Consider the following 144179-nt stretch of genomic DNA (forward strand, 5'->3'; position numbering starts at 1 on the left):
CTTTTTTGTTTGTTGTGATAAAGTCACCTCCAGGATAGTTGGGTTAAGGCAGTTTCAGTCTGAAATACAAGTCCCAGAAGGCATTGCAGGCAAGGAGCCAGAGGATGAGATGAAGAACCCGGACTGGACTCCTAGCTGCAATCAGGGAAGACATGGGTGTAAGCTGGCAGGTTGTGTAGAGTGGCTGCCACTAGGTGGAAAGAGAGTTAGGAAACCCTGTGTGCAGGAGCTCATCATTGGTCTCATTAGTCTAATGCTCAACTCAGCTGGTATGGGTGTGAGGAAGCTAATGGAAGGAGAATGATTGGTTGTGGTAGCTGAAGCCAGGGATTGATTAGGCAGGTGGGAAAGAGTCCCAGCAGGTCAGTTCAGTTCAGGAGAGAGGAGCTGAAGGAGAGAAGCATTTGCAGGCTGAGAATCCTTGGGCAGGGAGGTCCCTAAAGTACTGAAGCAGGCTGAAATTCCTTGGGTGAGAGGAAGTCCCAAAAGTATTGAATTCACTGTGAAGCTGATGCAGGGGAAAACCCTTGGGTAGAAGGAGTCCTTAAAATATTGAACTCTCCTGAAGGTAAAGAGGATAGAAGGTAGAAACTGCTGCTTGGTGACTGAACTGTGATGATGAACTGAAAGAACTGTTTGTCTTGGGGAATTGAATTACTGTTTATTGTGCACTGGATAAAGAGCCCAGACTGGAGCCTGTAAGCCTGTATTGAATCCTGGTATGTGCTATGCTGCTGTTGGAACTGTGTACTAGAAACCTGCATGGAATAAAAGTCCTTAAGATTGAAGTTACTGGTGGACATCTATTTCTTCATTGTGCCGGGAGCCTGTGGCTGGAGGAGATTGTTCTATCCTTGGCTGCACAAGAGAGGTGCCTGGTTACACTGTACACTAAAATATGTGCCAAATGTAAAGATAGCAGATGTAAATTTTAAAATATGACATATTCCAATCACATTACAAATTAACAAATAAAAATAAAGCAAAAAAATGGAAATAAGGCAATATCTTTTTATTGGACTAATGTAATACATTTTTCAACTAGCTTTCAGAGGCCAAAACCTCATTCCTCAGATCAGGACAATATACTGCTGTTATGGCATACTGTTCTGACCTGACGAAGGAGGCTTCGATCTCCAAAAACTAGTAAAAAATAAAAAAAAGTATTAGGTTAGTCCAATAAAATGGTATCATCTTAATTTCCATTTTTTTTGTTTTATGTTTATAAGAGTAGAATAACACACTACTTTATCCTAAATTAAAAATACATTTTTTTCTACCTTTGTTGTCTGGCCATTTAATTTTTCTAATTGCGTTGGTCACAATTTCTGCATTCTACTTTCCTCTGTCAAGGGTTTCTTGTCCATTTGTCATTTTTCTCTCTTGTCTTCTTCACATCCTCCACTACATCCATCTCCAACATTGATATTTTCCTCTCAGCTTCCTTCCATTTATTTTTATCCATTTTTCATTCATTCATACTAGAGTCTTCAATTTTCCTCTTTTTACTGAATCTACCTAGAGCTTTCCATCTTTTCCTTTCCTTTTATTTCCCAGTCTCATTAACTCTTTTCTCTCCCCCTTCCATCCAGCATTTCCTCTTCCCCCTTCCACCTAGCTTATCCCCCTCTCTCCCTATTCATCCAGTGCCCCCACTTTCCCAACCAGTGTGTCTCCTCTCTCCCCCTTCCGAGTGTCTCCCTTTCTCGTCTACCCCTTCCATCTGGCATGTCCCCTCTCCTCCCCTTCCATCCAGCATGTCCCCTCTCTCTCCTCCATTCAGCTTCTCCCCTTTATCTCTACTTACATCCAGCATCACCCATCTCTCCCATCTTCCATCCAGCATGTCCTCTTTGTCTCCCCCTTTCAACCACCATGTCCCCTCTCTCCCCTCCTTTCAGCTTCTCCCCTTGGTCACATCTTTCATCCAGTGTTTCCCTCTTTCTTCCCTCCATCCAACATCTCCCACTCCCTCCCCCTTCCATTTAGCATTTTCTCTCTCTCTTTTCATCCTTCCATCCAGTCTCTCTCTCTGCTTTTATTTCCTCTTCCCCTTCACTCTACCGGAACCTAAGTGGCTGCTGCATTTCAGGACCAGCCGCAGAACAGGCATTCTGCATAGGTGCGCCTTCTGACTGTGCTGCTCTTAGTTGCCGGGAGAGGAAATGACGTCGGGGAGAGGGAGAGGCTGGCAAAGTAGGCAGATACGTGTATATAGGATGTGACCCCATGGCTCTCTTGTGTTATGCTGTTGCTTGTACTTCTAAACCAGCAGCAGTGGCAGAGTTAGCAATGGGAGGAAGGTAGAAGTCATGGTTGGGGCTGGGGAGGCTTAGCCTCCCCAAGCCTCTTTTACCGGGCGCCTATGAAGATGCACCGAAAATGGGCTGTGCTAGTGTAGGCATGTGCTTTGGGCACATGCAGATCCATTTTTCAGCATGCCTGAAAAAAAGGTCTTTTTAAAAAATTTTGCCGAAAATGAATGTGCAGCAAAATAAAAATTGGCACACACCCATTTTTGAGTCTGAGACCTTACCGCCAGCCATTGACTTAGCGGTAAGGTCTCACACAGTAACGTGCGGTATTCAACTACACACGTAGAATGACAATTTCCACCCGGATTTTGCCGCATGCCAGAAAATAAAAATTATTTTCTGGCGCGTGTAGCGGACATACGTCAAAAATGAAATTACCACAAGGGCCACACGGTAGCCAGGCAGTAACTCAACATAGGCGCCTACGCAGCTTAGTAAAAGGGCCCCTAAGTTTTCTACCTGTCATCTCAGGGGAAGGACTAAGCGGTGGCAGAGGGCCTGGATGTGTTTGTGAGGGGAAGATGACAGCTGTGAATTGGGGAGGATGAGGGGCCAAGATGGAGAAAGGGATCATAAAACTTATAAGGCTTGTTAATATGGTCCCATGTATGATGGTCTGGAAAATCTTTTTTTTTTTTGTGGATTTTACAGTGAACATTTTCAGGGATGAGTGATGTAATTGTTCTGTGCTTTTATCTGTCTAAATCAAGCAAATAAATGTAACCAAATAAGAACATTTTCACACAAAAATGAATTCTACAAATCATTTTGTTCATCTGACGTGAAAAACACCCTTCCTATGTGGTAAACCTGCTAAAGTTATCTAATCTTGAGATGAAATCTATGCAACATGTATACTAGTGTACTGATGTAAAACAATGTTTTGTTTTTAAGTAGACTAGAGAAGCACACTTTTAAATTATTTCATTAAAATAGTTCTTCCAGCTATCTGAAGTCAGCTTACTTTACTCAGATGTTCCTGAAATGTATTTCAGAGTCTAGTGGGTTTTAATTAAGTACAGTAATGAGAATGTGACTGGGTACTGAAGTGGTTCCTTTCTGTAAAATGGAGTCTTTTGAGTACATTTGTTATTGAAATGACTAGAGGTCAAAAAACTCAATCAAGGCTTGTTCCATTAACCTAACTGTATCTAGAGTTTTCCAAATATTCAGTACTGAAGCAAATTGTACCTCAAAAAATATTGGCACAGTTATCACAATATCCTGTGTTGTTATCTGTACATATGTTCAGTGAGCGTGGATATATAATACATATGCATTAATCACTCTTAATCCATAAGCAGAAATTCAGATTTATTTCCTATTTTATTTTTTACTCATTTATTTCAGCTGGCCCATCATGCAGTGCCATTCTGTACAAAATAAAATCACCTATGAGATTTTTTCAAATTTGGATTTGCTCACACCTTTGTTTCGCAGTAGCTTAAGATGAGTTACATTCAGGTACACTAGGTATTTCCCTGTGCCTCAAGGATTCACAATCTACTCCCGAGAGGATGAAGGATTAAGGGGCCCTTTTACTAAGCCATGGCAAAAAGTGGCCTGCGGCATTACAACCCGTCTTTTGGGCATGTGCCGGACCAGTTTTTACCACGCCCTGGAAAAAGGGGCTTTTTTTTAAGGGGCTGGAAAATGGACATGCAGCAAAATAAAAACCAGCGCGCATCCATTTCGGCCTGAGACCTTACTGCCACCCATTGACTTAGCAGTAAGGTCTCACGAACTACTCAGGTGGTGGGCATGCAGCCTTCGCCCACTGCTGTTTACCGCCGGGTAAGCGCCACATGGTAGAAAATAAAAAATATTTTCTCCCAAGTGTTTTTGACATGTCCCAAATTCAGAATTAGTGCGCCGGGGCACACGGTAGCCAGGTAGTAATGCCAATTTGGTGTGCATTGGATGCACGTAGGCCCTTACTTGCCTTTGTAAATGGGCCCCTGTGTGACTTACACAAGATCATAAGGAGCAGCCATGGGACTTGAACCAGTCAGCCCTGGACGTCAAAGTCTGGTGATCTAACCACTAGTAACTCACAAAAACTCTTTCAATTAAACAAGCGAACAGTACTTTCAACATCAAACTTGTCCTTATAGAGTACAAAATATTCTAACCACTAGGTCGCATAAGCAAGACAGTGATCAGCAAGACAATGTCAATGTATTAGTGTTGCTTTTGAGTGGTCGCTCAGCATTGGTCAGTGGCATGACCATAGACTGAGTATTCACTACTGTTTTGTTTTGGGTTTTTTCAAAAATCACAGCCAGGTCTAGCTTCTTGGATGACCAAAATGTACAAATTAATCTGATTCCTTTACCAATTATATGCTAGTTTGTGGAGCTGTGGAGTCATTGAAGGGACCAAGATGATGGATTTAGTGTTGGTCTTGTTAGAATTGTAGAGGATGATGAGAAAGCCTGAAGAGGCATATCAGTAGCAGTGGTGGAGAGCAGTACTTTAACAGGTTCTGGGCAAGTATAGAATTAACATGGAAACCAGTGATACAAAAGGGGTCAAAAAGCAGGTAAAACATGCTTGTAGAGTAGGGGAACTGGTGTTGCAGCTGCAGATTCAGTCTTGACAAGAACCAAAACCACCTGTTTCGGTCAACCTCTAGGGTCATCTACTTTATGGGCTAGATTCTGTAAATGGCACCCAAGTTAGGCATTGGAATGATGTGCATGCTGTGTGGAGTGTCCTTTAAAGAATACTAGTTTAGTGCGCATTTTGCACCTAACTGTGGTGTGATATATAGAATCTAGTCCTATATACATTAATCCCCGGATACTATGTATGGTGCCCAAAATTGCGTGCCCAAATTTGAGCACACTGCTGAGATGTATACACAAATTAATTGGTTAACAAGCTATTAACCATCAATAATTGGATATTATCTGTGATTCAGAAATGGATGCTCAATAATCACTTAAAATTGAGTGTCGTCAAAACGCAAATTTTATTTTTGGCCAACCAGTTGGATTCTAGTTTTCTAAAGGAGTTTGTTTTTTAGGGAGAATCTATCCCATCCTCGTAGCTTTTGGAAGCGGTGCAAAGAAAAGCTACGAGGATGGTATGGGATTTACGTTCCAAGACGTATAAAGAAAGGCTTGCTGACCTGAACATGTACACCCTGGAGGAAAGGAGGAACAGGGGTGATATGATACAGACGTTCAAATATTTGAAAGGTATTAATCCCCAAACGCACCTTTTCCGGAGATGGGAAGGCGGTAGAACGAGAGGACATGAAATGAGATTGAAGGGGGGCAGACTCAGGAAAGATGTCAGGAAGTATTTTTTCACGGAGAGGGTGGTGGACGCTTGGAATGCCCTCCCGCGGGAGGTGGTGGAGATGAAAACGGTAACGGAGTTCAAACATGCGTGGGATATGCATAGAGGAATCCTGTGCAGAAGGAATGGATCCTCAGAAGCTTAGCTGAAATTGGGTGGCGGAGCAGTTGGGGGGAAGAGGGGTGGTGGTTGGGAGGCGAGGATAGGGGAGGGCAGACTTATACGGTCTGTACCAGAGCCGGTGATGGGAGGCGGGACTGGTGGTTGGGAGGCGGGAAATATTGCTGGGCAGACTTATATGGTCTGTGCCCTGAAAAGGACAGGTACAAATTCAAGGTAAGGTATACACATATGAGTTTGTCATGGGCAGACTGGATGGACCATGCAGGTCTTTATCTGCCGTCATCTACTATATTACTATGTTACTATGTTATCCCGATTGTTAACGAAATGCGCAACTTGGGGGTGATAGTGGATACCACTGTCAATAAAACATCATGTACTAAATGCGATTAGAAATGCATTTTGTAGTGTAACCAGTGGTGTGCTGGAGCCGGCTCTCACCGGTTCTGCAGAGCCGGTTGTTCATTTTTGAACAACTTAGAGAGCCGATTGTTCTGCGACACAAATGGATTATTCTGTTTTGAACAGGTTTCAGGGGCAAGTGGTTTTATTAGTCAAAATAAAAATATTTTGTTTCTTGCAGATTTCTTTTGTTTATACATAAATGGGCCATAAGCCCCTAATGCAGCCCATTGGTTTTCTTATATTTTGTTCTTGTGATAAATTATACTGTGTCAAAACTAAAAACTCTTGTCTCTATCTGGTCGATAATAAAAGGAGCTCATTGTGAACACTATCCACCCTAAAAGATTGTTTTGTGGCTGTATGAAGAATTGTGATATTGAATAAATAAGCATATGTGTGTGTACCTAATCATGATGCATCCTAAGTTTATATAATCCTTTCAAGAAATCCAGTTAATCTTTTAACTTATTAGTGGAGCATAACCGCAGAGTCATCGTATGGTCGCATCTTCAATATCGTAACACTAGTGCCCATCTAAGGAACAGCCAGGTTATTTTGAGTTAGTCTTCACTTGCTTTCCTTATGCCATCACTATCCAGCAGGTAGGCAGTGTCTTAAAAGATGGAGGATAAAGGATTTTTTTTTACATTAAAAGAAGGTAAATTTCAATGTAAGGATTGTTTGAAAGCACGCGCCCTCCCCGTGTATAGCCAGCTCTGAAAATGTTTTTTTTTTGGCGGGGGCGCAGAGGTGGACGGGGGGGGGGGGGGGGCATAGAGGTGGGGGGGGGGGGGCGCAGAGGTGGACCAGGGAGAGAGCCTGTTGTTAAAAATTTACCAGCACACCACTGAGTGTAACACATGAGAGGTCTACTGAGTCTGGACAATTTTCATATAGTAGTATAGAGTGTGGTTGTTCCTAGCTTAGATTATTGCAATGGTTTGTTCCTGGGTATCAGGGATTGTCATCTCAGGGCACGTATCACCCAAAATGCTGTGGAAGGGAGTGTAATCACTTCGAGCACATTACACCTATGCTCAAGCAACTAAATTAGCTATATATGGAATATAGAATTTGATTCAAGATCCTGCACCTGATTTTCAAAGGGTTACATGATAGGATTTCTACTATTCATACTGTCAAACTGTGTGTTTATCAGCCAAAGAGATTATTATGTTCCATGAATTCTGCTGTTCTAGATGTACCCAATTTTCGGAATGTTAGGTTGGAAGAATTGTGACACTCAATTTTTTATATCGCAGGGTCGCAACCTTGGAATCAGCTTCCTTCATGTATTAGAGAATTGCAGGAGATGAGTGGATTCGGGAAATCATTAAAAAACATTTCTATTTCGTCAGGCATACAGTGCAGGCTGATGTTTACTGAGGGAGGTCTTTGTGGTGGGGACTTAGTTGTATTTACTTTATATTTGAATTATGAACCATATTTCTGTCTTGTTTAGGTTGAGTTTATGTTAATGGCTTAGTTGTTATGTATTAGATATCTTATTATGCCTGTGTTTATTGTACTCTGCCTAGAAGACTATGGATAGAACGGAATATATATTTATAAATAAATAAATTATTGATGTTAATTGGCACCCATTAGAATTTGCGCATGCATCTGGCTGAGTGCTCTTCTATAATGCAGGGCACCAAATTCCCACAGTGCATATCCCCAAAGGGGGTGTGGCTTCAAGAGGAGCATGAGCATATTGAGGGCTTTCCAAAAAGTTACGCATGTAGTTATAGTATATTGGCTCAGCCCGCCTAACTTAGGCACCAGAATTTATACTAGGTTTCAGTAGATGTAAGTCTGGCACCCAAAGTTAGGCACAGGAATCAGCTCTACGCACGATTCTATAAAGGATGGGCACCCTTGATATAACAGCACTTAGCGCCAATGTTTTTTGGCACTGATTTTTGAGCGTCATTTTTAAAATTTCCCCTTGAGTGCATAGTTACAGAATGGCATTTAGGTTGAATTTTGCCATTATTCTAAACATCTACAGGCATAATAGGCACGTATCTATTACTGCCTATGTTACAGAATTGCCCCCTTGCCCCCAGGTTCTATATATCATGCTGAGATTTCTGTATGGAAATTGAAGCGTATTCTATAAAAATGTGCATAACCTAATTGGTTAACAAGCCAATCAGCTGTGATAATTGCTAATTAAAAAGCAATTATTGACACTAATTGGCATTAATTAGAATTTACGCACAGAACTGTCTAAGCGTATACTATAACGTGCTGAGTGTAAATTCCAAGTCGCATAGTTAACAAGGGGGCATGGCCATGAGCGTGGAATTGGCGGGTCATGGGCATTTCTAAAATCTATGCATGTGGTTATAGAATACTCCTAGTCTGTGTGTAATTTAGGCGTTGGCATTTATACCAGGTTTTACTTGGTGTAACTGGCCATGACTAAATTTAGTTGTGCTGACCAGCTCTTGGCATATTCTATAAACGACGTGGAAATTTAGGCTTATTCTACAAAGTATGCCTAAATTAAGGTGTACTTTATAGAATGATGTTAGGTGAAATTCATTTCAGTGCCAAATGTTTAGGCGTCATATATAGAATCTAGTCCTAGGTGTGTTAGTATCCATAATTTATCTTTCATTACAGGATACCTGTTGGCAGATACCACTTTGCTCATGACTGAGAGTTATCCCCACTGAGGAGTTTATTCTTTCATTATGTTTGGTAAATTATCTTTATTACTAGTATATTCCAACTACATCATAAGTACACTCAATTCTCTGTGCAAATCCATTAAGTGGAACTGTGTTTATCCCATCTGAACCTTTGCTCAAGCCATAAACATGATATCTTTATGTGACAGCCGAAAAGGTTAGGAACACATTATAGCCTACAATTAAAGAGAGGGCCAGAAGATCAATTCCTGAAAACAATTTTATTAAATTGTCTTAACTGCACAATAGAACTTTCAATATTTTCCATCAAAGAAGCACTCCATCAGAGACCTATGTAGGGGAGTGAGTTCATTGTGATTAGGAATGTTTTCATTTCATATTTTTTTCCTTGGGAGTTTTTGATTTGTCATTTTAGCATACACCATGGTGGTCCTTTTAGAAGCTCTTTTTGCAGTTTGGACATGCATAAACCAGCATTTAGATGTATTGCATACACATCTACTATTACTACTAATCATTTCTATAGCGCTACTAGACGTACGCAGCACTGTACACATTATATGCAGGTACTTTCTCTGTCCCTAGAGGGCTCACAATCTAAGTTTTATACCTGGGGCAATGGAGGGTTAAGTGACTTACCCAAGGTCACAAGGAGCTGCAGTGAGAATTGAACCCAGGTTGCCAGAATCAAAGCCATTAGGCACTAACCATTAGGCCACTCCTCCCATATTTTATAACAACGCACGTAGATTTTGGAACGCCCACAAAATGCCCATTTCCATGCCCCTTTTTGCCTACGCACGTTAGAATTTAGGTGCAGTACGTGGAGGAGTAGCCTAGTGGTTAGTGCAGTGGACTTTGGTCCTGGGGAACTGACTTCCATTCCCACTGCAGCTCCTTGTGACTCTGGGCAAGTCTCTTAACCCTCCATTGCCCCTGGTACAAAATAAGTACCTGAATATATGTAAACCGCTTTGAATGTAGTTGCAAAAAACCTCAGAAAGGCAGTATATCAAGTTCCATTTCCCTTTCCCTATTTGAGATTCTACATGGAATGTTGCTACTATTGGAGATTCTAGATGGAATGTTGCTAGTGGAGGAGTAGCCTAATGGTTAATGCAGTGGACTTTGATCCTGGGGAACTGAGTTTGATTCCCGCTGCAGCTCCTTGTGACCCTGGGCAAGTCACTTAACCCTCCATTGCCCCTGTTACAAAATAAGTACCTGAATATATGTAAACCACTTTGAATGTAGTTGCAAAAACCTCAGAAAGGCGGTATATCAAGTCCCATTTCCCTTCCCTACATTACAGAATATTCATAGCAATGTATGCACGTAAATTCTAATTTTTGCCAATTAGTGCTCATTATTGCTTCTTAAAGACTGTTAACAACACTTAATAGCTTGTTAAAACAATTAATCTAGGCACGTAATTATAGAATACGCCTAGATTTTACACCTAGATTTACGTGCAGAACTGCGCATAACTCTAGGTAGGCTATATATAGAATCGGGGAGTAAGGGGCCCTTTTACTAAGCTGCAGGAAGAGGGCCCTGCGCTAGCAGCGACAGCGGTTTTTGCTGCACGTCAGGGATATTTTTTACCAGAGCAGGTAAAAATGGCCAAAAATTAAATGGCTATGCGGTAAGTTCACACTTGCTGGGCAGCCACTTCGGGGGAGTACTTACCGCCACCTATTGAGGTGGCATAGGGGCTCCCGCACTAACCCGGCGGTAACCCCCTGCGGAAATATTTTGCAAATATTTTAGCTAGTGCTGAAAATGCCGTGCACTGGAGGTGGAACTACGGTGAGCTGACTGCTGCTTAGCAGTGGCATAGCTACGTGGGGCCAGGGAGGCCTGGGCCCCCATAGATTTGGCTCTGGATCCCGTTGCCGACGACCCTCTCGACCCCCCTCCCGCCGCCAACCCTCCCCCGCCATCGCTATGGGCTACCTTTGCTGGCGGGGGACCCCAATCCCCGCCAGCTGAGGAGGTCCTCTTCTTCCTGCAAAGGCTTCGTTCTGTTTTTACTTATCTGATGCTTGTGCTGGTTCTGTAGTGCTTCGGATAATTCTGTTAAGAGAGAAAAAGTTAGTATAAAAAGTTCTTTTGGGAAAATTTGTGTTCATATGTTAAAAGCAAACGAATTATATTGAATTTCTAATATATAATAAAAAAAAAACTTACCAAAGTTGGTTGAGAATATAAAATAAGGATATAAAATAAAAAAACTAAATTTGTTTTTGTTTTTTTCTTGTATCTTGAATGTGGGGGATTAAGTAAGTTTAATGTACTCTCGCCCTTTACTCTCAGCAGTGTGATCCTTGGCCCTCGGCACGATTACAGATGTTAATATCCTTTACACTGGAACTTATTGTTTGCAGAGAGCCTGAGGGGCAGGAAAATAAGATGATACCTTTTTTTATTGGACTTGGGGGCCCTGGGCTAGTGGTGGCGGCCATGTTTGCCACGCGCCAGAAACCCTTTTACTTTAGTGGGTAAAAAGTCCAAAAAAAGAAATGGCCATGAGGTAAGTTCACGCTTGCTGCGTGGCCATTTCGAAGGGAGTACTTACTGCCACCCACCACTGCATGATTACCACTGTGTGACCCCCTCTGGAAATATTTTTCAGATATTTCCACTAGCACCGGAAATGCCACACGCTGAGGGTGGAACTACCACCAGCGCCTGCATTGGGCCGGCGCTATTTCCAGATTGCCATGTGGTAACCCTTTAGTAAAAGAGCTCCTTAATACGTTTTTTTGATCTAAAGAAGAAGGGTTACCTTCGAAAGCTAATCAAAAAATGCATTGTTAGTCCAATAAAAAAAGGTGTATTTTCTTTATTCTGTTTTGTTTTATTTCTATTTATTACCTTTAAAAGTGGACTAACACGGCTACCACACCAATTTACTCAACATTCGTACTAAAATGCTGTTCTATACTTTTGTATTTTTGAAAAGTATATGCGCAGACGTCAAATTCCCCGGTTCCATCCCTGGGAATGCCTGCTTTATAGATATATAAAAATTGGATTTAAAATGCTTTTATATGTTTATGGCAGTGAAGTTTACATATTCAGCTTTTGATGTGTAAAACCAGTTTTATAAGTGGGAAGCTTTTCTCAAATTTTCCTCCAAGATCAAAAGAAGTAACAGCCATAAAATCCAGGATTTAAACCCACATCTCTCTCTCTTTTTTCTTTTCAGGTCTTCAGAGTACACAACACCGTTCTGTTAAATTGCTAGTCTTAAGGACTAGTGAAAAAAACAACTTGACTTTATATGCTGTCTTGAGTTGAATTTGGTGGGGGGGGGGGGGGGTTACAGATTTTACAAGCTAGTCAATAACTTTCTCTTTCCTATGGACTTCAAGCTGGTGAAGCATTTAAGAATTTCCATATTTGGTTTCCTCTTTTATGTCCTGTCAAAAGCAAAGAGAGATCAGTTTCCAGCTAAAGGCCTCCTCTGCATCAGGAAGGAGGGAAATTGATGTGAAGCCTCATGTTGCATAGCATGTCCAGAGAGAAGGCTCTGTGAGGCTACCCTGATGGTTTTATTTTATTTTATTTGCATTATTTATTTATTTGGATTATGCTCACACCGTTTTCAGTAGTAGCTCAATGTGAGTTACATTCAGGTACACTAGATATTTCTCTGTCCCAGGAGGGCTCACAATCTAAGTTTGTACCTGAGGCAATGGAGGGTTAAGTGACTTGCCCAAGATCACAAGGAGCGGCAATGGGATTTGAATTGGGCACCTCTGGTTGTCACGACCGGTGGTCTAAACACTAGGCTTCTCGTCCCCCCTCCCCAGAAAATAGATGGCGAGAAGTGGTTACTTACATGGTTGCCGAAGGAACACTTGGCAGCCATTTTGATAGAGGAACCAGTGGGGCAGGAGCGATTGGGATAGCTCCTTCCCCAAAGAGGCCAATAGGCCACCAGGGAAGTTAAAGATAGGTCCAGGGAGGGCCTTTGGGTGGGCAGGAGGTTGGCTTGGCGGCACCCACTGTCCTCCAGGGGGTGAGGTGGGTGGCTGGCCTAATTCTCTGCAGGGGAGGGGGCGGAGGATAGCGGGGGCCAGGTATTAGAAGACTCGCTCTGGTGGGGGTGGGGGAGGGGAAGCTTTCGGGCCGGTTTCGGTACTGAAACTGAACCCAAAATTCGGTTGGCCTCTACTTGCACTCTGACTCCCCTGTTTACTAAGCGGCGCTAGCGGCTGCCATGCTCTAATGCCTACACAGCCCATTCACTTTTAATGGGCTGTGTCGGCATTGCCGCTTGACAGCTGCTAGCGCGGCTTATTAAACAGGGAGGGGGGGGATTTGTACCTAAGGCAATGGAGGGTTAAGGGGGGATTCTATAAATGGTTTCAAAGTTAAGCACCAAAAAAATGGGTGCTAAGCTAGTATTCTCTAATGGTAGAGTTGCACAGCAAATAAGCCTGCAGATATATGCCATGCAGTGATGCCCACCATTGGGAGCTCTGAGCTTGCTTGACCCCAGAGCATTGCATGACACTCAAATGACCCAACTCATCTCTTTTGTCTGGGGGAGATGGCAACCATGCAAGTAACCACCTCTCGCCCTCTGCGATCCATGGTGACAACCACCTCAGAGCTGGTCCTGATCACAGCTAGAATTGCAAATAGACAAACCGTGAAAGATTTAATTAAACTTGTAAATGCCATTATTATTAATTTGGATTTTGCTCGCACCTTTTTCAGTAGTAGGTCAAGATGAGTTACATTCAGGTACACTAGATAGTTCTCTGTCCCAGGAGGGCTCACAATCTAAGCTTGTACCTGAGGAAATGGAGGGTTAAGTGACTTGCCCAAGATCAAGGAGCAGCAGTGGGATTTGAACCAGCCACCTATGGATGTCAAAACTGGTGCTCTAAGGCCACTCCTCCACTAAGCATGCCAAAGTCATGACACATCTCATCAGCCACGTGAAAAGACTGAGGACCCTGTTTACTAAGGTGTGCTAGTTTTTAGCACGCGCTAAACGATAGAGTCGCCCATATGTTTCTATGTGTGACTTAGCATTTAGCGCATGCTAAAAACTCTAGCGCACCTGTAGCCCAACTTAGTAAACACGGCCCTGAGTCACTTGAAATCGCTGTGCTTTGAGAAAGAAAAAAAAAATACTTGGGTCAATTTGGATACAGCACTTGGCACTTAAAATTGCTGGAGTGTTTTTTTTTTTTCTTTAAAGAAATACTTGAATTCAGAAATAATCAAGGTTTAAGGCAGTCAGAGCAAATTCAGACTATTAGAGTGCTTCATATATTTTAAGTGTTCAGCCTTCCATTATGAGTCGACTCTTCAAACTTTGCTGCGCACTAGTAATAGAATGTGTATTAACATGAAATTGGATGCAGGTTTCTGAACTGTGTGGAACCAGATAACAGTTTCTCATTAAAAAAAGAAAAAGGGGGGAGGGGGTTCTCTCCAAATATTTCAAGGCAATTTTTCAAGGAATATGACCTGGTAAGCTGTCTTTGCATTTTTGGATTGTGTCTCAGATTACCGTTGCTTCATCACACACAAAATGAACAGGGCAAGGTTAATTTTAATGCTGCTGATATTAACAAGCAAATGATTTGACTTTTAGTGGAAGTTTGCTTTTTAAAAGCTGACTTGATTGGGTTGGTTAAAAGGGCCTTGGCATAAGCAGAACTCTGATAGCTCCTGCCTTGCCCACATTGCCAAGTAGACGTCTTTTAGACTAGCCAAAGGAGTGGAACAAGAATTGTAAAAGCAGGTCACAGGGTCACAAAAAAGGGCTTGTACATTTTAATTAAATACAATATGGGAGTACTAACATTTATGCCAGCATTAAACTATAGTCAGCAACGTTGAATCTACATTAAATATGGTGGAATTGTGGTTTGAATAAGGAAGTGGAGTGGATGAAACTAGCCTGGGAAAAATTAAATGTTATTGATTAAAACTATCAGGTGACCGTGGCGTTATAAATTGATGAAAACGCCAGAGCCATTTTGAATGCTATAGAAAAGGAAAGAATGTGAAATGCCAGAAGGCACAGTGACTAAAGGGATTTTATCATTTTTTAAGTATGTTGCAATTGTGAATGAATTAAATTTGAATTATATTTTATAGGAGACTAAGGGCCTCTTTTATCAAGCTGTGCAGCAATGCCAACAGAGCCCATTCAAAGTAAATGGTCTTTTTCGGCATTACCGCACCAGGAGCCGCTAGCGTTGCTTGATAAAAGAGGCCCTAAGTCTTGAAACACCTGTAGGCGAAACATGAATTTGTGTCAGGTTTTTGTCTCCTCCTAAGTTGTCTCAGCTGGACAATGCACACTGCTAACAGCTCGCATCTGGTAAGTGTGATTTGTTAAAGCATTGAATCATAACGCAGAAAAGGAGAAAATAAAATATGAAAAATTAAAACATTAAAAGATTAAAAAAAAATTTTTTTTAAGAGGACTGATGAAGACACATGGAGTGAATTCTATAAATCATGCCAAAAAAAAATTCAACACTGAAAATACCACTTAAGCGGTATTCTATAAGCTGTGCCTAAAGTTAGACGCAGTTTATAAAATAGTACTTAAGCACAGAGGTCGCACTTAAATTTAGGCACAACCATTTGCACCAAAAAAAAAAAGTGGTGCAATGAGATTCAGAACTGAACTATAAGTTGACTGAAAAAAATATTTTCTACTATTTGTTTTAAATGTGCTACTATGTAACTTCGTGGAGTGTCCCCTAATGTTTGTTCTTTTTGAAAGAGTAAACATAGTAACATAGTAGATGACGGCAGAAAAAGACCTGCATGGTCCATCAAGTCTGTCCAACAAGATAAACTCACATGTGCCATTTTTTGTGTATACCTTACCTTGATTTGTACCTGTCTTTTTCAGGGCACAGACTGTATAAGTCTGCCCAGCACTATCCCCGCCTCCCAACCACCAGCCCCGCCTCCCACCACCGGCTCTGGCACAGACCGTATAAGTCTGCCCAGCACTATCCCCGCCTCCCAACCACCAGCCCCGCCTCCCACCACCGGCTCTGGCACAGACCGTATAAGTCTGCCCAGCACTATCCCCGCCTCCCAACCACCAGCCCTGTCCTATTGTGGATTAAAAACTGGTTGAAGGATAGGAAACAGAGAGTGGGGTTAAATGGGCAGTATTCACAATGGAGAAGGGTAGTTAGTGGGTTTCCTCAGGGGTCTGTGCTAGGACCGCTGCTTTTTAATATATTTATAAATGATTTAGAGATGGGAGTAACTAGCGAAGTAATTAAATTTGCTGATGTCACAAAGTTATTCAAAGTCGTTAACTCGCGACAGGATTGTGAAAAATTACAGAAGGACCTTACGAGACTGGGAAATAAACACAAAAAGTGATCGTTTTAAAAGGACCATGCAAAAGCGAGGAGTGGACAGGAAAGAGAAAGCTGATTTCCAAATGAGCCAGTGACCCCCCCCCCCACCCCCACCGGAAAACAATGGAGCCCTTTTACTAACGTGCACCTAAAAGTGGCCTGTGCTGGTGTAGGAGCATGTTTTGAATGCACGCTGGTCCATTTCCTCAGCGTGCGTGGAAAAAAGGTGTGGGGGAGGGGGTTGTGCCAGAAAATGGACGTGCGGCAAAATTAAAACCAGCGTGTGTCCATTTTCGGCTCCAGACCTTTCTGCCACCCATTGACTCAGTGGGTGAGGTCTCACACGCTAACCACACGGTAAGTGTTCAACGCGTGTCAACTGCTGATTACCGCCGGCTAAGCACCACGTGTGTTTTGGGCGCATGCCAAAAATGGAATTACTTCCCAGGGCATGCGGTAGCCGGGCGGTAATGCCAACCTGACGCATGTAGGCACCTACGTGCCTTAGTAAAAGGACCCTAATGTGCTTACCTGTTCTACTCCATTCAGGATTTTATCGACCTCTATCGTTATCTCCTCCTCAGCCATCTCTTCTACAAGCTGAAGAGTCCTAACCTGTTTATCCTTTACATATACGAGAGTTCTTGAGATTATTGTGGTCTAAGGAAGGGGCAAAAGAATATGTCTTTATTACCGACTATTCTCTATGAATTTAATATATTTGATTTCTTTTGTATCCTGAGTTGCATGGAACAAGATTTATGCTTGTGTAAAGTTATAAATGAATAAATAAATAAATTAAAATTATGAGAGTTCTTGAGGAGATCTAATAGGTAGAGTAACTCCCTGGTTCCACATTTTGGGATCCTTTTACAAAGGCACGCTAAAAAATGGCTTGCGGTAGTGTAGGCACAGGTTTTGGGCGCACACCAATCCATTTTTTAGCGCACCTGTAAAAAGGCTTTTTTTAAAAATTTTGTGCCGAAAATGGACGTGCGGCAAAATGAAAATTGCCACGCGTCCTTTTTGGGTCTGAGACCTTACCGCCAGCTATTGACCTAGCGGTAAAGACTCACTCGGTAACTGGGCGGTAATGACTTACACGTGCCAAATGCCACTTGGCGCGCGTCCGTTACGCGCGCCCGAAAATAAAAAATATTTTTTAGACACGCGTATCGGACGCGTGAGAAAAATGAAATTACCGTAAGAGCCACAAGGTAGTCGAGCAGTAACTCCATTTTGGCGCGCGTAGATGCTTACGCGGCTTAGTAAAAGGGCCCCTTTGTGCTTGCTCCCTCTGCTGGCCATAGTAAAGGTTAAAATATTAACCTTAACTTGCCTGGCACTAAGGGGAGTAGTTATCAAAGTGAGCTACCATTAAGATGTGTTATTTGACCACTAATTCATGCTACTTTAGTACAAGTCCCGTTTTAATGTAGTTAGATCTAGTTATTAATAACTGGAGTTAACAGTAAAATAACACATCTGGATGGTAGCCCACACTGATATCTTCCCCACTAAGAGGCAAGAGCCTGGATTATTTAGCCTAGATCCTCAGCAGGTATCTACCAAGAAAGCTATTGTGATCGTCCCAAGTCTTTCCTAGGGATGTCTATTTGTTTTGAAACAAGATGAAAATGAAGTAAAAAGCTTCTTTTTTTTTCAAAAAATCTACTTTCATTTTTCACTTTAGCAGGCACCGCTTGAATATAATACACATTGTTTCAAACAGCATGCACTAAAACAGAATGAAAACAAAACAAAACAGGAAATAATTAATACAACAAAGCAAACAGCAAAACACTGTACAACAAACAAACAAATGAAATAAAATAAAACGTAGGCACATCCCAAGTCTATACAAAAACAATTTATCTGGGGGGGGAGTGGCAGAAGTTCAAAGAAAGGGCCCCCTCCCTGAACAGGTGATGTTGAAGCAGCTATATGTGGGCCAACATTTCAAAATTGCTTGCACAGTTGTGAGATGGTCAGCACCCACAGAGCTAGTTCCAATGGTCTGAGTATTCTGGTTTGCATTATGTTTTCTTTGCATTCATGTTTATGTTTTTGCTTTATATATATATTTGCATGGTAGTATTATTTCATGGTTGAACACCACCTTGATGTTTGCTATGGGTCTGGAAGGCAATTCATAAATGATTGAATTCAATTAAATTGGGGGAGGACAATTTTCAGATTGTCACATTGAATGGGTAAATCGCTATTCACCCCTGGAAGTGGCTTGGAAAATTTTCCTTTTACTTACTAAGCTGTGGTAAAAAGAACACATGTATAAACTGTAATGGACGGCTTATAATGCACAAAAGAAAATGGTTGTAATGTATATTATTAAGCTGCTAAATAGAAACATAGAAACATGACTGCAGATAAAGGCCATATGACTCATCCAGTCTGCCCATCCTCTGTAACCCCTAATTCTTCCTGTTCCTAAGCGATCCCACATGCTTATCCCATGCCTTTTTAAATTCTGGAACAGTCCTCGACTCCACCACCTCCACCGGGAGGCCATTCCACTCCTCCACCACCCTTTCTGTGAAATAGTACTTCCTTAGATTACTCCTAAGCCTATTCCCTCTTAACTTTGTCATATGCCCCCTCATTCCAGAGCTCTCCTTCATTTGAAAAAGGCTCTCTTCCTGTACATAAATGCCCTTGAGATATTTAAACGTTTCTATCATGTCTCCTCTCTCCCTCCTCTCTTTCAGCATATACATGTTGAGGTTCATAAGCCTGTCCCTATAATTTTTGCATTCAAGACCGCTTACTAATTTTGTAACCGCCCTCTGGACCGACTCCATCCTGTTTATATCTTTCCATAGGTGCGGTCTCCAGAACCCACAGCGCTTCTTCCATACCCCACATGTCCTGCACTTCTGTCACTTAGATATCATTCTTAGCCTATAATGCCACACCTCCACCCTTTTTTCCTACTCTGTCCTTCCTTAATAGATTATAGCCAGGTATAGCAACATCCCAGTCATGGTTTTCCGTGAACCACGTCTCCGTGACCACCACTAAATCCAAGTCTGCTTCCATCATTGTAGCCTCAAGATCTAGAAGTTTTGTTTTCCATACTACGGGCATTGGTTTACAAGGCTCGCCAGATTTTACACTTTTTATTCTCTTCTATAGAGGCATTAGATGTCCTACCTTCCTTGGGGTTAATTATGGCTTCTTGGCCTTTTATACCCATCCCTATAAATTTTAGTTTAAAGCCCTCTTTAGTACTTTAGCCAGCCTGTTGCTGAAGACACTCCTTCCCTTCCTTGACAGATGGACACCATCACCACTCAGTACCTCTTGGAAAATCATCCCATAGTCTACGAAACCAAAGCACTCTCGTCGGCACTAACCATGCAGCCACGCATTTATCTCCAAGATGCGAGCTTCTCTCATTCGACCTTTACCTTTGACAGGGAGGATCGATGAGAACACCGCCTGCGCACCTAGATGCTTCACCCTCTGACCCAAAGTCACGAAGTCTCGTATGATATGTTCAGTAGGATATTTAGCTGTATCATTTGTGCCAACACAGATGAGTAGCATAGGAGCATGGTCCGTAGGCTTGATGAGTCTAGGCAATCTTTCCACAATATCGTGAATCTTAGCACCAGGCAGACAGCACACCTCTCTGGACAACATATCTGGCAGGCAGATGGGTGCTTCGGGACCCCTGAGAAGTGATCTCCAATCACCACTACCTTTCACTTTTTCTGGGCCAATTGTCTGCCTATGATGCCATTTTTGGTCATTGTTTCCTCCTGTTTTTTAAAACCTGTGGAATGTGTTTGCTGTAAAACCTCTCTAAAGCTGTATTAAGCCAGTTATCTACACAGCTGGTTGGGATTAGGGGAAGACAAGGTTAAGAAATGCACCAGAAATGCCCAAAACCAGTGACGTAGCAAGGAGGGCTGCCACCCGGGGCGGTTCGCCATTGCACCCCCCCCCCCCCCCGGGTGCAGCACGATGACACCCCCCTCAGCGCATCAACACCCCCCCCCCAGACCCAGTGCCTACCCTCCTCAGCTCCCTCCAACCAGCTGAGCACTCTACCTTTAAAGAAATTTCGGAAGCTGTGGAGAGGCGAGGCGCAGCACCTCGCGCCTACAAGTAAAAGAAGCGAGGATCGTCATCGGGCCTTCCCTCACGCTGTCTGTCCCGCCCTCTGCTGACGCAACTTCCTGTTTCCACAAGGGCGGGACAGTGTGAGGGAAGGCCCGATGACGATCCTCGCTTCTTTTACTTGCAGGCACGAGGCGCTGCGCCTCACCTCTCCACGGCTTCCGAAATTTCTTTAAAGGTAGGGTGCTCAGCTGGTTGGAGGGAGCTGAGGAGGGTAGGCACTGGGTCGGGGGGGGGTGTCATCGTACTGCACCCGGGGAGGAGCTGGCAGGGAGCACCCCCCCCCCGAGCTGACACCCGGGGCGGACCGCCCCCCCCTTGCTACGCCACTGCCCAAAACCACCGCTCTAAGGTAGGAATAACCAGAAATAATGCCAGAATAAGTCTTATCTGTGAGCTTTCAGCACTTCAGGCAGGAGTCAAGAGACCTTGTGGTAGCCTTCAGCACTCTCAAAGCAGAGGTTTTAGCCACACCTAAACTATACAAGCTGTCTACAAAAAAACATGTGGGGGAGTGTCTGCAGGCAAATCTGCTTAAATGTCAATCTTGCTGCAGGAAATTAAGAGCCATTTAGCACATGTACTTTTTGTTGCATAAACAAACCCTTTTCTTTGCTGACTCTATTTTACCCTCTTTCAATAAATATTTAGCAGATTAATTGCACATGAAAAACCTCTGCCCGGCAGCTGTGAAGATGGTTGTGCCGTCTTTGGGGTTAGAAATACACCTTTCTCACTATAGGAGGAAACACTAGAAACTGTAAGCTGCTCACAAATGTGCATTTGGGCTAAAACATTAATAGTAATCTAGTCTTTAAATAATCTGAAAGGTAATCTATGCTATTTCTACTGAAAAGTGCTTTTGATACATCCAGAAATGAAATTTAAAAATACATTCCTTGTTTAGTGTAATTACAGTAGAACTGACCTGATTGTTTATATTTCATAGCTTCCTTCATACGGATTCTGGCTATTTCTCACTGTCCTGTGATTAACCTATCTCCTGAAAAGAAAGCGGATTCTGGGGGTTATGTTTAATCCTCATTTTTATTTTAATGGCAGTGACCTAAGACCAAATTGACAACTAAATCTGTATTAAATCTGTCGTTCTATTATATATGTGTTGTGGGGAGGGTTTGAGAGATGGATTTTTAGAGACTGTTGTTTCCAGCCTACACTAACATGAATTCCAGGATTGATTTTGTTGGTCATATACCAATGCCATGTAGTGCGTGACTTTTGTTGCAAGGCCCTTCTTTTATAGAAAGAGAAGTTACTATAGTGCTATTAGATGCATTGTGCAGTCAAAGATTTTTGCTTCAAGTGTTCAGTTCTGGCTCAGGTCTAGATTTCCGATGGTTGCTTGAGCTGTTACAGGAAGACTGGTTAAAAAACCTACATACTAAAGTGGAGGGTGTAATATTGACTGAGCAGCACAAAACCACTATAATAAGGGGGGAAAGGGGTTAATTTGTAAAGTCATGTTTTAGAGGAGCAGCTGCGAGGGTCAAAAATTTACATCAGGCATGGATACTGTTTAAAAATACCATCCCGGAAGCCCAGGCCAAATACATTCTGTGTATTAAAAGGGGAAAGGGAAATGGGACTTGATATACCGCCTTTCTGTGGTATTTTGCAACTACATTCAAAGCGGTAAACATATATACAGGTACTTATTTTGTACCTGGGGCAATGGAGGGTTAAGTAACTTGCCCACAGTCACAAGGAGCTGCAGTGGGAATCGAACCCAGTTCCCCAGGATCAAAGTCCGCTGCACTAACCACTAGGCTACTTCTCCAAAAAGGAGGGAGGAAGATCAAACGATAGCCGGCATGGTTAAAATGAGAGGTGAAGGAAGCTATTAGAGCTAAAAGAAAATCCTTCAGAAAATGGAAGAAGGAACTGACTGAAAATAGTAAGAAGCAGCATAAGGAATGTCAAGTCAAATGCAAAGCGCTGATAAGGAAGGCAAAGAGGGACTTTGAAAAAAAGATTGTGTTGGAGGCAAAAACACATAGTAAAACATTTTTAGGTATATTACAAGCAAGAAGCTGTCAAAAGAATCGGTAGGACCACTAGATGACCGAGAGGTAAAAAGGGCAATCAAGGAAGACAAAGCCATAGCGGAGAGATTAAATTAATTCTTTGCTTTGTTCTTCACAGAGGAAGATTTGGGAGAGATACCGGTGCCAGAAATGGTATTCAAAGCTGACGAGTCGGAGAAACTGAATGAAATCTCTAAAAACTAGAGGATCTAATGGGGTAATTTGACAAATTGAAGAGCATCAAATCTCCTGGACCGGATGGTATTCATCCCAGAGTACTGATAGAATTGAAAAATGAACTTGCGGAACTATTGTTAGAAATATGTAATTTATCTTTAAAATCAAGTGTGGAACTAGAAACTGGAGGGTAGCCCATGTAACACCGATATTTTAAAAAGGTTCCAGAGGGGATCTGGGAAATTATAGATCGGTGAGCCTGATGTCGGTGCCGGGCAATATGGTAGAGACTATTATAAAGAACAAAATTACAGAGCATATTCAAAAGCATGGATTAATGAGACAAAGCCAACATGGATTTAGTGAAGGGAAATCTTGCCTCACCAATCTATTACATTCCTTTGAAGGGGTGAACAAACGTGGATAAAAGCGAGCCGGTTGATATTGTGTATCTGGATTTTCAAAAGGCGTTTGACAAAGTACCTCATGAAAGACTCCAGAAGAAATTGGAGAGTCATGGGATAGGAGGTAGTGTCCTATTGTGGATTAAAAACTGGTTAATGGATAGAAAACAGACAGTAGGGTTAAATGGTCAGTATTCTCAACGGAGAAGGGTAGATAGCGGGGTTCCCCAGGGGTCTGTTTTGGGACTGCTGCTTTTAACATATTTCTAAATGATCTAGAGCTGGGAATAACTAGTGAGGTAATTAAGTTTGCTGACGACACAAAGTTATTCAAAATTGTTAAATCGCGAGAGGATTGTGAAAAATTACAAGAGGACCTCATGAGACTGGGAGACTGGGCGTCTAAATGGCAGATGGCGTTTAATGTGAACAAGTGCAAAGTGATGCATGTGGGAAAGAGGAACCCGAACTATAGTTACGTAATGCAAGGTTCCACGTTAGGAGTCACTGACCAAGAAAAGGATCTCGACGTCGTTGTTGATGATACGTTGAAACCTTCTGCTCAGTGTGCTGCAGCAGCTAAGAAAGTAAATAGAATGTTAGGTATTATTATGAAACGAATGAAAAACAAAAGTGAGGACATTATAATGCGTTTGTATCGGTCCATGGTGCGACCACACCTTGAATATTGTTTTCAATTCTGGTCACCGCATCTCAAAAAAGATATAGTGGAATTAGAAAAGGTACAGAGAATGGCGACAAAAATGATAAAGGGGATGGGACGACTTCCCTATGAGGAAAGGCTGAAGCATCTAGGGCTGTTCAGCTTGGAAGAAAGATGGCTGAGGAGAGATATGATAGAGGTCTATAAAATAATGAGTAGAGTGGAATGGGTAGACGTGAATTGTTTGTTTACTCTTTCCAAAAATACTAGGACTAGGGGGCATGTGATGAAGCTACAAAGCAGTAAATTTCATACGAATCGGAGAAAATATTTCTTCACAACATGTAACTAAACTCTGAAATTTGTTGCCAGAGAATGTGGTAAAGGCGGTTAGCTTAGCGGGGTTTCAAAAAGGTCTGGAAAAGTCCATAGACCATTATTAAATTGACTTGGGTTAAATCCACTGCTATTTCTGGGATAAGCAGCATAAAATGTATTGAACTTTTTCGGGATCTTGCCAGGTATTTGTGACCTGGATTGGCCACTGTTGGAAACAGGATGCTGGGCTTGATGGACCTTTGGTCTGTCTCAGTGTGGCAAAATGTATGTACTTAGGAAATTTGGGATTTTCTGGTAGTGATATTGAAATAATTAATGTAATGTAAATGCATTAAGGATTTGGAAGGTTAGGACATTTGAGAACAGGTAGGCAATTGCGGGAGGGAAAGAAAATGTTTTGGAAGCAGGAATTGGATAAATGTGCATCGAGGGTGGGGTTAGCATTAGTGGGAGAGAATAAGGGACATTCGGAGGGCAGGAAAAGTTGTGTAAGGAGAGGGAGGTATCTGTGTGGGTGAAATTCACCCACCCAGCCCACCCTGGTGAAAAAGATTTTGGGGGGTGTTTTGGAATCGGGGAGATTGTGGGGGTCGCAGTTTGGTTGCAGGGTATTGTTTATTTCTGTAAATTTGGGCAGAATTTCAAATCATAGGGCCTAAGATAGTCCTAGCAATGTCATCACTGCCACAGGATGGAGCATGACCCTGTGGTACCGCAGGTCATGGGGTGGGTAATGGGGATGGTATGATGAGAGGAGGTTAAATGGTGAAGCTAGTGTGTTACCATCTAGATACATGGGTGGTGAAAAAGTTTATGATAATATGTTTGAAATAGGTTAAGTCTGTAAAGTTGATGTTTAGTAAATAAAGCTGCAGCCAGTGTCTTGCCAATTTGAGAAATATAATTGCCTAGTGTGTCATTGGATTTGGGTTTGTCTATGAAGTGGCGAATGAAGCTTGCGAATGTCAGTGTTATGCTTTGATATCAGTGTTACGTGGTCACTCTTTGAAACTGATGGAAAGATGGTTCAACGGAATGTGAAATAACACTTTTGTGTTGAGAAAGTGGAGGCCACCTAGAACAGGCTTCCAGAAAAATGGCAGGACACAAAGTGGTGAAAGAATTCAAGCATACAAGGATAGACACAAAGGCAGGAGAAGCAAAAGAAAATATGAGAAATTGAGTTAGACTGAATGGAGGAGTAGCCTAGTGGTTAGTACAGTGGACTGTAATCCTGTGGAAAATTTCCCACTGCAGCGCCTTGTGACTCTGAGAAAGTCACTTAACCTTCCATTGCCCCAGGTACAAATAAGTACCTGTATATACTATCCAGCTTATTTTCGAAAGAGAAAGATGCCCATATTTTGACCTAAATCGGGAGATGGGCGCCTTTCTCCCGTGGGTGCCCAAATCGGTATAATCGAAAGCCGATTTTGGGCTCCTCCAACTACAGTCTGTTGCGGGAATGAACAAAGTTGACAGGGGCGTGTCAGAGGTGTGGTGAAGGCGGGACTGGGGCATGTTTATTGGCCGAGGAGAGATGGGCGCGCTCGGCCAATAATGGAAAAAAGAAGGGCGGCAGAAGCGAGAATTTGGGTCGCTTTTTTTGGACCCTTTATTTTCACGAACAAGTCCCAAAAAAGTGCCCCAACTGCCCAGATGACCACCGGAGGGAATCGGGGATGACCTCCCCTGACTACCCCAGTGGTCACTAACCCCTCCCACCAAAAAAAAAGAACTTTAAAAGTATTTTTTTCCCAGCCTGTATGCCAGCCTCAAATGTCATACCCAGCTCCATCACAGCAGTATTCAGGTCCCTGGAGTTGTTAGTGGGTGCAGTGGACTTCAGGCAGGTGGACCCAGGCCCATCCCCCCTATCTGTTACACTTGTGCTGGTAAATGGGAACCCTCCAAACTGCCCCCAAAGCCCACTGTACCCACATCTAGGTGCCCCCCTTCAGCCATAAGTGCTATGGTAATGGTGTAGAGTTGTGGGCAGTGGGTTTGGGGGGGCTCAGCACCCAAGGTAAGGGAGCTATGGACTTGGGAGGTATTTTAAATTTTTTTTTTAACTTTTTACAAGTGCCCCCTAGGGTGCCCGGTTGGTGTCCTGGCATGTGAGGGGGACCAGTGCACTACAAATCCTGGCCCCTCTCACAACCAAATGCCTTGGAGTTGTTCATTTTTGAGCTGGGCACCTTCGGTTTCCATTATCGCTGAAAACCGATTCCGCCCAGCTCAAATCCGCACAAATCCGATGCATTTGCCCGGCACCAACTGTATTATCGAAACAAAAGATAGACGCCCATCTTTTTAGAAAATACGGTCTGTCCCGCCCCTTTGCGTACCCGTCCTCGGAGATAGACGCCCATGGAGATGTGCATTCAAGTTTGATTATGCCCCTCTATGTAAACCAAGCAGTATATCAAGTCCCATTCCCTTCTCTGCCAACATACTTTGTATGTATAGATTTCTCTCGCCTTTTCCAAATCTGAAGATGAAATGACTTTGCTCAAGGTCACAAGGTACATGTGATGGGAGAAGCAGGATTTGAACCTGGTTTCCAGCCCACTCTTCCAACCACTAGGCTGTTATGCCTAGTCTAGTGAGAGCTACTGCCTTAAAAGGTACACACTAAACAATGCCTAAGTACACTTACTTCCGTCATCCACACAGGTGCTTCAGAAAACACCCTTCCAGTCTCTCTCTATTCCGCGCCCACCCACCCCCTTCTCCTCATGTTCCATCTTTCCATTTCTGACACACTCACCTTCAAATTCCCTCTTATTTTCTTGTAGAGAACATTCTGTTCTCTTCTTCCCTGCTTCTCCTACTGTCTTTCAGTACTGGATTACCTTTCATCCTATGACCAACTCTGTTTTCTATTGTAAACCACCTAGCAGCGTTTTGTGCAATGGGTGGTATTATCAAGAAAATGCAAATAAAAATAAGAGATAAGAAATAACAATAAAACCTTTTTCAAGATTCAATCACATACTGCCACCTAGTGTTCATCCAGAACATTTTGTTTGGAATTCAAAGCTTTCTCAAACCCAGCAGCAATTTACAGATAAAAACATCCTGAGAAATGCTAGCAGTCCCCCCCCCCCCCCCCCCCCCCCCACCTTGGTCTCTGCAAGATAGTCTATATTTATACTGTTTAGCTTCTGCTCTGTCTAGTTTCATGTGGTTCTCTTTTCCATTCCCACAAGCTAAATTTGGTTTTTCTTTCAACCTCCATTGTGATAGTGCGTCTGTACATGTTAAAAAAAATAGTGTTAATGATATATTATAATACATTTTGAGGACTCAGAATTGAATTGTTCTGCATTTCTACATCTACATAGGAAATGGGACATTTAACATGGGCATTCACAATTTGCAGTGCATTTTACCAAAGGTTCGCTAAACATATCACCTTGGACTTGATGAAAATATACAGCTCTGGATGAAAATTATATCGACAGTGTCATTTTGTGGTTTTAAGTTTCTCATTTTTATGATGTAATGCTTTATTGTACTCTGCCTAGAAATATATAATAGAGCAGAAAAGAAATGTTTTAAATAAATAAATGCCCACTTCTATGTGTTGATTGTGGATTCTGACGAGCACTTGGCCGACTTTACTTGGTACATTTTTTTTCACAACCAAGCCTCAAAAAGGTGCCCTAACTGACCAGATGACCACCGGAGGGAATCGGGGATGACCTCCCCTTACTCCCCCAGTGGTCACTAACCCCCTCCCACCATAAAAAAACAAGTTTAAAAATATTTTTTTGCCAGCCTCTATGCCAGCCTCAAAAGCCATACTCAGGTCCATCGCAGCAGTATACAGGTCCCTGGAGCAGTTGTAGTGGGTGCAGTGCACTTCAGGCAGGCGGACCTGGGGGAGGGGGTTGGGGGGGCTCAGCACCCAAGATAAGGGAGCTATGCACCTGGGAGCAATTTCTGAAGTCCACTGCAGTGCCCCCCTAGGGTGCCCGGTTGGTGTTCTGGCATGTGAGGGGGACCAGTGTACTACAAATGCTAGCTCCTTCCACGACCAAAGGGCTTGGATTTGGATGTTTTTGAGATAGATGTCTTTGGTTTCCATTATCGCCGAAAACCGAGGACGACCATCTCTAAGGTTGATCTAAATGTCAAGATTTGGACGTCCCCGACTGTATTATCGAAGCGAAAGATGGACGTCCATCTTGTTTCGACAATACGCGTTGCCCCGCCCCTTCGCGGCACCGTCCTTATAGATGGGCATCCTTAGAGATTTATTTTATTTATTTATTTTATTGCATTTGTATCCCACATTTTCCCACCTATTTGCGGGCTCAGTGTGGCTTACAATACATACATTGGTCATCCCCGTTCGAAAATGCCCCTCTATGTGTTCTTTGACCCAAAGAAATTGCAGGAATTTATAATTTCTAAAGAAGGTGAAAGAGATGTTTCTCTGAATGCTCCCACTTGTTAATTATATGCTGTTAAACTGGCTGCGTGTGTATCTTGCTCTTTCTACTACTACTACTACTTAACATTTCTAAAGCACTACTAGGGTTACGCAGCACTGTACAATTTAACATAGAGGGACGGTCCCTGCTCAAGGAGCTTACAATCTAAGAGACAAGTGGACGGACAGTCCGACTGATTTAGAAGTGCTTATTTCTTCTCTTTTTCCTTGTATCTTGGTCTAAAGTATTGTGGACTAAGTTTAAGTGGTATTTCCTACCTTAAAGGTTGCAACTTTTTTTGACTTTATTGCTGATATTTCTTATGCATTTATGGTTCTATGAATGTAATATTGAAACTTATAAATAAATAAAAAAAGATCCATGCTCCAACACTCACATTCTTTGATTGTAGAGGTGCCACAGTTACTGCATATCATTTCTCCAAACCCCAGCTCCCTAATGGATAGTTATCTAACCAAAGGTCCATCAAGCCCAGCATCCTGTTTCCAACAGTGGCCAATCCAGGTTACAGGTACCTGGAAAGATCCCAAAATAGTAAAATATATTTTATGCTGCTGATCCTAAAAATAAGCAGTGGAATTTCCCCATCTTAATAATGGCTTATGGACTTTTCTTTTAGAAAGTTATCCAAACTTTTTTAAACCCTGCTAAGCTAACTGATTTTACCACAGGTGTAAATGTTGGCAGGGAATTTTTTTTTGAGGTATATATTTTCTAGTTTACAATAGAAATACATGTATATATATTTCAGGCCCTCTAAAACCATGCACAGAACTTGCCCTCTTCAAAACTGTACGTGCTATAGGTATACATATATGCATCAGCTTTTTACACATGTAAATGGTACTTAAGACTTCTAAAATAACCTCGTTTGGCAGAGTACAATTTATTGGGGTGACTACTTCATTTTGGCTTCTATAAGAAAAGTAATACCTCAGGGATCATGAGCGCCACCTGCAGTGCAAACTTGTAACCACTGAAGTTTTGATTCTGATACATTCTTTTACTTAGGGAAATGCCTCTTAAAATTTCCCTCTTTATAATTTTTTAACTTTGCTTTTATACTATTTTGCACTATTTCTATGACATTTTGCTCAAATCTTACTATATTTCCTTAATATAGATTAATTTAAATTTGCCTTGATTGTCACTGTTGTGGCTCTGTTGTAGCAGCTCCATCTATATTGTATTTCTCTATCACTCCCTTCCTCCCTCTTAATAGTTGTTAATTTTAGTTCACTTGTTTAAACTTTCTATGATATTTTTTATTATAAATTTATTGTAAGTTAGCAATTCTTTATGTATGTTCCCTTTTACCTCCCATCTATTTAATCAAGAATTGTAAACCACATGGATATTATTTTTTATTATTTGCGGTATATCAGATAAAGGTGAAATGTGAATTCTATATTTAAACATTGTTTACATGGTACATTGCTTTGAGCAGATCATTTGAGCTTGTAAAAATATATCTGTAAATTAAGTGAAATATTTTCCAAAGAAAAAGTAGATACACAAACTGATTCACAACGAAAGCAAGCATGGACTTTGAATTTTGGTTCAAGGTCTGCAGGTAAAAAGTACCTGCAGACTCCCCCCCCCCCCCCCCCCCCACTTCTAAAAAACCATACGGCAATGCCGACACAACCCATTCGGCAGCTGTTAGCGCGGCTTTGTAAAAGAGGGGGTTTATCTTGGTGTGAGCATTTTGAAATTTGCCCCATTACTCTTTTTTGTTTAAATCTTAGGGGGCCTTTTACTAAGGTGTGCTGAAGAATGGCCTGCGATAGTGTAGACGTGTGTTTCGGGCACACGCAGAATTATTTTTTGGCGTACCTACAAAAAAATGCCTTTTAAAACTTTTTGCCAAAAATGGACGTGCTGCAAAATGAAAATTGCCGCGCGTCCTTTTTGGGTCTGAGACCTTACCACCAGCCATTGATTTCGCAGTAAGGTCTCGCGCGGTAACCGGGCAGTAATGACCTATGCACATCAGGTGCCACTTGACACGCATAGCTGACGCGCGCCAGAAATTGAAAACATTTTTTGGACGCGCGTAGTGGATGCACGCTACAATTGAAATTATCGCAAGGGCCACGTGGTAACCGGGCTGTAACTCCAATTTGGCACGCATTGGGCACGCGTAGGCGCCTACATGGCTTAGTAAAAGCGCCCCTTAGTTCTGACTTTAAAATTCTCTAACCCAGGGATTCTCACCCCAGTCCTTAGAACACACTTAGCTAGTTACGTTTTCAAGATATCCACAATAAGTATGCATGAGATAAATTTGCATGCACTACCTCCATTCTATGCAGATCTGTCTCATGCATATTCATTGTGGGTATCCTGAAAACCTGACTGGCTAGGTGTGTCCTGAGGACTGGGTTGAGAACCTCTGCTCTAACATGTTGGTTTGTTTCCTAAATACATTCTTCTGCACAAGGAGGCCTGTATTACTGGTGTACCTGTGTGAATTATGGCAGGGGTGGCCTGTGAGGAATGCAGAGGGATGGGGGAACATGTACAGAGCTTCATTGCAGGGCCTCATGTACAAGTCAGGTGGAACTGCACAGCAGGGCAGAAAAGCTGCAAAAACTCAGTTACTCAATGGTGTGCTGGCCCTGATTCATGGATGTTTACTATGACTTGATTGAGGGACATACAATAGAGAAACCAAGGTTCTGTACCAAACAATAGAGTGAGAAAATTACCAAGCTATCTTTTGACACTAATGGTTCCTTTTTGCTGTGACTTTGAATTGTAGTTGGAGCAGAGCGGAGCAGTTAAAAGCCGCATCCTTTAATAACCTCAAATGAACTCTGAGCTATGTCAAGGTGTAGTGAAAACCAAGATCATCGCCTGGATTAGTCCCTAATTGCAATGTGCCTATTGGAAAACCAATTATGATCCTTAAGTAGAGCTGTGGCACTTCTGCTCATGTAGGGCATCGGTACCATAGTGATTCTGTGGCTGCCGCAAATCAGGACTGAGGACCAGAGCTTATTGGAACAGCTGACCTACTTTCTGCTAGTATTAATCCCAGCTCTGTCAGTGAATGCCCATTTGTTGCAGCCTGAAATCAGAACCCAAAGTGGTTTGTGATTAAGGGTAAATGAAAGGCTGAAAACTTCAGCAGGGTCACAGATGAAGCTTAGAACCCAGGAGGGTGCAAATTCCTGATGAGGTCGCTTCCTTAATAGCAGTTCGCTTTTATTTTGACGGTGTAGGCAAGTGGGCATTTAAGGTTAAATGCTCAAGAGGTTTGTTCTTCATTTGATAGATGGTTTTTCACCAATTTGTTTATGGCGTCTACCTGTGCCTGTCACTTTACAGAACTACTGGAGACCAAACATCTGGGGAGGTTGTTTTCTCAACATAGAGAAACTCCATCTATTCTCCTACATGAGTTTTCCATGTAATTCCTTGCCTAGATTATATTTTCTGTGATCTTCAGTGTTCGCACTAGTTTAACTCAAAGGCCTCACTGTATAACACATGGCTATTTCATCATTTATATGCTTGATAGCTTTGTAGAGGCCGGTTAAAACTCACTGAAATTGTCTGAAAGCTTTCGGCCGAAACTGAATCTGCAGCCAAAACTCATCACCTTATTTTGGCCGAAGCCAAAATTGTAACCAAAAACTCAGGTTTGGTTGTTGAAGCAGTGAAGTTCGGCTGTACACTTTTGCAGTCTGCATCCCTCTGCTAAAACCAAGCCAGAATATAATTTAAATAATGAAAGACTGTATTTTACCTCTAGGCAAAATAGCCTCCCCACACATGCACCTCAGCTAATGAAAACTGAAACTAACAGCCATAGTGCTTTTACAGTGGCTGACTTTGTGCCACACTCGGAGTGACAGCTGACATCGTAACTCCACAGAGAGGCTATTTCTCAAGGAGCTTATCATCCCAAATTTACAGACTTAAATTTGTGCTAAAATGTTGTATCAAAAGCATTTATTTGGAGCACTCTACCATCTAAACTATTGATAAAGATCATAACAGAATTACTTGCAGTCGCAGTACAAAAAAAACAAACAGATACAGACATTGTTCCAAGGAATTAATTCATACTTGGGGATAGCTAGAGCACTCACTAATGTTTCTCCACCATTTACCTATAAGGTAAGAATGATTTACAATTGCAAGAATACACTTAGTTTGCAGGGAAGAATGAGTGCATGTCCTGTGTGCATTTTCTTCCTGGTTTGCACACGACCCTGAGTAGTTGCAAAGCATTGTGGTATCTTGGTCTCATGTCTTATGACATCACAAGACTTCCTGTCTGGATTTTGCTGACAAATGGTTTATTGAAGTGCAAGGCTTCCTGCTTGAATCTCTGTGATAGATAGTCCTCTGATAAGATTTGTCTGGGGCGGCCAGCAGGTGTCCTTTGTCTTTAGTAGCTGGATTTTACACCTTTCCCGCCTGCCTGTCTCCTTGCCTCTTTGATCTTTGTTGTGTTGATCAGCCAGGCTTTTTGATCAGAGGAAGAGAGTAAATTTAAAACTTTGAAACAGTCTCTTACTTGAGAATAGTCTTTTGTTAAAGGGGGAGGAAGAGAAAGCACTGAGTCCTCTGTGGCAAGTGGTTTATGACTTCTTGATGAGCCTTCAGGTATCCACCTTAGTCATGCTTTTGTTACCAGTCCTTCAAGTGGGAGGGGGAGAGGAAGTTTGAAGACTTCTGAAATAGTGCCTTTTGTCCTTTTAAATGTTCCCAAAGGGAGGGGGAAGAGGAGCTTGAACTGAAAGCCAGTTTCTGCTGTAGTTTCAAATATATTTTTAAAGCTGTATTTTTGTATTGCTATATATATTTGTATCTGATTCAGCACAATCAACTGACATACTGCTCAATAATTCTGACACCATGTTACAACATGAATTGAGGTTGAAGGGGGGCAGACTCAGGAGTAATGTCAGGAAGTATTTTTTCACAGAAAGGGTGGTGGATACATGGAATTCCCTCCCGTGGGAGGTGGTGCAGATGAAAACGGTAATGAAATTCAAACAAAGGAATCCTGTTTAGAAGGAATGAATCCACGGAATCTTAGTGGAGATTGGGTGGCAACACCAGTAATTGGGAAGCAAAACCAGTGCTGGGCAGACTTCTACGGTCTACGCCCTGATCGTGACTGAATAGGTATGAATGGGCTGCAGTGTAAATTTTAAGGGGCTTCGACGTTAGCTTCAGAATTTTTAGTACAAGAACAGTGCTGGGCAGACTTTTACGGTCTGTGCCCTAAGAAAGGCAGGGACACATCAAACTCAGGTACACATATGAAGTATCACATTCCATGTAAAATGAGTTTATCTTGTTGGGCAGACTGGATGGACCATTCAGGTCTTTATCTGCTGTCATTTACTATAAGTCACAGCAGCTATTTTGAGAGCAGAGCCAAAATGACCACCAAGGATCGTGAGATAGGCCCAAGAGGGCCTATGGGTAGGGAGGGAGACACTCAAGGGGATCTGAGAGGAGGAACATCTCTTGTTTGGGAGGGGGGGGAAGGAGGGAGACAAAAGGGACAAAGCACAAATTTTCAGCTTCCACCGAAAACACATAATCATTTTCAGATGAAACCGAAAACATGGTTGCAAATTAAAATAACCTTCCAGTCAAAACTGAAGCTGGGCCAAAAGGATTGTGGGTTGGTTTCGGTGCCGTCACTGAAATTCGGCCAGCCTCTATAACTTTGAAAAGTTAATCCAGCAGTCTCTGAGTTGTTCAATTAGATTAAAATTATTAGTGGAAAATAGGCAAAGGCAGGAGATGGCCAGAAACCAAAAAAAGAGGACGGTGGATGACAAAATAGCCAGGGCTAGCTGGGAGACAGGATGGGTGTTCCCTCTTTACTCATAATTCTCAAATCCATAGGTTGATGTCTCATTGTTCCAGATGCCTTTTTAAACCAGACCATTCATAAGTACATAAGTAATGCCACACTGGGAAAAGACCAAGGGTCCATCGAGCCCAGCATCCTGTCCACGACAGCGATCAATCCAGGCCAAGGCACCTAGAAAACAATTTATGTGTTTTGTTTAACTATCTGGTCTTGATTGGTGCTCGCTCGACAAGAAATGGAAAAAAGAAAACCAAGAAATTGAGCTGACTGTTGGTTTGGTGAATGGCTTTAACTCATGTTGGTAATTCTGCTATACTGCCATAATGATGTTAGACCCTGGTTTCTCTGTAACATTTTAGTTTGAGGAAAGCAAGAATAATGAGAATGTGCATGAGCTGTATTAGCACCAGAAGAGTTGAATGAATGGATAAATGCACCAATTCCTTCATTTTCAGAACGCTAAAATTCCTCTTGTATCAGATAGGTGCATTATGGGGCCTAAATTCCATCTGTAAAGCACAGCCCACCTAGTAAAACCTAGATTCTGAGCAGCATTTTCACATCACTGTAAATTGCCCTTTATTTGTTGGTTTGTAGCACAAAGATTAGTCGGGGATTAGGAGTTTAGGGCAAATGGGTTCTAATCCCTGTGGTATCCCCAGCTCTGTCTGCAGTCTTGGACAGTTTAATTTACCTCTCTAACCCCTGTACATCCAACTGTAATTGAATAAAACCTTGGCTATGGGTCATCTGCTGAATGTGCCCTGTGCAATTCTAAGCATGCAAGCCGGTTTCTTTAAAAGAAAGAAATGGTCAAAAGTAAATATGTGCCAAAGTATCTGGACAGTAGAGATATTTCTCTGTTTTAGTTTTTCATTGGAAGGATTTATGAAGCAGTGTTTTGAAAATCTCTAAAATACAATGCCTTCTGTTATTTCTTGCCTTTTCACTTAATGTCTTTCAGTTTAGCAATTTCAAATCTTTCATTTATTTATTGTAATTCATCAGTTTTCTCTTGCTGAACTGGGACCAATGCTGGGAACTGGTTCCATGAGCCTTTATTTTCATTTCCCCAGGAATTTCCCCTTATTTCATAAGCCCTCCCAAATTATTGGGCTGGAGGACATGCATTAGTGATTCTTCTAGAACCCTGGAATCACGGACCCTAAATCCAACCACTTGGGGGGGAGGGGGATAATTGTATAAGAAGCCACTTAGGTTAAGGGGCCTTTTACTACGCGTCCACTACGAACATCCAAAAATGTTTTTTTATTTTCGAACGCGTGGCACTAACCGGGTGGTAATCAGCAGTGTACGCGCATTGACGATTACTGCCCGGTTAACACGTGAGACCTTACCGCTAAGTGAATGGGTGGCGGTAAGGTCTCAGACCCAAAATGGACCCATGCCAATTTTTATTTTGCCACACGTTCATTTTTGGCCACTAAAAAAGGCCTTTTTACAGGTGCACTGAAAAATGGATCTGCGCGTGTCCAAAACACGTGCTTACACTAACGCAGGCCATTTTATTTATTTGTTACATTTGTACCCCATATTTTCCCACCTATTTGCAGGCTCAATGTGGCTTACATAGTACCGTGAGGCATTAGTCGCCTCCGGTGATGAAAGTAATACAAAGTGATGTTATTATCAAAGAGGTTCATGTGTTACAGACACATTAGGAGAATCGTAGAGAAGAAGAGTTATACAGTGTTCATTACGGGCTTTGGTTTCGTTGTGTTGCTGGGTTTAGGCACTTAAGTTGGGTCAGTAGGGTATGCCTTTTTGAACAGGATGGTCTTTAATGATTTCCGGAAGCTAAGGTGGTTGTACATTGTTTTTATGGCTTTCGGTAGTGCATTCCACAGTTGCGTGCTTATGTAGGAGAAGCTGGATCCGTAAGTTGATTTGTACTTGAGTCCCTTGCAGCTAGGGTAGTGAAGATTTAGGTATGTTCGTGATGGTCCAATTGTGTTTCTGGTTGGCAGGTCTATTAGGTCGGTCATATATCCCGGGGCTTCACTATAGATAATTCTGTGGACCAGGGTGCAGATTTTGAAAGTTAAACGTTCTTTGATTGGGAGCCAATGCAGTTTTTCTCAGAGAGGTTCGGCACTTTCGAATCGCGATTTTCCAAATATAAGCCTAGCTGCTGTGTTTTGAGCGGTCTGTAGTTTCTTTATGAGTTGCTCTTTGCATCCCGCATAAATTCCATTGCAGTAGTCTGCATGGCTTAGTACCATTGATTGTATTAGGTTACAGAATGTTGCCCTCGGGAAGAATGGTTTCATTCATTTGAGTTTCCACATTGAGTGGAACATTTTCTTGATTATAGAATTAACTTGGCTCTCGAGTGTAAGGTTCCAGTCGATTATGACACCAAGGATTTTCAAGCTATCTGAAATCGGGAGGATGTGGTCTGGGGTGATTAAGTTTGTGGGTATGTTCGTATTATATTGAGATGAGAGGATGAGAGAGTGTGTTTTTTCTGTATTGAGTATTAGTTGGAATGCATTTGCCCATGAGTTCATGGTGTCCACGCCGAGGTTGATTTCGTTGGTGATTTCTGACAGATCATGTTTGAAGGGGATGTATATTGTAACGTCATCTGCATAGATGAATGGGTTCAGGCCCTGGGTGGATAAAGACTTGGCTAATGGGGTCATCATCAGGTTGAACAGGATCGGTGATAGTGGTGACTCTTGAGGTACTCCGCAGCCTGCTTTCCACGGTGATGATATGAGTTCGATTTCACTTGGTATGTTCTGGTGGTTAGGAAACCCTTGATCCAACTGAGTACGTTTCCACTAATTCCGAAGTAGTCTAGGAGTCTTAGTAGTATGTTATGGTTTTTACCATATCGAATGCACTGGATATGTCGAATTGGAGGAGAAGTATGCTTTTGCCTGTTGCTATTTCCTGCTTGAATTTGGCCAGGAGGGTGGTTAGCACTGTTTCGGTGCTATGGCGGGAGCGAAATCCTGATTGTGATTCGTGTAGTATTGAGAATTTGTGTATGTAATCAGTGAGTTGCTTTGTTACCATACTTTCCATCAGCTTGACCGCTAGTGGGATAGATGCTACTGGGCGGTAGTTAGTGAGTTCATTTGTGGTTTTTTTGGTGTCATTTGGTATGGGGGTGAGTAGGATGTTGCCATTTTCCTTGGGAAGGAGACCTTGTTGGAGCATGAAGTTTAGGTGGGATGTGAGATCTGTTGTGAATTGATCGGGGGGCGGATTTTATAAGGTAGCTGGGGCAGGTATCCAGTTTGTAATGAGTGTTGGAAGCTTTGCTAAGCGCATGGGCAATAGTTTCGGTGGTGAGGAGAGCGAATTTTGACCAGGTTCTATCTGCTGGGTATTCTTCTGAGGTTGGGTCCAGGCCATTGATGAAGTTTTCAATATCGGTGGTGTTCTGAGGAAGATTATTTCATAGTTTTACAATTTTTTCATTGAAGTATTTGGCAAGTTTGTCTGCCGATGGGATGTCTGAGTTTGTTGTGATGAGCGGGGTATTTTTCAGTGCACCTTAGCAAAGGGACCCCTTAGGTAGTAAAGAGGCATGTAATAGGCTTCTTATAGATAAGCTGAAAAATTCATGCCATGTTTTTGATGGTACATACTTTGATGGTGTGCATATAGCAGAAGTTTGGGCAGAGTGCACACGTACATGCATAAATTATAGGATCCTCTAATTTACGTGTGCTCATGCCAGGGGTGTAGCTACTATGGGACCACGGGGGCCTGGGCCCCTGTAGATTTGGCCCTGGACCCCTCTGCTGACAACCCTCTCAACCCCCCCTCCGCCGCCAAAACAGCCATCAACCCACCATCGCCTACTCTTACTGGCGGGCGACCCCAACCCCCGCCAGCCGAAGTCTTCTTCCTTTGTTTGGTTTCTGAGTCTGACATCCTGCATGTTGTTGTACGTGCAGGATGTCAGACTCAGAAACCAAACAAAGGCAGAAGACTTCGGCTGGCGGAGGTTGGGGTCCCCTGCCAGCAAAGGTAGGCAACAGCGATGGCGGGCGGGGGGTCGAGAGGGTCGTCGGCAGGGGGGGATCAAAGTTGTTGGAGGTGGTGCTGGCGGCGGTGGGGGGTGTCGGCAATGGCGGCGGGAGGTCGGGGGGTCGGCGGCACCGGGGGGGGGGCTAAAATGTGCACCCTCACCTTGGCTCTGGACCCCCCTCCTGCCGAAGTCTGGCTACGCCCCTGGCTCATGCATATATCTAGGTGTGGAAATTTACACCAGCTGTAGAGCTAGTGCAAGTGTCATGCCTAGATGTGCATGTGTTGTCTGCCATTAGCACTAGGATTTTGTAAAGAAAATGAGAAACCAACATTTCTTTATAGAGTTGGCTTTAAAAAAAAAATGCCCTGTTGAGAAATTATTCCCTGGAGTCTCCATTACCCAATGACCTGCTTCTCCCAGGGCCTCTGATGTCTGCCTTCATTGCAAGTCCAGCCCCAGGGAGCAGATATGAGCTGGGAACTGAACCCACATCATGCTGCATTTCAGTGCACAACATCATTGCTTCGGAACCACTAGGCTAACTCTTTTAAACTAATTTAATGGGAAAAAAAAGTTCTAGGATCACAGTCTGCCTTATATAGTACTTGGTATTTATTGGTAATTAAGGGCAGCTGATTCTTCAGCTTCCGGATTTTTTTTCCCCAATAAATCAGTAGTCTACTAGTGAACAGAGGTATATTTACAAAACCAATTTAATGTGAAAGCTTATTGCACTAGAAAGTGACTTCCAGATAATGAAATAAGCCAGGAATTCACATTGTCACTAGAAACAAGTGTTGTTTCTAGTGACAATGTGAATTCCTGGCTTATGTACTACTACTACTTATCATTTCTATAGCGCTACTAGACGTACGCAGCGCTGTGCACTTGAACATGAAAAGACAGTCCCTGCTCGACAGAGCTTACAATCTAATCAGGACAGACAAACAGGACAAATAAGGGATGACAAAGAGTAGCAAGATTCTGGAATCCCAAAGACTAGCAAGATTCTTTGCAGAATCCCAGAGAGTAGCAAGATTCCGGAATCCCAAAGTGTAGCAAGATTCTGTGCAGAAAGAGTAGCAAGATTCCGGAATCCCAAAGACTACTACTACTACTTACATTTCTATAGCGCTACTAGACATACGCTTGAACATGAAGAGACAGTCCTTGCTCGACAGAGCTTACAATCTAATTAGGACAGACAGATGCGAAATGAGAAGTGAGGTGTAATGTTCTTATAGTAAGTCACCAGTAATATTTCCAGAATGTAACTTGATGCTTGTGGTACAGCTTTTCAGAAGTTACAAGGAGATCTTACAGCAGTGTACTGAAATACGTGCCTATCCCATTTCATAGAAAAATGGCATATAGGACACCTTTGATGAGGTGAAGGACATGTGATTCTGTTGCCCGATAAACCAGGTGGTTGGAGAAACTGTTCCTGAGAGCATCTTGGCTTCTCTGGCCTCACAATGCAGCCTTCCACTCACCCACTTTCCAACTATCTATCAACAGTAATAGTAATCAGTCCCTGATTAAAATGCAAGGTTCAGGCTCATTAATTTAGGGAGGAAATCAAGTCTGTGAATGGTTTACCTGACCTTCCCAATAAATGCCTTTTTGTTTAGACTCGATCTATATGTAATTATACAGCTTAGTCCATGGATTTCTTCCTATGGGTTGCCAGCTGCCTGTGTTAGAAGCAGACACTTCCTGGTAAGACACTGTATTTCTATCTCTTGCGCAGCTGGACATATACTCCTACCCTAGCTGAGATAATATTTAACCATCTCTCTGACCTCATGTGCAACTTTCTTTAAATTAGTCACCTTACTTTCTAACTCTTCTTACTCTCTTACCTATGTAACAAAAAAAATGTTCCATTTTTGCTTATACTCTTCACTGTCAATTAAAATGTTCTATTACGTATTGTGTTGACATTGTAAGTAGTATACTATGCCATACTTTGTATGGTTATTTGAATATTTTTACTGCTGTAATTGCCAATTGCTCATGTTTGATCTATTCTTATGGTACACCGCCTTGAGTGAATTCCTTCAAAAAGGCGGTAAATAAATCCTAATAAATAAATAAATATATGTTCTGCTGAAAATTTATTGTGCTCCTTAGGACATGGACTTTAAAAACTCAAAAATTATTTTTCTTCTGGGATTATTTTCATCAGTCACTAGAAATGTTTAGGGGGTAATTCTCAAAAGGTCATGCAAAGCTGGGTACCAGGATAATACTTGCTAAGGAGCGCTGAATTTTGCACATGTAATTTGAAGAATCCTAAGATCAATTATGTGCATACTTGCTAATGAGTGCCAATTAGAATTGATCAGTGGTGTAGCAATGGGTGGGCCCAGGTGGGCTGGGGCCCACCCAGTTTTACTTCAAGTCCACCAGGTGGTGATGCACATCATTGGTGGAGATCCCCGGGCCCTGCCAGCTGACGAGTCCTTTCGGCCTGGAGTTCCCTGAGCAGTCTCAGCCCCGCAGCAGTCAGTTGCTTGTTTCCAGCCGCTGACACCGGTACTCCCTCCCCCCCCCCCCCCCCCATACACACACCTCTTGCGTATGCTCAGTTCAATTGTCACCACCATGCATGCATGCATAGGGCTACTGGTTGAACTGAGCATGTGAGGGGGGGGCAATGCTGGTATCGATGGCTGGATACATGCTGGTGACTGGCATGGGGAAGAGACTTCTCGGGCCTCAGAAGAGACCAGAAGATTTTTCATCTGGCAGGGCCCTGAAATCCCTGCCAGCCAATGTATTTATCTTTATTGGGGGGGGGGGGGGTTGGACAGAGAAGAAATGCGTGGGTGATGCCCACCCAGTCCACACCCAGGCTCACCAGCCTAAATGATCACTAAGATCTGGTGAACAATGCCTGTTTGAAGTAACATCTTATCACATGATTAAATTGGAGGAATATAGAAATAGAATCCTCTATATTGTAGCTTTGCATGCACTACCCCCACTGCATGCAAATCTCTCTCATGAATATTCATTATAGATATACTGAAAACCTGACCGGCTGGAGTGCCTCCGGCCCTAAGCGTACAATTGTGCACATAAGTATATAGAATTAGCGCAGTGTTTCCCAAGTCCGGTCCTGGAGTACTCCTTGTCAGTCAGGTTTTCAGGATATCCACAGTGAGTATGCATGAACTTGATTTGCATACACTGCCTCCATTATATGCAAATCTCTTCATGCATATTCATTGTGGATATCCTGAAAACCTGACTGACAAGGAGTACTCCAGGATCGGACTTGGGGAAACACTGAATTAGAGGGTCAATGTAAAGCTGTCAATTGGATTCAGATTCGGGGTGATCCAGTCCTGGGTTTACCCCGTTGCATGTAGGGATTTGTAGTTCTGATTTCCCCATTGCATTCCCTAAGAAAAGCAAGTCCCTGCATGTACTGGGGTGAACCCAGGACTGGATCAACCCTGTCCTGCGAATCTAGATCCAGTCGGCAGCCTTAGGTTAGTGTTCAGTTCCACAAAAATGTGCAAAGCTTTGCTTCCCTTACTGCCTTCTTGTTATGCTATTTTGAGATCCTTTCTCCCTGAAGTCAGATTTAGGATTTTGCTACTTTTAAATAGCATAGGGTATGTACAGAACATCTGTACTCTGTGGTCAATTGTCAATCAGCAAAATGGGGACCTTAATTTTATGTACATTCAGAGTCATAAATAAGGTTAAGTAGAAGGAGCTGGAGAACAGATGGAAAATTCTGTTTTCAATTTCTGCTGTGCTTTTCCAGTATTTGCTGCCATGAGTCCAGACGTATTCACATGGCCTTAATGATGAGACAGTGCTTGCAGTCAGAATCACTTAAGTCATACAGCACCTGATGGCTATTTACACAGCCCTCTGACAATGCAAGGTTAAAAGTTTGATGAATCGCAGTGGCACGCTGCAATAAGTAAATGAAACCTTGACTGAAATTAGAAACCTTCATTCACTTAATGTCTAAGACGCAGCTGCCTGCAAACATGGGTTCACGCTCACAGCTTAGTGAAGGACAATAGACCATATGGGGTGTTATGTCGGCTTTAATAAATTGTGCTTAAAAGTGTTGAGCTCCTACACCTTGTAACATGAAAGCCTTGTGTTCCTCTTCCCGGCATCTGGCGGTTTATTAGCTCTGTCTGCTGGCAGGCAAGAATGAAGTAGGGACAGTGGGAGTCTGAATCCAGAAGTGCCTAGTCCTGCTTTTCATTAACGCACTTTAGAATTTCAGGGGTCCTTTTACTAAGCCGCATAGGCATCTACGCGTGCTCAATGTGTGTCAATTTGGGATTACCGCCTGGCTACCGTGTGGCCCGGTCTGTAATTTCATTTTTGATGTGCATCCCCTACGTGCGCAGGAAAATATTTTTTATTTTCTGGCTCACGGCGCTACCAGACGGTAAAAGGCATTCTACACGTGAAGACCATTACCGCCCGGTTAACGCGTGAAACCTTACTGCTAAGTCATAAGTCAGTGGGTGGTGGTAAGGTCTCAGACCCAAAATGGACATGCACCAATTTTCATTTTGCTGCACGACCATTTTCGGTCAAAATTTTAAAAAGGCATTTTTACAGGTGTGCTGAAAAATGATTCTGTGTGCACATCCAAAACACACGCCTGCCGCAGGCCATTTTTCAGCGCACCTTAGTAAAAGAACCCCTCAGATTTTATGTCACACAAATGCAAGGGCCATCTTTTCAGGAATGCTGCCCTATGCTATCATTTTATAAATTGACAAGGTTCCAGGTTGTGATTTGGCAATCCAAGGCTCATTTATTTGGATTTTGCTCACACCTTTTTCAGTAGTAGCTCAAGGTGAGTTACATTCAGGTACTCTAGATATTTCTCTGTCCCAGGAAGGCTCACAATCTAAGTTTGTACCTGAGGTAATGGAGGGTTAAGTGACTTGCCCAAGATCATAAGGAGCAGCAGTGGGATTTGAACTGGCCACCTCTGGATTGCAAGATTGGTGCTCTAACCACTAGGCCACTCCTCCACAGGTTTAGCTGCTGTCTAATGCATAGGGTTGTCCAAGTGTTTTAATGTCAGGCAGTGAACCATGATGCTAATGCATTAGCCACTGTGAGTCCTACTATTACCGGTAGCCTATGTCACTTTTATGAATTAGGTAATTACAAGAATTATGCTGGGACTGCTCTAAGAATAAAGTAGGTATGTTAAAAGTCAGCAAACAAGTTGTAAGTGATACTTTTCCACTGGACTAGTGCACAGAGCTCTGTTCCTTGAAACGAAGAAGGAAGAAAAGCAGAGCCATTAAAAACCGAGTCACAAACATGATATTGCCAAAAAAAAATAAAAAAGATGCTACCGAAAACATGATATTGCCTACCGTTTGTTTGCTGACCAATGTTTATTTCCATATTAAAAAGCCATTCTACGTTGTCCCTTTTTCATGCATTTGCTAAATTGGGTTAAACCTGCGATGCCTCCATTTAGTATAGTTAGTTCAGGCCTTTCCAGTGGTAGTTCAAGGTGAGTTATAGTAGGTATTTCCATGTTTCCTGAAGGCTCACACTCTCATTTTGTATCCGAGGCAATGGAGGGTTAAGTGACTTGCCCAAGGCCATAGGAGTGTGTATGGATAATATTGTACGTATAGGAATCTGTTAAACATTATTTAAAAGTGCTTATCAAGAATGCAGCACCTGATTCTGGTTAAGCACTACTGGCTGGTGCCATCCAGGGATTTTTAGCGTTATATCAAATGTAATAAATGATTAGGGATACATTGTACTTTCTGAATGACAGGGACATACCAATAACATTTGTTGTTGCATTTGGCATTGTTTCCCATCTAAAATGACATAAAACATGAAGAGCAGGTTTGTTAACACATGTTATTTACGTGCAGTCCCATTTCATGAAATCAGACCTATTTATGGCACTGGCACTGCACACTAAATGATGCATTAATGCGTTATTTGCTTCCAGTCCCCTTTGGAGGCAACAGGACCAGTTTACAAATAAAGCACATTAAAGGCTTTAGCATGTGCTATGATGCATCAATGCAAGTTATTTATGGTTAGGGTTACCATATTTTGTCCCCCAAAAAGGAGGACACATGCCCCGCCCCCTTTCACACCCTCGTTCCGCCCCCTTTCACACCCTCGCTCCACCCCCTGTCACATTGTTCCCTCCCCCTGGCACATACCCCGTCACTCCCCCTCCCCGTCACCCCCCTCCCCTTACCTTACTACTGCCCTGGTGGTCTACTGACCTCTTCAGGGCAGGAAAAAGCCCCCTCTTTCCTGGCCGGAGCACTGCCCTGCATGCATCCTTCCTGTTGTTGATCTCGGCGCTGATTCAAATGGCCACCGAGAGTTGAAGTCTCGCAAGGTCACTTCAACTCTCGGCGGCCATTTTGAATCACTGCGGAGATCAGGAACAGGAAGGATGCATGCAGGGCAGCGCTCTGGGCAGGAAAGAGGGGGTCTCTTTCCTGCCCCAAAGGTGGAAGAGGTCACTAGACCACCAGGGCAGTAGTAAGTAAGGGGAGGGGAGGCTAGCAATCTGCCCATTTGGCTGGATTTCTGGACTAACGGGCAGGCTGGTGGGCGGGCCATCCTAGCCATCCTATAGGATGGCCCGCCCACCAGCCTGCCCGTTTGTCCAGAAATCCGGACAAACGGGCAGATTGGCAAAACCCGCCCGGTTGCCCGGACATGTCCGGGTAGATCTGGACATATGGTAACCCTATTTATAGTGGGCCCGATATTCAAAATGATTTAAATGGCCAGGAGAGGCTTCTGGACGTTTAAATTGCCCTTCTGGAGCTGAGAATTTTCAGTGGCAAACAAATTAGTACCACTGAAAATGTCTAGTTAGTGCCCAAGCTGAAACTGGCTATTTTGTGGGCATTCTGGGGTGGAGTCAGCACTTAATTGACTACAATAACCGTATAAATCAGACCACATAAAACACAGTCCTATCTTTATGTGGTCTGATTTATGCGCACTTAACCTGCTATGTTTTCACTGCCTCCATAGAACCAGAAATGCAATGCTGGAGCCTTGACATAGCCTGGCATTGAGTTTCCAGGGATAACACCAGCCGCAGTGAGCAAAATGTTGATCGCTGCCAGTCGAATATTGGACCCAGTACCAGTGGCGTATTTATATAAGGTGCGTTGTTCCGTTCACATCCCCTGTCAGACTCGGCCCCCTGCCTCCCCCCATACCTTAAAATCATCTGTGCTACAGTCTTCACCTGGGCAGCTGTACTCATAGGTTGCCTACAGCCTGCACCGGGACTTCCTTTCTGCTGTCCAGTCCCATCTGATGCAACTTCCTGTTTTGTGAAGGGTGGGACAGTTCAGAGAGGAAGTCCTGGTGCAGGCCGCAGGCAGCCTATGAGTGCTACTGCCACTGCCCGAGTGTAGGGTTACTATATGTCCGGTTTTATCCAGACATGTCCTCTTTTTGAGAACACGACCGGACAACCAGGCAGATTTTGTCAGCCTGCCCATTTGTCCAGATTTGCAGACAAAAGGACAGGCTGGCAGATGGGCATCCAATCCTCCCCTCCCCTCTTTTACCTTAGTGTAGTGCCCTGGTGGTCTAGTGACCTCTTTGGGGCAGGAAACAGCCCCCTCTTTCCTGCCCGGCACGTCTGCAGACTGTCTTTCTCCTGGCGCTGATTCAAAATAGCTGCCGAGAGTTCAAGATGCGGTCTTGCAAGACTTCCACAGAAGTCTTGCAAGGTCACTGCTTGAACTCTTGACAGCCATTTTGAATTGGCGCCCAGAGAAAGACAGTCTGCAGAGGTCACTAGACCACCAGGGCACCACACTAAGGTAAGGGAGGAGGAAATGGGTCTTGATATACCACCTTTCTGTGGTATTTTGCAACTACACTCAAAGCAGTTTACATATATACAGGTACTTATTTTGTACCTGGGGCAATGGAGGGTTAAGTGACTTGCCCACAGTCACAAGGAGCTGCAGTGAGAATTGAACCCAGTTCCCCAGGATCAAAGTCTGCTGCACTAACCACTAGGCTACTCTTCCAGTGAATGGAGTCACATGAGTGGAAGGAGGCTAGAAAATTGGGGAGGGGATCTGTATGGGGAAGAGGGAATCTGGCTTTCTTTGGGGAGGTTTCAAGGTGACAGGGGCAGAGCAGGGTGGGGCAGGTGTGACAGGGGACAGGGCAGGGTGCAATAGGGCACATGTCCTCTTTTTTCTTAGGGCAAATATGGTAACCCTACCTGAGTGAAGACTGCAGCAGAGATGAATTGAAGGTACCTGGGGAGGGCACATGGGAAATGGGGCAGTGCAAGATACAGAGGGAGCAGCATGGGAGATGCTCCCCCTGTAAAAAAATTCCTGGCTACGCCATCAGTACCTCCAGCCCCATTTCATGCTGTAGGACCTATTTATTGATAGCATATTAAAGGCAATAGCGTGTGTAAAGAGGCATTAACATTATTTACCTCCAGTCTCTTTTCAAATAATGGGGCTTATTTCTAATAATGCGCATTAACAGTGTTAACGTGTGCTAATATGGGAGCGCATTTGAGTAAATCCAGCCCAAAATGCCATTTTAGCACACACCGTATAGTTTTAGCAATGGTTAAATTATTTTAGCACGCACTAAAACAGTTCAGCATGACTTTCCCATGACTTTCCAATTTCCTCTGGAGTCTTTCGTGAGGTACTTTGTCAAACACCTTCTGAAAATCCAGATACAGAATATCAACTGGCTCACCTTTATCCACATTAGTACAAGAAGAGTGCTGGGCAGACTTCTATGGTCTGTGCCCTGAGAATGACAAGGACAAATCAAACTCGGGTATACATATAAAGTCTCACATACCATGTAAAATGAGTTTATCTTGTTGGGCAGACTGGATGGACCGTACAGGTCTTTATCTGCCATCATTTACTATGTTAAAAAGATTTAGTTTGCGTGAAAATGACAGCAAGCAAAATGAATTGAAAGAATTACAAATAAGAGCAGAACAAATGTTTTTTTTCAGGCACGCCCTCTACTGGTGATGAATGGAGTTGTTCTAAATTAGAAGAAAAATGGACCGTGCACTACAGAATACCTTCTGTAAATGGCTCTAAAACTTGGGCGTCAAAAAAATTTAGCACTGAGCGCTATTCTATAAATGGTGCTCTGAGTTGGGCTCCATTTATGGAATAGTATGTAGCAACGGGATCCGCACCCAATTTTGGGTGTATTTATACCAACTGAAACCTGGTGTAATCCTCACACATAAATTAGGCGCGCACGCATCCCCCGAATTCTATAATACTGCATACATCCTGACCCACCCATGCTCCTCCCATGGCCACGCCCCCTTTTCAGTTGCACGCTAAAAGATTTATGAGCACATCTTATAGTGCTTAGCAAGATGCATGCATAAATCCAAATTGTTGCCAAAGAACACCAATAATTGTTTCTTAGTGCCCAATTATTGCCGCTAATTGACTCATTGCTCAATTAAATTGTGCACATAAATTGGGCTGGGCGAATGCCCACATTTGCATACACAATTATGAGCACCATATATAGAATCTGGTGGTATATGACATAATTTATAGAGTTATAAAATCCCTACCCAGAACATAAAAATTTGAGTCTAAGGGGGTGGGGTTGGCTGCTCAGGAAAGACAGGACCAATCCCTTCATTATTCATTTCCAATGCCTTTCAACTGTTATTGTTCTCTATAGCAGGGGTGGACTGACCATACGGGCAATCAGGCAGTGCCTGAGAGCCCAGGGCAGGGGGGGGGGGGGGGGGGGAAGGGTCTCAGTGCTTGCCTCCTACGTGCCTGACATCCCTCTCTCCCCTCTGTCACCAGGTCTGGGTCCAGGTCCAGGACTGGGATGCCCCCCTCCCTCTCCCATGCTCCTGTTTCCGAACAACCCCCCCCCCCCCCTCCTTTCCTACAGTGGCAATCTGTCACTGATGCCAGAACTTCCATCTGCCATGGCCCGCCCTTGTGGAAGAAGGAAGTTATGTCAGAAGGGGCGGACTGCAGCAGAGGGAAGTTGCAGTATCAGTAGCCGGACTAAAGGTAAAGGTCACTGGCATGGGAGAGGGAGGTAGCAGGACCTGGGGAGGCGGAGGCAGCAGGACTAGGGAGAGTCCAATGATCCTCATTGCCCGGGGGCCCAGATCACTGTCAGTTCACCCCTGCTCTGTAGTCAAAAGGTTTTGCTATGAACTTTTTGTTAAAAGCCTTAGAGTTAGACAGCTGTAGTTCCTGGACATCCAGTGGGGTAACTACTTTTAACTGATTATCTTTTCCTTGAGGTTCTTTCCTTTTCAGTAGCAGGATGAGTTATTCAATGCAACACATAAAGTGTGTATAACTATATTTTGATCAAGACATGAGCCAAGTACTGCATGGACTTTCTACCAAGTATTAAACATAAATATTAAACCTGTGCAGTAAATATAAGCACTGTCAGGCCTTTGCCAGGTGCAGATCGAATTAACCAGCTAACCTGATATTTTTCTGTTCTCTGCAGGTAATGGTGAGTAATTGAACATGGAACACTTCTGACCCGACAAAGCTCAGCTTCAGTTAGGTCCACTGTTGAGGCATTTCCTAGCTGGAGTTTGGATTTGGTAAGTAATGATCAATCACTTATTCACTTCCCAACAACTTTTATATGTCATTGCTCAACCTTCTGCCTGGACAAACAACCCTCATTAAATAAGAGATCAGAAAGATAAATGAAGGAGGAGCAGCTTGGGAAGATGAGATGGGCAGGATGCAGAGCACTTATCACAGCTCCAGAGAGGTTTAATCTTAGGCTGATCCAAATGTTGACCAACAAGAAATGCCAAGGCTGCTACTCTGCCTTTTGATTCTGTACTGGTTTGAGCTGATATTGGTGGGTGCTAAAATGACATATTGGGCCAGATTTACTCAATGCACTACCGTATTAGCACACGTTAACACTGTTAATGTGTGTTATTAGAAATAGGCCCCGTTGTTTGAAATGGGACTGGAGGTAAATAATTTATTTATTTGTTGCATTTATACCCCGCTCTTTCCCGCTCGGTAGCAGGTTCAGTGTGGCTTACATAGTATGGAATTACGAGGATGGTATGGGATTTGCGTTCCAAGACGTATGAAGAGAGGCTTGCTGACCTGAACATGTACACCCTGGAGGAAAGGAGGAACAGGGGTGATATGATACAGACGTTCAAATATTTGAAAGGTATTAATCCGCAAACGAATCTTTTCCGGAGATGGGAAGGCGGTAGAACGAGAGGACATGAAATGAGATTGAAGGGGGGCAGACTCAGGAAAGATGTCAGGAAGTATTTTTTCACGGAGAGGGTGGTGGATGCTTGGAATGCCCTCCCGCGGGAGGTGGTGGAGATGAAAACGGTAACGGAGTTCAAACATGTGTGGGATATGCATAGAGGAATCCTGTGCAGAAGGAATGGATCCTCAGAAGCTTAGCTGAAATTGGGTGGCAGAGCAGTTGGGGGGAAGAGGGGGTGGTGGTTGGGAGGCGAGGATAGGGGAGGGCGGACTTATACGGTCTGTACCAGAGCCGCTGATGGGAGGCGGGACTGGTGGTTGGGAGGTGGGAAATACTGCTGGGCAGACTTATATGGTCTGTGCCCTGAAAAGGACAGGTACAAATTCAAGGTAAGGTATACACATATGAGTTTGTCTTGGGCAGACTAGATGGACCATGCAGGTCTTTTTCTGCCGTCATCTACTATGTTACTATGTATGGAATTACATAGTATCACAGAAAGAACACAGCTGTAGCAATAGTAGAGGTATGATGTGGTTGTTAGGAAATAGGTTGAGATAGGTGAAATGGGCAGGGGATGTAGAGGTAGGAGAGGTAGGAGTGGTGTAGAGTGGATTCGTGGGTTAAGTCTGGTCATTTGGGTAGGCTTGCTTGAAGAGGTAAGTTTTTAGCAACTTCCGGAAGGGTAGATGGTCGCTAACTGTTCGAATGGGTCTTGGTAAGGCATTCCAGAGTTGGCTGCCTATAACGGAGAAGTTGGATGCGTAGTACGTTTTGTACTTGAGACCTTTGCAGTTGGGAAGGTGTAGATTGAGATATGTTTGAGAGGATTTTGATATGTTTCTAGCTGGTAGGTCAATCAGGTTGGTCATGTAGCTTGGAGATTCTCCGTAGATAATCTTGTGAATCATGTTAATGCATCTTTGCACATGCTATTGTCCTTAATATGTTATTAGTAAATAGGTCATGCAACATGGGCTTCAGGTACTGGATCCAATAGAATACAGCCAGGGCCAGCTCATCCTATGGACCAGGTAAGGCACTGGCTCAGGGCGCTGGTGATAAAGGGCACCAAAATCTAAGTTTGATCAACCTTCAGACTCCAAGAGGGATAGATGCCGGACTGGGATTTTGGTGCCATATATCACCAGGGCCCTGAGCCAGTGCCTCACCTGGTCCAGCACGAGGGGGGACTTGAGAGAGAGGGGGAGATATTGGATCACAACCGGGGGAGGGGAGAGTGGTGTGAGAGATACCAAATTGTGGGTGGGAGGGCCAATGAAGAAGTTGGCTTAGGGCGCCACAGTCCCTTGATCTAGCACTGAGCACAGCTGTCTGTTTTCCTCATTCTGTCTATCTGTATTAATGTGCACTACATGCATTGGTAAATTTAGCCCCAAGTTTCTAGCAGTGGTGGGTTAAATGATTTGCCCAAGGTCAAAAGGAGCATCAAGACTGTTGTTTTTAGAGGATTATTATTGTTAGACAAAGGTCAGTTTGCCATATTCTTGAATCTTGGATACAGTGATAAGAATGAAGGCATTTTATTGATATCATTAGGTTAGATATTTCTGTGGCCTTTGATGGAATAGATTCAACACTCTTGATCTCTTGGTGTGCCAAATTATGGATTTCAGATGAAGGCCCGCTGTATATAGAACATAGAGATCGGAACTGAGATATCCAGGCCCGAGACATCCTAAATTCTAGCGGTACTTTAGAAAAGGCTCTGCTGACACAGAACCATTTCTAAAACACCTGCAGGAGTATCTGTTGGCACATAGAGCAAGAGTGGCCATTTTAGAAATATACAAATCGATAAAGTAAACGACACAGTCCCAGCAACTTTCATATGTAAATGGTACTGCTTACATGTTTATTTACAAACCTACACATGCAAGTGCTGCCACATAAGGAGTGGGCCTTAATTTTTATTTGGTTTCAGTCTAGATGCAGAAGTAAACAGTGAGAGATTAATAAGAATGACTCCCTTAATCCCTGTGTAAAGCACTGACTGAAACAAACACATTTGTAAAATCTGTGGGTGACTCTGAGCTGGTATAAAACCTGATGAAAATAATTTTCCCTACACATGTGTATTCCCTTTGTGAAATAGGAAACACTCATGTAAAATTTCCTCCATCCAAACCAGGGGCGTAGCTACATGGGGCCAAGGGGGCCTGGGCCCCCGTAGATTTGGCCCTGGACCCCCTTGCCCATGACCCTCTCAACCCCCCTCCCGCCGTCAACCCTCCGTCGCCTACCTTTGCTGGCGGGGGACCCCAACCCCCGCCAGTTGAGGTCCTCTTCTTCCTTCGTTCTGTTTCTGAGTGTGACGTCCTGCACGTTGTATGTGCAGGACGTCAGACACAGAAACAGAACGAAGGAAGAAGAGGACCTGGGCTGGCGGGGGTTGGGTCCCCCGCCAGCAAAGGTAGGCGATGGCGGCGGGGGAGGGTTGGCGGGGGGGGTCAAGAGGGTCGTCGCCGGGGGGGTCAAAGTTGTGGCGGTGGCGGCAGGGGGAGGCCAGCAATGGTGGGGGGGGGGGGTCGGCGGCACCGGGGGGAGCTAAAATGTGCCCCCTCAGCTCAGGCTCTGGACCCCCCACCCGCCGAAGTCTGGCTATGCCGCTGATCCAAACTACACCCCCAAATCACTGTTTACACTTCTATGTAGTCTACATGTATAAATGCCTCCATTTCCCCCAGAAACAAACTTAGGGGGTCTTTTACAAAGGCGTGGTAGCGTTTATAGTACACGCTAATGATTAGCACATGCTAAATGCTAGAGACGCCCATAGGAATATATGGGCATCTCTAGAATTTAGCGCACACTTATTTTTAGTGTGTGCTAAAAACGCTAGCGTGCCTTTGCAAAAGGCCCACTTAGATTGTGAGCCCACTAGGAACAGGAAAAGTACCTGCAAATAATATATGTAAACCGCTTTAGTTGTACCACAGAAAGGCAGTATATCAAATCCATGACCCACACAAATCCCATATTTGCTCATGGATATGTTTCTAAAATAGAGGAAGGTGTTATAATGGATTGGTTTATTTTTAAGGAACCAGAAATTTAGGGAGAATTTTAATGGACAGCGATCTTAGGTTATCATCTTTGCTTTTTAATAGGTTCCTTCATCTTCTAGAGCAGTGGTCTCCAACCTTTTTCATATAAAGGGCCACAATGTGAATATGAGAAATCTCTGAGGGTCACCACCAAAGTCTATTCTAGTTAAATAGTACTGAATTTGTAAACTGCCTTTACCTGCTTTTTCAGACTGGGTTTTCAACATTAGCCATTAATACCAATATTGATTCTACAACACTTCAAGGATATATTTTAAAAACTCACTTTATTTTGGCTTGTCAACAGTACCAAATATCGTAAATGAGACACCTGAGTAACACACTTAAGAGAGACTGTTTGCAGTTACTATATCAAGTGATTATTAAATATGAAATATTGATTCTACAACACAGGGTATATTTAAACTCACTTAACTGTGGCTTTTCTGCTGTGGCAAATATCATTAATGAGATACTTATGTCTGCATATTGTTCTAATGCTTTAAAAAGAATTATTGAAGACACATTTTTTAATGCCAGCTTTTAATATTTTGCCTGAGGGAAAGGGAAAGATATACTGATGCAGGATGGATAATATATGCGTTTCTTTTAGTCTGTCTCGTGTAGTCATGCATGTGTTTAGGTCTGTACTATGAAATTTATAGAGTTCCTTTGTACACTGTTTACCAGCACAGTATATTGAGGTCCACAATGAAGGACTTTGGGGGCTGCATGCAGCCCATGGGCCGGTTGTTGGAGTATTCACTGTGTTTGGTTGGTATTATGTTATGTTCTTTGCTTAACCAACCAAACCAGGAAAAAAGAATCTTCCACCAGCAATCAAAGGTAGTCCACAAGAGTGGAAGAAGCCAACCACAATCTTCAAGGTGGGCGTCAATGAGGGGCATAATCGAAAGGTGCCGGCGAAATAGCTGGCCAGCCATCTCCGGCACCGCAAGCAGGCGGAGCCAACCGTATTTTTGAAAAAGATGGCCGGCCATCTTTTTCTTTGATAATACGGTTGAGCCCGGCCAAATGTCAGAGTTCGCCGGGGTTGAGATGGCCGGCCTCGGTTTTCGGCCATAATGGAAAAAAATGCCGGCGATCTCAAACCCGGTGAAATCCAAGGCATTTGGTCGTGGGAGGAGCCAGCATTTGTAGTGCACTGGTCCCCCTGTCATGCCAGGACAAAAACCGGGCACCCTAGGGGGCACTTCTAAAAATTAAAAAATTAAATAAAAATAGCTCCCAGGTGCATAGCTCCCTTCCCTTGTCTGTTTAGCCCCCCAACCCCCCCCCCCCAAAAAAAACCCCACTGCCCACAAGTCTACACCATTACCATAGCCCTAAGGGGTGAAGGGGGGCACCTACATGTGGGTACAGTGGGTTTTGGGTGGGTTTTGGAGAGCTCCCATTTACCACCACAAATGGAACAGGTAGTGGGGGGATGGGCCTGGGTCCACCTGTCTGAAGTGCACTGCACCCACTACAAACTGCTCCAAGGACTTGCATACTGCTGTCAGGGAGCTGGGTATAACATTTCAGGCTGGCTTAGAGGCTGGCAAAAAAGTTTTTTTTTCTTTTGTTTTTTGGGTGGGAAGGGGTTGGTGACCATTGGGGGAGTAAGGGGTGGTCATCCCCGCTTCCCTCCGGTGGTCATCTGGACAGTTCGGGCACCTTTTTGAAGCTTGGTCGTGAAAAAATAGGGACCTAGTAAAGCCGGCGAAATGTTGTCAAGCCTGGCTTTTTTTTTTCCATTATCAGGCAAAGCCGGCTATCTCATGAGCACGCCCCCATCCCACCTCCATCCCGCCTTCACTACCCTGTCGACATGCCCCCTTGATATTTCGCCGGCTCCGCGACGGAAGCAGTTGAACCCGGCCAAAATCGGCTTTCAATTATACCGATTTGGCTGGGTTCAGGAGATCGCCGGCCATCTCCCGATTTGTGTTGGAAGATGGCTGGCGATCACTTTCGAAAATAAGCCTGAATGTGACATTTTTTATGCTGACTCACAGAGTTAAGCTTTTTACCCCTCTGTTTACTAAACTACGCTAGTGGCTGCTGTGCGCTAAGGCCAACACAGCCCATTCACTTTAGCCTGTGTTAGGTTCAGTTTATCAACATTATAAATGTTTTATCGATCACCTTGAAAACTGTGGTTGGCTTCTTCCACTTTTAGGTTCTTTGCTTATACAGATGCCCCAACATTCTATAAATGGCACCCAAAAATAGGTTCGCAGTTGAGCACATGGTTATAGAATAGGGTCACTTATGTGCATAAATTAATTGGCTCAATTGGCACTTAATTGATTATATTTATTAATAATTGGTCTTAACCAGAGTTAATTGGCATTTCTTGCTGTACAGCACCTTTGGTGAATCTCTTCATAAAGGCAATTAATAAACCCCAATAAATAAATAAAATTAGTAGCAGTTGCACGTAACAGTTCTACATCTTTATTCTATAAGCAACGCACCCAATTTCTCTAGCACACCACTCCAAAGGGGGCATGGCCAAGGGAGGGGCATGGCGGTCAGAGGCGTGCTCAGTGGTTAGGCACGGTTTTATAGAATACTTGCATTTATGCGCCTAAATGCCAGTAGTTAGGTACGATACTAAATTTGAGGCAAACTAACAATATTCAATCTGGAACCATATGAATATCTAATATGAAGCTTCCTGGTATCCAGTATAGATTCCGTGTGTATTCAGTGAAGCTTGTTCACATCTATCTTACTCAAATACTTTAGCTTTTTAATCACTTTAGGTATACTTTAATACAATTCCCAGTGACCTCAGTGATGTTCACCGCCAACAATATAGAATTTTTTTTGGCAATGTAAATAAATAACATCAACTTCTTCATAGGTCCACTTTAAAATAACATTCTCTTTTATCTGAAATATAGCTTATATACTTTTTTTGACTTATCTTATTGAAAACTTGTTCAGTCGGACCCAGGGGTTCTATTGTAGTTAGGTACGAGCATTTACATCAGCGCTGGTCTGGTGTAAATAGTTGCGCCTACAGTTAGACGCAAAAATACAGACTTAAGCAGTTCTGCACAGAGTCATTATAGAAGTCACACTTAGGGCCCCTTTTACTAGGCTGTGGTAAAAGGGGCCCTGCGGAAGCATCGGTGTGTGGCGTCCTTACCGCCACCTATTGAGGAGGTAGTAAGAGCTCCCGTGCTCACCTGCCAGGAACCGGACAGCACACAGGGCTGTCGGACTACCACCAAGTAAGCCCCCAGCACTAGAAAATAAAAAATGCATTTTCTAGCCTGAGGTTGGTATGTGGCATAGGCCGGGACTGCCTCTAGGCTCTTGTGGTAGCCCGGTGGTAAGCCCGATTTGCCATGCGCCAACGCAGCGGTAGTCCTGCCACCCTTTAGTAAAAGGGCCTCTTAGTGTCCTGGTGCCTAGCATTTGGCACCTTTTACTGAACCTACCCCACGGTGTACAATTATTAGTCCCAGAAGGCAAGTTTAATTTCTGCCTCCAGAACGCTCACAAAATAGCTGGTTTCGACTTAGGCGCTAACCGAGCATTTTCAGTGGCACTATCTGCTTAATTGCTGCTGAATATGCCGGTTAGCTTTGGACAAGTGATTTAAAGGGCCAGGAGCCTTTCCTGGTTGTTTAAATCATTTTGAATATCAACCCCTTTGTGCATGAAGGGCTTTAAAAAGACTTCAATTAGTTCAATCCACGGCAGTTTGCCTTCTCTAGCCAGAAGTGTAGCCAGGTTGTGACGCCAGGGAGAGCGGAGAGGCGTGTCCGCACACTGCATAGGTGTGACGGAATGCCTGAAAAATAGGTACCTTCGCCATCTGAAGTCTGTTAGGGGAGCGGGCGCTCCACTGGCGTCCCATCTAGCTACTCCACTGTCTCTATCATACTAAGCCTTTGGACAACATTACTCCCCTGCTTCACCAAGAACACTGGTTAATTTTGTCAGCATGGATTCAATTTAAACTTCAAATCCTGGTTTTCAAATCCCGCCTTCCCACTGCCCCAGACTATCTCTCCCATCTTCTTATACCCTATACACCCTGTCGTTCATTCCGCTCCTCAAACGGTGGTTTACTTCAACTTCCTCCTCCCTCTGTTATCCGACTTGAATCTATATGTACTTCAGCTATCAACTATATTGGCCCCAGGCTCTGGAACACACTGCCTTCCCACCATCATTCAGAATTCTCTTACCACACATTTAAATCCACTTTGAAAACCCACCTGTTTGCCTTTGCTTATTTCACTCACCACTAAGTCTATCTTGTCTTCTTTAGTAACTTGTCATTGTATTGTACACCGCTCTGAAGCCATATTTTGGCATTTGGCGGTATATCAAGCCTTGTAAAATGAAATTAAATATATAAATAACAGGCCTTTTATTAAATTATCCCAAGGGTTACATGTTTAAAAGTATGCATAGTGACAAGACGGCATGTACTTTTAAGCAACCCACTTGTAGGCATATTTTGTGGCGTACTATGGGCAGAGTCACAATTTACGCATATATGCTATAAAGTTTGTGTCCACCAGGATTGTATCATGGAATGTTTCTGGTGTGTCCTCTCCTGTCAAGCAGACTAAGATTCCAACTAGTTTGAAATGGTTCAGGGCAGATATTGCTTGTCTCCAACAGACTTGCTTGACGGACCAGGAACACCAGAAATTCAGTAAGGGTTGGGTGGGGGAAACCTTATACTCTTCCAACAGCTGTAGGCATGGTGGGGCAGTGTTGATCCATAAAGGTTTACATTGTCAGGCCTCCTTGGTTACAAAAGACACATGTGGTAGATTCCTTTTGTTAAAAATTACAGCTCAGGAGTGTGCATTTCATCTCCTTGTGGTCTATGTTCCTAATATTTATGAACATGCCTTTTTTCAAAAATTGGTTAAAGTGGCCCTGACAGATATGACTATCCTTCTTTTCAAGGTTGGTGATTTCAGCCAGGTAGCTAATCTTCAGATGGATCGCTCTTCCTTCTCAGTGTGTGTAGGACTGGGGCCAACAAAGGGCATCACCTGCCGTTGCACTTCTTTAGACTCGGTGGACCCCTGAAGATTACTACACCCCACAGACAGGGACTACACCCATATGTCTAGGACCCATGGCACCATATCTAGGATAGACTATATCTTAATCTCCTGAATGCTGTTTTCCGAGGTGGAATCGGCAGATATTGGCCTTATTTCAATCTCTAACTGCTCCATGATATGGTTAGATGTTGATCTTAATCTCTCCAGTGGTACTCGCAATAGCTGGAGAAAGTGGCATTCCTAGGTTGGCTGCCAAACAGGGCAGATTGCCGGTCAGCGCATCACCTCCACCCCCACCATCTTCATCTTTATCTTCATTATCATCGTCATACTGTCCAATTACAAAGAAGGCTTTCACAAAGTTGGAATCTTTGTCAGTTGTTGTTTTAACAATTTTTTGTCTGATGGGAAACTCTGTTTGAATATCTTCGAGAATTGATCCAAGAACGTCAAATGTGCGGGAACCTTTCAGTCTTAAGGTCAGACAAGTACACTTCCTCCCTAAAGACTCTTATCAATCCAGTGGACAATTATCCCAATGTAACATTTCCCATGGAATGATGAGCAGTCTGTTGTGATAGAGAAATGAGTCTGTTCACCAAGAATTGCAACCATGTTCAGCTTCATCTCCATTTTAAAATGACCCAACTCATCACTGTTCTATTTGACCGAAGGTCTGTAACCAGTTCAACAAACACAGGCAACTCCACTGTTCTTATAGGTTATATTCACTGAACAGCAAAATTTAAGATGAGATGATCTACTGTTTGCATGATGAGGTTTGCAATAGCAAAATCCTGTTTCCAATTTGGCTGCTTCATTTGGTTTACTGAGGAATTCTCATTTACTTCTCTCTTCCGCTTTTACTTTTGACTGCAAACAGATGTACATGAGTAAAACTAGTAAAAATGGTGAAATTATTACTTCAGTAAAAGTAAAAGTAGCAAATGTTATCCTGTACTTCCTTACAAGTAAAAGTAACAAAACTTTTACTTAACTTTGCCCCCCCCCCCCCCCCCCCGGTCAAGTAAGCAGGGAAATAACTCTGAAGGTGCCCACCTTTATACATATACTAGCCGTTCAGCCCGTAAAAATGGGCTAGTATAGGAAGGGGGGGTTGAAAGGCCCCCCACCCCGCCGCCGAGTTCGCTGCTGCCACTCCCCCTCTGAGTTCGCCCCCCCCCCGGAGCCGTCGCCACCCACCTTCCACCCGGTCGGGCCCTCGCTCCGCTATTGAAACAGCGAGGGCACGCAGCACACAGCTCTACTGCTGAGCTGCCGTGGCCTTCCTTCTTCTTCTTCTCTGCCTGTGTCCCGCCCTCGTGTGACGTAACGTCGTCGAGGGCGGGACACAGGCAGAGAAGAAGAAGGAAGGCCGACGACAGCTCAGCAGAGCTGTGTGCTGCGTGCCCTCGCTGTTTCAATAGCGGAGCGAGGGCCCGACCGGGTGGAAGGTGGGTGGCGGCGGCGACTCCAGGTGGGGGGAGCGTTAGCGACGGCGGTGTCCCTCGCAAATGCGCAGTAGAGACCCTCTCTGTTCTGCCCCCGTCATCACGTATTGACACAGGGGCGGGGCAGAGAGGGTCTCTACTGTGCATTTGCGAGTGAGTACGACACTCGCCATTTATATATATTGATGATTCCTCTCAGCACCTTTCCTCTGTCTGTATCATATTAACTCATTTGGCAAATACATACTTCAGAGGATGAGATGGAAACAAAAGAACCTATTGTGTCCCAGCTCAAATTAAAGCCATAAATTTTATCTTCTGCAGCCCAGGTGGATTTGCTGATTTAAGACTGCTAGCTGACATGATTAAGCATTCCACTGCATCCTATCATTCATCTTTTGCTCCCATCGATTTCTTTATCAATGTAGAAGAAAATATAAAAGATATTAAGGTAGCCAGGCATAGAATCAAGTAAAAACCAAGAGATAAATTTTCTGGCATTTCTATCAACAGTCCAGCTGCCTCCAGAACCTCTCGCGTTTATAATCCTTGTTGGTAGTTGAACTAGAGATGGCAGAGCATTAAAAAGTGATTTTAAGGAATGACGCTGAGTGCAGAAGCAACCAAAATTAACAGGAAGGTGCTTGTATGCTAGTTAATTAACTCCCCACTTTCTCATGGACAAGTGCTGAGTTTTGATAACCATACTGAAGGGTGTTGCAGCGCGCAGGGCAGTTGCAAGGGTCTGCGCATGATTTTACCCAGAGCGAGCAGAGGCATTCTTGAGGGCAGGGTTGGGGAGGAGTTAGTGTAATGTGCATGATTTATAAGCTAGAACTTCACCATAGCACTGAATTATCAATAAACCGATGGGTATTAGAATACCAAAACAACAGACCATAGAAATAGTACAAAGCTAATGGGGCTGATATTCAGACCATGAGAGTTAGACCAGTTAACTCCCGCGGTCGGCACTGAACCCGGATATTCAATGCTCGACTGTGTCTGGTGGCAGGCATTGAATATCCGGTTTGTTTTTGGCTGGTTTAAAGATAATTGGCTAAGTCAGTATTCAGACTTAGCCGATTATCTTTAAACCGGACAAAGATATCCCACATTTTCACACGAACAAATATGGCTGCTAAACCGGCTTTAAAAATAGGCAGGTAGCCAGTTATATCGGGCAATATAAATTGCTATCTGATAGCCGCTAACCAAGGATTTTCAGCAGGGGCTAGCCGGTTATCCCCTGCTTGAGAGTCAGTGAAGCTGCGTTCTGGCTGGTTAAATAGCGCTGAATATTGGGCAGGAATATCCCATCAGTACTTTTAATTTTTTATTTTGACCTCAGTGGTGCCACTCACATGGTCTTAAATGTCACCAAAGAGAATCATGCGCCTAAATAAGTACATAAGTAATGCCACACTGGAAAAAGACCAAGGGTCCACCGAGCCCAGCATCCTGTCCACGACAGCGGCCAATCCAGGCCAAGGGCACCTGGCAAGCTTCCCAAATGTACAAACATTCTATATATGTTATTCCTGGAATTGTGGATTTTTCCCAAGTCCATTTAGTAGCGGTTTATGGACTTGTCCATAAGGAAACCGTCCAACCCCTTTTTAAACTCAGCTAAGCTAACCGCCTTCACCACGTTCTCCGGCAACGAATTCCAGAGTTTAATTACACGTTGGGTGAAGAATAATTTTTCTCCGATTTGTTTTAAATTTACTACACTGTAGTTTCATCGCATGCCCCCTAGACCTAGTATTTTTGGAAAGCGTGAACAGACGCTTCACATCCACCTATTCCACTCTAATCATTATTTTATATACCTCTATCATGTCTCCCCCCAGCCGTCTCTTCTCCAATCTGAAAAGCCCTAGCCTCCTTAGTCTTTCTTCATAGGGAAGTCGTCCCATCCCCGCTATCATTTTAGTCGCCCTTCGCTGCACAGAATTGTGAACTGATTTGTTCTATATAGTAAGTGTGAATAAAGCATAAAGCACAGGTCAAGAAAGGGAAAGTTGGGTTCGGCTACTAACGGACGTTCTTTGAGACAGTACTTGAGATCTTCGGTAGTTGCAGGAGTACTTCTTGATACACCGTAAACATCTTCAGTATTAGCAGAAGTACTTCCTGATGTACTGCAGGGATCTTCGGGTACTAGCAGGAGTACTTCTTGATACACCACAGGCATCTTTGGTAACAGCAGGAGTAGTTCCTGAAACACTGCAAGCATCTTTACAGGAAATGTTTTTTTAAGCTGAAACAACTAAGGGCTATTTGCCAATATTTCTTTGAAGATCAATTTGCTTTGTTATGTGTCTAGGGTATGTATATGTAGGGCTTTTTTTGAGGGGGTACTTGGGGGTACTGAGTACCGGCACCTTTTCCATTGTCTACTAAAATTGACCCATGGACCCCAAGTTTTAATGAAAGAGCTCAGGCTCTACATACCAATTCTGTCTTGTAATATATTCTGTGACTGGTTGCAGGGGGCCTGGCTATTGTGGAGTGGGTCCCTCGGTGATCACCGCACTCTTGAAGAGTGGCCTAGCATTTGAGTACCAGCACCTTTTTTGCTAGAAAAAACACACTGTTTATATGTATGAGTAGGTGGGGATTTGTGGGGTGAGAGGATGTGTGTGGGGTATGTATGTAGGTTTATGAGGGGCCAGGGGTAGGGGGTTTTGGGTGGGATGTGTAGGGGGAATGTGTGGAGGGAGGTTTGTATGAGGAGATGGGAACTATGGGTGTAGGAATAGGGTGTGGGGGGATGATATGTGGATAAGGTAAAGCTTGGGGGGGGGCTAGGGGAGTGTGGTAGAGATTTTGTGATGGAAGTACAATATATGTATACAAACAAAAATGCATGTAGAAAGATAGACAGACAGACTGACCCTTGACAAAATGTGTTCTTACTTTTGGCAGAGCATGTCTAACCTCCCTGTCCCCCTTCCTCCTCCCCTCAGAGTAAACAAAACCCTGGTTAACCATGTGTACTATCAATAGAAATCAAACAAAATAAAACATGGAAAAGAAAATAAGATGATACCTTTTTTATTGGACATAACTTAATACATTTCTTGATTAGCTTTCGAAGGTTGCCCTTCTTCCTCAGATCGGAAATAAGCAAATGTGCTAGCTGACAGTGTATATAAGTGAAAACATTCAAGCATTACTATGACAGTCTGACAGGGTGGGAGGAGGGGGGTGGGTAGGAAGTATGCATGGGGACATCAAAGCATATCATTGATATTCTAACAGGGTGGGTGTGGATAAGTGAGGGGAGGGTGATCAACAGAGACATACAGCTTTATGGTTTATAATGGGCTAGGAACCCCAGATCCTTGTTAAGTCCTTTCTGTTGGGTGTTAAAATATTCAATCATTCTGACTTCAAAGGTCTTACGTTCTTGTATGGTTTTAAAGTTACCTTTGAGGATTCTCACTGTGAAATCACTGGTACAGTGTCCTGGTCCTGTAAAATGTTGACCAACAGGCGTGGGAACCCTGCTGGCACCAGTATTGTTCATATGATGTCTATGTAAATTGAATCTTGTCTTAAGCATCTGGCCTGTTTCTCCAATATAGCATCCTTCGTTACATTTTTTACACTGAATGATATATACCACATTGGAAGATGAGCAAGTGAAAGATCCCTTTATGTTGAATATCTTTCCTTTGTGGATGACTTTGAGGTCCTGTGAAATATTTTGGCATAGTTTGCAACTGGATAAATTACAGGGAAGTGTGCCTTTCTGTTCCTTTTCAGTCTGTGAAGGAAGTTTACTTCTGATTAGCTTGTGTTTTAAATTGGGTGGCTGTCGGAAGGCCAGTACTGGTGGGGATGGGAATATCTCTTTCAGTAATTCATCCTCCTGGAGTATAGGTTGTAGATCTCTTATGATTTTCCTCAGTTTTTCCAGCTGTGGATTGTATGTCACTACAAGCGGGATTCTGTCTGTGGATTTTTTCTTTTTGTACTGTAGCAGATTCTCCCTGGGTGTTTTGAGGGAGGAGGCAATATTCTTGGAGATTATTTTGGGGTTGTAGCCCTTCTGTTTGAAGGATTCAGTCAGGGTTTTAAGGTGTCTGTCTCTGTCCCCTGGGTCAGAGCAGATACGGTGGTATCTTGTGGCTTGGCTGTAAATGATGGATCTTTTTGTATGTGAAGGGTGGAAGCTGGAGTTGTGGAGGTAGCTACATCTGTCTGTGGGTTTCTTGTATATAGATGTTTGTATACAGCCATCACTGATTGAGACCGTGGTGTCCAAAAAATTGACTTTTTTCTGGGGAGTAGTCAATTTTGAATCTGATTGTAGGATGGTATGTATTGAATGCAGAATAAAATTGTTTCAGAGTTTCTTCACCCTCCGTCCAAATCATAAAAATGTCATCGATGTACCGGTAGTATTTTAGAGGTTTGGTCTGGTGTGTATTCAGAAATGTCTCTTCCAGCTCAGCCATAAAAAGGTTGGCATATTGGGGTGCTGTCCTGGTGCCCATCGCAGTGCCCATTATTTGCAGATAGATATCATTGTTAAAGTAGAAGTAGTTGTGAGTTAAAATGAATTTGATTAATTTTGTAATAGTTTCTGGTGAGTATTGATGGTCCAGTGTGGATTTTTTTAGGAGTCTTCCACATGCAGCTATGCCATCCGCATGTGGAATGTTGCTGTATAGTGATTCTACATCCACCGTGACCAGAAGGGTGTTAGGTGGTAGTTGCTTGATATTTTTCAATTTATTCAGAAAGTCTGTGGTGTCTTGTATGAAGCTGTTAGTTTTGTGTACGAGAGGTTTCAGAATTCCCTCTATGAATCCAGATATTTCTTCCGTGAGTGTGCCAATACCTGATATGATTGGTCTGCCAGGGTTTCCCAGTTTGTGGATCTTGGGTAGCATGTAAAATGTGCCCACGGAAGGTTGATTTGGTATGAGTTTCTTCAGGTGAGGTTGCGCTTGTGTAGGAAATGTTTTGATAAGGTCTTTCAGCTGTTTTGTGTAATCCTGTGTGGGGTCCTCAGTTAGTTTCCTGTAGTATTTATTGTCTGAGAGCTGTCTGTGCCCCTCTTCAATGTATTTTTGTATGTCCATAATTACCACTGCGCCTCCTTTGTCTGCGGGTTTGATGATAATGCGTTCGTTAGTTTGTAGGGTTCTTATGGCCGCTCTTTCTGGTGGGGTAAGATTGTACAGAATTCTTTTTTGTTTGTTGGAGAGTTGTGATTTAACCCTATGTCTGAAACTTTCTATGTAATTATCCAGTTTGTAGTTTTGTCCCTCCTGTGGGGTGAAATAAGTGTTCTTCTGTTTAAGACTGTATTTTGGATCATTTGATGTCTCTCTATTGTGGAAATGTGCTTTAAGACGCATTTTTCTGAAGAATTCTTCTAGGTCTGAATATAGCTGGATTTCTAGAAATCTGCTCCTGTAGAGACTGTATGTTAGGTCTGCCGCCCATTTGTTTGTGGGTGGTTGGCTTTATTTTTCAGAGCCCTAAAATAAAAATTGCAAACTGACCTCAGCTGCTCATTAAAATTCCATTTCAAAGGCTCCAGCTGGTGCTCATTTCTTTTTACTCATTAAACAAGACCTGGCATCTAGCAGATCACAGGTAGGCTTTGAAGTCACTACTCCTCTATCAGGGTAAAGGGAGGACATTCACACCTCACTTGATGTGTTATTTCAGTCTGTCTGGCTGCAAATTCAACCCTGCATTGGGCTTCTGAATAAGGCTTCTGCACCCTGAAGCCCTTGTCCTGGACATTTCAGAAGTTTTTCTATACAGAACATAATAATAATAATAAATTCTACCACAATATCCCTTTGTATTCATTCATACCATGTATTTGTTCAGACCGGAATCGGCAAACGCTGTTAACGGTTATATGTAAGCCACATTGAGCCTGCAAAAAGGTGGGAAAATGTGGGATACAAATGTAACAAATAATAATAATAACTTTATTTAAAACCCACTATATTTTTAAAAGTCTAAGCAGGGACAATCCCATACAAAATATAAAAAACCAAAGCAATAAAAGTTATTTCTTTACACAACAAACTATATTCCAAACCAGTCCCAGAAGGGTTAGTCTCCCCTGTCACCTCCTACATAGCTTACCCTGACTAGCTACTACCTCCCACACAGGGGTTCCAGATCCTCACCCTAACTGTATGGGTGGGCCATGGGACTAACTTCAAATCCAGGTGTTTACCTTAAAAGGCCATAGTCTATCACATTTCTTGGAGTGGGGTGGGGGGGGGGCATGGCATACACCCCATCACCCAGCATTTACAAACAATAATTCCAGATGAAAAATCAACTCTAAATGCTACAATTACAGGCTTAAAAATCAAGTTTCCAAGTTTATGAATAGAGAGGTGTGGTAGCTGTGTTAGTCCACTTTTAAAGGTAATCAATAGAACTAAAACATGAAAAAGAAAATAAGATGATACCTTTTTTATTGGACTTAATACATTCCTTGATTAGCTTTCGAAGGTTGCCCTTCTTTGTCAGATCAGAAATAAGCAAGTGTTGGTAGATGACAGTATATATAAGTGAAACATCAAAGCATTTCAGTGACAGTCTAACAGGGTGGGGGTGGATAGGTGAGAGGAAGCGGGAGGTGACAAACAGCAATACAACTTTATGGTTTATAATAGGCTAGAAAAACTTGATATACCACCCTGGGGGAGGGGACCTTCAGAGCAGTTTACAACATAAAAGTAAAATTAAAAGAAAATCCAGGTAAACATAAAAGTAAATTAAAAATAGAAAGATAGAAATGAGTGAAAAAAGGAATTCTATATCATTAAAAGAGAGAGAAGAGAAATATAGCATGTGAGGAGGAGGAAGAGTGAGGCTGGATTATGAAGTTTCTGCAGGATCAATTGCTGTTATGGTCAAAGTTAATCCACAATAGAAATCACTTATTATTTGTACCCGATGCTCAGAAGCAAATGCGAGTGCTAGAGGCCATTAGCGCCGGACTAGCACCTGCATTAGTGAGCACAGAATGCTCAAAGGCTCTAGCGCAGGAAACACGTGCGCCAAAGATTAGCGCAAATAGCATGCTAATGTAGTCAAATGGATGCTAATGAGATCATTTTCTATTCCCTCCCAATACTCAGAGAACAGCGCACAAAACAAAGCCACCCTTACCGCTGAAAAAATAACGCCAGCTTGGAGCAGGTGTTAGAGCGTTTGAAGAGAGAATTTCTCATGTTTGTGTCTTTAAAATCTGCTGTTTTTGCTTTAATTTCAAAGCAGAGGGAAGCCCGTGCAAGCCCCTAAGTGCTAGTAGTGAGAAACAAATGTGTGAGTCTAGTGAAAGCACACATTGCTACCTGTTTCCTGCATTTAAATAGAAGCTTTTTAAGTTTAAAAAAATGTTTGAAAAGCTTCTATTTAAAGGTACGGAAAACAGATGCCAACGTGTGCTTCAGTGTTTGATTTGCCTGGCGCGTGTGCACAGGAGCTGGACTTACCATGCTAACTCTTCCGCACATGCGCCAAGGCTGTCCTCCCTCCTTGCTTTAACATTGTGCATATGATTTTTTTTTTAATTTTATTTCTGTTTTGCTCACACCTTTTTCAGTAGTAGCTCAAGGTGAGTTACATTCAGGTACTCTGGATATTTCTCTGTCCTGGGAGGGCTCACAATCTAAGTTGGTACCTGAGGCAATGGAGGGTTAAGTGACTTACCCAAGATCACAAGGAGCAGCAGTGGGATTTGAACTGGCCACTTCTAGATTGCAAGACCTGTGCTCTAACCACTAGGCCCCTCTTCCACTTCTGCATAGTATTTCCTTTGAGCATTGGTGAGCTAATTTTCTATGCTGTTCCGAGGGTATAGTTTCTGTACTGTGGGCTTAACGCAGGAGTTCTGAGCATCGAAGCTTAAATATATCACCACCCCACTTCCCCCTTTGCCTTTGCTCTACCATTGTGACTTAATCTCTGATTCCTTCGTATTTTCTGCTGATGTCACCTTTTACTCTCACCTGCACATTCGGGGCTCCTTTTACAAAGCAGTGTTACCGATTAGCTTGCACTGAATGCGAAGAAGCCAGCAGCATACCAAGAGCGGGGCGGTGGGTGCAGTCCGCCCCAGGTGCTCACTGCAGACTGCAGGAGGGGTGCAGGGAGCAGCTGTCGGCTCCACCGGTTTCCTGCTCCCTCTGATGTTACTTCCTGTTCCAGGCCAGAGGGAGCAGCAAACCGGCAGAGCCGACAGCTGCAAGACTGCTCCCAGCACCCCAGGAGGTAAGAACGATGCACCCGGGGGGGGGGAGCTTGGGGGGGGTGCGCAGCTGCAATCCACCATGGGTGGCAGCCAACCAAGGAACACCACTGAAAGAAGCCCATGGGAAATGAATGAGCTTCTTCGCAATCAGCACAGGCTAATCGTAACGCCGCTTCATCAAAGGAGCCCTCTGTTTGGAGCTGAGGAACAGAGTTTGAGCTCCCAAAAGCTAGTGAAGGAATTTTATTCCAATAAAAAGGGATCACCTTATTTATTTTTAAAATATTATTTATAACTTTATTGTTTGTAATATTTCCTGCATTTTGTACTTGTTTTGCCAAATATTTGAATTATTTTTGTTCATTGGATTCTGAATTGATATGTAATAATGTCTGATCTCGTTTGATTGTAAGCTGCCTTGTAATAGATAACCAGATACAGTAGTATATAATTCCCTTACTAAATTAAATATATATTTTTTTGTTTGTTACACCCAATATTCAATGCTACTTGACTGGCCAGGAATGGCTCTTGGCTGATGAAATAGTACTTATTCAGCTATCTGCGATTATTCAGTGAGAGGGCTTCTGCTCAGTGTGCTGCTGCGGCTAGGAAAGCGAATAGAATGTTGGGTGTTATTAGGAAGGGTATGGAGTCCAGGTGTGCGGATGTTATAATGCCGTTGTATCGCTCCATGGTGCGACCGCACCTGGAGTATTGTGTTCAGTACTGGTCTCCGTATCTCAAAAAAGATATAGTAGAATTGGAAAAGGTACAGCGAAGGGCGACGAAAATGATAGTGGGGATGGGACGACTTTCCTACGAAGAGAGGCTGAGAAGGCTAGGGCTTTTCAGCTTGGAGAAGAGACGGCTGAGGGGAGATATGATAGAAGTGTATAAATAATGAGTGGAATGGATCGGGTGGATGTGAAGCGACTGTTCACGCTATCCAAAAATACTAGGACTAGAGGGCATGAGTTGAAGCTACAGTGTGGTAAATTTAAAACGAATCGGAGAAAATTTTTCTTCACCCAACGTGTAATTAGACTCTGGAATTCGTTGCCGGAGAACGTGGTACGGGCGGTTAGCTTGACGGAGTTTAAAAAGGGGTTAGATAGATTCCTAAAGGACAAGTCCATAGACCGCTATTAAATGGACTTGGAAAAATTCCGCATTTTTAGGTATAACTTGTCTGGAATGTTTTTACGTTTGGGGAGCGTGCCAGGTGCCCTTGACCTGGATTGGCCACTGTCGGTGACAGGATGCTGGGCTAGATGGACCTTTGGTCTTTCCCAGTATGGCACTACTTATGTACTTATGTACTTATATTTGCGGTCAGGGCTTAGCGGCTAATCAGTTATATCATACAATACAACTGGCTATCTGCAAATATTCAGCGCATTGCTGGCTAAGGGGCCCATTTTCTAAGGCACATAGGCGCCTAAGCACATCCAATGCATGTAAAATTGGCACTACCACCTGGCTACCATCATAGCCGCCGAGGGGAGGCCAGGGGGACAAAATTCCCTGGGCCTGGGCCTCCAAGAGGGGCCCGGTGCCGCAGTCCTACCTGCCCTTCATCGTCGACCGTCTGCCCTCTGCATTGAAATTGCAGTCTCACCTCCATGAAAGCAACGCTGCAGGCAGCAGAACGGGACACAAGGAGGGAAGGAGGGCCAAAGGGAGGCGTTCTACTGCCTGCAGCGCTGCTTTCACAGAGGTGAGACTGCAATTTCAATGCAGGAGGCCTGGCCCGGTGGCGGATGGAGGGGGGGGGGAGCGGCGGCGGCAGCGACCTTGGAGGGGTGGAGGGGGAGCGGTGGTGGCGACCTCAGGGGCGGGGCGGCGAGGGCAGCAGGGGCGGGGCCCTGGGGGCGGCCTTGCCCTGGCCCTGCTCAGTTTCTCGGCGGCCCTAGTTACCATGTGCCCCAAGCAGTAATTCTATTTTTGGCACATGCCCAAAACACACGGTAGAAAATATTTTCTATTTTCTACCGTGTGGCACTTACCTGGCGGTAATTGGCAGTTTACGCGTGTCAAATGCTTAACGCCTGGTTAGCACATGAGACCTTACCGCTAAGTCAATGAGTGGCGGTAAAGTCTCAGGCCGCAAATGGACACATGCTGATTTTAATTTTGCCACACGTCCATTTTCCGGCACAAAGAAAAAATGCCTTTTTTCCAGGCACGCTGAGGAAATGGACCAGCACACATCCAAAACATGCGCTTACACCAGCGCAGGCCACGTTTAGGCATGCCTTAGTAAAAGAGCCCCTAAGTTTGGTGGCCAAATTGGGCTGCCACATAACAGGCCTATCTATGACCACTATAAATTTAACTGGCCAGCGCCGAATATTGGATTGGCTGGTTAAGTTTAAATCGACCAAAAATAAACCAGATAGTCAATGCAGGTCACCAGATAGTGCCCTGCACTGAATATCTGGCCCTCACTGCTGAGCATGGGAGTTAGCCGAGCTGCCATCCGTGGTCTGAATATCGACTCCTTAACCTTTATTTCTTTGCAAACCAGCTTTTCTACTTGGATAACATTTGTGCCATTCAGTTCTTGCTTAAAAGGCTACTACTGCAGGGTTTTATTCTGTTTTTCTTTTAAGAAGGTTTCTGTAAAATGAGCACTGTGACTGTAACCTCTTACTGTAGGAGGCTGTGATTCCCCCTCCCCACCCCCTTACCCGACTGTAGTGATGAAGTCTGGTATGCAGTTACCATTGCTGAGCTGCAGGTGGTGCTGTTGTAATTTCTAGTTTTCAAAGGGAGCAAAGTAATAAATAGAAATGTTATTTATTTATTTATTTATTTGGGGGTTTTTTTTGTTTTTTTTTAAGAAATTCACTCAAGGCGGTGTACAGTAAGAAATAAAATAAATCCCACTGCTGCTCCTTGTGATCTTGGGCAAGTCACTTAGATTGTGAGCCCTCCTGGAACAGAGAACTATCCAGAGTACCTGAATGTAACTCACCTTGAGCTACTACTGAAAAAGGTGTGAGCAAAATCTAAATAAATAAATAAAAAAAGAAAAGAAGGTGATACCTTTTTCTTTGGACTAACTTAGCATTTGAAGGTAACAGAAATGTAAAAAAAAAAACAGCATTCATGAGTTCCTCTGAATTCTGATCTCCAGGTGTTACTACAAAGATCACATCTTCTTTGTCTGGCAGGAATGTACTTTCCTCACAGTTTTACACACCTTGTTGAAATGGACACTTCTCCAACAGAAGGTGAAGCACGGTGAGCGTCCATTTCATAATGTAATCTGTCATCATCCTTCTTATTGACACATTTAACACAGGATATGAATGCTACCGGCAGAATGATTCAAAAGACTGAACAAAATAGAACCTTTAGCTAAAGCAGTGATTCTCAACTAGTGTGTCTCCAAAAATTTGACATAGACTGCAAGCCTGTGCTTTACCTAACAACTACCTGTGCCTGCAAGCTGGGGAGAGCAGAGACTCGTGGGAGTCAAGTACATGAAATCCCCATTAACTGGTCCAGTGGCGTTCCTAGGGGGGGCGGTGGGTGCGGTCTGCCCCGGGTGCACGCCGCTGGGGGGGTGCCACGCGCGCCTGTCCTTCGTTTGTTCCATGCTCCCGCTCTGCCCCGGAACAGGAAGTAACCCCCCCAGCGGCGTGCACCCGGGGGGGTCTTTCACGGGGGGGGGGTCTTTTCACTGGGGGGTCACGCTGCATCCGGGGGGCGGGGCGCATCAGCGATCCACCCCGGGTGTCAGCCCCACTAGGAACGCCACTGAACTGGTCCCTATTTCTACTTTCCCACTACTTCCAACGATAACTACTTCCACCAGCCCCAACTAGAAATGTTGCACATCTGCTGTTCAGAGGTTCTGTTTTTTTACATGGTGTCTAGATAGCATATTTGCAGGGTTTGTATTACTGTATAGTATCTGGCAGTGGAGGAATTTTGTGTTGCAGTTACTGAGATGACATCAAAATTTAAATTTAAAACTGTAAAGGAAAGATCCCAGCTCCTTACTCTAGAATGGGTAACAGGTTATTGATGTAGACAGTAAATTAGTATGAATTTGTCTACTATTCAACCCCATATCGAAATACGTATATAGTCCCAAGTTAGCATACATTTGATCATTTTACCAGTTTATTAAAAATAAATTCATTTCCCTTGCATAATTTTTAATATTTAAATATTCAGGATTTTGTTTTTGTTCTGCTGTGAATTTTAATGTTCAGCGTGTCACACACATCAACATCGTCTGTCAGGTATGTCACAATAGAAGAAAGGTTGAGAACCACTGATCGAAAGAAAACAAAACAAGTGGTGTATCCCTTCTTGTAGGACAAATACATTTATGTTTATATTTGTTATTAAGGTGACAAAATTAAGGTTTGAAGACTACACAAACAGCAAAAGATAAGAGCACAACAAGACCTTCAAGACTGGAACAATCGAGAGTCCTTTATTCGTAAAGACCTGACACGGGCCGTGTTTCGTCTAACACCGCCTGCTTCAGGGGTCCAGTTATTCAAATGCTCTTGAAAGGAAAGACAAACCGGAAGATAAACTCCCTTAAGCAGCTCTGCTAACAGAATTAAATAGATGATATAAGAACGCCGTAGCGTATCTGTAAAATGAAACTTTCTTCCTCAATGAGGACAAATCCAATATGGATGCCAGTAGAGCAGCAAGTAAAACCTCTAAAATGACTGCTGTTGGTTGTAGAAAAACCACCAAATGAGGATCCCTGAAGCAGGCGTTGTTATGCCAAAACACGGCCTGTGTTGGGTCTTTACAAATAAAGGACTCTTGATTGTTCCAGTCTCGAAGGCCTTGTTGTGCTCTTTTCTTTTGCTGTATTTCTTATTAAGAAATTTGCTATACCACCCTTCATGAGGTACAAATCAAAGCAGTAATAACCAGAACAATAAAGAAAAAAAAAAAGAAGAGAAATGTTTAGAGATTAAAAAGTAAGATTTAATAGAGCAGAAAGAAAAGAATCAGAACTAATAACCATTTAAGGGGAACTTCATCAAGTAGGGTTAGGGTTTACCTCACCTTAACATGCGTTAAGAAAATTAGCGCATGCACTGAACACTAAGGGGTCCTTTTACTAAGCCGTGGTAAAAAGTGGCCTGCGGTAGTGTGGGTGCATGTTGTTGGTGCGCACTGGGCCATTTTTTACCGCAGCTGGGAATAAAGTCTTTTTCGGTGGGGGCAGTAAATGGCTGTTGCTAGAATTAAAGGTAGTATGCGGCTATTTACTGCCTGAGCCCTTACCACCATCCATTGACCTAGCGGTAAGGTCTTATAAGCAGCATTTTGTTTGATAAAGGCTTTATAACATTCCCTCCTTTCTGTCTAAGGGGGTAATGAGTGTGACTGTTGGGCATACTGGATGAACCGTTTCAGTCTTCATCTGCCACCATTTACTAAGATGCGTAGGCGCCTAGGCGCATACAATGTGCATCAAATTAGCACTATCGCCAGCTACTGCGTGCCCCTGGTGGTAATTCTAATTTCTATGCACATCCAATACGCGTGGAAGAAAATAATCTCTATTTTCTACTGCGTGGACCAAACCAGGCAGTACTCGGCAGTGTATGCACGCTGATGATTACCGCCCGGTAAACACATGAGACCTTACCGCTAAGTCAATGGGTGGCAGTAAGGTCTCAGGCCCAAAATGGACATGCGCCGATTTTAATTTTGCCGCAAGTCCATTTTCGGCAAAAAAGGCTTTTTTTGCAGGTGCACTGAAAAATGCGCGTGTCCAGTACACGCATCTACACTAATGCCTCAATCAGGCCCTTTTGCGATATTTATCATTTGTTGTGGCCAACTGTAGTGTGCTCACATTGACACCAGAGGGCGCTACATGCATTAGTTGCAGTCAAAGCCTTGCCAGAATCTGGAGGGGTTTTTTTTTTCTTTGGGATTTAGTTTATGTCTTTTTCAGTAGCAGCTCAAGGTAAATTATATTCAGGTACATTAGGTATTTCCCTGTCCCCTGAGGGTTACACTTTTAAGAGTCCTTTTATTAAGCTGCATTAAGCACTATCATGCGTTTAAAACAGGAAAAATAGCTAAAGCTCTTTGTGCCAGTTTTGTCATTTGCACTCACTAAGCATGCGGTATTTATTTTTCTACTTTATTTTTTTAGGGGGCTTGTCAGGGGGGCAGAGAATGGGTGTGGATATGCTATTCAGCTAGCACATTGTCATTAGCGCATGCTCAGTGGCAGACCTACCATTAGGCCACCTGAGGCAGGGACCTCAGGCGGCACTTTTCCTGGAGTGGCATTGCCTCCTTCCTTCATCCACCCCCTTCCCCGAGTTTAGTCCATTTTCCAAAAGGTGGTGGCGGCGGTGGCAGCGATTCCCATATGATGCCCTGCCGCCAGCACTGGCCTCTTCTCTGTACTGTGGCCCGCCTCTCTGATGTAACTTCCTGTTTCCTCAGAGGCGGGTCATAGTTGGGAAGAGGCCAGTGCCGGCAGCAGGGCAGTGCATGGGAATCGCTGCCGCTGCCACCTTTTGGAAAATGGGGAAAGAAGGTAAGCTCGGGGAAGAGGGTGGAGGAAGGAAGGGGGTGAGATGCCAGACTGTGGCCTGGGGGGGGGGAGGTGGCAATGGTGGTATCTCAGCCCTGCCTCAGGCTGCCTCTTGCCTTGGGCTGACCCTGTGCAAGCTAACTGAAAAACACTGACAACGTGGGAGCCCTTAATGCCTCTTTAATAGGAGGCAGTAAGTACTCCTGCATAAATGTTTTTAAATGACCATGTGCTGATGCTAACATTCTAGAAATTTGACAAATAGGTTTTCTATTTTATGTCGGCACTTAATGCATGGGAAAGTCCTGCATTAGGATGTGCTAAGTCCAGTTACTAGTGCAGCTTAGTAAAAGGGCTCCCCAAGTTTGTACCTAAGAGAATGGAGAGTTAAGGGCCCCTTTTAGTAAGCAGCAGTAAGCCCAATGATGGCTTGCCACTTGCTAAATAGGATGTACCGCTGGGCTGCCGCAGCAGCCCGGCGGTACTTCCCACCCCTAGAGCGCCGTCATATCCGACGCTCCAAAAATATATTTATTTTTGTAGTGCCGGAGTGTACCTGGCAGTAACCGGGCAGTATGGTTACCGCCGGGTTAGCACGGGATCCCTTACTGCCACCTCAATGGGTGGCGGTAAGGGCTCCCCCCCCCCCCCCCCCGAAATGGCCATGCGGTAAGTGCTTTACTTGCCGCACGGCCACTTCCCGCAGGAAAGAGAGAATTCCCTTTTACCCACTGCAGTGAAAGGGGGCCTCGGTGCACATGAAAAACACGCGCCAATGCCAGGGCAGACCCCGTTTTGCCGCAGCTTGGTAAAAGGGGCCCTAAGTGATTTGCCCAAGGCCACAAGGAACAGCAGTGGGATTTGAACCCTGGCTTCCCTGGTTCTAAGTCCACTGCTCTAACCATTAGGCTTACTCCACTCCAGTATGCTAAAAGTGTAATTGAAATTCAGGATTCCTCTAGCCATTTTATTTCACTATATCTTTATAAAATCACACACTAGTGAAATTTCAGAATTGAAAATAACATGGATGCACTGCATATAAAACATTAACAAAGTGTAAAATGAAGGTGACTTACAATTTTCCCCCTTTTAAACCCCTTCCCAATCTTCCAAACACCAAAACAAAATAAACTCACCCACCCCATCCACTTTTAAACCTCCTCCCTTCCCCTCCTCCCACTCTAAACCACATCCTATTCCTGGAAACAGGGGTTCCAAAGCTTATATCTCCAAATCATTTAATAAAACAGATTGAACATGCAATCTTATGAACTGTCTTGTCTAGTCCATTGTATGCTTGCAGTATAGAAATAATAAACATTAAGCCTTTCCTGAAGACAGATTGCTGCTAAGCTTCACAAACATATAACAATCACCAACACATCTGTCTTCTTACCTGCACTTCTTACCACTGAGGGGCTTATATGATTATCCTTTCTGAGGGGCCCTTTTACTAAGCCACGTAAGCGTGTACGAGTGCCCAACGCGTGCCAAAATGGAGTTACTGCCCAGCTACTGCGTGGCTCTTGCGGTAATTTCATTTTTGACGCACGTCCAAAAAATAATTTTTAGTATGGGACATGGCACAGGTCATTACCACCCGTTTACCGAGTGAGTCTTTACCGCTAGGTCAATGGCTGGCAGTAAGGTTGCAGACTCAAAATGGACATGCGGCAATTTTGATTTTGCCACACGCCCATTTTCGGCAACAATTTTAAAAAGCCCTTTTTTACAGGCATGCTGAAAAATGGATCGGTGTGCACCCAAAACCCGTGCCTACACTACTGCAAGCCATTTTTCAGTGCACATTAGTAAAAGAACCTCTGATTCTCTGGTGTTCTTCTGGAACCTCCCACAGTTTTCTCCATGCCTTCTAAATTTTTCTGGAATGTCTAGCTTATGAGAATCCAACTAATTTGCCCAAACCTCCAGCCAACTTGGCAGACCTTGATCCAAACTCTGAAAGCCCTTAGATATTCTTCAGTTGTACCTGACACACCAGTCATGGAAGCATATAGAATGTTCCAGTATGATCTTCACTAGATAGAATTTTCTCAAGATGACAATGGATTATCTCCAGTAACTTTCTGGCAAATCTTTCACTCAGAAAAAAAAAAAGGGACATTCATTCAATACTTGTCTAGTTACATACTAGCATCAAAAAATATATATGAATGTATTTATTTATTACGATTTATGTACCGCCTTTTTGAAGGAATTCACTCAAGGCGGTGTACAGTAAGAATAGATCAAACATGAACAATAGGCAATTACAGCACTAAAAATATTCAAATAACAATACAAAGTATGGCATAGTATACTATTTACAATGTCAGCATAATATGTAATAGAACATTTTAATTGAGAGTGAAGGGTAAAGCAGAGATGGAACATATAGATAGGTAAGAAGAGAGCAAGAACAGTTAGAAAGGAAGGTGACTGATTCAAAGAAAGTTGCACATGAAGTAAGAGAGATGGTTCAATATTATCTCAGCTATGGTAGGAGTAGATAAACATGTCCTACTGCAGGATGTGCAGCCCATGTCACTCCCTGTGTGTGTGAGTGAGACTAACAAGTTAGTTACTTCTTCCATTAAAGGCCTGGTTTAGAAATAGAAGACAAAGATATACCACCCTTTTCACAGGTCTTTTATAGTCCTGTGAGGGTTTTGGACAATCAACAAAGGAATAATATTCAAAATGATCAACCACTTGATGTTTCAGCTTTGCTCGAAATGTCAGATACAGAGCAAATAACAGCTACTACTTTGTTGGCTACAGTAGCGTTACCCTCTGACAAGATCTGGATTTAAAAAAAATTCTTTCAGAAGAAAGATAAAACTTTTTGTGGTTTGCAAACTCGTGTTTTTCCAGATCTAGCGAGGGAAACGCAAAGGCGACGGAAAAAGTTTTTGCAAATGAAACAGGAGGTACTCCAAATGGGAGCAACATTTTATCTTAAATACCCCTGCCAATGTTTAATTTCCTACCAGTCAGTGAAATATGTATATTTTGATCCTGACCAATTGTCCTCCTTTATAACAGCTAGAAGAGCTCTTATATAAGAAAAAAACCGAATAGAAACGTGTCTGAAACTCAATTTGATGTAAAGATTATTTTCCTTTCTCTCCTTTATAGGACTATTGGACTCTGGTAGTGGACTTATATGAAACTATAGAATTATTTAATCTGTGTACAGATAATTTCCCTTAGAATTATTACCATAGTGGAATTTTTCTTTTGCAAGTGATATGCTTGTATAAAATGTATAATAATAAAGAGATTTAAACAGAAAGGCCTGGTTGAAGAGCCAAGCTTTCACCTGCTTCCTGAAGTAGAGATAGTCTCGTGTCAAGCGCAGCCTTTCAGGCAGTGCATTCCAGAGTGCGGGGGCTACTCCAGAGAAGGCTCACTTGCGGGTATGAATGAATGATGTGCTCTACAAATGTATTTTTTATTTATAATTTTAAAAATTCCAAAAAGGAGGAAAAAACTTCAGAATCTATCTATAGACAACCTACTTCTTCAAACAATTCTACAGCTAGTCACAAAGATTACTATTACTAATACTACTAATCATTTCTATAGCACTGCTGGATGTACGCAGTGCTATACACATTATATACAGGTACTTTCTCTCCCTAAAACTTCTTCAGGGGAATTTACATGCTTATACTGGACTAGTATTTTTACGGCTTGATCTGTGAAGCAGATTTACGAAGGATTTACGGGTCCTTTGACTAAGGTGTGCTGAAAAATGGCCTGCGGTGGTGTAGACGCATGTTTTGGGCGCGCACAGAATTATTTTTTAGCGCACCTACAAAATATGCCTTTTTTTGTTGCCGAAAATGAACATGTAGCAAAATGAAAATTGCCGCACGTCCATTTTGGATCTGAGACCTTACCGCAAGACTTTGGCCTAGCAATAAGGTCTCACGTGGTAACCAGGTGTTAATGGTTTACGCACGTCAAATTCCACTTGACATGCATAGCTGCCACGCGTCATAAAATAAAAAATATTTTTCAGATGCACATAGCGGGTGTGCTCCTAAATTGAAATTACCACACAGTAACCGGGCGGTAACTCCAATTTGGCGTGCATTGGGTGTGCGCAGGTGCCTACGTAGCTTAGTAAAAGGGCCCCTTAAGGATTTACAAAGATAAGTGCTTTATGCTCCAATGGGCATTTAATTTTGAGATTAATTATTTTCAGCAAAAAGATATATAAAGAAATTTAAAAGAGTATGATAAAGAGAAAATGAATTAATAAAGTAGTGAGGAAGTGACAAGGTGGTGACCTTAGCCAGAAGGTTGCTAGGCTGTATAGAGAGAGGTGTGACCAGCAGAAGAAAGGAGGTGTTGATGCCCCTGTACAAGCATTGTGTTCAGTTTTGGAGGCCCTATCTTGCTAAGGATGTAAATAGAACTGAAGCAGTGCAAAGAAAAGCTACAAAAATGGTATGGGATTTGCGTTACAAGACATATGAGGAGAGACTTGCTGATCTGAACATGTATACCCTGGAGGAAAGGAGAAACAGGGGTGATACGATACAGACATTCAAATATTTGAAAGGTATTAATCCGCAAACAAACCTTTTCCAGAGACGGGAAGGTGGTAGAATAAGAGGACATGAAATGAGGTTGAAGGGGGGCAGACTCAAGAAAAATGTCAGGAAGTATTTTTTTCACGGAGAGAGTGGTGGATACTTGGAATGCCCGCCCAAGGGAGGTGGTGGAGATGAAAAAGGTAACTGAATTCAAAAATGCGTGGGATAAACATAAAGGAATCCTGTTCAGAAGGAATGGATCCTCGGAAGCTTAGCAGAGATTGGATGGCAGCACCGGTGGTTGGGAGGCAGGGCTAGAGGTTGGGAGGCAGGGCTAGGGCTCGGCAGACTTCTACAGTCTCTGCCCTGAAAATGGCAGATACAAATCAAGGTCAGGTATATATATAAAGTAGCACATATGAGTTTGTCTTGTTGGGCAGACTGGTTGGACCGTGCAGGTCTTTCTCTGCCATCATCTACTATGTTACTATCCTGCTTATTTTCGAAGGAGAAGGGCGCCCATCTTCCGACACAAATCGGGAGATGGGCGTCCTTCTCCTAAGGCCGCCCAAATCGGCATAATTGAAAGCCGATTTTGGGCGTCCTCAACTGCTTTCCATCGCAGAGACGACCAAAGTTCAAGGGGGCGTGTTGGCAGTATACCAAAGGCGGGACAGGGGCATGGTTAAGAGATGGGCGTCCTCGGCTGATAATGGAAAAAAGAACGGCGTCCCTGACGAGCATTTGGCCGACTTTATTTGGTCCCTTTTTTTTCATGACCAAGCCTCGAAAAAGTGCCCGAACTGACCAGATGACCACCGGAGGGAATTGGGGATGACCTCCCCTTACTCCCCCAGTGGTCACCAACCCCCTCCCACCCCCCACCCCAAAAAAATTACAACACATTTTTTCCAGCCTCTATGCCAGCCTCAAATGTCATACCCAGCTCCTTGACAGCAGTATGCAGGTCCCTGGAGCAGTTTTTAGTGGGTGCAGTGCACTTCAGACAGGCAGACCCAGGCCCATGCCCCCCTACCTGTTACACTTGTGGTGGTAAATGGGAGCCCTCCAAAACCCACCCGAAACCCACTGTACCCGCAAGTAGGTGCCCCCCTTCATCCCTAAGGGCTATGGTAGTGGTGTAGAGTTGTGGGTAGTGGGTTTTGGGGGTTCAGCACACAAAGTAAGGGAGGTATGCAGCTGGAAGCAATTTGTAATGTCCACTGCAGTGCCCCCTAGGGTGCCCGGTTGGTTTCCTGGCATGTGAGGGGGACCAGTGCACTACGAATGCTGGCTCCTCCCATGACCAAATGCCTTGGATTTGGTCATTTTTGAGATGGGCATCCTCGGTTTCCATTATTGCCAAAAACCAAGGTCGCCCATCTCTAAGGTCGACCTAAATGTCAAGATGGTCGACCTAAATGTCAAGATTTGGGCGTCCCCGACCATATTATCGAAACAAAAGATGGACGCCCATCTTGCTTCAATAATACGGGATGCCCCGCCCCTTCACTGGGACGTCCTAAGAGACGGGCGCCCAGTTCGATTATGGCCCTCCACGTTACTAATGTTTAAGTTGAATGGAGGTTTTTGGTCAATGATTATATGAACGTCTGTTGCGACTATAATCATGTTATAGATAAGAGTCCACAGACAGGTTTTGAGGTCTTTTCCTCTTTTTTTTAAATTTTTAACATTATAAATAAAAATTTTATTTGTAGAGCACATCATTCATTCACATATATTTTTGGATGGTAGTGTGTAACTAGAAATCTTTCACTCAGCCAAAATAGAGCCCTCTACTGAGCATGAAGCTCTTATCTTAAAATTCATCCTCTTGCCACTAGGGGGAGGAGGCTCAGTAAGGGCCAGATGTATAAAGTATTTTTCTTAAAGGCCCAAAATAGAAAAATCCTTTCAAGGCATCTGCCCTATATAACATGTGGGTGTAATTACCATAATTGCTCTCTCTCTCTCTCTTTCGCTCCCTCTATATGGTCTCCACTTTCATGATTATTTGCACATTGCTTTGACTTCTTGGTAGGATAGAAGGCTGTTCCATTCTTTTACCTGCGTTTTACCTAATCTCCCTACCTATTCATGCTTATGAATAATTTCCCTTCAGTACAGCATGCAATATGTCATCCTGGAAAAGTACAATGGAGCTAAATCAGTATTTAAAACATATAGTGCAGGTTTTGAAGTCACCCCCTCCGGCAGTTTTCCATTGGTAAACATTAGCGCTGTGGCTTGCATACAGCTGTCTGAAACGCCTGTTCCAAACTATACTCACCTGCTTCATCAGCTGCAATTACTCACTCACTGCACAGCAAACAGAGAAATTCGTTGAAATGCCACACTGCCTCCTTGTCAGTGACACAATTCGACATCCTGTTTTACAAAATGACTAGTAAAAAAGGCCCGTTTCCAAAACCAATGAAACGGGCGCTAGCATGTGGTTTTTTTGTGTGTGTGTGTGTGTGTGTGTGAGTGTGTGAGGGTGCGGTGTGTGTGCAGGTTGTTGATGTGTGTCTTTTTTTTGTTTTGTTTTATTTTTTGCTTGGGGGTTGGGGGATGTGCTGTGCTGTGCTGGCAAAGTGGGTTGGATTGGTGTGTGGCTTTGAGGGTGTGTTTCTGTTGTATTGTGTGTGTGGTTTTTGTCTGTCAAGGAGGTTTGTGGAGGGGGGTCTTTCTGTTGGTGAAATATAAATGTGGTTGTAGGGGGGTCAGCCTTTGTTGAGTGTTGTTTTTTTTTGTGTTGTGCTGAGGCAGCAGTGTTGTTTTAGATGGGCAGAAGGTAGAGGAGCACGTTCTTTGTCTGTCGGTATTTTTTGGCCGTTTCAGGGCTGCTGTAGGGGAATGCTGGAAGAGAAATGTGCTGTTGGAAGCAGCGCCATCTTTTTCCATTGGGCTGGTGTTCTGGGCATCCTGGAGGTGGGTGACGGCTTGCCTGAGGACGGGGATGGTTGTTTTAAGTTGGCGGAAGGGAGAAGAGCACGGTCTTGGGCCGTCGGGGGGTGATCCGGTATGTTTGGTCCATTTCAGGCCGGCTGCAGGGGAATGCTGGAACATTTATGCGCTGCAGGAATCAGCGCCGTCTTTTTCCGGGTGCTCGGGGAATCCCCGAGGTGGGAGACAGCTTGCCTGAGGCTGGGGATGGTTAGGCACGTCCTTGGCCGCTTCAGCAAAAGGGGGAGAGGAAGGGGGTGGGGAGTTACCTGCAGCCGCCTGAGAAACCATGTATTCTTTGTTTGTTTTGTATTATTAGTTTGCATTTCTGTTGAAGAAAGAGTGGATGCCTTTCGAATGATGGAGGTGGTGCGTCGGTGTGCGGCTGTTTCGTTAGTTTGGCAGCCAGTCTCCAGCGATTCCTAGGCAGGGAAGGAGTACTCCTCCCCCTTCCTTGGTCGCTGTTTGCTGCTGGCTGGGTCGCGGGTAATCCTTCCAGCTGGGCTGCAGCTTGTCCTGTTCGCCCACGTCCCAGATGGTGACGGGCACGTTGTTTTCCGGCTCCTCTGACTCCATGTCAAGCGATCCCAAATATAGTCTGTGCTATAGGCCCTCTGGCTCTCTTCAGTACTGGCATTAAGCATTTAAAAATTCCCCCCCCCCCCCCTTCTCCCGGTCTATTTTTGCACATACCCACAGCAGGAATATTCTTCTCTTGTTCCAGCGGTGGTTCTGTGCTCTCCGTGCTGCACTGATAATGAGCCATTCTGCTGGGGAATGCTCCTCCCTTATTGTCACGTAGTTTCCTCTGATTGGTCCGTCTTACGTTGCCTAGTGTTGCCTGGGAACGGTGTTGTGATGTCCTTTGTGTTTCAGAATGTTGAGGGTGTTTTTTCTGATTGGTCCGTCATGCGAGGGTGGGGCAGAGAGTCATGGTCAGTGTTGTGACTTCACCACCATGAATCCATGAACCCTTCAGTGAGTGACTGAGTGACTTCAGAACGTTGTCTTCAGAACGTTGAGGGTGAGTTTTATTATAGTAGATCTTCATGTCAATGCACCTTGTTAGGTGCAAATCCATTTTGCTTCATAGACTATCTCAGGGGCGGGCATCCACGGTCCTAGAGGGCACAACCCAGTTGGGTTTTCAAGATTTCCACAATGAATATGCATGAGATATCTTTGCATACAATGGAAGCCGTACATGCAAATCAATACCATGCATATTCGTTGTGGAAATCTTGAAAACCCAACTGGGTTGTAGCCCTTGAGGACCGTGACTGCCCTCTGACCTATCTTATTCTGTGCTTCTGTTCATCTGACCAGTCTCTCTTCCTGCTGCAGCAACTCCACTATGTTGGGTCTCTGACCGGACCTTCATTCCTCTACTACCCATGATCCTCTTTGCCTGCCCCAACAGCTATTTGGTTCTGATATTGCCTTACACAGCTCCTGAGTCTGCCTCCTTCCAGCTTCATCTCTGAGTAAAGCAGGGTGTATTTTGGAAAGTAGGACCTGCTTGAAAGAGCAGGTAGAGAGAAAAGTAATTTAGATTATTCAGGAGGAAATATTTTGCTGCTGGGGTGATTGAGTTTGGACATTTTAGCCCTGGCTTTACTGATATCATTGTGAGCTAAAGACGGATTAAGGGGTCCTTTTACTAAGGTTACGTTAGTGTAGATGTGTGTTTTGGCCATCTGCAGATCCATTTCTCAGCTCACCTATAAAAAATGCCTTTTTTTTTGGACCAAAATGGCTGTGCAGCAAAATGAAAATTGGTGCATGTCCATTTTGGGTCTGAGACTGAACCCCACCTATTCACCTAGCAGTAAGTTCTCACGCGTTAACCGGGCGGTAACGGTCAACGCACGTTCAAATGCTGATTATCGCCTGCGTGCCGGAAAATAAAAATATTTTCTGGCATGTGTAGTGGACACGCGTAAAAAATGAAATTACCGCCCGGGCCACGCTGTAGCTGGGTGGTAATTCCAAATTGATGCACGTTGGGCGCATGTAGGCACCTACACAGCTTAGTAAAAGAGGTCCCTAAGTTTATTAGCATCTGAGATATTAGCAGATATGGTGATGACCTGTCAGAATGTAGCATTGAACTGCACCAGAAGAAGGAAGAAGTCAACATCTTTTTTTTCATTCTAAAAAAAACTGTTCAGCGCTTGGAGATTTCTGCTGAGAACACAAGGTTCCTGCTCCCTGGGACAATTGAGTTTTATTCCTGGGAGCTGGGCTGAGGGAACACTGAAAGGAAAGGAACAAGGTCATGGATTTGATATACTGCCTTTCTGGGGTACACTCAAAGTAGTCTACATATTATATACAGTTACTGACTCACCCCGCACTTTCCAATGAGGTTATAATGACAAACTTGGATTAGTCGGAGATTTCCTGGTTTCTGTAGAATGTCCCTGGCATCATTCCATGAAGCTAAATTATTTAATTTATTTATTCATTTGGAGCTATTTACCACCTTTTTGAAGGAACTCACTCAAGGCAGTGTACAGCAAGAATAAGTCAAACATAAGTCAAACAAAAGCTATACAAAACTATATCAGTAAAATATTCAAACAATACAAATGTATGGCATAGTATACTACTTACAATGTCAACACAATACATAATACAGTAGAACACCAATTATCCGGGCTATCCTCTGCAGAGGGTGGTCCGGATAATCATAAATCCGGATAATCAGACATATCAAGTTAGGAAAGGCAGGGATTTTCTCTGCCAAGTCCCTGCAAACTGAAAGAGCAAGGCTGTTTCCTCTGCTGCGTCCAGGCTGAAAGGGTTTTTTTTTTCTGCTGCATACGAGTCTAGAAAGGACCGGAAAAGGAAAAGGCAGGGCTTTTCTTTGCTGCGTCCCCATTCCCGGTTACATCATTTCCTGCAGCAGGCTGCGTGGACCACAAGGATTGGCTGGGAAGGTACATTATTATCAGGCAGATAATTGGTCCAGATAATTGGATATTCAGATGATTGGCGTTCTACTGTAAAACATTATAATAGACAGCATAGGGTGTAAGCAAAGATGGAATATATAGATAGATAAGAGAGTAAGAGGAGTAAGAAAATAAGGGACTAGTTTAAAGAAAGTTGTAAATGAGGTCAGAAAGATGCTTGAATATAAGAGTAGCCCAGTATGCTGTTTTCCAAACAGTGGCCAAGCCAGGTCACAAGTACCTGGAAGAAACCCAAATCATGGCAACACTCCATACTACAAATCCCAGGGCAAGCAGTTGCTTCCCATGTCTGTCTCAATAGCAGACTATGGACTTTTTCTCCAGGAATTTGTCTAAACCTTTTTTAAACCCAGATACGCTAACCGTTGTTACCACCTCCTCCGGGAAAGAGTTCCAGAGCTTAACTATTCGTTGAGTGAAAAAATATTTCCTCCTATTTGTTTTAAAAGTATTTCTATGTAACTTCATCGAGTGTCCCCTAGTCTTTGTACTTTTGGAACAAGTAAAAAATCGATTTACTTCTACTCGTTCTACACCACTTAGGATTGTATAGACCTCAATCATATCTCCCCTCATCTGCATCTTTTTCAAGCTGAAGAGCCCTAACCTCTTTAGACATTCCTCATACGAGAGGAGTTCCATCCCCTTTATCATTTTAGTCGCTCTTCTTTGAACCTTTTCTAATTCTGCTATATCTTTTTTGAGATATGGCGACTAGAACTGAACGCTAGGGAAGGAGTGGATAAACATGTCCTGCTATAAATGTGCAGCTGGTGTCATTTACTTCTTCCATTAAAATGAATTAAAAATAATTAGAACAGAAATAGACACCGTGCTCCAATATAAGCTGAAATAAATCTATGTGCCTACCCTTCACTGTTAGGATTTGGTGGCTGACAGTGAACATACAGCATTACCCTCCATACTGTACATCCATCTACTTTAGTGAACCTGCTAATTAGATTGAGGGGCCCTTTTAATAAACTGCGTAAGAGTCTACGCGCGTCCAACACGCGCCAAAATGGAGTTACCGCCCGACTACCGCATGGCGTGCCAAGTGGCATTTGACGCACGTAGGTCATTACCGCTAGGTCAATGGCTGGCGGTAAGCTCTCAGACCCAAAATGGATGCGAGACAATTTTGATTTTGCCGCACGTCCATTTTCGGCAACAAAATAAAAAAGGACTTTTTTTACAGGCGTGCTGAAAAATGGATCAGTGTGTGCCCAAAACCCGTGCCTACACTACCGGAAGTCTTTGTAAAAGGACCCCTGAATGCTTTAATATGAAGGAATTTAAAGTAAAGTCAAAATATTGGGGTAGTCATGGTTTCCTTGCCCCGCTTTGATTTCCTAATGAAGTTTTTTTTTATTTTTTTTACTTTATTTGTCTTACAGCTTACGTGCCTGGTTTTCACCCCAAACGTCACGCCCTTCCCATCAGGTCAGGCCTGCTGTAGGTGAAGCCTGTTGCCTGCAGAGCAGCAGCACTTTCAAATCTCTTTCATTTCCCAGTGGGTTCAGCACACCCTACCATTTGTCTTCTGTAAAGTTGCTGGGCTACATCAGCAGCCTGTCTCCCCTCCCCCTCCTCTCTTTGTTTGTCTTGCAGTTCTGTTAATTCTGTTAAAACCAAACTACCCTCTTTCTATCAAAGGCTTTGCACACCTGAGGCATCAAATCTCACAGCCCTGGTAAGACAAACTGCTTACAAAGTCTCCACCTTTAAAAACCTCTGGAAGATCACTTTCACAGGCTTGGTTCAGAGCCTAAATCCCAGTAGATATTTGGCTTAGGCATAATGGTTTTGCTAAGGAAATACCCTCTGTTCTTCACAGGGGGAAAATGTCACACTTAACTCTGCAGCTTTCTTGCAGATATAGTTACTAAAGCTTCAATTTCCAGCATAACTAACAAGGCCCCCAAAAGAACCTCTAGTCTAGGTTACTTGGTAATTGAATAACAAGCTTTTTTTTTTTTCCAGTTAGTTTTGTTGAGCGTTAAGAATCATTCCTACAATTTTATTTTTTGTTTCTTTCTTTTGCCCCCCTTTTCTTAGGGGGCACTTATTATATATCAGTACAGTAGATGTATGGCTGATTATGAAAAGAGATTCTTATCAAATCTCTATACACAAAAGATATCAATCTAACCCGGAGTTAGACAGGAAATCTCACCGAAATAGCTTCAATGAAGTATCAAGCTATTTTGGTAGTTTGGTGAGATTTTCTGTATAACTCCGGGTTAGATTTATATCTTTTGTGTATAGAGATTTCATAAGAATCTCTTTTCATAATCAGACATCTACTATAATAAAACGCAGCCTCAACGTTCTGAGGACACTGACGTCACTGAAGTCACTCACACACCAGTTCGTGGTTTCATGGTGGTGAAGCCACCACAACATCTTCATACCCGACTTTCGGCGTTTCAAAAATGGCCGCCGAGAGTTCAAGCTGCCTCGCGAGACTTCAACTCTCGCCAGCCATTTTGAAATGCCGAGAGCCCGACTCCCACACCATGCAGCAAGGAAGCCACCGCTACAGGAGGAAAGAGGGGGACTCTTTCTTTCCTGGGCCGACGGAACAGGTACCGTAAGGGGAGGGGAAGGGAGTCCCGTGCCCGCTAGCGCCCATTTCATTGGCGCCAGAAACGGGCCATTTTTACTAGTATATCATAAGACTCCTGAGGCAGGCGTTTAGGGTTCCGAAACACGGCTGCTGTGTCGAGTCGATTTTGAATACTTTGTAATAAAGACTTTTTATCCATCAATATGTCTCCTCCGTTGTTTGAGAAGAGCCAACTCTCCCACGTTTTGCCTTCTGAGACTTTCTCTCCCCTCAGGGGCTATGAATATTCCTTCTATAGCTTTACTAGCTCCATCCAGCTGAAGGAGTGGAAGACCCAGGGCCATACTGAGCAGTAGCATAGCGGGAACCTTATGGGCCTGGGCCCCTCCACTTTGGGCTGTGGTCCCCTCGAGAACTGCAGCACCCCATTCCCTTTGCTGGCAGGGATGCTGAGGCCCCACAAGCCAAATTAATACAGTGCTTCCGCTCCCCTCCTTGGCTGCTTCCTTCCTGCAGACATCAGCAGCGTGCCTTGAAGTCCCATTGGCCGCTGACATATGCAGGAAGGAAGCAGTCGAAACGGAGGGGAGTGTAGGAATTGTATTTATTTCGCTGGTAGGGCTTTAGCATCCCTGGGAAAGAGGTGCTGCAGCCCCCCCCCCCCCCCCCCCCCCCCCCCCGTGGCTATGTTACTGCTTAATACGGCCCTGGGTCTTTATTATACAAATGAAACATTGCTTTAGAAGTGTTCTTTCCAAAGCAAGAGATAGACCAATGAATGATCAGGTTCCCTCTCCCTCTGCAGCAGTATAGCATTTGCAGTGGTGCCCCCTGCTGACAAAAGACCCACATCACCACTAAGCTGGTTCCCTTCCTGGGATACAGTCCAGTTTCTGCAGTGGACTACACCACCTGACTGGCCCAGTAAGGTACTGGGGAAGTTGGAAAGGATGAGTCTAAGAACAGCAAGTGAAGGGAGAAGGGAAGGAAGAATGAGTGGAAGGGGGGAATGAGAGATAAATAAATGAACATGGAGGGAGTGCAAAGGGGAAGGGGATGTGCAAGGGAGGAGAGTGGAAAGGAGGAGCAATTGAGAAAGTGAGTGGGGGTGGCAGGGGAGAGTTCATGGGAAGGGAATATCCATATGTCTACAGCCAGAACCACACTGCCTGATCCACACTATGACACACAGCCACAACCCCTGCCACACTTCCTCCCAACATATTACCCCCACAGACACCACCAGATCCATCAGACTTCTCACATACATATCCCCACACTCCCCAGCAGCGATCCCTCTGTGTGTGTCTACCAGTACAGGTGGTGCCTTAAAATTGTATTTTCAATCATGAGGGGGTAGGCAGATCCCCTGGGAGTCCTGCAGAACCTGTCAGCCCCTCCTGATTACAGCTTTTTTTAGGCACCACCCCTACCAACAGGGGCATACACAGCTTAGCAGGAATGCAGCTACCCAGAGGCCTCTGAGATATCCCACACACATTCCCACATATTACATAGTAACATAGTAAATGACGGCAGAAAAAGACCTGCATGGTCCATCCAGTCTGCCCAACAAGATAAACTCATATGTGCTACTTTTTGTGTATACCCTACTTTGATTTGTACCTGTCCTCTTCAGGGCACAGACCGTATAAGTCTGCCCAGCACTATCCCCGCCTTCCAACCACCAGCCCCGCCTCCCACCACCGGCTCTGGCACAGACCGTATAAGTCTGCCCAGCACTATCCCCGCCTCCCGCCACCGGCTCTGCCACCCAATCTCGGCTAAGCTCCTTAGGATCCATTCCTTCTGAACAGGATTCCTTTATGTTTATCCCACGTGTGTTTGAATTCTGTTAACGTTTTCATTTCCACCACCTCCCGTGGGAGGGCATTCCAAGCATCCACTACTCTCTCTCATTCATTCAGATCATAGACACAAATATACACAAAGTACCACACCCAGACATACAGGCATAGCCCCTAACACACTATGAAGACACACTTTTCTCCAGTGGTTCCCAAGCATGGTGCTGGAGGCACCCCAGCCAATCAGGTTTTCAGGATATCCACAATAAATATTCATGAGAGAGATTTGCATGCACTGCCTCCACTACATGCAAATCTATCTTATGAATATTCATTTGTGGGCATCCTGAAAACCTGACTGGCTGAGGTGCCTCCAGTATGAGGTTTGGAAACCACTGCTTTACTCTGTATCTTTTCACAGCAGAACTCCCACACAGATACACCTGACTCTGGGGCCCTTTTACTAAGCTGCGTAAGTGTCTACGCGCACCCAACACGTGACAAAATGGAGTTGCCGCCCGGCTACCACATGGCTCTTGCAGTAATTTCATTTGTAGCGCGCATCCGATATGCGTGTCCGAAATAATTTTTATTTTCAGATGCTAGACAAGTAGCATTTGATGCGCCTAGGTCATTACCACCCAGTTACCATGTGAGACTTTACTGCTAGGTCAATGGCTGGCGGTAAGGTCTCAGACCCAAAATGGACGCACGGCAATTTTCATTTTGCCGCAAGTCCATTTTCGGCAAAAATTTTTAAAAAGGCATTTTTTTTTTTACAGGTGCGCTGAAAAATGATTCTGCGCGCACCCAAAACACGTGTCTACACTATCGCAGGCCATTTTTCATTGCGCCTTTGTAAAAGGGCCCCTCTGTGACTAGGAGTAGAAACAAGCCCTTGTGTCCCTCTCAACATGTGCACTTTCATATCCTTTGGTTATTTTATTTTATTTTATTTTATTTGACTTTAATTAAATACAATGAAACCAAATGAACCTCTAATGAAGAGGGAAAAAAGTGGAGAAAAAAAGACCCCTCCCAAAATAGGAAAAAACTGAAGTAAATATTTTTTCAGTTCACATCCCTAGGGATTGGGGGTCCCTGGTCCTAGGCTATGTGGTGATTTGCTGCTTGCTCGGTATTTGGAAACCTTTGTAGTCATACATCTATGGAGTAGCAATTGCATCCTATGTAGAACAGACCATTAGCTACAGGGACACCAGGTAATGGATGAGTCTTTTGAAACAAGCTTAAGTTTAGCCTTTTCTTTAGGACACATTTTTTTAAAAATGCCACAGGAATATTATTTTTCTGCCACACCTGTGTCAAGTTCTTTTGAACAGCCAGGGCCTCAGGCTGCTGTCAGAGTCTCCTCTAAACCCTGGCCTGCTGTATTGGAGCTTTAAGTGACCACTTGACCTTTGCACATGTTTAGTCCCATCTCACTGTTTTCAGAAGTCAGTCTCATTGTTCTCAAAAAAAGGCAACTTCTGGTTATCTCTGCTTCTATAATTTATCTATTCTGAAAACAGATATAGCCATTGGTATTTTTTGGCTTTGTCTTTTATGTCATCGCTCATGGAAGACTTGGCAGGCATCCATTTCCCTGTGAAATTCCATTTACCATCCTATGAATACATTGATAGCGTCTGTGTACATCTGCCACTGTTTAACCACCCAAGTCCTTGCCGGTTGTTTCAGTTTTATGGCTGGTGGCCCTGCCATCAATCCTTTGTTTTTATAACAAGCACTAGGCCTTCACCTGCCATCAGTTAGTTACTGTGCTTAACCGTGATCCTGACAATGGACTAATACGAGCAGGAAATGCCTTAGTCATGGCATTTTGGTGTGCCAATAATTTTGCAGTTTAGTAATATGTTTTCAAGGTGAATTGTTACATTTCAACCCGGCAAAATTTCAGAGCTGATGGCATCATTGTCTCTTTTTCTTCTGCATGTATTATCACACACTCCAACAAAATCAGCAGTGTGAGACATTTTTTTCCTTCTTTGGGAGGTACAATTTTTGTATTAATTTCATATTTAAAATACTTTTTTTTAAAAACAATGGAAAGCGGTGAGCTCTAGAAAGATAGCAAACAAAGAAATAACAATAAGAGGAAAATGAGACTGATAAAAATTTTCAAGAGAGGTACTGGAAAAAAAAATAAGCAGTAAACAAATGGCACTTAAAACATTCAAGGGATCTCAGAAAAAGAAGCATGGGAAGACTATCCACTAGAACTTAAGTGATGAGGAAAACAGTCTGGAGGGTGAAGGCGCATACAGAGATAAAGATAGCTTGAGAAGTAAGATGGGGTGATAATGTTTTGTTTCAGGTGCATCAGTGAAAGGAAGAAGTGCAGAGGTGGAATTGTAACACTGAGGGCTAGATGCACTAAACTTAACGAGCCAGCAACGTAGGTTTTAAACTGGTTCTAGCCAGTTTAACGCGCAAATAGTAAACCGGGACATGCACAAAAGGGCATTGTCCTGTCACGGTAACAGCTAACGAAAATGGAATGCAGATGAGCAAATTAGTATTATAATGTGTATGCGATGCGATGCACTACCGTTTTCCGATCCCCTTACTGTGGAAAACCTAACGGGAGGTCTGCACCTCTCGTTGGGGCTGCTGTGAGGGAATCGGAAGGAAAAACATTTCTTGCAGAGTTGAACAACACCTATAGTGAGCTCCAAAAACATCTGAGAAGGGCGACAATCTGGAAAAAAAATGTCCAAGTGCTCGTCAGGGACGTCCTTCACTCACAAAAAGATGTCCCTGACGAGCACTTGGACGTTTGCAGCTTTCTCCAAGTGAAGGGCTACTACTTGTTTTATTCATTGCTTTAAAAGTTGAACAAAGGAGCTTAGATTTGTCCCCCTTCCTCATCACCAGCTGAACCTCCTTGAGAGGGCTAATGGACGATTGTGAGCCCCCCCCCCCCCCCCACGGCCTCTCAGCCAATCAGAGCACGTTTAGCTGACACCAGTGACAGCTAAACGCGCTGTGATTGGCTGAGAGAGACCTGGAGGAAGGGCATAATCAAAAGGGACGTCCAAATAGTCCTCGCACATCCCGAATCTTTCTGGCGGTGGTAGTAAGAAAAACGCATCCAAGAAGGACACCTATCAAAAAATCTGCAGAAAGAAAAGCCCGTCCTGCTCATCAGGGATGTCCTTTTTTTGTTGTTGTTGTTTTTTGAGTGGACATCCATAAAGGACGTCCTTGGCATGCGCAGAGCAGCCAGCATAATGCTTGGCTGCTCTGCGCATGCTCAGCTGGCTGACTGGCTTGGAAGGAAATCACATGCAAATGTGCTAGCAGCGAGCAGCTGATTTGCATGCGATTTCCTTGATGCATGCCCGTTTTTTTTTACCGATTCGCCAAGGAACCGGTAAGGGAAGGGCTTTAACGTTTTTGTTAGTGCATCTACCCCTGAGAGCAGAAAAGGAGATATCTGTGGAGGGGATAAGAGACAAAAACAGTGCTAAATGAATTACTTTTTCAGTATTCTCTGAAGAAAGGATTGGTGAAAGGTCAATGTTTGGCAAAGGTAGGTATAGTAGTGGGGTAGCTGCAATACCACTCAGAAGAAAAAGCTTGTATGGAGCTAGACAAACTGGCATATACAAAGCCATGGGATCAGAAGGGATGCAATCTAGGATATTCAAGTTGAAGACGTTCTGTCGGGTCTTTGAATGATCCATTCAGTAGATCTTCAGAGATGGGAGTGTTTTCTCTGGACTAGAGAAGAGTAAATGTCCTTCTTTATGAAAGGTAAGAGGATGAGGGTTGAAAATTACAGGCTGGTTAAGTTGACTATAGTAGGGTTAAATTAATGTATACTCTTCTGAAAAGAAAAGATTGTGAATCTTCTTGAATCTGTTGGGTTGCAAGATCCAAGGCATCTTGGACTATCGTGCTATGCAATCTAATCAATTTCTTTGAATGGCTAATCAGAGATCTAGATCAGGAGGTCAAAGCTGTATGTACTTGGACTTCAATAAAACGTTTGATACTGTCTTGGATAGGAGGCTTAGAAATGAAATGAGTGGTCTAAGAGTGTGACCTAAGGTGGTGGACTGGAATTCACTTTGAAGAAAGAAAGGTTGTGAATGGAGCATCTGAGTGATCAGTCGTGAAGCTGGTTTGGTTCCATAGCTTCCACGTGAAGAGCATAGGATGCAAAATTTGGCTTTATGTAGATGACTGTAAATCTGCAAAAGAGTGAACACATCTGAGGGGATAAACAAGATGAGAAAGGATCTAAAAAGCTCAAGAAGCTATGTTTTAATAAATGCTGAATTATGACCTTGAAAAATGAAATGGAAAACCACCTGAAATGAAATGAAAAATAAAACAAAACATTTGCCATCTTTGCTTAGACCCTATGCTGTCTATTAAAATGTTTTATTGTATATTGTGTTGATTGTAATGTAGCATACTATGCTGTATTTTGTATTGTTTGAATATTTTTACTGCTGTAATTGTCTATTGCTTATGTTTGACTTATTCTTGGTGTACACCGCCTTGAGTGAATTCCTTCAAAAAGGCGGTAAATAAATCGTAATAAATAAATGTCCACATCCCTAGAATTTGGGTGCTGGTACTGAGTAAAGAAAAAAAGGACCACACATACCAGAACCGACCCTCACTGCGCACTATTCCTGGCGCTGGAAAATATTTTTGTATTTTCTAGTGATGGGGGTGTTCCCAGCACGGCCCGGTTACTACTGGCCTCCCAAAGGAAATGGCTGCGTGGCAAGTGTTTAACATATCAGAAAAAAACTAGCCTTTTACTAGCAGTGGTAAAAGGGGGCCTCGGCGTGCAGCAAACCTGCGTACCAATGCCACCACAGGGCCCCTTTTACCACCGCTTGGTAAAAGGAGCCCTAAGTTACACACAGTCTATCCTAATGGTTCATTTTCACAGAGTAACTTGACTCTCTGTACAGGCAAACTCATCTTAAAACAAAAACACATGAATGTCGACCAATTTGACCTGCCTTGCAAGCTGCTGTTTTATAGGTTTAGAGATGAATGTCATATAAATATATATGAGTTATTTTTCCTCATTATCACCAATAAACCAAGAAAAAGCATTTCAAGGTTAAAATTCAAATTAAAAGGTGAATTTAAAGCTTTAAATTTGACTTCCCCCTATTTTCTCCAGTTAAAAGCCAGGGTCAGCTAGATGTCACTGTATCCTTCACTGTCTTTGCAAGCACCTTGGGATGGCTAAGGTTTGGCAGGAGCCTTCTCTGGAGTAGCCCCCATACTCTGGAATGCATTGCCTGAAAGGCTTGCTTAACACAAGACTGTACTTCAGGAAGCAGGTGAAAGCTTGGCTCTTCAACCAGGCCTTTCATGGAAGAAGTAACTAACTTGTTAGTCTCACTCACACACACAAGGAGTGACTCAGGCTGCACATACTGCAGCGGGACATGTTTATCCACTCCTAGCCTAACTGAGATAATATTTAACCATCTCTCTGGCCTCATGTGCAACTTTCTTCAAATCAGTCACCTTACTTTCAAATTCTTCCTACTTTCTTACTCATCTATATGTTACAACTTTGCCTTACCCTTCACTACCAATTATAACGTTCTGTTACGTATTGTGTTGTCACTGCAAGTAGTATACCATGCCATATTTTGTATTGTTACTTGAATATTTTTACTGCTGTAATTGCCTATTGCTCATGTTTGATCTATTCTTTCTGTACACCGACTTGAGTGAATTCCTTCAAAAAGGCAGTAAATAAATCCTAATAAATAAATAAATTTGGATTTTGCCAATGTGCTAATTACTGAGAAATTTGAGTATCTCACAGGGTTCTGCTTTCTCCTAGGACAAGCAGGATGCGTAAGCCACATATGAGTGATGCCATCTGACATCACCCATATGTGGCTGACATATCCTGCTGGCCATGGAGAATGCCTGTTACCAGTGGCGTTCCTGGGGGGGGCTGACACCCGGGGCGGATCACCGATGCGCCCCGCCCCCCAGGTGCAGCGCCCCCCCCCCCCCCCCCCCCCCCTCTGCCCTGGAACAGGTTACTTCCTGTTCCAGGGCAAAGGGAGCATGAAAACGAAGAGCCGACAGGCGCGCGGCACCCCCCCAGCGGCGTGCATCCGGGGCGGACCGCCCCCACCGCCCCCCCTTGGTACGCCACTGCCTGTTACAGATAAGTAACTTCGTTTTCTGGCAGCTCCATTGTGGGAGCTCTGATAGCTAATCACCAGCAAGATTTACCTACTCCCTTATCATACCAAAGTCAGACCTGGGGGAGAAGGGGTTGGTGAGATATAGGAAAGGTGCAGCCTTTTTTGTCTTGGGCAGGGAGTACAGCTATATCCTGATTTGTCAGGAGACAAACTGAAACCCTCAAAAGCAAAAAGCTTGTCCACACACAGGAGTAATACAGACTTGGCCCAGCATAGCCCAGAACTGAATTACTGTGGTTGCTGCCATAGTATTTTCTGAATATAAACATATGTACTGTATATTTAAGGTCATATTTTCATATGTACATTATTTTTAAGAGTTTATCACCATCCTTCTTTTACCTTTTATTCCGTGCACATGCTAAATTTAGTTTACTTTATTCAAATGTATTAATGCTTTACGGAGTCTGTTTACTAAAGTATGTTAAGGTCTTAATGCTCATTTAACACACCCTAACAAACGACTGCAAAACGCATTAAAGCATTTTGCGGTAATTTGCCTGCTTCTGTGCATTATCTATTATTTTTAAATATTTTGGGAGGGGGAGTGGTGTGGGTGGAGAGCGAACGTTCCTGGGTTATCCAGCTAGCGCATTATGATTAGTGTGTGCTAACTGGATAACACAGAGTTAACAGGTGATTTTATGTATTTTTTTATTTATGTTAATTTATATACCGTATCTAATTGCGGCTGCAAAACAGAACGGTTTACATATGTATAAAAACAACTAGTGTATACAAATAAACAAACATAGGAATTCCATTCATGACAGGAAAGCACAGCAAACCAGAATAAACTACATAATAAAATCAGTACAAATTAAAAATCTAATATACAGTTAAGCTACCCCTTTTTTTCTTTTTCTTTTTGACCTTATCTCATTATGCTAAGTTCTGTTCTACATAGCTTATAAAGCAAAAGGTTTTCAAATGTTTTCGGAAATGGAGATAGGATTTCTCTAATCTGATCTCCTTTGGGAGGCCATTCCAAAGGGAGGGTGACAAATAGAAAAAAGCCGATCTCCGTGTAGATTCCCATCTAGCCTTAGCAAGATGGGGAATAACTAACCTGTTATCTGTTAGGGATCTAAGAGTTCGCATAGCGGTGTGGGGAATTGTTAAGTTCCACAAGTAACTAGGATTTAATGTGTAAAAGGCTTTGTGAGTCAGAACAAGAGCCTTAAACTTTACTCTTGCTTCGACCGGGAGCCAATGCAGACCATGTAGTAAAGGTGTTACTCTGTCATCCCTCCGGGCCCTGCAGATCATAGGTGCTGCTGTGTTTTGAATTCTTTGTAATCGCTTTAAGTTGGCTTGAGTAATCCCAGCATATACAATGTTACAGTAGTCTAAACGTGAAGTAATATACGCAGATGTCAGTGTTTTGAGAGAGTCCTTACTTACTGAATTTCTAACTGACCGAAGCCGCCTCAGATGAAAAAAAGATTTTTTCACTACATCGGATACTTGTTCCTCAAAAGTCAATGCGGAATCAATAATGACCCCGAGATATCTAAAGGACTTAACTGTTGGAATATTCTGACCAAATAGCATAGGTACCACAGAAGGATATGTGCCTTGCCCTACTATCCAAGATGTTATAGTCTTATCCGGGTTCAGTACCAACTGATATGTTGTCAACCAGTCTGCCACTTTATCCAGACATATTTGAATTGATGTAAGATCTATGTTTGATGGTCTAACATAATGAATAAGCAGAAAATCATCTGCATATGAGTAAAAACTGATACCCATTGTTTGAATGAGGAGCGCCAGGGGACTGATGTATAGGTTAAACAGCAGCGGAGATAAAACCGAGCCCTGAGGAACTCCACATGATAAGTTGTATGATGTAGAACAAGATTGCTGCTGAACTACTTTAAATGAACGATCCGTGAGAAAGGATATAAACCATTTCATAGTTGTCCCTGAAATACCAATCTCACTCAATCTGTCAAGAAGTAAGTTATGATTAATTAGGTCAAAGGCCGCAGACAAATCTAATGAAACTGCCACCTCCTAAACAGGAAGTGGTAAGTGCTCAGGTATTAATTTATTGCCGGCACCATGCGCAAATGGAAACATTAGCACATAAACTGCAATTAAAACGATGGAAAATGCTCTACAAATATGCCATGTCCTAGTGGTGCATGAGAATGTCTAAACCCAGATTGTACCAGGGCTTAGTAAACCGACCCCTGTGTTTACTGTGTGTTGTTTAATGGATGTCCCATTAAGTAGAGCAGGCCAATGCTGACAGACATCATTGTCAGAGTGCATGAAAACAGATGCAGAGAAAGAAGGCAATAATGCCCTTAAATCTGAGATTTTGCTTGGTTATAATCAGGAACGAACGGCTCAAGGGATGAACTAGGTGAGACATCAGGTCTCAAGGGCACCAAAAGCCTGCCTCACCTGCTCCACTGCAGTGGCCAAAACCTCCGTCCCTGAGTCTGGCAACCCCCCTCTCTCTGTGGCCTACCGGTCTACCCTTAAATGTGGTTGTTTATCCTAATGCTACCCGCACCAGCTTTGGCATCTTCCCTCTGCCGCACCTCACCCCACTTTGACATAACGACCTCTTTACGCAGGGGTGTGGCAGAGGGAAGCTGCCGGAGCTGGTGTGGGTAGCATTAGGTGAAATGTTGCCAGTGCTCAGTAGGGTACAGCCACATTTAAACGTAGACCAGGAGGGTGGCCTGAGAGAGGGACAGGGAATGCACTGATGGGGAGGAGGCGCAGGTAGGGTTACCATATGTCCAGTTTTACCCATGGCCTCTTTGGGGCAGGAAAGAGACCCCTGTTTCCTGCCTGGTGTGGCGGCAAACCTCTCACTCCCAGTGCCACTTCAAAATGGCTGCTGAGGGTTCAAGCCGCGGCCTTGCGAGACTTCCACTGCCTTGTTACCGCCGTGTTACTGCTGGAGCAGTTATTGCCACCTCAGTTAGCGGCAGTAAGGGCTCCCCGCTGCATGGCCAGGTGGTAAGAGTTCTCTTACCACGTGGCCATGTGTGTCCGGGGGCTTTTTACCCACTGTGGTAAAAGGGACCCTGGTGCATGGGAAAAACAGCCCTCACCACTAGTGCAGGGCCCTTTTTCCCCGCAGCGTGGTAAAAGGACCCCCCCCCCCCTATGTTTAGCAATCAAATTGGACCGCATAAAAGTCAGTCCTATCTTTATGCAGTGTCACTTCTTCAGTTAAGTGCTGAATATTGCACTTAACCGCATAAACGATAGCTGGTTGCATGAACCCAGATATTCAATGCTGGTAGCCAGACATGGGCTGGCATTGAATATCTGGGAATAATACTGGCAACAGCTAAAAAAAAACAAAACACTCACTGCCGCCAGCTGAATATCGACCCCTGAGTTCATAAGAATGTATAATTGTTATAGTCAAATCATAATAAGACATATAAATAATATTTCCCATTTTAAGGGAAACTTCTTAGGCTTAAGGCATAAACAGAACATCCATAGGCTGCCCTCTCATGATTGGAATTGCCCTTGAATGACCTCTGTTCTCCCCACCCCTGAGAATAGGACTGTCTGTGACCAGCTGCTGTCTCCATCTCCCCCCTTCTCTGTAATATGGTGATTTTTCAAGTAACCTATTAGTCAAACTGAAAACCTGTCACCTGAGACAATAGAAAAATAATTAAGCCAAGAGAAGAGTTAATAAAGCAAAAAGTGGGGGAGGGGAAGGGGCAAAGTCCTTCCTGTGCTTTCAGTTTTATGCCTGGTGACTTGCTAATACTAATCTACTGCTTCCCTCTATCACAAGCTATGAGGATCAGATAGACTGGAATACAACGCTCTATACACTGATTTTATAGGGACAGAGGAAGGCAGTGCTCTCCCTTAGCCGACCAAAACATGAAAACCAAGCAAAGGCAAGCACAGAAAGATAAAGACAAGAAAAGAAAGACCAGCTCCATCAACTGGAGACTCTGGGGTCCTTTTACTAACGTGTGCTGAAAAATGGCCCGTGGTAGTATAGGCGCAGGTTTTGGGCGTGCGCAGATCCATTTTCAGTGTGCCTGTAAAAAAAATGCCTTTTTAAAATTGTTGCCAAAAATGGACGTGCGGCAAAATAAAAATTGGCGCACGTCAATTTTGGGTGTGAGACTGTACCACCAGCTATTGACTTAGTAGTAAGGTCTCATGCGTTAACCAGGTGGTAATGACCTACGCATGCAGAATGCCACCTGAAAACAAAAATAATTTTTCGGGCGTGCGTAGCAGACGCGCCTCAAAAAGGAAATTACCACAAGGGCTAAGCAGTAGTCGGGTGGTAACTCCAAATTGGGATGTATTGGGTGCACATAGGCGCCTACGCGGCTTAGTAAAAGGGCCCCTCTATGAGGGTCAAAGATGGTTTTGCATCTCATCTGTAGGATAAAGTAGTATAGTTGTTGTATTTGTCCACTTTAAAAGTCAATAAATAGAAATACAATAAATTTAAAAAGGTAAATAAGGTATCACATCAATAGAAAATCAGAGCACTCATACAACATGAGTAGTGAGAGACTCCATAATAACATATCAGCACATAGAAAGAGGCTTACCGCAGGTGCTTTAATAATTTTCTTGTTTGCACGCACTAATAGTACACTATTTTTTGAATTTTTTGGGGGGGGGGAGAAGACATGTCAAAGGGGAGGAGTGGGCATGGAATCTAAAACGAAATAATCACATAGCTCAAAAGCCTAATAACAAATGTTAACACAATTATAATTAAAATATCAAACAATAAGCCCATGATGCTTGTGAAACAACCATGTTTTCAAAGTGTTACGAAAAGTCATATAACTAGAGATCTTATAAAATTCATCTGGTAAGGAATTTCAAAGAAAGGAACCAACATAACAGAATGCCCTGTTCCTAACAAAATGCAAAGATGGAAATTGTAATAACACATTTTTGCGAACAGCGTAATGACCGAGAATGCCCATTATCTAACAAATATGCTGGCTGCTTTAAACAAAAAGCTTTAAAAACAAGGAAAAGCAGTTTAAAAGAAATTCTGTCTGCAATAGGTAACCAACGTAAATCAATCAAACTGGGCATAATGGGGTGAATTCTATATATGGTGCCAAAAAAGTACTATTCTATATGCTGTATTTAAAGTTAGGCACAGTTTATAGAATAGTGCTTATGCCCAGGAATCATGCCTAACTTTAGGCACAACCATTTGCATCAACTGAGACATAGTGCGAATGTGCGCGCCTAAATTGGACGCATATCTCCCCTTATTCTATAACTATGCATGTAAATGCTAGGAATGCCCCTGTTCCTCTCATGACTCTCCAATTTCCACACCCTCATTTTTTTTACTCGCACATAAAATTTAGGCGCAAAAATTCCAATTAAATCTAATTAGTACCAGTAATTGCTTGTTAAAAAGCCAATTATTGGTGATAATTAGCTCATTATTCAATTAATTTGCACATGCAATTTTTGGCAACTATTATAGAATTAGAGGGAATGTGATCAAAATCTAATGGAATAACGCTGGCTTAACGTAGGAGCCCTTACCACCTCCTTAGGAGGCACGCATGACCAGAAAATGAAATAATTGAAAAAGGCTGAATTTATGGCCACGCTAATACTAATCTACTGTTTCCACGCTGGGAGGATCAGATAGGCTGGAACACAGTGCTCTGTATACTGATTTTATGGGGACAGAGGAAGGCAGTGCTGTCCCTTAGTCGACCAAAACGTGAAAACCAAGCAAAGGCAAGCTCAGAAAGATAAAGACCAGAGAAGAAAGACCCACATTAGAACATGCCAAGCCCATTTACCAGTGCAGCTTAGTAAAAGGGGCCCTAAGAATTCGACAGTAAACCAGCAGTGAATTAAGAGCGTTAGATTTAGGTTAGCTATAGCAGCATGTCTAGCCCAGGGGTTATAGACATGAATTCATAACATTCCATCATATTGGCAAAATTCAAGCTTTGGCATGCTCTGTTTGTGAACACAAAGCATAAGCAGCTCCTTCGCCCATTAATGTACTGATCTGGAATGGTTTGTAATAGGAAACTTGACCTGTTTTGCTGACTGGCTTGTTCTTTTTTCTTTTTTGTGTGTGTTATAAAAAAGAAAATGGCTTTTAAGAATGCTTTGATTGAAAAGTCAGCTCTGGGATAATACATGCCCTCTGCTAAATCCAGTAATGCCTTTGACCTGAGGAAACCAAGTCAGTTAGAATCCTCACAAGAAATCTAATGAGGCTCAAATTCCAAGCAGAGACTCTGCAGAGATCTAAGGTTTACAAGGATCAGTCCCAGTCATGTAGACTGAACAAGATAGACTGGGCCTATCCAACCCAGCAGCCTGTTTACATAGTCTGTCCTTGAATGCAGTAGTTTCTCCTTTCCTTTATTCCCTCCTGCAAAATGCACTGGTGCATTAATACTTTTTCCTGCAGACCCTGGTCAATGCTGCACTTTCATGACTCATCTTTAAAATAAGAAGCATCAGCATATTTTAGTTTAACCCAGTGGTTCTCAATCCAGTCCTCGGGACACTCCTAACTAGTCAGGTTTTTAGGATATCCACAATGAATATGCTTGAGATAGATTTACATATAATGGAAGTTAAGGCCCACCCAGTGCATCCCAAGATGCACTGGGCAGGGCAGGATGCCGCCATTTTGGGAAGGCGCCCGAAGAGGAGGGAGGGAGTGCTAGTCCTGCCCTCCTTCCACCACTACGACCATGGAGAGGTAAGCTGCCAGGGGGAGGGGCAGATAGATAGTGGTCCCACTGGATGGCCAGTGCATGTGTGATGTGGGAGGGTTGGGAGGGGGAAGCTAGCGGTCCCACTGGACCACTAGGGTTTTTGTGCTTTGGGGGTGGAGGCCTGGAGGTCCACTGGACCTCCAGATCTTGTGTTTGGGGGGGGGGGCTTAGGTTTGACAGGTCTAGGAGAAAATCCCAGACCTGTCAAACCTCTTCTGAGGGAGGATTGTGCCTTGGGCACATGCCCAGGCACAATCCTCCTGCAGAAGTAACCCTATGATCAGAGAAGTACCCCTATGATCAGAGCTAATAACGCACATAAATTTGCACGCTATTATCTCTGATCATAGGGGCAGTAAAGCCTGTTCCAGCGCTATTTTTAGAGCACTGTTTGGAACAGTGCGGGGCTTTTGATCATCAGCCCATAAGTGCACAGTGGCTAAACAGCTATATCATGACTATTCAAGCACTGGCCGGCTAAGTTTAGCAGGCAACTCAGACTGCATAAATAGCTGTCTTATCTTTGCCCACTATTAACTTAATCGTCCATCGCAGAATATTCACATAGCTAGTTAAGTTAGAGCTGGCCAAAAAAAAACAGCTATTCAATTCCGGTCACTGGAAACAGCCTGGTATCATATATCCAGGGTCAGGGTCAGTGGCGACAAGGCTCAATATTGGGAGGAATGAGTATATTTTGCATTTTCTCTAGATGCGTTGTTATCCAAATTGAGCTTATTAAGACTTCCCAAACAGTGGTTCCCAAACTTGACCTGAGGGAATTCCAACCAGTCAGTTTTTCAGGACACCCCCAATGAATGTTCGTGAGTTAGATGTTGCATGCATTGCCTACAAATTTAGCTCATGAATATTCATTGCGGATATCCTGAAAACCTGACTGGCTGGGGTTCCCCCAGGACAAGTTTGGAAACCACTGGGTATATGGGGGCTATAAGTACTGTATTGGTACCAGTGCCATAGCGAGGGCTAATGACACCCAGGGTGGGTCGCAGCTGTGCACCCCCCCCCCCAGGTGCAGCATGGCGCGACCCCTCCCCCTCTGCGGCGCACCCCCCTCCGGAGCGAAACCCCCCCCGGACTGCATTCTTACCTGCAGGAGGGCCGATCCGCCCCGAGTGCACGTCACTCGGAGCTGTGTCGGCCCCGCTGGTTCCCTGCTCTCTCTGCCCCGGAACAGGAAGTAACCTGTTCCGGGGCAGAGGGAGCAGGGAACCAGTGGGGCCGGCACCCCCCGAGCGCGTGCACCCAGGGCGGACCACCCCTCCCACCCCCCCTTCCTACGCCACTGATTGGTACTGTAATAGAAACTGGAATAGACAGATTAATATAGGCCAAGAACAGTTGAAAGGCCCCTTAGTTCTGCACTGTACAGCTAGCTAATGCCTTGTGAAGGAGTGGCCTAATGGTTAGTGCAACGGTCTTTGATCCTGGCAACCTGGGTTTGCTTCCCACTTCAGGACCTTGGGCAAGTCACTTAGAGGGTCTTCTACTAAGGCGCGCTCACGTTTTTGGCGCACGCTAAAAGTATGGGCATGCTAAACATTAGAGACGCCAATGCATTCCTATAGGCGTCTCGGATGTTTAGCGCACCCACAATTTCAGTGCGTGCTAAAAACATGAGCATGCCTTAGTAAAAGACGCCCTTAACTTTCCATTGCCCCAGGTACAAAAACTTAGATTGTCAGCCCTCTAGGGACAGAGAAAGTTCCTGCATATAATGTGTACAGCACTGCGTACGTCTAGTAGCGCTATAGAAATGATTAGTAGTAGTAGTAATTTACATCACCAATTAAAAGAAAGACGGCAACTCCTAGTCATTGAAGGAAAAATTAACAAGAAAGTATCTATTTAAAATGTTTCAGGTTTAATAAGAGCTTAATATACCACCTATGAGTACGACTTTCTAAGCAGTGTATAATTGTACAATAGAAGAAAACAAAAAGAATTCCATTATAATATAGGAAAAGGATAGCCTGTAGGAGGAAAAAGAGAGAAAGGAAAAAAACAGATAATGACTAAAATAGGGATAAAGCCAAAACCCAAAGCTAAAAATAAAATCAGATCAGATCTAGTCAAATCAAATGTTATCAGTTAAACAGAGGCCAGAGCAGGCATTGTCATCATCTAATCTATTCCAAGTGGGTTAACTGAGGGAAAAAAGCATTCATGTGCTCTGGATGATCTGCCTCCAAAAAAGATCCCCACCCAGCTAATCAAAATTAGACTAGAATAGGTGGGGCTGGTGGTTGGGAGGCGGGGCTAGCGCTGGGCAAGACTTCTACGGTCTGTGCCCTGAAAATGGCAGATACAAATCAAGGTAAGGTATACACAAAAAGTAGCACGTATGAGTTTATCTTGTTGGACAGACTGGATGGACCGTACAGGTCTTTTTCTGTCGTCATCTACTATGTTACTATCGTTACTATGTAACTGTCTACTGCTAATCCTTGAAAGGAACACATAGGGCCCCTTTTACTAAGCCGCGTAGGCGCCTATGCGCGCCCAACGCATGCTAAATTGGAGTTATTGCCCGGTTACCATGTGGCCCTTGCGGTAATTTCAATTTTGGTGCGCGTCTGCTATGCACGCCTGAAAGATATATTTTTTTTCATTTTCTGATGCGTGCAGCAGACACGCGCCAAGTGGCATCTGATGCACGCAGGTGATTACCGTATAAATTCTTTACCGCCAGGTCTATGGCTGGCGGTAAGGTCTGAGACCCAAAATGGACGCGTGGCAATTATGATTTTGCCGCACGTCCATTTTCGGGAGGGGGGAGAGAAAGAGGCCTTTTCTACAGGTGCACTGAAAAATTATTCTGCACAAAACCCGCGCCTACAGTACTGCAAGCCATTTTTCAGCACGCATTTATAAAAGGGCCCCATAGAGCCTGATACTTAAAAGCACTTATCCAATACCAAATCCTGCCACCCAGGTAAATGTTGCTGGCTGAGTCTATCCACATAGTGCCACTGAAAATCAGTTAGAACTGAACTGAGCGTGTCAATTCAATTCAATTCTTGTATGCCGCTAATATCCCCTATCCAGGGTTCAGTGCGACTTACATTCTAGGTGAGACAAAAGCAGATAGTGTTAGTGTGAGATATGAGAAACATTAGAAACATTCCAGTATACAGTTCTGTGTATGTCTAGTAGTGCTATAGAAATGATAAATAGTAGAGGTAGTAGAGACCATTGGTGAAATGCATGAGACTAAAAACATTAAAGGAAAGGATAATGGATGATACTATTCTTATTTATTTATTAGGATTTATTTACCGCCTTTTTGAAGGAATTCACTCAAGGTGGTGTACAGTAAGAATAGATCAAACATGAGCAATAGGCAATTACAGCAGTAAAAATAGTCAAATAACAATACAAAGTATGGCATAGTATACCACTTACAAAATCAACACAATACCTAACAGAACATTTTAATTGAGAGTGAAGGGTAAAGCAGAGATGGAACATATAGATAGGTAAGAGAGCAAGAACAGTTAGACAGTAAGGTGACTGATTCAAAGAAAGTTGCCCATGAGGTAAGAGAGATGGTTAAATATTATCTCAGCAAGGGTAGGAGTAGATAAACATGTCCTACTGCAGGATGTGCAGCCCGAGTCACTCCTTGTGTGTGTGTGAGTGAGACTAACAAGTTAGTTACTTCTTCCGTTAAAGGCCTGGTTGAAGAGCCTACTAGGAAGAAGTCATGATGGATTCTTATGAAGTAGTCTTTGGGAAGAGAAAGGTTTTTTAGCCTGGTCCTGAAGCTGAGGAAGCTGTTTTCTGTTCTGATGGGAATAGGTAGAGAGTTCCATATTTTGACTCCAAGTACGGGGCATAGAGAAGCTGAAACTCCCTATTCAGTAATGAGCAGTTTTATACAACTTCAATATATAAGAATGTTTAATTTTGCAAACATAAAGAATATTTTTAAATCTTTAACAATGACATGTAATCTGTAAACCACTTTGGTAGAACCAGAGAAAAGTGGTACAAAGAACTTGCCTTTAGTTTATCCACCAACTGACTCTATACCATGCATCTTGTCCCCATCTATATATCTGCTCTTGGCCCCTCAGCTATATGGTAAGCTGTATTGTAGAGAAGCATTAGTATCATAGCAATGATATTTGAATGTTCTAATTGTGTGCTTATTCCATCGCTATTATGTTTACATCATATTACATCTCTATTATTTGAATTTCAGTGCTGTCAAATGCATATATTTTTGATCCTGTTTCATGGTAGTTTGCTTTCAGGTTTTCCTCTTTCATTCTGGCTATGTCTTTACTTGTTCATTTTACTATTATTATGCTGTTAACAAAATTGTAAGTTTGATGTTAAACTATACCTACTGTATACTGCCTTGGGTGAATCTCTTCATAAAGGCGGTTAATAAATCCCAATAAATAACATAAATTACAAAACCTATCATGAAAACCAAACAATACAACTGATTTTCCAGATCCTCTTGCTGAATTCTGTACTTTTCTTCTGGCCCTCCTTCTCTTTCAAGTTTGAACTGCTTGGATTCACAGGACAGATTGTAAGTTTCTTCCCAGGTGAGATCAAAGGAGCCTGCAGGAGGCTGCTTCTCTCTCCCTGGAAAACAAACTTTGCAACATCTGTTCCAGCCAACCCAGCTGTGCACAGTGTTGAAGAACTCCAGGCAGCTTTCCAGAGTGATGTTTTCAACACTCATAGTTGTATCTTGACAACCTGCTTGAAGGGATCTGAAATCTGACTTCTGAAATCAGGTCCCGCCCTTCATCTCTCCTGCTTCTTCAGAAAGAGTGAGTCGGAGGGTTATGTATTTATTGTATGTTTGTACACTTTGTTTGAAAAAAAAAAAAGACTTCAAAGCTTGTTTTCTGCATAACTCTGTCAAAACTTGACCAATTTCAATCAAATTTAGTACAGATCATCCTCACCTAAATGATGTCACTTCCCTATGTGGTTCTTCAACTGTTGCAATGTTTTCTTCAGTAGGAACTGATCAGGCCCTGCCGCTACCCTACTGGCAATCAGTTGAGCCTGTTTCTCACAACTTCTTAAAAACATATCCATTGCTTACCCTCTTCCACCTCCTGACTGAAAACCATGGTAACTGTTTAAAACAAAATGGCGTCTGTGCGTATCATGATGATAATCACTAGGTGGTGGCAACTTCATTTAGGTGAGGTGGTCGACATGAGTGTAGGCGTATTGCAAATTTATTCAGGATGGTATATCCCAAATTTTATTGAAATTGGTCAAGCTTTTACAGAGTTATGCAGTAAACAAGTTTTGTATATATAATGAGACAGTGGCCCTGATATTGAGACAACAGGATTTAGACTGGCTAACTCCTGCTGTGAACCCGGAAATTTATTGAAGGGGCCGTATCCGGCCAACAGCATAGAATTCAAGAGGGGGGGTTTTGGCACTACAAACATAGCTGGTTAAGCTGATATTCATTGGCTGACTGGCTTAGCAGCCAAAGACAGACCCGCATAAATAGCAGGTCTATCTGGCTACTAAACTTAACCGGTCAGCCACTAAAAATTAGTGGTAACCGGCTATGTCATGCGACATAGCCGCTGACCGGTATATTCAGCGGGAGATAGCCGGTTATCTCCCACTGAATATCAGCGGATAACCGGCTTGAGGGTATTTAACCGGGCAGGGTCCGTTCCTGATCGGTTAAATATTTTTGAATATTAGGCAAAGTGTTTTGCAATGATTGTCTTCCTTTGAGAACTTTTGCTATGGTTTTGTCTTAGAGTATTGATAACAAAATTCCCAGACATTGGAACATCATCTAACACTTGTCTGCCAGAAATATTTCTGTTGTCTCCTAGCGTTCAGGGCTGCTATAGTATGGAGAAACCAAGGCATCCTAGACTTGTTCTGGTGACCCTACATCTAACTAGCTTTTAGGATATCCCAAATAAATTGCATGAGATAAATGGCAGGCTTACTGGGGCTAATTCTGTAAGAATACACCTATTTTTAGGCACCAAAAAGGCACCTATTTGAAGCATAGTTTATATTAAGAAAGGTTTAGGCCTACTTAGGTAGCAAGGCAAATGTATGACCACCTAAGCCAGCTTTAGAGCTGGTGAATGTGCCCAGATTGCCAAAAAACACATATAGATTACAGTAGTCTATGATTTACATGCCTATATGAGTACTTCACCCATCTTCAAACTGCACATAATCTTCCTTTAGAGGAGAGTGGAAGTTTGGAGCGAGAGGTTGGGGAGTAGTTTAATGGAGACTCATATGAGTCAGGTGATTCATTGGGAAGAGGATGTATGAGGTTTTCTGGGATTGTTATTTGCTGTTTATAGAGAAATTCAGTGGCATTAGCAATCTGCTTGGATCTGAAGCAATTGTAGTATGAGTTAAGGCCCTTCATGATGGTTGTTGTATTCGGTGTGTTTTTACTAGCAAAAAAAGGTGCCGGTACTCAAATGCCAGGCCACCCTTCAGGGGTGGGGTGATCACTGAGGGCCTCACCCCACAATAGCCAGGACCCTGCAACCAGTCACAGAATCTATGACAAGGCAGAATCGGTGTGTAGAGCCTGAGCTCTTTCATTAAAACTTGGGGTCCATGGGTCAATTTTAGCAGACAATGGAAAAGGTGCCGGTACTTAGTACCCCCAAGTACCCCCTCAAAAAAAGCTCTGGTTGTATTGCTCTTTTACCTGGTTAATAAATAATAAAGGGGCCCTTTTACAAAGGCATGCTGAAAAATGGCCTATGGTAGTGTAGACGCGAGTTTTGGGCACGCGCAAAATCATTTTTCAGCGCACCTGTAAAAACTGCCTTTTTTTAAATTTTTGCCAAAAATGGACATACGGCAAAATGAAAATTGTCGCGCATCCATTTTGGTTCTGAGACCACCAGCCATTGACCTAGCAGTAAGGTCTCCTGCGGTAACTGGGCAGCAATGGTCTATGCGCGTAAAATACCGATTACTACCTGATTACCGCCTGCATGCCAGAAAATAAAAATATTTTCCGGTGTGCATAGCGGTCGCGCGTCAAAAATGAAATTACCACAAGGGCCACGCAGTAGCTGGGAGATAACTCAAAATTGATGTGCGTTGGGCGCGCGTAGGCACCTACGTGGCTTAGTAAAAGAGACCTAAAGTTATTTTTTAAAAATCTACATCTCATCATATTTAGGTGCCAGTTTATAGAATAACACATAGCTGGAATATTGGCATTTGTTTTTGTATATGTGGTATTCGGGTCATTTATGCACATTACTGCCACCTAAAATAGATACAGTGTTATAGAATTACCCTCAGTGGGCCAGATTCTATATATGGCACTGAATAAAGACGTTTAGCGCTATTCTATAAACCTCACCTAAACTTAGACGCAGTTTATAGAATATGTGTAGCACCTGTTCCCGTGACTAGAACTTAGGCACGCTCATTTACACAACTAAAACCTGGTATAAAGGCCTGTGCCTAAATTAGACATGGATTGGGTATATTCTATAACGGTGCGTGTAATTTTTAGGAATGCCCATGGCCTGTCCATACTCCTCCCGTGGCCATGTCTCCTTTTGAGATCCGCGCATTAGAATTTACACACACCACTTTACAGAATACACTTAGAAAGTTATCGGTGTAGATTCTAATTAGTGCCAATAATTGCTTGTTATTGGCCAGTTATTGGTGCTGTTTGCCTTGTTAATCAATTAAGTTGCACGCGTAGTTTGGCCACACTGCCAAATTTGTGCACGCAACTTTAGTTGCCGTTTATTCATCCAACTTCTATTGTTGTTAACAATCTCATCCTTCCTATCTCTGATCATTTGAAGATTTTGGGTGTTATCTTTGACTGTTTTTTAACATTTGAAAGACAAGCAACAGCGCAAACACAGAAAACGTTCATCATGCTGTGGAAGCTGAAGCGGGTACGCCACCTCTTCGCGAGGCATCTCTTTAGAAATATGATACAATCATTAGTGCTTTGTCACACAGACTACTGCAACGGTACGTTAGCAGGGTGTAAAGACTTTGTTTTGAGGAAATTACAGGCTGCCCAAAATACAGCAGCAAGACTTATCTTCAATAAAACCTGGTTCGATAGCGCAACGCCTCTTCTTGCTAAACTTCACTGGCTTCCAATCAAGGAGCGAATTGTATTCAAGATTTGCACCATGGTACACAAAATCATCAATGGGGTTGTACCAAATTACATGATGACCATGATCGACTTGCCTGCCAGAAATGCTGACCCGACATCGCGATTATATCTCACCATGTATTACCCAAGCTGGAAAGGATGTAAGCATGGCTCTATTCAGGCGTCAAGCTTTCCATTCATCAGTGTGCAAAACTGGAATGCACTTCCAAGAGCAATAACCAGTCTGAGTGACTATCTTCTCTTTCGCAAGGCACTAAAAACGCATCTGTTTGCAAAAACATTTTCTACAAGACCTATGTAGGACTATAACCCCTGCAAGCATGCAAACGTGGATTCTGGTTTGTACCATTCTAAGTAAAGTGTCTTTTCTTTCTTGCACTTTTACTCTTCATTTCTAATTTGTCTCTGATATCACCCAGAGATCTCTCTCTCTCTCTCTGGTTTTGTAAGCCACATTGAGCCTGCATGTTTGTGGGGATAATGTGGGGTATAAATACATTGATAAATATAGAATCCAGGCCAGTATGTACAAATTTGTCTTGTGCATATTCATTGTGAATATCCTGAAAACCTGGCCTATGAGGTCATCAGGATGGGCTTGGGAAGGCCTGATATTTAGGAATTATCAAAGTAAGTTTTGATCATCCTGATCTGAAGGGGGAAACAGAGCTCCAAAAAGCTTTCCACAAACTTTGCTAAGCTAGTCTAGCAAAAAGGTCTCACCTGCAATGTCATAACGACAGCTAATAAAACCGTTCGGCCAATCCAGTCTGTCTAGTTTTTTATTTCTCTGGTTCTCTACTTCCCATGTGAAACCAACATTAGTTATCCCCCCCCCCCCCCCATCCCCAACAGATGCATACATGCAGGGGTGTGCTGGTAAAATTTTAACAGGCTCTTTCTCCGGACGTAGCCAGCTCTGCAGTTGGAAGGGCCGGGGGGGGGGGGGAGCAACACTTGCCTCTCTCTCCTCCCTCCCTTCGTGCGGGCACGCTAGGCATACCTTTGCTGGCAGCCAATAAATGGACTGCCACTACTCCCAAGGTCTTGCTCTGAGCAGCATGCTGGAACTTCTCACACATGCTGGAGAAGTCCCAGCCTGCTGCTCAGAGCTGGAAACAAGGAGCGGGGAGCAGCAGCAGTCTATTTACTTGGCTGGCAGGGCTCAGCATCCCCACCAGCAAAGTAAATGAGAATTAAGCAGGGGGCCCAAGCCCACATTTTGGGAGCCAGTTGTTAAAGTAGCCATGGAGGGCCCTACTTTAACAACCGGCTCCCAAAATTCTCAAAAAATTAACAACCGGCTCTTGCGAGCCTGTGAGAGCCTGCTCCAGCACACCACTGCATACATGTCTATTTCTACCAATGTCCTCCATATCTGTCTTAAACATGTCCAATTTCTTTACAGTGCTAGCCTCCTCGACCAAGGCTGGTTGGCCATGTTAGGCCTTATTTTTTTATTTAATTGGATTTTAACTCACACCGTTTTCAGTAGTAGCACAAGGTGGGTTACATTCAGGTACACTAGTGGGCTCATCTTTGAAAGAGAAGGACGCCCATCTTTCGACATAAATCGGAAGATGGATGTCCTTCTCACAGGGTCGTCCAAATCGGTATAATCGAAAGCCAATTTTGGACGTCCCTAACTGCTTTCCGTCGCAGGGACGGCCAAAGTTCAAGGGGGCTTGTTGGAGGCGTAACAAAGGTGGGACTTGGGCGTGCTTAACGCTAGGACGTCCTCAACCCATAATCGAAAGAAACAAGAACGTCCCTGACAAACACTTGGATGACTTTACCTGGTTGTGTTTTTCTCACGACCAAGGTACAAAAAGGTGCCCGAACTGACCAAATAACCACTGGAGAGAATTGGGGATGACCTCCCCTTACTCCCCCAGTGGTCACTAACCCCCTCCCACCCTCAAAAAACATCTTTAAAAATATTGATTGCCAGCCTCTATGCCAGCCTCAGATGTCATACTCAGGTCCGTGACAGCAGTATGCAGGTCCCTGGAGCAGTTTTAGTGGGTGTAGTGCATGTCAGGCAGATGGACCCAGGCCCATCCCCCCCTACCTGTTATGTTTCTGGAGGAAACAGCGAGCCCTCCAAAACCCACCACAAACCCACTGTACCCACATCTAGGTGCCCCCCTTCACTCATAAGGGCTATGGTAGTGGTTTACAGTTGTGTGTAGTGGGTTGTGGGGGGCTCAGCACTCATGAATATTCATTGTGGATATTATGAAAACCTGACTGGCTGGGGTGCTTCCAGTACCAGGTTTAGGAACCACTGCATTAGGCTACTCCTCCACTCCTAGGAGTACATTACTTTAACTGATTTGTATATAGGAATTTTCAATGTATTTTCTATACACCAGACAGCATTTCCACAGCACCCTTCAAAGTAATCAACTTTCAACTACTTTTTAGCTTGAAAATGCATTCATAGATTTGAGTTTTATGTGTTGAGTCAATCCCAGCATTCAGAAGAGGAACAGTATAATACTGTCTGGTGTTATTTCATGGGAAGAGTTGGGTATTTTACTAAACTACGATAAGCAATAACATGAAACAAAAGGCATACAACAGAACCCGTTAAAGCATTTTGCGATAATGCACTAATCGAGTGATATAGTTTCTTTGTTTGTTTTTTGGGAGGGGGCACGTCACAAGCAAGGAATGGGTATGGAGCATGTTCGCATTAGCATCTGCTAACTGCATAATGCAGACTTGATGTCAGATCGCTTAGCACCTACTAAATAGGAGGCGGTAGGTGTTTCCACATTAATATTTTTAGCAGGTCTCGCAGGGCTTGCAAAAAGAAAAGAGGGAAAAAACCCCTATTTTTGGGCTACTTTAGAAATGGGCATAAGGCCAACTTCTATAAATGTCACCTTGAAAATCGGCATTGAAAAACCATGCGGTTAGTGTGATTCTATCAGTAGCATTCCTAGGGGGGGCGGTGGGTGCGGTCCGCCCCAGGTGCATGCCGCTGGGGGGGGTGCCACGCGCCTGTCAGCGCTGCTCATTCCGTGCTCCCTCTGCCCCGGAACAGGTTACTTCCTGTTCCAAGGCAGAGGGAGCATGGAACGAACGAAGCCGACAGGCGCGCGGCACCCCCCCAGCAGGTAAAAATGCATCCGGGGGGGTGTTGTTTCGCCGGGGGGGGCACGCTGCATCCGGGGGGGGCGCATCGGCGATCCGCCCCGGGTGTCAGCCGCCTAGGAACGCCACTGGATTATATAAACTATGCCTAAAGTTAGGCACAGTTTATAGAATATGCCTACACACAGTTCATGCAACTAAAATTTAGGCCTAAAACCAGGCCTAAATACCTGCGAGTAAGTTAGGCGCAGATCAGGTGACTTCCATAGCAGTGCAAATAGTTTTTAGAAACGCCCACAACCCGCCCTTTCCACATCTATGGCCACACCCCCTTTTCGATTGCACACATTAGAATTTACGTGCACCGCATTATAGAATACACCTAGAAAGTTGTGGGTGTAAATTCTAATTAAAGCAAATTAGTGCCGCTAATTGGTTAAGTACTGATTATTAATTTTGATTGCCTTGTTAATCAAGTTGTGCGTGCAATTTGGCCATATTAGATTATACTATGGAGGTGCTCTCTCTTTATTTATGTATGTATTTATGTATTTATTAGGATTTATTTATGACCTTTTTGAAGGAATTCACTCAAGGCAGTGTACAGCTTAAGAGGATTAGTATTTGTTTTGTTTTTATTGAAGATATTTTGTACTCCACTTCCTTCTACTGTATTTGATAGTGTACCATTATGCTTTTAAGGCGTGGAGGAGTGGCCTAGTGGTTAGGGCACCCGTCTTGCAATCCAGAGGTGGCCATTTTAAATCCCACTGCTGCTCCTTGTGATCTTCAGCAAGTTACTTAACCCTCCATTGCCTCAGGTACAAACTTAGATTGTGAGCCCTTCTGGGACAGAGAAATATCCAGAGTACCTGAATGTAACTCACCTTGAGCTACTACTGAAAAAGGTGTGAGCAAATCTAAATAAAGAAAAGCATATGCATATTTTTCACCTAAACTCACTTGAGACACCTTCGAGCCAGTAATATCTGCATTTGAAGCACACCTAGAACTGACCTAGGCAAAACTCTTGGTGCTTACCAAAATGTGTATTTGTCCCGGGTTACAAACCAGAAATATTTTAACGGGAGAGGAAATTCTTCTGACAAAAAAATGTGTATAAACTCCCTTGGAGTAAATGAAATGTGGCTTCCCATTTCATCCTTCACTCAGTGTTTCTATGGAAGGAGGCGACCTCCTTTGTTCCAAGAACGTAAATGTGTTCACATCACGCTGTCCATTCGGAAACTCTTCTGTTCAGATTCATGGAAGCTCTTTCTTCTTCAACTCAGCAAGAGTCGCTCCATAAGCAAAACCAGTTCCTTTACCAGCATTCAAAGGATCAATTTGGAAGGCTCTTTGGATGTCTTGAAGCATTCAAACCGCCTGTTTAATTTTTTGTTGTTGTTGTTTTACTAAAGAATACAATAGATGATTTCAAATACCTTTTACTGGAGCAAATAGTACACTTTGCCCCATTTCACTTTGTAAAAATAACAAGAAGAAAATTGTACTTCTATGTGGATAGGGCATTTTTTAGTATGCAAAAAAAAAAAAAAACCCCTGTCAAAATTGACAAAAGAGGAGCCTACAATCATTTTCAACTGTCTTGGGTCTAGATCTCTTACATATCAGATTTCAACCCAATCTGTTCACTGGTTTCTCCACTACTACTAAGTCACTGGTGCCTACACAATGGAGACAAATACATAGCTGACTATTTTGTTGTCGAATTTTGAAGAAACCTTTTGACATTTTGAGATCTACTGGCTATCTCGTATTTTGTGTCTGCGACTTCCATTATTACTGATTTGTTGGAGGCAAGGGCTGCTTCACGAGTGCCTTTTCAAAAGAAGCTGACAGAAAAATGTGTGAGTTTATTTTGAACTCAGGGTAACAGACTCAAGAAGGCATTTGATATTTCTTGCTGTGATTTTGTTTCCATTGATATTTAAATTTTCTATACAATCTTATTGTATACTAGTAAAAAAAGGCCCGTTTCGGTATGAAATGAAACAGGCGCTAGCAAGGTTATCCCTCTCTCCCTCTCTCCCTCTCTCCCTCCCTCCCTCGCTCATTCCCTCTGTCCCCTCCAAGTCCCATGGCCCCCTTTCTTCCCTTCCGATTTCCAGGCCCTCCCTCTCTCTCTCTCTCTCTCCTTCCCTCTGTCTCTCCCCCGAGTTCCAGTCCCCCCTCCTCTCTGTCTCGCAGACACGTCCTTGCAATGCCTCCACCCGCGGCCCTCCCCTCCCTGACACTGGCCCCGCCCATCCCCCTACGTGCACATCGCCCCCCCTCCAAAATCGCCAACCCCCCTCTGCTACCCTCCCCTCCCCCTCTCTTACCGGCAGCAGTGAAGAGCCTCGCGAGTCTGCTGCCTTCCATTCTCTTCGCTCTCAGCTCTGACTCTGGTCCCACCCTCATTTCCTGTTTCCGCAAGGGCAAGACCAGAGTCAGAGCTGACAGCGAAGAGAAGGGAAGGCAGCAGACTCGGCGAGCTTGCTCGCCCTTTACTGGTGCCGCTGGGATCCCGGTAAGAGGAGGAGGAAGGAGGAGGAGGGGGGTAGGGAGGTTGGCGATTTCGGGAGAGCAGTAGTCTCGGTAGTCCTTTCTTTTTCTTTTCCATGAAGGTTCGATTAAGCTGCCTGGCACAGCCAATCAGAAGCGAGGCACGGTCGCAGGCAGCCTCATGGAACATTCATAGAGCAAATTATTATATAGGATGAGCAAAATAAAATAAATTGGAAAAAAAATAAGAGGAGAAAGGGTCATGGGTTTGATATATTGCCTTTCTGTGGTTTACATTCATTATATTCATTCTCAGGGGTCCTTTTACTAAGGTGCGCTGAAAAATGGACTGCGCTGTTGTAGGTGCATGTATTGGATGCGCGCAGGTCCATTTCTCAGCGTGCCTGCAAAAAAGGCTCCTTTTTTAAGCTGAAAACAGAACTACTGCCGGTCCAATGCGACCACAAGCGGTAGTTCAGGCTCAAGCGCACACCATTTCTGCCGCACCATAAAACATTTTTTAAATTTAATAGCACGGCGGTAATTAGGCATTGCCACATGCTGCCTGGTTACCCTCAGGTTACCACGGGAGCCCTTACCGCCACCTCAATGAATAGCTTTAAGTACTCCCCAACTGCATGGCCATGTGGTAAGAGAACTCTTACCTCATGGCCTTTTTTTTAGGGGCTTTTTACCCGCTGTGGTAAAAAGGGCCCTGTCGTATGGGAAAAATGGCCCCCACTGCAACTGCAGGGCCCTTTTTCCTGCAGCTTTGTAAAAGGACCCCTGCGCTAACCATTAGTCTACTCCTCCTGGTAGAAAGTTATGCCAATCATCAAAGCTTCAATCTTGTTTAAGACAAGGCAAGTCACTTAATTCTCCATTGCGCCAGGTACAAAAAGAAAAAAAGAACCTCTACATAATATGTAAACCACTTTGATTATAACCACAGAAAGGCAATACATCAAATCCTATTCCCTTTCCTTTTCCCTAATTGAGTGAATGGAGTTTTGGTGTTGTCTAGGTTTGTAGGTGCAGTGGGGTGATTTTATTTGTGGCTGGAAGATCTGGTCAGATGAAAAACCTTCAGGTTTATAACCTATCACAGGCAGAGTTGTTCCTGTCAGCCTTTTAAGATTTATTGAATATCCATGGTTATGACAGCTAGAAGTTGTTTTTTTTTTTTAAGTTAACCTTGAGAATTTGTAAGTAGTTGCAAATGAGGTCTGATGGCACTGTAGCCCGGCAGAGACCAGTACAATTACACCAGAAGTCCAAAAAAGACAGGCCAAAATATATATAAATATATATTTTGCGAGACTTCCACTAGAAGTTACAGCAGCCATTTTGATGCAGGATGGGCACAAGCAAGTGGAGATCGGCTCTTGCCCTTTGTCCTCTATTCTTACATCGTTTACATATTCCATAGGAAACCAGTCATACAGTATGCTCTACTACATTCTACCGACCAAAACCTTTTAGTTGTCCCATCATTTCACCAAATCTAGTTTGATGATATCTGCTCATCTTTATTCAGTGTTATGGGACGTACACTATGGAATAATCTACTTCAATATCCATGATTTGAACAATCGGTTAAAAAATTTAAAACAGGCTTTAAAACCTTTTTTTTTTTTTAAGACCCTTCCTCAACTAGGGGAGGCAGCAGACCCCTGGCCTGCAGAACACTGAGATAACAGAATTATTGCTTTACTATATTTTCCTTTCCTGTCAGATTTAATTGAGCTATTTTGTTTTAACTGTATTTTATTTATTTTAATTTTACTGTAAATGTGTAGATATTTCTTTGATATAAAGTATATCAAGCAACATAAATGCGAAAGTTCTTGTATAGTCTCATTCTTGTTTGGTTTTGTTTTTGATATGTTTCATGGCTCTCCTTCTTATCTCTTTACAGCCAACATCACTGTGTTCCATGTCCATATGGGAAAGTCCAATACATATCTTTCTCAACGCTAAGAGGAAGGGAAACCAATTAAAAAGGCAGTTGACTCCTACATTCAGATTTAGCTTATCATGACTGGACTGACTCAGAAGTTGGCCCCTGTTTCTGAAGACTTATGGTACGTTCTCAAAGCAGGAGTCAGTAAGCCTGAACTAGGGGAGTAAAAGTGTCAATTAAGTTCAAGCTTGTGCCTTTCTCTTTCTGTGTATTTTCAGTGCTGATGACCTTAAGGTGTCTTGTTTCAGAGATTTATCTAACAGCTTAATTAGTTTGCTCTAGACAATGTCTCTTGTATCAGGCTTCAACAGTGCTTTCACTGGGATTCAGTGCAGTGTTGATAGGGTGTAGGTTATTTTCATCACTTTTAATGCATTCAACAAGTAACATTTCAGTCTAGTCTAGCGATTCTCAACCCAGTTCTTGGGCTACACCAAGCCAGTCTGGGTTTCAAGATATTCACAATGAATATGCATGTAAAAATTAGCACATCCTATCCACGTAGATGCCCATAATATTCCTATGGGTGTCTACACAGTGCACACTAAAAACGCTATGTGTGACATTGTAAACAGGACCCTAGGTGTTGGTAAGTGCTAATGTAATTTTTTAATGGCCATGTGCTAATGGCAACAAAAAGGAAATGCAAAAAAGAGGAAAATCAGCCATTTTACTGCTACAGTAAAAATGGCCTTGGTGTGCAGGAAAAACCCGCATAAAGACATACTAAAGCCACTTTCTACCACAGCTTAGTAAAATAACCCCTTAGTATATATTTTTAACATTATAAAATGCAAAAATAAATGTTAATTGTTATTTTCTGAGGCTGTGTCACGCTTTTAATGTACACTCAGTAAAAGACGAAGTCAAAAGACCTCAAAACACCCGAACGCTTACTATGATTTCGGCGTCTTTCACTGGGGTTGTATCATTCATCAACGGTCTAGAAAAACCTCATGATATTTTAATTCCGTGCTTTTAATGTATACATGTGTGGATATAAACCAAATACTCTAAAGTGTTTGATAGAAGGTTCAGCACGTCCATCTGGAGTGGAGGAGTAACCTAGTGGTTAGTGCAGTGGACTTTGATTCTGGGAAACTGAGTTCAATTCCCACTGCAGCTCTTTGGGACTCTGGGCAAGTCACTTAACCCTCCATTGCCCCTGATACAAAATAAGTACCTGAATATATGTAAAAACCTCAGAAAGGCGGTATATCAAGTCCCATTTCCCTTTCCCTATTTGAGATTCTACATGGAATGTTGCTACTATTTGAGATTCTACATGGAATGTTGCTATTCCACTAGCAACATTCCATGTAGAAGCCTGCCCTTGCAGATCAGCAACACGGCTGCGCAGGCTTCTGTTTCTGTGAGTATACGTGCAGGACGTCAGACTCACAGACACAGAAGCCTGCGCGGCTGCATTGCTGATCTGCAAGGGCAGGCTTCTACATGGAATGTTGCTAGTGGAGGAGTAGCCTAGTGGTTAGTGCAGTGGGCTTTGATCCTGGGGAACTGAGTTCAATTCCCACTGCAGCTCCTTGTGTCTTTGGGCAAGTCACTTAACCCTCCATTGCCCCTGGTACAAAATAAGTACCTGAATATATGTAAAAACCTCAGAAAGGCGGTATATCAAGTCCCATTTCCCTTTCACTACTTCCCTACATCATTCTGCACATCTAACTTTCTGTCTTATCTAATGTTTTCATCCTATCAAAATGTGTCCACTTGCTGCACACTAAATATGACTGGCTCCCAGTATCTTTCAGGGCACATTTTAAGATCTTAATTTTAGCTCACAAGACATTTTGGGGTCCTTTTACTAAGGCACAGAAGGCACTAGTGCGTGTCTACCACAGGGCCAGCCCAAGGCAAGATGCCACTTCAGGCGGAGCTAGAACGAGGCACCTCCGGCCGAGATGCCACCCCTCTTTCTACCTTCAGCCCATTTGCAGCGTTGCCCTGCTGCCGGCACCCTCCTCTTCCCTTTACTGCGGCTGCCTGAGCCTCTGACGAAACAGGAAGTTACATAAGAGAGGTGACCGCAGTAAAGGGAAGAGGCGGGTACCGCCGGCAGGGCAGCATATGGGAATCACTTCCGCTGCCGGGTATTGCCACGAAGGGAAGATCCGATGCTGCTCCTGAAGAGTGCCGCCTTAGGCCTCCGCCTCAGGTGTCCTGCTGGTCAGGCCGCCCCTGGCCTACCATGTGGCAAAAAGCACTGCTGTGGGATGTGCTGTGGCGTCCCACGACAATGTATCCATCAGGCACTCTAATCCCATGCTGAAAAAATGGGCAGAGAGCAGGTGTGCCCTGCGCTAATTAGGTAATGCAGGCACATTGCCGCACACTAGCTGAGTACCGTGGGGTTAGCGCAGGAGTCCTTAGCACCAACAAAATAGATGTCGTAAGGACTCCCAAGGTAATGGCCATGTGCTAATTGGGAAATTAGTGCATGTCAATTAAAGAAATATATGGAAATGCGACCATTCCACCACAATGTTAAAAGTGGCCGCAGTGTGCAGAAAACCTACATGCTGACAACAGCACCAGCCACTTTTTAGCACAGCTTGGTAAAAGGGCCCCTGTATATATAGGGGCTCCATCCTACGTCATTTCTCTTCTAGTTGCTTATGCTCCCCACCTGGCTTTCTGCTCCCACAATTTCGGGAATAACATGTATATAATGTTTGTACTTTGGGTAGCTTGCCAGGTGCCCTTGACCTGGATTGGCTGCTGTCGGGGACAGGATGCTGGACTTAATGACCTTTGGTCTTTTCCCAGTATGGCATTACTTATGTACTTACTAGGAAAAAAAAGGCCCGTTTCTCAGCACAATGAAACGGGCGCTAGCAAGGTTCTATAATGGTAGGGGCCCCCTCCCTCCGTCCCTCCGAGCTGCTTGCCTGCCTCCGTGTGACCGTCGGACGTTGTTCGTGGTTCGCTCTGTGTGGGGAGGGTTTTTTTTTTTGCTGCGCCTCCGTGCCTGTGCCATTTCCTTTTCGGCCCTCGAGTGTCATTGCTCCGCCCTCGACATCATCACGTTTTGACGCGAGGGCGGCGCAGACACTCAGGGGCACACCGGATATCTCAGGCACCTCAACTTCCGTGGAGGCTTCATTAGAACGTTGGGGTTGCCTTTTATATAGAGAGATAATTTTCTTGTCCTTCTCCAGTCTCTCCTTCCAGATTAGAGTTTACCAGATGCCACCTCACTCCAGTCACAACACCAACCCATCCCCACCCCTCTGAGGCACCAAAGGCTAGGTCATAAAGTTAGGTCTTGATTGTAGTTGTTTATAATGTAGTATATTATTTAACGTGATTATCCACTTACATCTCCAAAAGGAGTAGCAAAGCAGCATACAATAAAACTGTATGCAACACACTCAATACAATAATAGTTTCATTTAACCCTTTAAAACACAGCCCAACTAACCCTTTCCCTTAAGTACAAAATAGGAACGTTTTCAAACCCTCCTTAAATACTAAAAAAAAATTCCTCCCACAGGACAGATGGTAAGGAATCCCAGCATTAAAGCTGTTCTCTGTGCCTCCCAATCTTATTATCTGTAGAGGAGGTCATTTCAAATAATGTGCCTGAGAAATGTGCAATAAGCTCCCCTTCAACCCAGGGTAGACTGACAGTGGTCGGGGCCCTCAGACAGTAAGAGTCATTGCCCCCCCCCCCCCCCCAGCCACCATTCTCTGCCCCACCACTGCACCGCTGCCTCCCGCACCACCGCCACCCTCCCTGGTCCTACCTTGAAAGGCCTGGTGGTCTAGTGGCTTCTTCAGGGTCAGGAAAGAACCCCAATCTTACCTGCCTGCTATCACTACTATGTTTTTCAAAATGGCTGCCGAGACTTACCGCGGTAGTCTTGCAGGTCTCTGCAGTCTCGCAAGACTTCCACAGGAAGAATAGCAGCAGCAGGCAGGAAAGAGTGGGATTCTTTCCTGCCTCGCAGAGACCACCAAGTTCTTCAAAGTAGGTCCAGGGAGGGCTGCAATGTGCAGTGGTAGCAGCAGGCAAATGGGCAGAGCCTCTGGGCAAGGCCGCCGAGAGGGGGGGCAGGGGGGACAAAATTCTCTGGGCCTGGTGCCGCAGTCCCACCTGCCCGCCCTTCGCTTCATCGTCGACCGTCTGCCACCGGACCGGGCCACCTGCATTGAAATCACAGTGCCTCTCACCTCCGTGTGAAAGCGCTGCAGGCAGCACAAGATTGCCCCCCTTCGGGCCTCCTTCTCTCCCTGTGTCCCGCCCTCGCGGAAGTTACGTCAGACGAGGGTGGGACACAGGGAGGGATGGAGGCCCGAAGGGAGGCAATCTGCTGCTGCCTGCAGCGCTTTCACACGGAGGTGAGAGGCGCTGTGATTTCAATGCAGGGGGCCTGGCCCGGTGGCGGACGGAGGGGGGCGGGTGAAGGGGGCGGCGGCTGAGACCTCGGGGTTGGCAGGGTGGGGTGGCGGCGGGGGCGGAGGCGGCCTTGCCCCGGCCCAGCCCAGTCTCTCGGCGTCCCTGCCTCTGGGCCCTCTGGCACTGCCCGGTTGCCCGAATGGTCAATCTGCCCCTGCTTTAACCATTTGATTGTAAACTATTTTTATATCCACTGAAAAGCAGTTGACAAGTACAAATTAAACATGAGGTGAAGTGCAGATAAATGGTAATGATGAATGTCCAAATGGGAGTGGGGTAGTTTAAATTATGAAAGAGGGCTTACCCTTGCAATAAAGATGTCATTTTCAGGAGACTCTGCCTACTTTGTACCTCAAGGCTTTATAATAATTTTCAAAGCCTTTCATTTTGACATTTGCCATGGGTGCAAAGTACGTGTGATCACTTGCATCTGTTATAACTACAGGTATATTGTTTTTTTTTTCAGAGAACTGCAGTTGAAAATGCAATCTACATGTGGGCATTTCCTCCCCCAAACCCCCCCCCCCCCCGAAAATGCCTTCTCATTCTGACTAAAATTATGTGCTTTGTTAATGAACAGTCAGCTAATAAATGAAATGGGATATACTACATAAGTACATAAGTACATAAGTAGTGCCATACTGGGAAAGACCAAAGGTCCATCTAGCCCAGCATCCTGTCACCGACAGTGGCCAATCCAGGTCAAGGGCACCTGGCACGCTCCCCAAACGTAAAAACATTCCAGACAAGTTATACCTAAAAATGCGGAATTTTTCCAAGTCCATTTAATAGCGGTCTATGGACTTGTCCTTTAGGAATCTATCTAACCCCTTTTTAAACTCCGTCAAGCTAACCGCCCGTACCACGTTCTCCGGCAACGAATTCCAGAGTCTAATTACACGTTGGGTGAAGAAAAATTTTCTCCGATTCGTTTTAAATTTACCACACTGTAGCTTCAACTCATGCCCTCTAGTCCTAGTATTTTTGGATAGCGTGAACAGTCGCTTCACATCCACCCGATCCATTCCACTCATTATTTTATACACTTCTATCATATCTCCCCTCAGCCGTCTCTTCTCCAAGCTGAAAAGCCCTAGCCTTCTCAGCCTCTCTTCGTAGGAAAGTCGTCCCATCCCCACTATCATTTTCGTCGCCCTTCGCTGTACCTTTTCCAATTCTACTATATCTTTTTTGAGATACGGAGACCAGTACTGAACACAATACTCCAGGTGCGGTCGCACCATGGAGCGATACAACGGCATTATAACATCCGCACACCTGGACTCCATACCCTTCCTAATAACACCCAACATTCTATTCGCTTTCCTAGCCGCAGCAGCACACTGAGCAGAAGGTTTCAGCGTATCATCGACGACGACACCCAGATCCCTTTCTTGATCCGTAACTCCTAACGCGGAACCTTGCAAGACGTAGCTATAATTCGGGTTCCTCTTACCCACATGCATCACTTTGCACTTGTCAACATTGAACTTCATCTGCCACTTGCACGCCCATTCTCCCAGTCTCGCAAGGTCCTCCTGTAATCGTTCACATTCCTCCTGCGACTTGACGACCCTGAATAATTTTGTGTCATCGGCGAATTTAATTACCTCACTAGTTATTCCCATCTCTAGGTCATTTATAAATACATTAAAAAGCAACGGACCCAGCACAGACCCCTGCGGGACCCCACTAACTACCCTCCTCCACTGAGAATACTGGCCACGCAATCCTACTCTCTGCTTCCTATCTTTCAACCAGTTCTTAATCCATAATAATACCCTACCTCCGATTCCATGACTCTGCAATTTCTTCAGGAGTCTTTCGTGCGGCACTTTGTCAAACGCCTTCTGAAAATCCAGATATACAATAGGCTATCTAAAATGTTCTTCACCCACATCGTCCATACAGTTTGTTTGCTTACGGCCTTCATCAACACATGTAGTCAACTGTATTCTTCATGGCCTTAACATCATTTGCTGGTTGGGTTGGACTTTATTTTGGAAGATGATAAAAAAATACAAGTGTTCCTCTCGTGAGGTGTACCATCGGCTTCCTTGGCCTTTGGCCAGAACTAGAAAATATCTTTTTTATATTCGAACTTTGTCAACTTGGAATGTTCTAGCAGAGCCCCCATTGTACCCGTCTATGACCCGTGAGCATTGTGCATCCTACCTTTCTCACATAATGAAAGGACTGCAGCTTGAATTAAACCGCAACCAAAATAATGCAGTTAGCTTGACAGGTCAGGTGAGGTGACACCTTTTAGTTTTCAATGTCTTCTTATGCATACCTCTACATTACACAGAATGCTATGCAGATCCTTTGCAAACAGCCTGCTTTTCATCTGCTTTAAAACTTCAAACTGGTTTTAATAACTTGTATGTCATAAATCTTTGACTAGATGACACTTGTAAGCAACCACTAGCAGATCACAAGCACCAGGATACCCTGAAGGCAAACTTTGCATTAACAAGAAACTCTCAACCTAGATGGAGACAAATCCATGGAAGAAGGCAGTCTTTTCCCTTATGGATTGTTTGTGTGGACCATTTGGGTCTTTATCTGCCATCAGATACTGTTTGCTATCTTATGTTATCGGGGTTGATTTGACACTACATTGGACCCTATGCAAACAAAAACATTTGTGGGTCCCTACCATGGACCCCTATTTATTTCTTTTCTCCTCAATGTAGAGCATATTTACTCTTTCCCCGCCCCCCTCTTCTAGAGGGGCCTTCATTCATGTTACCCTCTCACCTGAAGTGATTAGGAAAAGCTGTTGGGCAAGTTCTGGGCGTGGCATCAGTGGCAAGTTGTGACAGAGATCAGGGATTGTACAAATAAATGCTTGAAGTAAAGTAGCAGCCTAATGGTTACAGCAGCAGGTTGAGAACCAGGACATCCAAGGTTCAAATACAACATCCTGCGCTCTGAAGTGGGGCAAGTAATTTCCACACATTTCTGATGTACCACATTCTTTCAAGCTAATACTACCTGAAGAACAGCATTCCATATAATATAAATCCAACATTTCCTGTAAGGTAGGTAGTAAGTAGCATCCATTTTTCTATGTTAATGTTTGTCTGAGTAGCAGACGAACAGAATTTGCATCTGATTCCCTGTCTCTCAGTACTAAGCAGTGGCGTAGCCAAGGGTGGGCCCAGGCCCACCTATTTTGGGCTAAGGCCCACCCAGTAGCAGCACACCTGTGATGTAGCTGGCAGGGATCACCAAGCCCCACCAGCCAAAAACTCCCAAAAGCTGTCCCTCCTGCATACCTTGTACATAGCAGATCTTTGCCCGGAGCGAGCAGCGACTGAAACATACTGCTCACACTGGCTCCACAGCCTTCCCTCTGATGTATTTCCACCTATGCGGAAACAGGAAGTTGCATCAGAGGGAAGGCTATGGGGCCAACATGAGCAGTGTATATTAGTTGCTGCATGCTGCCAGTGAAAATCTGTAATTTAAAAGGTATGCGGGGGGGGGGGGAGGGGGGAGAGGAGATATTTGAGAGAGGAAGAGAACAAATCACTTGTGGGACAAGGCACAGTTCTTCTGCCCACCCATCTTGGCCCCAGGCCCACCCAAAATTGGGTGTCTGGCTACGCTCCTGGTACTAAGCAATTTTAGCAATAAAATCTTTTCCTGTAGCGTCTTACATCAAGAAGTGAGATTTATCTTGTACCTCTAGCTTAGGTATACCTCATGTCCATAGCCATTAGCCCTGAATTATGAACTGCAGAGTTCAAAATGAAAGTTAATTACTGGCAGCTCAACTGATTGAATCTCCACTATGAATGAAATTTGAATCTTTATGAGTTTTTTTCTCCGTTACAAGTGGTAAAGACAAGGTATGGAACGCTGCAAATCATAATAGTGATAGTAGCATAATGAAATCCCTTCAGCTCCCATTTGCAAAAGGATTAATTATATATTAGAATTAATTCATTTGGATTAAAGTAAACAATAATTTAGCAAACAAGTCCACATCTCTACCACAGCTCAGTGGGTCTTGCAGTTTTTTCTATGTCATGGTAAAGCATATTATGATTGACATATGGAAATATGAAAGATTTTGAAAGATAAGGATCATTGGATCCATCCAATCTAGCTATTTGTATCTACCTAGTGCCTATTATTCTGCTACATAAGATTTCTTGACATCCTTCCCTTAACCTACCACAAAGGCCCCCTTGCATCTGTTCCAAGAATGTTTGCATTATTCTCATCAGAGTCACATAACATATTGCAATCCTCCAAATAATGGCATATAATGGAGGTCAAATTCTAATGATTGCCCCTTCTATTGGGATATAAAATTAGTTCAGATTTTAAGATATCTGTTCAAGTGTTCTGTCAAACATCTGCCTATGGAACTAAAATGGAATATTAACTGTTGTCCTCACTTTTAAAGTATGAATTGCCAGGCCAGACATCCAAAGAGATCCATAAAAGGTTCGTCATGCTAACTTTGGAAGTTAACAATATTCACAGATAAAATTCCAAACTTCCACATTTAATGCTGGATTCAAGGCGATGATCTAAAGTCCCGCCCTGTTCCAAACAGCACTCTAAAAACAGCGCTGGAACAGCTTAGGGCTTTACCGCACCTATGATCAGAAATAATTCCATGCAAACTTAAGCACGCAATTCTCTCTGGTCATGGGGTAGAAGTACAGGAGTTTCTCTTATATGGTGTGAAGCCCCGCCCAGTACATCCCAGGATGTACTGGGCAGGGGTGGGCGCCGCCATTTTCCAGGCAGCACCGATGGAAGAGTAGGGAGGCCACCTCCCTTCTCCAACTGAAGGTAGGGGGGTGGGGATGGGCCGCTAGACCACCAGGTGGGGGGATTGACCCGTGGCCCACTGGCCACCAGGGACATCTGATGCTGGGGGGGGGGTTAAGGGGACTGGAGATCAACCGGATCTCCAGATCCCCCTAAACCTGTGTCAGGGGGTCAGGGGGACCTCCAGCTTCCTGTCACTGGGCGGGGGGGGGGGGGGGTAAGGTCGGGGTTCCTGCGGGAGGCTGCTGCATTGGGGGAATGGGAGCCTGCTAGCATGCAAATGCGTGCTGGACAGGGTTCATCATTCCTCCCCAATGGTCTGCAAATCCTAATGCCAGCACCAAACTGGTGTAGGGTTTGCTGCAGCCAGCAAGCCAATGTTTGTCACGCTGGTCACCGATCATTGGGATGAATAGGTTTAGCATGCATTTACATGCCACTTGCACTAAGAGCCCTGTTTTGCATGCATTTGCATACTAGTTGCATTCAGAACCTGCGAGCGTGTTGTTTCATGCGTTTGGGGGCTGTGATCATGGGGCAGTAGCAAATGCAGGCGCTAGTATGGCGCTAATAGCCTCTAGCACCTGCGTTTGCTTCTGATCATCGGCCCATAGGAGAGGAAGTGGCAAGATTAAGAAGCATCTGTGACAACCAGAAATCCATCCAAGAAAGGCATCTCAAGGCGTTGGGGATCTCCAACAGAGGGATTGGAGATCTTGTACAGAAAGAGGACAACTGGACACAGATCACCAGATCCTACAAAATCAACTCCTCCCAACTCCATCTTCTGTTGAACTGAAGAACAAGTTTACAGCCCTGGAGGTAGAACTGAAATATCTCAAGAACAAGAGGAAACAATGCTCAACAATCCCAAAACTGCTGGATCAGTGGCCAATAAGTAGTGAAAGGTAGTTGTAGTTGGTAATCCTCTTCTGAGGGGTACTGAGGCGCCCATCTGCTGCCCAGACATTATGTCCAGGGAGGTGTGCTGACTGCCTTGTGCCAAGATTCTTGATGTAGCAGAAAGTTTACTGAGACTCATCAAACCTACTGACCACTATCCTATGCTGCTCATCCATGTTGCCACAAATGATACTGCTAGGTATCCTGCTGAACATATCAAATATGACTTCATGGCTCTGGGACAGAGGTTGAAGCAGTTAGGTGCACAGGTGGCGTCCTGATCGATCCTTCCTGTTGAGGGTAAAGGCCGAATGAGGGAAGCTCACATTCTGGAGCTGAATGTGTGGATGGTGCCAGCGTGAGTGCTTCAGTTTCCTTGACCATGGGAGGCTTTTCCAAGTCCTACTGAGCAGAGATGGCATCCTTCTACCGAGGTACAGTGACCTTAAACAAACAAGGATTACTGCACACAAGGATTTGAGGTACAGTGACCTTAAAACATACCCTGGGCAATCCTAGTTCTTATCTGATCTACCATTCAAGCTTTGGGAGTCCCTGTTTAGTAGATGCGCACACCCAGCTAGGGACACTGTGAGAGAATGCACCAGCCAAAATAAATATACTGATGGATTGATGAAGGGGGTTGTTCACTAAAGCTTAGCTTGAACTATCTGCAGCTAAGTTTTAGTAAACAACCCCCTAACCAGCTTATAATCGAACGAGAAAAACGCCCAAGTTCCGACCTAAATCGGGAGATGGACGTTTATCTCACAAAAACGAATAAAGCGGTATAATCGAAAGCCGATTTTTGGGCGTTTTCAACTGCACTCCGTCGCGGATGCGGACAAAGTTTATGGGGGCGTGTCAGAGGTGTGGCAAAGGCGGAACTGGGGCGTGGTTATCTGCCGAACAGAGATGGGCGCATTTCACAGATAATGGGACAAAAGTATGCGTTTTTAGCTAGAATTTAGGGCACTTTTCCTGGACCCTGTTTTTTCACGAATAAGGCCCCAAAAAGTGCCCTAAATGACCAGATGACCACTGGAGGGAATCGGGGATGACCTCCCCTGACTCCCCCAGTGGTCATAAACCCCCTCCCACCTCAAAAAATGATGTTTCACAACTTTTTATTTTGACCCTCAAATGTCATACCCACCTCCCTGGCAGCAGTATGTAGGTCCCTGGAGCAGTTGTTAGGGGGTGCAGTGGACTTCAGGCAGGTGGACCCAGGCCCATCCCCCCCTACCTGTTACAATTGTGCTGCTTAATGCTTAGTCGTCCAACCCCCCCCGAACCCACTGTACCCACATGTAGGTGCCCCCCTTCACTCCTTAGGGCTATAGTAATGGTGTAGACTTGTGGGCAGTGGGTTTTGAGGGGGATTTGGGGGGCTCTACACACAAGGGAAGGGTGCTATGCACCTGGGAGCTCTTTTACCTTTTGTTCTGTTTTTGTAAAAGTGCCCCCTAGGGTGCCTGGTTGGTGTCCTGGCATGTTAGGGGGACCAGTGCACTACGACTCCTGGCCCCTCCCACGAACAAATGCCTTGGATTTATTCGTTTTTGAGCTGGGCGATTTCATTGTCCATTATCGCTGAAAAGCAAAAACGCCCAGCTCACAACTTGGCGAATAAAACATGGACGTCTAATTTTTTCGAAAATACGCTTGGGTCCGCCCCTTCACGGACCCGTTCTCAGAGATAAACGCCCATGGAGGCATAATCTAACAGAAACGCCTATCTCCATGGGCGTTTATCTCTGAGAACGGGTCCGGGAAAGGGGCGGACCCAAGCGTATTTTCGAAAAAATTAGACGTCCATGTTTTATTCGCCAAGTTGTGAGCTGGGCGTTTTTGCTTTTCAGCGATAATGGACAATGAAATCGCCCAGCTCAAAAACGAATAAATCCAAGGCATTTGTTCGTGGGAGGGGCCAGGAGTCGTAGTGCACTGGTCCCCCTAACATGCCAGGACACCAACCAGGCACCCTAGGGGGCACTTTTACAAAAACAGAACAAAAGGTAAAAGAGCTCCCAGGTGCATAGCACCCTTCCCTTGTGTGTAGAGCCCCCCAAATCCCCCTCAAAACCCACTGCCCACAAGTCTACACCATTACTATAGCCCTAAGGAGTGAAGGGGGGCACCTACATGTGGGTACAGTGGGTTCGGGGGGGGTTGGACGACTAAGCATTAAGCAGCACAATTGTAACAGGTAGGGGGGGGATGGGCCTGGGTCCACCTGCCTGAAGTCCACTGCACCCCCTAACAACTGCTCCAGGGACCTACATACTGCTGCCAGGGAGGTGGGTATGACATTTGAGGGTCAAAATAAAAAGTTGTGAAACATCATTTTTTGAGGTGGGAGGGGGTTTATGACCACTGGGGGAGTCAGGGGAGGTCATCCCCGATTCCCTCCAGTGGTCATCTGGTCATTTAGGGTACTTTTTGGGGCCTTATTCGTGAAAAAACAGGGTCCAGGAAAAGTGCCCTAAATTCTAGCTAAAAACGCATACTTTTGTCCCATTATCTGTGAAATGCGCCCATCTCTGTTCGGCAGATAACCACGCCCCAGTTCCGCCTTCGCCACACCTCTGACACGCCCCCATAAACTTTATCCGCATCCGCGACGGAGTGCAGTTGAAAACGCCCAAAAATCGGCTTTCGATTATACCGCTTTATTCGTTTTTGTGAGATAAACGTCCATCTCCCGATTTAGGTCGGAACTTGGGCGTTTTTCTCGTTCGATTATAAGCTGGTAAGTCACCTAGATAGAAGGACTCAACTAAATGTGACCACTGAGTAAAAAGGTACCAAAAGTGGGAATTATTTATACCACATGATAGAGGGATATCAACTGCGTAATCCTGGATATGGACTAATTGTCTTTTTAAAATGAGAAATGTTTATCAATTTTTTTAAATTAGTTTCCAATAACATAACATATACAAGAAATCTTGTTTCAGAAAGTCAGACAGAAAAATTCAGTTGGTTTACATAATCCCTTATATCACAAAAAAGAGGGGGGCATTACTAAAGCATATGGGGAATACATCAAGAAAAATTAACCAAAGAACAGGCTTCGCACGCAATATCTATCCTATAATATTCATTTTGAACCAATTGCTAGAGCGTGGACATTTATACCTTCCTTGAATCAATGAACACTCTTAACTGTTCCGGCTGGAAAAATATATATTTTAACCCTTCATATTTCACTACACATTTACTTGGATAGTTCAAAAAGAAAGAGGCTCCAAGTTCCTGGGTCTCTTTTCTCATACTCAAAAACTTTTTTCTAATCTCTTGTGTTTGTTTTGTAACGTCCTGAAATATACGTACTGTTTTACCATAAAATAAATCATTCATTTTCCGAAAATACAATCTTTTTATAGCTTCAACATCTTGCAGAAATACGAACTGCACCATTAAAGTCATTCTTTCTGAATGTTCTGATAATGTCACTTCCAGCAATTCGGATAAATTTAAAGTTGTTCTTCCCACCTCATTTATAGGTTTACCAGTTGTAGACACACCTTTAGGAGAACTCTTATTTCTTATATAATATATTTTATTAAGTGGGGGCAAAGATTCTGAACGTCAGGTCAGACTCCAAACTGGATTCAATCAACAGCGTTACTTACAGCATGGCCACGGAGGAGTCGGATGAAGAAGAAATATGAAGAATTTGGGTCGGCTGGCGGGGGTTGGGGTCCGCCGCCAGTGGAAGAAATATTTTTAAAGGCAGGAGGAAGCAGACCTCGGCTGGTGGGGGTTGGGGCCCTCCGCCAGCAAAGGTAAGCAGCGGGGGAGGGTTGACGGCGGGAGGGGGTAGACAGAGTCGTTGGCAGTGGGGGGGGGGCTAAAATGTGCCCCCTCCCTCTGGCTCTGGCCCCCCCTACTGCCGGACTCCAGATACACCCCTGGCCGTGACCCCTTGATAAAGCATTCCGCGAAACGGCTACCTGTCGGGGTCCCGTTGGCTGACAAAAGACCGACACAATTCAGATAAGTCTGACTGGTTTTGAGTGCTTTAATCCAACTGCCACCATAAGTTGTATAGAAGAGAGTTCTGTCCTTTTTTCAATGACATTGTACAGAAAGGAACCAGCGCACATCAGGAGAGACTGTATTGTGCGCATTGACAAAGTGAATAACACGAAGAAAAATATAAAAAAGATAAATCAAAAAAATCAAAGAAATATTTAAAAATTAAGAAAAAACAATTTGGTAGGAGGGGAATCAGTCGATGATTACACCAGGATACCACTGGGCAAATACCCTAATATTGGGGATATAAAGTGATTAGATAGCCCGTGGAGATTATATGAGACCTGTTCCTTCCCCCTCAGATCAAATTTGGTATTGTAACACATGACTGTGAACTTCTGACTATCCTAGAAATAAGCAGTGGATTTTCCCAAGTCCATCTTAATAATGGCTTATGGACTTTTCTTTTAGGAAATGATCCAAACTTTTTTAAACCCTGCTAAGCTAACTGCTTTTACAGCATTCTCTGGCAATGAATTCCCCTCCCCTTTTTCACACCATGCCCCTCCACTACATTCCCCATTTCTCATCTTCTCTTTCACATAACGCCTCCTCCTCGCTATCATAACCCCAACACATTTCACACAATCTCTACCACATTCTCCATCTTCCAGAACCTCTTTTACATAACCCCACCTCAACATCTCTGTCCCAGTTTCCTCCCCAGTCCCTTTTGTGCTCTCTCATCTCCTGCTTTAATCACTCAGTAAGGGGCGGGGGAGGGGGGGTGGAGAGCAGCAGGGAGAGCAGCTGCCAACAAAAGTCAGGCCCTGGGTGGCTGAAGAGGAATATGTGGTCCATCCTAAAGCCACACTTCTATTTCTCTTGCCCTGTGATCAGCATATTGTAGAGAGTTGAAACATGCAGCCAGCCCTCATTTTGTGATCTGAATTTTCTAGGCCCCATGGTTTTCCCATGTCAATTCTAGGAGGCCCAGGGAATTCAACAAGAGGGGACAGATCTTGTGGCCACAGAATTGAAGAAGACCAATAAGAGTTCTATTTTTACCCTGTTCTGCCTTTCTCCTCTATTTAGGGTGAGGGCTCAGCTTGAATTTTACTAAACTATATTAGCATTTTTAACTGCCTCTTGTTCTGAAAAGCTCACACCTCAATAAATCAGCTAGTCTATAAAGTGTCACCAGCCTCTTTGTAGTTTTACTCCCTTCAGTGGCAGTTTGAAGAGAATGCATGGCCTCCTGTGGTGCACCCAAACCCTGCTATCCTCCTGCAGATGTTAGGCTTGAATATATCTCTGCTGTGAGGGAAGCCTGAGCCACAGGGCTGGTTTTTTTTTTTTTTTTAAACATAGCGTAACATAAGAATTTTATATACTGTCATGACCAATGGCTCTGGATGGTTCACAAAATAAATTATGACAATTAAGCACCATTAGTCATAACAAAGATTGTGAACAGTCTCAAAATCAGCAAAGTAAATGTGACATAATCCTAATTAAAATATTTTTGAAAAAGCCAAAATTTCAAATTGTTTGTAAAATTTCAAATGATCACTTTTCAATCTAAGGGCCCTCTTTACTAAGGTGTGGTAATGTTTTTAGCACATACTAAAAATTAGCATGAACTAATGCTCTGGCATTAGCAAGCACTAAAAACGCTAGTGAGTCTATAGCACTGCTTAGCAAACAAGGCCCTAAGGGCCCCTTTTACCAGCTGTGGCAAAAGGGGGCCCAACGCTGGCATTGGCGTGTTTTTTTTTATTATCAATAAGTTTTTATTTTACGTTTATATAATTCTCAAAAAAATCTAAAACTGTGCAGAGTATTAAAATCAGAAACTATCAAATATAAATCAATACTCTGATTTTCAATTGCAAATCAAGCACTCACTTCAGGTAGCCTCAAAAGCCCAGGGTACCTTTAAATTAGGACACCAGCTGTAGTGGCTAGCATCATCGGCTCCTCCGCCTTCCGAAAACAACTACAGAGTAAAAACTTCCAAAAATATTTATTAACAGAAGAAAAAGTCTGTAGTAAAAAAACGGAAGGAGGGGTGATAACTATAACAAGCATTTTTTGTGTGTGATTTGAGTGCTTAGAAAGCAATACTATGTTCCAATTCAAAGATTGAAAAACTTATATTAATAGTAGAATATTGAAAGTATCAGAACACGAAATAACACCTATTTTAACTCAGCTTATAAGTGGAAAAGTGAGTGCTTGGTATTTCACTCCCATACTCAATAGTATGCTGTGTCAACGTAACTTAGTATTAATATATTTCCATCTTCTGAAACAATTCTTAAGTATACGTTGTACTTAGCTTAAGGTGAAAGTGAAAACCATATCGTTCTCAGTCTTGCCACTGTTGCTTCTGGTCTTCAATTCTCTTTGATCCCCTAACCGGATCTATATATCGTTTCACATAGAAAGATTGAAAATCAGAGTATTGATTTTAATTGACATTTATATAATTAACATAAATGTTTAGGTAATTCCCAACCATGATTAACAGGAAAAATTATTTACTAAGAAAAACAATTATCATCACTTTGTCCACATATTTGGATCCAAGTACTAGGAAATAAATAAAAATACAAAGGAAAAATAAATATCAATAGAGCAGTGGAGAGCCTGAGATTCGCAACCGATATACAGCGAATTCAATTACTAGATGTGAACAAGGTATCCCTAACACCTTCTTTAGATTTTACATATTCCAGCAGCTTATTCGGGTCAAAAAACACATAATTATTTGAATTTAACGTTACTAAACACCTGCAAGGGAATTTCAACACAAGCATACCACCTAAATTAAGAATTCTTGGTTTTAAAGCTAAGAATTCTGTCCTTCTTTTCTGTGTTTCCCTTGCTAAGTCAGGAAAAAATTTTATTTTTGCTCCCACAAAGTCTGCGTTCATATGTTGAAAATAAGTCCGAAAAATATTATTTTTGTCTGGCTCTAACACAAAAGTCACAAGAAGGGTTGTCCGTTCCGTTATTATGTCCAAGGAACTTTCCAGAAATTGAGTCAAGTTTAAATCAGATTGAGGTCGTGCAGTAGATCTAAAAGTTCCCGTGATATATTGGGCTCTGACTATGGGTGGATAACCCTCAGTCGATATTCCCAATATTTCACCAAAATACGTTCTTAGCATATCAAATTATTTTTCCTTCCTTGGTTCTCCAAGTACTCCAGCTTATAAGCTTGTACATCTCTGTCCTTGATAGCCATAGAGGCAAAACTTTGTAAACGTACTATCTCCCCTTCTAATGATTCAGTTTTATACATCTGATTTTCATAATTATCAGAGAAAACTTGAACTGATTGTTTCAAATCCACAATTTCTCCTTTAAAAGAGTTAGAAACCTGAAAAAGAGAGAGAAATTTAAAGCCTGAATCGCATCCCATAATAGTTCTAATGTTACCACAGCAGGTCTCCAATTCTCCATTACTTCCGGAAGTAGAGCCTCGGGTAGGAGGGGAGGTAAGCTGAAAAGCCTGTCTCTCCTCTGAAGGTTCTCTTCCCGGGGTTAACACAGCCTCAGGTCCTCCTCTCGCAACAAGAGAAGCCTGTTCCCTCTCGGGCGCTTCCACGCGTTGTGTCCCCGTCGGCGCGTATCTACTACCTGGTATTGGAGGAGCTGTGCAAGAGGAAGGGCTTAGTGAAACTCCCTCGATGCTACAGTCCGCTTCTGAAGTTGCAGATTCCGTCGAAGTGATCGCCAACTCTCCTAGCCTCCAGACTACAAAGCTTTCCAGGGTAGTCTGGCGGGCAGATGAGGTTTCCAAAGGACTTGAGGAGGTAAGTGGCTTCGGTTTCCCTTTCCTTTTCCCCATTCCAACACGGGGGAAAGTTCCCAACCCAGGCTGCCTCACTGGTGTTCAGGAGCTCCGTATAGCCGCCTCTGCTCTAGTCGCAATCTTGGATCATTGGTGTGTGTTTTACAAGCACACTGAGGCCCCCTTTTACCACAGCTGGTAAAAGGGAAGTCTCACATTCCTACAGGAAATGTCCAGGTGGAAAGTAAAGCATTTGCTGTGCGACTATTTCAGGGGGAGCCCCAGTGGCGTTCTAGGGTGGCTGACACCCGGGGCGGATCGCCGATGCACCCCCCGGGTGCAGCGCGACCCCCCCACCCCCGGTGAAAGGACACCCCCGGGTGCATTTTTACCTGCTGGGGGGGGGTGCCAGGCGCCTGTCGGCTTCGCTTGTTCCATGCTCCCTCTGCCCCGGAACAGGAAATAACCTGTTCTGGGGCAGAGGGAGCACGGAACGAGTGGAGCAGACAGGCGCGTGGCACCCCCCCCTAGCGGCGTACACCCGGGGCGGACCGCCCCCCTTGGTACGCCACTGGGGAGCCCTTATTGCCACCCATTGAGGTGGTGGTAAGGGCTCCCACATTAACCCGCTACAAAAATAAATACATTTATAAATACATTTGCTAGGAGTGGGAAGTATTGCCCAGCTGCTGTGGGAGCCCGGCAGGACTTCCTGTATAGGAAGCTGTAAGCTTAGTAAAAGGAGCCTTCAATTTGGTAGGCTAAGAATTTCATAATGAGATTGCTGCATGAGAAAATAACTTCTTACAAGATTTATTATTTATTTATTGGTCACTTATATCCTATATGATAGTAAATGTACAGAAGTTGGCGCAGGAACTGATAGTTTGTTTCTGTTCATCAATCTACATGGACCCTGACCAGACCAAAGAGAAATGAAGGAAACCAAATATTCCCGGCAGTTGTCATGTATATTTTAAAAACCAAACACAAAATCTTAAAATCTATCCTGGCAGTGACAAAGCCAATGCAAATATTTGAGTAATGGAGTAACTGTCAAACTTAAGTTTATGTAGTAAAACTCATGCTGCTGTATTTTGCAACAGTCGAATCCTAAATAAAATGTTGAATTGAATGGGCTTCCTCTGATTTACCACGCAGGAATCACTAGCGCACTTTGTAAAAAAAAAGCCCATAATGAATTATAATAGTCACTTATCCCTCCATTGCCTCAGGTACAAAATTAGATTGTGAGCCCTCCAGAGACAGAGAACTATCCAGTGTACCTGAATGTAACTCACCTTGAGCTACTACTGAAAATGGTGGGAGAAAAATCCAAATAAATAAATATACTTACCATCCAGCATAGGGATTAGAAGTTGGAAGGCAAGAAAACTTTCCAGTTACCCACAATAAAGTAGTTTTCTCTATATTTAATTTAAGGCGACGATTGGCCATCCAATTTAAAATGCCAAGAAATGACTCTCTAATAGCAGTGGATATAGCATTATTCTTGCCTACTGGCATCTGAAAGGCTAGAACTGCCATGCAGAAGAGGCTCTTTGAAATGGTACACTTTAATTTTTCAAAAGAAGGGAGCGACAAGTACAGAAGAACACAAACCTCCGCACAGGTAAAGCCAAAGCCAAAAAATCACAGCGAAGGAGACAAAAAAGATAATGGAAAAAAAAACTTCTACTGGGCTCAAACAGTTCACAGCAAAAGTTTATTACTAAAATCTGGACTCGACACGAGTCGTGTTTCGGCCACTCCAGCCTGCCTCAGGAGTCCCTGTATATTATCTCTGTGGCAGTTCCTGAAAGAGGAAAAGGTCCTCAAAGGTGTGTAATTTTTACCTTGGAAAGAAAGAAAGATGTATGTTGAGTTCTGCAGGCTTGTAACCCCCAATGTAATTAGCCATGCAATTTAATTGTGTGCCCTAACAGGTTAAGAGCAAAAAACACACAGCAAAAGTGGAAGTGGGACTGTACCAAATAACCAAACCACGGGTAAAAAGTGTCCAAAAGTTTATTTGCCAGTAGTAAATCTGACCTAAAGAAAAGAGCCAACATGGGCCGTGTTTCAGCTGGAAAGCCTTCCTCAGGGATCTACAACATAAAGATATATATTTTTAAAATATATGTAAAAAACGTATACATATATATATATATTTACCTACAGCCCTGAAAACTACTGACGAAATAACTAACTTTCGCAAATCTTTGAAGACACATCTCTTCAACAAGGCCTACAAAGAGAATCCATAACCTTACAAAACTACCCCACTAATCCACCCAGCTATTATAATCCACCTTCTATACTATCCTCCCTAACACCTTCCTTCACTCTTCCATTTCTTAATCTTTGTACACTACCAATTGTATCTGATATCCTGTAATAAATATATCATAACAAAACTCTGTAAGCCACATTGAGCCTGCAAATAGGTGGGAAAATGTGGGATACAAATGCAATAAATAAAATAAAATAAAAAAAAAAAAATATATATATATATATATATATATATATATATATATAAGGGCACCATGAACCCATGATGCTATTATATGAGGAGCATGAAAGCACCAGGGCCAACACCCTGGGACAGATTCTTGGGCCTTTCTAATGGTGTGTACAAAGGTATATCACACCCCACCCATTGGTTAAGAGCTCTCTGGAATGCAGGTTGTATAGCCATAGAGATTCACCAACAAAACTTGAAGCAGATTTGTGCAGCCTAAGGAAATACAGCATGAAGAAACTTTAATGCAAAACCTACAGAAACTTACCCAGCCACTGAGTACTAGAAACCGAAGCAAGATATAAATTTAGCAGTTTGCAGATGCTGAGGAAATACCTGACGGTTGTTTGGAAAATGGACATTGTTAAGAGAGAATGCTTTCCCCTTGCTAAAATGCAACCACGTATCTTTTTTTTTTAAAGTGCTTTTGGCAACAAAGGATTACACGAAAGAACTGGATGAAAGGAAACCTGGGATGGTACAGCATGCACAAGCTTTGAAGCCCTCAAGACACTGTCTCTACCACAAGTCTTAAATGTAAATGAGTTTATAACCTTATGAGCCCCAAGGCCTTGCAAGGAGATAGAATGTTACCAGGAAGGTCCTTGGAAGGAATTCAGAGAACAAAGAGATAATCTTACATGGTTTCTTAGCTAAGTCTTAGGAAGTGTGTGGTTATCATGTTAGTCCATTTTAAATGTGCAGAAATTCAGCTCAAAAATCAAGTTCTAGGTGAGACTTTTTATTGGACTAACTTCCCCTGTTTCCCCCTGTTTACTAGAGCTTAGCTCCAGTTATCTGCAGCAGGGCCCATTTTATTCCTATGGGCCCTGCTGCAGATAACTTGAGCTAAGCTTTAGTAAACAACCCATATTTGTGACTAGCTTTTGGGAGTTTTACTTCCTTAAGTAGGTCATTGCAAATAAGATAACATTTTAAGGCTTATCTCAATTGTATTGTAGTGACCTGATGAAGGCAGTTGAACTCTGAACAGTTTGGTCACAAATGCAGTAAGTTAGTCCAATAAAAAGGTCTCACTTACCTCTTGTTTGTTGACAATTATCTGCATTAGCTAAGTCAAAAACATTTTGATAAAACTGAGCAGGTCAATAGGTTAGTTGGTTAAACCAATCTTGAGCTAGGTTGCCTTTTTCATGACTTTGATCTGGCTATGCAAAACCAATAGAAGATACTCAAAATGATTTAACCATCCAGAAATGGCCACTAACCAGTTAAGTTTTATTTATTTATTTATTTAACACATTTATACCTCATATTTTCCCACTACTTGCAGGCTCAATGTGGCTCACACAATAACATGGGTAGGCTACAGTTCAAAATAATATCATTAAACAATGTCATAGTAAAAAAAAATAATTGTAAACGTAACATCTAAAACAACAAAGATAATAAAAGATAATGGACAAACATTAGGGTCCATAAATTATGCTGAACAAATAAGAAATAAACTAAGTAATGTCTTGAAGAGGGTGGTCTTCAATAATTTCCTGAAGATTAAATGATTCTGAGTTGATTTTAAGAATTTAGGCAGTGCATTCCATAGCTGAGTTCCTATGAAGGAGAAGCTTGATGCGTAGGTAGATTTGTATTTGAGGCCATTGCAATCTGGATAATGTAACATTAAATAGGACCGGGAAAGACTGGAACTATTTCTGGGTGGTAAATCTATTAGGTTTAGCATGTATCCAGGAACATCACCATAAATGATCCTGTGAATCAAGGTGCAAATCTTAAAGGCAATACGTTAAGTTACTTGTTTGGAGCTATCCACCAACTTTCAGTGGCACTTAACTGGTTATCCCTGCTGAAAATTAGTGGATTTGTGAGAGCTAAGCATTTACACATTAAGTTATATGTTGTTGTGAACACGGGTGGTGTTGCTTTAAAAACATTTGTTATAAAAAGCATATGTGGGAGAAGTTCCATGATAGAGAAACTTGTCCACCCTAAGAGGCGCCACTTTATTGTGGTGCCTCGCTTTGGGTGAGTTCACCACTCTGAGAACCTCTCTACTAATTATTTAATAGTTTTTAGTCATCCAGAACTGTCCTAGGTCAATCCCCTCACTTCATAATCTCCTAGTTAGAGTATTCTCTGGTATTATATTTTTTGGAAAATTAGTAGATAGCACCTAAATGAAAGCTGGCTATTTTGGTGGTACTTAACCAGCCAGGTTAACTGCATAAATAGGACTCCATAAAAGTCAGTCCTATCCCCTGATCTCAAGACCATACCTGACATTTGTTTAACGAGGTCAATATATATTACGGTTATTTCCCAGTTCAGGGAAGGTTTTAGATGACTGAGGCTCAGGTCATTTTGAAGTTAATAAAGTTAATAAAGTATACCAACCTGAGAAGGAGGGGGAAGGGATAGGGGGCATAGGGGGGAGAAAAGCTTCTAAAACACAAAATAGATGGTTGTTTTGTATTATCTTTAACCTTGGTCTACAAGAGGATACTGCCGCAATATTAAACGGCCAGGTATGTGATCTGCGATTTCGGTGGATCAAGATAGGCAACCAATCAGCAACATACAACAAGAGTTATTAGTTGAATTTAATATTTTATTTGGATGTTTATGTACAAACAAAGAGATAAATATTCTGTTTATAAGCACAAAGGTTTGGGGGGGGAGAAAATGTGGGAGGGAGGGAGGGGGGGGGGGGGAGGAAAAAACCTAGATAACAGAAACCAATGATTGTTCCATATAAGTATGTTATATTATTTACACACTTTTACATCGAAATGTACATTCATGTTTAACATGCTGAACCATTAATAAAAACTGTTGAAATATAAAAGTCAGTCCTATCTTTATATGGCAACCCATGGGTGGTTAAGTTCTGAATATCAACTTAACTGGCCACACATTAGCCAGTGCTGCATAATTCAATGCTGAAGCCCGGGCATGGCCTGGCATTGAATATCTAGGAATAGCGGCATACCAAGGGCAGGGTGGTGGGGGTGGTCCGCCCCGGGTGCACGCTGCTGGGGGGGGTGCAGAGAGCAGCCGCACGCCTGTCGGCTCCGCTGGTTCCCTGCTCCCTCTGCGCGGCTGCTCCCAGCAGCTAAAAATGCCCCCAGGGGGGTTCATTGCACCGGGGGGGGGGGGGGGGGTTGTCATGCTGCACCCGGGAGAGGGGGCGCATCGGCGATCCGCTCCAGGTGGCAGCCGACCTGGGATCATCACTGTCTAGGAATAACGCCAGCAGCTGAATATTGACCCTGGCAGGTCTAAATTTATGAGTATAAGTTTTAGGCACCTAAATTAATATGAATTTTCAGCTCAACATTTATGCTCTTAAATCTGGCTGAAAATAGGTCACAAATTTAGGAGGCTAAAGGGGGTCTTTTACTAAAGTGTGCTAACATTTTTAGCTCACGCTACAAATCAGCTGGCACTAAATGCTGAGACGCCTATAGGAATATAATGGGCATCTCAGTATATAGCGTGAGCTGATTTTTAGCACAAGCTAAAAACACTAGTGCACCTTAGTAAAAAAACAAAACAAAACACTAGTGCACCTTAGTAAAAGACCACCTAACTCAGGAGCACATATTTAGGAGCTCAGCATTTTCTGAATATCGGGCACATATATTTTATATAGTTTACTTATGGAAGTTCATACAAGTAAAAACAATTAACTGTATATTCTTAAGAGCACTTTAAATAAATAAATAAATAAATAAATAAAAATCTACAGTGAATATATTTATAATAAACCTGATGTAGAGACGTGTTAGAGACTGATATTCCTGCAAAGAAAAAGTCTGCATTCAACTCATGCACAACTTTCTTTAAATTAGTCACCTTATTTTCTTTTTCCTCTTACTCTCTTACCTATCTATAAGTTCCTTCTTTGCTTATACCCTACACTATCATTTAAAATGTTCCATTAGGTATTGTGCTGATATTGTAAGCAGTATACCATCAGGCTTATTTTCGAAAGAGAAGGGCGCCCATCTTTTGACACAAATCAGAAGATGGGCGTCCTTCTTTCAGGGTTGCCCAAATCGGCATAATCGAAAGCTGATTTTGGGCGCCCTCAACTGCTTTCCGTCGCGGGGATGACCAAAGTTCACAGGGGCATGTCGGCAGAGTAGCGAAGGTGGAACTGGGGCGTGCCTAACACATGGGCATCCTCGGCTGATAACAGAAAAAAGAAGGGCGTCCCTGATGAGCACTTGGCCGACTACTTGGCCCATTTTTTCTTGCAGCCAAGCCTCAAAAAGGTGCCCGAACTGACCAGATGACCACCGGAGGGAATCAGGGATGACCTCCCCTTACTCCCCCAGTGGTCACCAACCCCCTCTCTCCAGCCTCAAATGTTATAGCCAGCTCCATGACAGCCGTATGCAGGTCCCTGGAACAGTTTTACTACTACTACTACTTAACATTTCTAAAGCGCTACTAGGGTTACGCAGCGCTGTACAATTTAACATGGAAGGACAGTCCCTGCTCAAGGAGCTTACATGGGTGCAGTGCACTTCAGGCAGGTGGACCCAGGCCCATCCCCCCTCTACCTGTTACACTTGTGGTGGTAAATGTGAGCCCTTCAAAACCCACCAGAAACCCACTGTACCCACATATTGGTGCCCCCTTCACCCCTTAGGGCTATGGTAGTGGTGTACAGTTGTGGGGAGTGGGTTTTTAGGGGGGTTTGGGGAGCTCAGCACCCAAGGTAACGAAGCTATGCACCTGGGAGCAATTAGTGAAGTCCACTGCAGTGCCCCTTAGGGTGCCCGGTTGGTGTCCTGGCATATGAGGGGGACCAGTGCACTATGAATGCTAGCTCCTCCCACGACCAGATGGCTTGGATTTGGTCGTTTCTGAGATGGGCATCCTCGGTTTCCATTATCGCCGAAAATCGAGGACGACCATCTCTAGGGACGACCATCTCTAAGGTCGACCTAAATGTGGAGATTTGGGCGTCCCCAACCTTATTATCAAAACGAAAGAAGGCACCCATCTTGTTTCGATAATACGGGTTTCCCCACCCCTTCACGGGGACGTCCTGCGAGGACAGCCCCAGGAAAACTTGGGCGCCCTGGTCGATTATGTCCCTCTTACTCATACTTTATATTGCTATTTGAATATTTTTACTGCTGCAATTGTCTATTGCTTATGCTTGATTTATTCTTACTGTACTCCGCCTTGAGTGAATTCCTTCAAAAAGACAGTAAATAAATCCTAATAAATAAATAAGTAAATAAACTCTAGAACAGGTGCAACAGGAACAGTGTACAATGTGCCCTAATTATGACCCATATGTATTAAATATCTTCCCTGTAGACACAAAACAGTGAGCTGGCCCTGTGCCAGAAGGGGTCAGCCCTGAGGTAAAAGTCTAGTGAAGTCTGTCATAGGCCTTTCCCACTACCCAGCAGTATTGTAGCCTTATTTTGCTGGAGACCTCAAGCTTTGATGACCCATATGGTCCCCTTCTGGTGTGCATGAGTGTGTGTTATCTAAAAGGGAAGTGTGCTGACTGGCAAGGCTGCTGCATAAGCAGTCTGTCAAAGCCTTTGTTCTGGATTCTAAACACGTCACTTCTGTGATAAATGTGTCCAAGGCCAACAGGATGGCGGAAGTTGAATCTTTCATGGATCAACACCTTCACTGACCAACTTTCTGTCCTCTTGACTTGCAGCCCATTTGGCTGAACTCTAGTTCAACAGCCCTGCAATTGTTAGTTCTTGGTTTTATTTCAGCTTGTATCAAGAAGAGATGGGTGGATAGTTTCTGCTCCCTAATACTCTGTGGAGCCGACGCTCAAAGCCCAGGCACTGAAGCCCACAACCCAAATCTCCATAGCATAACAACAGCGCAGAAAACTTCCTAACCAATGCTTGAAGCAAATGACTTTCAAATTTTATGCATGGATAATTCACACTATTAAACAGAAAGCAAGAGAAGGAACGTGTGTGGCTCATGGACGTAAAATTATGAGCCCTCTAGGGACAGAGAAAGTACCTACTACTACTACTACTTATCACTTCTATAGCACTACAAGGCACACTCAGCGCTGTACACCATACATGAAAAGACAGTCCCTGCTCAAAGAGCTCACAATCTAAACAGGAAGGACAGATAGACAGAACAACTAAGAGGTAAGGGAATTAAAGAGGTGGGGATAAAAGGGTACAGGGCAAGTGAGTAGTGGTTAGGAGTCAAAAGCAAAGTTAAAGAGGTGGGCTTTTAGTGTGGATTTGAAAACGGCCAAAGACGGGGCTAGACATACA

Source organism: Microcaecilia unicolor, chromosome 11, assembly GCF_901765095.1.
Source record: "Microcaecilia unicolor chromosome 11, aMicUni1.1, whole genome shotgun sequence".
In the NCBI taxonomy this organism is placed as follows: Eukaryota; Metazoa; Chordata; class Amphibia; order Gymnophiona; family Siphonopidae; genus Microcaecilia; species Microcaecilia unicolor.